At 40.3% G+C, this 144,179-nt stretch overlaps 5 protein-coding genes and 1 non-coding gene across 7 annotated transcripts; 3 read left to right on the top strand and 3 right to left on the bottom strand.

Annotated features, from left to right (window-relative positions):
* Positions 1-19,257: 19,257 nt before the first annotated feature.
* LOC125365802 (zinc finger protein 709-like) lies at positions 19,258-27,922 on the top strand. Its single transcript, XM_048366044.1, is given in 5 exon segments — positions 19,258-19,275; positions 23,489-23,615; positions 24,109-24,163; positions 26,129-27,393; positions 27,771-27,922. Coding segments are annotated over 5 exon segments (1,617 nt in total).
* Positions 27,923-34,501: 6,579 nt separating this feature from the next.
* On the bottom strand, positions 34,502-38,099 carry Gpr151 (G protein-coupled receptor 151). Its single transcript, XM_048366043.1, is given in 7 exon segments — positions 34,502-34,621; positions 36,639-36,784; positions 37,128-37,174; positions 37,176-37,511; positions 37,513-37,648; positions 37,651-37,850; positions 37,852-38,099. Coding segments are annotated over 7 exon segments (1,233 nt in total).
* Positions 38,100-81,463: 43,364 nt separating this feature from the next.
* LOC125365193 (coiled-coil-helix-coiled-coil-helix domain-containing protein 5-like) lies at positions 81,464-81,987 on the top strand. Its single transcript, XM_048365111.1, has one exon. The coding sequence runs from the start codon at positions 81,593-81,595 to the stop codon at positions 81,782-81,784; it is 192 nt and encodes a 63-aa protein (XP_048221068.1). The 5' UTR covers positions 81,464-81,592; the 3' UTR covers positions 81,785-81,987.
* Positions 81,988-90,919: 8,932 nt separating this feature from the next.
* Positions 90,920-110,591, bottom strand: Spata22 (spermatogenesis associated 22). The gene is made up of 8 exons (XM_048365108.1): positions 110,512-110,591; positions 108,778-108,906; positions 105,675-105,735; positions 105,457-105,552; positions 103,206-103,545; positions 96,886-97,015; positions 93,114-93,211; positions 90,920-91,143 (listed from the first exon to the last, which is right to left on the bottom strand). The coding sequence occupies exons 1-8, from the start codon at positions 110,552-110,554 to the stop codon at positions 90,952-90,954; spliced, it is 1,089 nt and encodes a 362-aa protein (XP_048221065.1). The 5' UTR covers positions 110,555-110,591; the 3' UTR covers positions 90,920-90,951.
* On the bottom strand, positions 92,466-92,594 carry LOC125366595. The gene has a single exon (XR_007213891.1). It is a non-coding gene; the product is annotated as a small nucleolar RNA SNORA30/SNORA37 family (small nucleolar RNA).
* A 7,279-nt stretch (positions 110,592-117,870) lies between the features above and the next one.
* Aspa (aspartoacylase) lies at positions 117,871-141,058 on the top strand. 2 transcript variants are annotated; one of them, XM_048365110.1, is made up of 6 exons: positions 117,871-118,273; positions 121,798-121,993; positions 124,283-124,376; positions 130,739-130,846; positions 134,519-134,628; positions 140,986-141,058. In XM_048365110.1, exons 1-6 carry the CDS (start codon positions 118,038-118,040, stop codon positions 141,013-141,015), a joined length of 774 nt encoding a protein of 257 aa, XP_048221067.1. In that variant the 5' UTR covers positions 117,871-118,037; the 3' UTR covers positions 141,016-141,058. The 2 variants fall into 2 exon arrangements, with proteins under 2 accessions (XP_048221067.1, XP_048221066.1); XM_048365109.1 differs by lacking the exon at positions 140,986-141,058 and adding an exon at positions 136,708-137,085 and having other exon boundaries at positions 117,873-118,273.
* The last annotated feature ends 3,121 nt before the right edge of the window (positions 141,059-144,179 follow it).

Genomic DNA, 144,179 nt, shown 5'->3' with positions numbered 1-144,179 from the left:
TGTTAGGCTCAGAGGAGCTGCTGTCCAAGCAAGGCCAGAGGCTTCTTACAACAGTAATACTGGTTACCATCTACCCAAGCAAGAGCGGAGCCCTACATCAACCCATCCCTTTCATTCTTCTCCCCATTTAAAGTGATTTTCAGTAAGTTTCTTAATATTGTGCAAATTTGCAGCAGCCAGTGCTGTGGAACAGGGGTTGTTTCTGTGAAGCATGTTGCTGCCTTCTAAAGTTCATACTGTAAAGGAACAGTAGAGGAGCAGGAATCCCTGGAAAGGGGCCTGAAACTTAGCAAAATTAAAGCTCTTTTCTAACATTGGCCTTTGGGACATTACAGCCTCCTTCAGACAGATATCTGACTTACTCACAGGAAAGGTCTTCTTATGTCCTCTGCAAATATTCTACCTGCTCCTTTGACACCATCATGCCTTCCTCCAGAATGTGCTAGCTCAGGTTGGCCTTCATAGTTTGAAGTTCTTTCAAATTCAGAGTCCAGTGAGCCAATAACTTCTCTGGGTCCTACATTAAAACAAGAAAGATGGGTCAAAAAAGCCTTCAACTCAAACTGCTGCTGTTTCTAAGCCTGTAAACTAATCTTTGATTAGACTCAAAGGTAGGGATACCAGCAAGGAGAGGGACCTTAGGAATGAGACACAGCCTGAACCTCTTGAAGACCTAGCTGGTTGGCCAGCTTCAAATCACCTTGCTCTCAAAGGAACATTCCTTTGTACTCCCCTATTCATTTTGTCACATATCTCTCATGTTTATATAACTCAGGCTGAGGTAAAGTATAGGCCCACAACCTGATCTACAAGACAGGGAAATTAATACTTAGTTGAAATTAATGAAATCATCTTACACACGTTTATAAGGTGACACCTCATTTTAACAAACTGAGAAATGTATTGTTGCTAAAGTGGTCATCACTTAACAATTTCTTTTCTACAAAGGGTCTAACTTTCTAAATAAAAGTGTAAGGAATGAAAAAATTTTCATAATTAGGAGAGATTAATCGGCTGTGGAAATGTCTTTTGTTGGTTTTTCTATTTATCTTGGTGGTGACTATGAAACCCAGTCTCTGGCAAACTAGATAAAATATTACTAGTCATACCTCGGGTTATTTTGTCTTCTAAGTAGGCTTGAAAAATGTTTTTGCTGATTCTGGGGCTTGAACTTAGAGCCTGGGCATTATGCCTAACTTTTTTGCTTAAGGATAGTACTCTACCACTTGAGCCAACTTTTTGGTTGTTAATTGGAGATAAACTTCACTCCTTCCTAGGGCCAGCTTGGAACTGAAATAATTATATCTCAGCTTCTTGAGTAGCTAGGATTATAGTCATGAGCCACCAACATCCACATTATGTCTTTTTAAAAGTATCTACTAACAATAATAGTAAGAGAAGTCTTATGATTACTACACATTCACACCTGTAATCCTAGCTACTTAAGAGGCTGAGATCTGTGGTTCATTGTTTGAAGGTATACTGGTTAGATGAATCAGAGTTTTGTTTCTGTCAGTTTTCTGGACCTGGGGCTTGAATTCAGGGCCTGAGCACTGTCCCTGGGCTTCTTGTCCTCATAGTTAGTGCTCTACCACTTAAGACACACAGTGCCACAGCTGGCTTTTTCTGCTTAGCTTATTGCAGCCTTCTAATTAGTTTATTGCAGACTTTCCAGCCCAGGCTGACTTCTAACTGCAGTTTTCAGATCTCAGTTTCCAGACTAGCACATCAAAGATTCTTATCATCGATTAGTCAGTAGAAAAGCCAGACTGAAGGTGTGGCTTAAGTGGCAGAGTGTTAGCGTTGGGTGGAAAGAGTTAAGGAAGAGTGATTCCCCCCAGGATGAAAAAAATCATAGAAATACTAAGTTAAATCAGAAGATGGACAAAAGTTAGTATTTTTAATAGTTTCAAAATTCACTTCCATACCTGTGTTGTGGATTAAGTGGTAGAATGCATTCTTTCTCCTATACACCATGATCTAAGTTCAGTTCCCAGGGTTGTTCAAACCAAATCAAACAGTAAAAGCACACCAAGAACTATATCTAACAAAACAATGCATCATACTACATGAAGAAAATTAAACATTACAAAAATAATTGAAATATAGCTAAAACAAAAACAATGCCTCCTCATGAGCAGGAATATTAAGTATCAAGAAGATATTATTTCCATCAAAGTAATCTATACATTGAATGCAATTTTAAAAGCCTTCCCACAACTTTTTATACTTCTAAGGCAGGATAGATTAGGGAAAATTAAACCTGGGGAATGGCAGCCAGGAACTCATATAAAAACAATACAGTTACAAACATACAAGCACTATCTTCTTTGCTTCTGAATACAGCCTTTGAGAGAAACTACAGGATGCATTCATTTCTCATCATAAGGATAAGCATCTGTTTTATGTCCAAATGCATTCCTTCCTGGGAGAAATGTACAAAAGAGTGAATCACAAAGTAAACAAGAACTCATAAAGGGTAAGACCAACTGTGATTAAGAGCAAAGATATACACCTGCTGACTTCTGATACTGGCTGGACATCCCCTTCTCATCCACCCTCCCCTTCAGTGCTATCCACCTGCCAACTTCTGGCTCAGAAACTATGTGGTTTGCAAAGGTGTCTAAACTTCATTATGTTTATGGTAATCACAATGATCTTAGGACCCAGCAGGGCAAGTACTAACTAATTTTTCTTTTTTCTTTTTTTTTTTTTGCCAGTCCTTGGGGCTTGGTCTTAGGGACTGTCCCTGGCCTTCTTTTTGCTCAAGGCAAGCACTCTACCACTTGAGCCACAGCACCCCTTCTGCCCGCCTCTATATATGTGGTGCTGAGGAATCGAACCCAGGGCTTCATGTATATGAGGCAAGCACTCTTGCCACTAGGCCATATTCCCAGCCCAGTACTGCCTAATTTTAAACCATGCTTCACCTCCCTGTTGCAAGTGAAGCACAGGCTGGGAACGGCAGCATCCCCAGCTCCAGGCTCATAACCGAGAACTACACAGGCCATAAGCCAGGAGGGGTGGTGTGGCAGACTCCATTGACAGCCTTCCTCCTTGTGCACCCAGTATAACACCCAGCTGAACACCCAGTCTGGCACCACATGTGAGCATTTGGGCAATCATGTACACAGGAGCACAACCCCTCACCCCATGATTCATTGAGCACTGGGCAAGGGGGAAGGAGTTCCACAAAACCAGGACATCCAGGAAGACACTGGCAACTAAGCCAACATAAAACAGGAAAATGGAGGTCCAAGAGGTGAGGACAAAGAGGCCCTAGGGCATGCCCTCCCCCTAGTTCATTAAGCAGTGTTGGGGAAGGCAGCAGCATCCTCAGCCTAGGCACAAAACCTCGAGCTACACAGGACATGGGTGGGAAGGGAGGCATGAATGACTCCATGGCTGGCCTTCTTTCTCCTGACCTGACAGTAGCACATAGCCAGGCCAATCTGGCCCCAAGTACATGTGTTCCTGTGAATGTGTGAAGGCAGGTGCAGAAACCCTCACCCATGATCGCTTCCCTCAGAGAGGAGAGGAAACCCACTTAGCCCAGAGTGCAATCAGTGTAAACTTCCATTCTCCTCTCCATGGGGCTTGCACTAGTTTGCAACCTACAATCTCACAAAGCTAAACATAGTTTTCATTATATTTCAACTTTTCCAGCATTTGTGCTTATTATAGCTATTCTGAGTAAGATGGAATCTTGGTTACATTTTGAGATGCATTTTCTATGTGCATAAGAAACTCACACATTTCTTTTCCAACCATTTGTACTTTATTCCTGAGCAGTGTCTTTCTGTTCACATACTCATATATTATTTGGATGTTTATACATTTAGTATTTAAGTACTGATACTTGGTCAGGGTCGGGACCAGAGGCTTGGCCAGAATCTGCCTCAAAGGCCAGGTTGGGGTTGGATGCCAGGCTGGGGTTCCAGGCAGGGCTAAGACAGGGATGGGGTCAAAGACCGGGCTGGAGTCCCATTTGGAGGCTGGGCCTGGGCGCTAGTGGCAGGCGCTCACCATCTGCTGGGCTACCGTGTTCTTTGGTGGTGGCACAGTGCCTGGGCCCTAGGGGCTTGGAGCCTGGCCACCGCCTATGGTGGGTCGCGCTGTCCCTGCAGCTGCAGTGGCAGCCAGAGCCATGGGAGCCAGAGACAGGGGTCAAGGCTTCTGCGCCACCACCAGGCCCACGCCCGAGGTTCCAGATCATGGGGCGCCTTGGCAGCTGGAGGTGAAGATGGCCTGGGCGGAGCTCACCGGGCGGGGGCTGGAGCAGGCGCTGAGGGCCGGGGAGAGCCTCCAGAGGCAGCTCCAGACCCAGCTGAAGTCACGGAAGAGTGAGGTGGACCAGGCCAAAGCACCAGGGGCCCGGGTGGAGACGGAAGCCCTGGGGCGCTGGGAGACGGTGGCTGTAGTCACTGCGTGGGTGCAGGGTGAGGCTGAGGCTGAAGGCAGGGCCTGCGCTGCGTGGGAGGCAGCGCTGAGCGAGTGAGTCCGGGTCCAGATGTGGCCTGGGGAGCAGAGCTAGGGCCCTGCGCCCAGACCCAAGGCCCAAGGCCCATGCCCCAGTCTAGGCCAGGTGGGCGCCAGGGATTTGTGAAGGGCTGCAGGAAGCCGCGGGGCCCAACAGGATCAGCAGTTGGGAGCTGCAGGCTCAAGGCCATGGGGCAACTGGGCCAAGCTATCCATGATCAGCCAGTGCAGGGACACACCCCGACCTCAGTCGCCCTGGGAGATGATGCAGTCCTCTCCTGTCCTCATTCACAAGGGGAAACTGAGGCCCACTAGCACACACAGTCAAACAAGGGTGAGTTAGGACTTGACATCTCCCCTAACTACAGTGCAAGAGCCCTTGAGGTCTAGCCCCAGCTCCAGGCTAGCACGGAAGGCTCTCTCCTCCTGGGCCTCATTTTACTCTGGCTGTGGAATGGACGACTGGAGTCCTGTTAGATAGCCGACTCATCCTGGACAACAGAAACAGACGATGATGGGGACTGCAGGCCTCCTGCGCCATGAGGGCAGCACAGAACTACCGGATACTATCTCAAGAATACCAAGAAAGGTGGAACACTACTGGGGGGGAAAAATGAGAAAATTAACTGGGTGCAGGTGGCTCTTTAGGAGCCTGAGATCTGAGGATCACAGTTTGAAGCCAGCCCAGCCAAGAAAGTCTGAGACTCATTTCCAATTAACCACTCAAAATCTGGAAGTGGAGCTGTGGCTCAGGTGGTTCAGGGCCAACCTTGAACAAAATATTAATGAACAATGCCAAGCCCCAAGTTCAAGTCTCTTTTGTAATTTTAGTTTAAAGTACACTTGTACACCTTTTTTGTTTGTTTCTTGTTTTTTGGTCCTGCTGAGCCATATAACTCCTGGTTACATTGATAACAGTTTTATTCATTAAAAATATTGGATAATTTTGTGAGGCTGGGAATGTGGCTTAGTGGTAGAGTGCTTGCATTGCATGCATAAAGCCCTGGGTTCGATTCCACAGTACCACAGAGGCAGAAAAAGCTGGAAGTGGCACTGGGGCTCAAGTGGTAGTATGCTAGCCTTGAGCAAAAAGAAGCTTAGTGACAGTGTCCAGGCCCTGAGTTTAAGCCCAGGACTGGCAAAAAAAATCAGATAATTTTTTCCTAGGGGGAAATGACATTTTTGATCAATGCAAGGCTCAAAAAGACCCTTGAGCAAAAATAAGAGTCATAACCAAGCACATTAATTTTACTGATCACCATTATACCTAGGGGCAGCATGCCAGGATGACACAGCCCTGCCCAAAGCTAGTGCTTCAAGAAGGATTTGACTACCTGTGGAGTGCTAGAAAACAAAAAGTAAGAACTATCTTTGCTTAACAACACATACAATCTCTACTTGTAGACAAAAACAGGGTACTAAGAATGGGATACTTTTTTATTATATTCTGTCTCTATATTAATTATCATATAAATTGACCTTAGAACATTCCTTAGGTGGGTATTGGGGTGTGTGTGTGTGTGTGTGTGTGTGTGTGTGTGTGTGTGTGTGTGTGTTTTACCTTTTTCCCCTTTATTGTCAAAGTGAAGTACAGAGGGGTTACAGTTTCATATGTAAGGCAATGAGTACATTTCTTGTCCAACTTGTTACCTCCTCCCTCATTTCCCCCTCGCTCCTCCCCCTTGCCTTCTCCCCTCCATGAGTTGTACAGTTGGTTTACACCAAATGGTTTTGTAAGTATTGCTTTTGTAATCGTTTGTTTTTTTATCCTTTGTCTCTCGATTTTGATGTTCCCTTTCACTTCCCTAGTTCTAATACTAGTATATACAATATCCAAGGTACTTGGATGAGATACAGTGATAGCACGGGGGCAACTACAGGCAGGGGATACAAGAGGATCATCAACAACAAAAAAGCTACGGTTTCACATGGCATGTTGAAAATAATTACAACAGTGATATAACACTTGTTTCCATAACATGGAGTTCATTTCATTTAACATCAACTTATGTGTTCATAAGGGCATAGCTATTGGGCTCGTGTGATCCTCTGCTGTGACTAGCCAAAACCTGGGCTAATTATTCCCTATGAAGGAAACCACAGAATTCATGTTTCTTTGGGTCTGGCTCACTTCACTTAGTGTAATTTTTTCCAAGTCCTTCCATTTTCTTACCAATGGGGTAATGTCATTCTTTGTGATAGAGACCTAAAATTCCATTGTGTGTATGTGCTACATTTTCCTGATCCATTCGTCTACTGAGGGGCATCTGGGTTGGTTCTATATTTTAGCAATGACAAATTGTGCTGCTATGAACATTGTTGTGCTGGTGGCTTTAGTGTGGTCTTGCTTGTAATCTTTTGGGTAAATGCCCAAAAGTGGGGCTGCTGGGTCATAGGGGAGCTCTATGTTTAGCTTTCTGAGGAACCTCCATACCGCTTTCCAGAGTGGTTGAACAAGTTTACACTCTCACTAACAAAGTAGTAGGGTTCCCTTTTGGCCACATCCCCTCCAGCATTTGTTATTGTTAGTTTTCCTGATAATGGACATTCTTACTGGGGTGAGGTGGAATCTCAGTGTTGTTTTGATTTGCATTTCTTTTATGGCCAGTGATGTAGACTACTTCTTCATGTGTCTCTTGGCCAGTCTCATTTCCTCTTCAGAGAAGTCCCTTTTTGGGTCTTTAGCCCACTTGTTGAAGGGGCCATTGGTAACTTGAGGATTTGTTTTGGAGGAATTTTTAGATATGAGGCCTTTGTCCCTTGTATGGTTGGTAAAGATCTCCCCATCTGTGGGATTTCTGTTTATCTTGAAAGCTATGTCCTTTGCCCTGCAGAAGCTCTGCAGTTTGATGCAGTCCCATTTGTCCAACCTTTCTTTGATTTATTGTGTTTCTGGGCCTTTATTAAGGATGTTTCATCCTGTGCCAAGGAGCCCAAGTGTTTTTCCCATTCCTTCTGATAGTGTTTTCAGGGTATCTGATTTTACTTCAAGGTCTTTGATCCATTTGGAATTGATTTGGGTACAAGGTGATATCTACAGATCTAGATTTAATTTGTTACAGGTGTTTAACCATTTTTGCCAGCACCATTTGTTGTTGAGGCTGTCTTTCTTCCACCCTATTTTTTACCTCCTTTATCAAAGATTAAGTATTCATAGTTCTGAGGGTTCATTTCTGGGTCTTCTGTTTCATTGGTCCTCAGGCCTGTTCATGTACCAATTACCAAGCTGTTTTTTTATTACTATAGTGTTGTAATACAGCTTGAAGTTTGGTACTGTTTTTTCTACTTAGGATTGTTTTTGCTATTTGGGGTCTTTTATTGTTCCATATGAATTTCTGGGTTGCTTTCTCTATTTCATTAAAGAAAGGTGTTGGTTATTGGGTATTGCATTGAATTTGTGGATAGCCTTTGGCAATATTGCCATTTTGACAATGTTAATCCTCCCAATCCAGGAGCATGGGAGGTTTTTCCATTGCCTTAATTTCCTTTTTCAGGTTTTTTAAGTTCTCATCATAGAGATCTTTCACTTCTTTGGTTAAGGTTATTCCTAAGTATTTTATTTTTTTTAGGCTAATGCAAAAGGAGTTGCTTTCCTGATTTCAGCCTCTCTCTTCTGGTTGTTGGCATATAGAAAAGCCATTGATTTTTGAGGATTTATTTTATATCCTGCTGCTTTGCCAAAGTTTTCGATCAGCCCAAGTAACTTGGGAGTGGAGTCTATGGGGTTCTTCAGATACAGGATCATGTCGTCTGCAAAGAGAGAGAGTTTAACTTCATCTTTTCCTATTTGGACCTCCTTTATGTCTTCCTCTTGCCTTATTGCTCTGGCTAGGAATTCTAGTACTATGTTGAAGAGGAGACGGGAGAATGGACAACCTTGTCTTGCTCTTGATTTTAGAGGAAATGGCTTTAAGTTTTCCCCATTAAGTGTAATGTTCACTGTGGGTTTGTCATAGACAGCCTTAATTATATTCAGGAATGTTCCCTGGAATCCTAGTTTCTCCAAAGCTTTTATTATAAATGGGTGCTGGATTTTATCAAACACTTTTTCTGCATCTAGCGAAATAATCATGTGATTCTTGACCTTGCTCTTGTTGATGTGGTGGATTACACTGATTGACTTGCATATATTGAACCAGCTTTGCATATCGGGAATTAATCCAGTTTGGTCATAGTGTATGATGTTTTTTGATGACCTGTTGAAGTCAATTGGCCAGAATTTTGTTGAGAATTTTTACCTCGATGTTCATCAAGGAAATTGGTTTATAGTTCTCTTTCCTTGATGAGTCCCTGTCTGGTTTGGGGATAAGGGTTACACTGGCATCATAGAATGTGCTTGGTAGTGAACTTTCACTTTCACTTTCATTGAAGAGTTTGAGAAATATTGGTGTGAGTTCTGTTTTGAAGGCCTTGTAGAATTCTGCTATGAATCCATCTGGATGTGGGCTTTTCTTGGATGAGAGACCTCTTATTGCAGTTTCTATTTCATTGCTGGATATGAGTCTGTTTAGTAGGTTTAAATCTTCATGGTTAAGTTTGGGCATATCAATTTTTTGTCTATTTCTTCCAGGTTCTCAAATTTATTAGCATAAAAGTTTGCAAAATATTCCCTTATTGTATTCTGAATCTTGGTTGTTTCTGTGATGATGTTTCTGGTTTCATGTCTGATCTTGTTTATTTGGGTGTGCTGTCTTTGTTTTTTGGTCAGATTTGCTAGGGGTCTGTCTATCTTGTTAATTTTTTCAAAGAACCAACTCTTAGTTTTGTTAATTCTATGTTGTGTTTTTTACTCAAAGTCATTTAATTCTGATATAGTTTTAATTATTTGCTTCCATCTATTGGCTTGAGTTTGGGTGTTGGTTTTGAGGACTTCTAAAGTGAGTTGGGGTAGAGGTTGCTCAACCCAAATTTTTAAATTGTTATTATAAAGGTGATATACAGATGTGCCACTGTTTTAAAAGTCAGGTCTGTGTACATTTCTTGTTGGACAATGTCACCACTTGCTTTGCTCTCTCCCAGTTTTTCCCTCCTGTCCCTGCCTACAAGGTATATGATTCATTTTCAACATAGTATCTACTAAGTACCACTATTGCATTTGTTTCCCCATTGTTCCTCCATTTCTGTGCTCCCTCCATCCCCTAAAATACAGATAAATGAATGTGACAAAACAATCCTCCTTTTTCCATTTCTTGGAATTCATTTCAACATGAAAATTAGCGGTTTTATGCAAATATCAGGCTCTCTCCACACATATCAGACTTCTTGGTCCCAGTCATAGCTCTCACCAGATTCTAAGGTCCAGAAAGTAATGTTTTTCACTCTCCACACAGAAATTAGCTGAGGATCAGAAAGATTAAGGAACTTCCTGGGTTACTGGTTGAACATAGTGGCTCACTCTTATAGCCTATCTACTGCACAGACAGAGATTTGAGGATCATAGTTTGTAATCAATTGAGGGAGACAAATCCATTATGTATTTATCTCCAATTAACTAGCAGTAAGTCAGAAGTCGAAGTGCATTTCCATTGGTAGAGCTAGAATACCACAAGACTTGAATGAGAAACATTTGTATTAGTACCAATGCCATAATTTCATGAACCAATACTGGCACATATACACAGAAACCCAGTCACATCACATACACAAACCTATGATTTTACTGAGACAGAAGTCTAGTCTTCTTTTTGTAGAAGTAATTTTAAAGTATTTGACCTCCCAGGAACACTTTTGAGCCAAGAGTGAGCTTCTTTGGGGATTTCAATGGCTAATAGGATCACAGGCACATGCTTCAAAGGCCAGATACCCTCCATAGATGTGGAGTCTAATTTATTGATTGGACTAGCCAGAAACAGGAATCAACCCATTTTAAGATTCCTACCTAGCTTGGGATGATCTGAACACATAATGTTCCTAGTATGGGCATGAAGGTGGGAGACAGTTACTTTCTCCCTAATAAATTTCCTTGCTGAATGTTTGCCTAGGCTGGGGCACCAATTGAAAAATGGTTCTGTTGTTCCATGTCTACAAAAAAAATAAAACTGAGCCAGGGAATGGTGGCTCACAGCATTAATCCTAGGTACTAAAAATGCTAGCTCTGGGCTGGGGATATGGCCTAGTGGCAAGAGTGCTTGCCTCGTATACATGAGGCCCTAGGTTCAATTCCCCAGCACCACATATACAGAAAATGGCCAGAAGTGGCGCTGTGGCTCAAGTGGCAGAGTGCTAGCCTTGAGCAAAAAAAAAGAAGCCAGGGACAGTGCTCAGGCCCTGAGTCCAAACCCCAGGACTGGCCAAAAAAAAAAAAAAAAACCACTAAAAATGCTAGCTCTAAGGACATTGATGCAAAGCCTGTAATGTCATGCAAATTCCAGACACTTTTATCCCCAAGTTGACAAGCCATAAGACAAGACGTGGCTAATGTGGTAGAGCACCAGCAGTGAACAACAATTTTAAGGGAAGACAAGAAAGCCCTTTGATAATGTGTCATATCGTGAAGGTATATGGCTGAATGGACAATTCATCTGGCATTGGACACTCATTCCAGGGCCTTGTGAATCCTTGACAGTGCTCTACTCACCTGTTAGAAGTCACAAACCTTGTGAAATTTTATATCTTCCTGCCCACTTGTTAGTTTCTCTTAACTGAGAATTCATTTTAAAATATTTAAAATTCTTCAATATTACATATCCTATTTTATGTTTTTAAGTGATTACTCCCCAAATAAATTTGGGTCAATGTATTCCTCTACAACTTTGCTCTTTTAAAATATAATTGTCTTTTGATACATCATCTTTAAGTAGTTGTACAAAATGGTTACCATTTATCTTATCAGTTTGTAAGTACAATTAATGTTTGGTGATCAGTTTATGGAATATGAGTAGCAAAATTATTTTTAGAATATATTGAATCTTTTACTAGCCTTACTCTTTCCTTTTTTTGCCAGTCCTGTGGCTTGGACTCAGTCTGAGCACTGTCCTTGGCTTCTTTTTGCTCAAGGCTAGCACTATACCACTTGAGCCACAGTGCCACGTCTTGCCTTTTCTATATATGTGGTGCTCGAACCCAGGGCTTTATGTATATGAGGCAAGCACTCTACCACTAGGCCATATTCCCAGCCCCTAGCCTTCCTCTTTCCATCAATAAATTGTTTTTCTATTATATTCTGTTGTTTTTGTTTGTTTTCATTTTGAATTTAAAACTTGTTCTGGGTCTTGAACTCAGTGCGTAAGTACTGAGTGCCTGAGCATTGCCCCTGAGCTTTTTCACTCAGGCTAGCACTCTACTGCAGGAGCCCTGCCACTACTTCCAGCTTTTTGGTAATTAGTTGGAGATTAGAGTTTTACAAAATTTCCTCCCCACTCTGTATTTAAACCATGATTCTCAGATCTCAGCCTCCTGTATAGATAGAATTAGAGGCATAAGCCACCAGCTCCTGGATCTGTTTTTTATTTTTTTAGATAGGTCTTGCTATGTATTCCATGTATTCTATGCTGTTCTCTACCTGGCCACATGGGAAACCTTGAAAGCTTGATTGTCCTGAGTGCATGCATTACAGGTTTTACCACCAGTGCTACTTAATCTTTGTCCAGTTCATTTAGAATTTCAGGCAACCTTCAATAAAATATACAAAATAATATATTACTATCCATAGTAACATAATTTTCCATTACTACATTGAAAGAGATTTAATTCCACTCCACAAAATAATACTCATAATATTTCAATTCAGACCATTATTCATTCATTTTTTTTAACTATTTCATCTATTTTTTTTTTTTTGGCCAGTCCTGGGCCTTGGACTCAGGGCCTGAGCACTGTCCCTGGCTTCTTTTTGCTCAAGGCTAGCATTCTGTCACTTGAGCCACAGCGCCACTTCTGGCCGTTTTCTGTATATGTGGTGCTGGGGAATCGAACCCAGGGCCTCATGTATACGAGGCAGGCACTCTTGCCACTAGGCCATATCCCCAACCCTATTTCATCTATTTTTAACCTATATGTTGTGAAAGTTGTATTTCATAAGATGTAAGCCTGAAAGCCAGGTGCTGTTGGCTGACAACTGTAATCCTACCTTAAAAAAATCTATGAGACTTTTATTTCCAATTAACTAGCAAAAAAGCTGGAAGTAGAAGTGTGGTTCAAGTGGTAGAGCACTAACATTGGGCACAAAAGTTCAAGGACAATGCCGAGACCCTGAGATCAAGCCCCAAAATGGACACAAAACAAAAAACAAAACAAAAAAACAAAAAACAAAACAAAGACATAGGCCTGAAGGAACTCAAATTGATGGGTAAATGTCCCATTATTCCTGTAGATAGAATTAAGCTATATGTAAAACATTATATACATACATACATACATACATGGATACCCACATATGCATAAAATAGCATAATGAAACCTGAATACTGTTAGGAAGAGAGGAAGTTAGTACAGGGATTGGAGGGACAGACATAGATGAAGTGAGTATGATTCTAGCTTCTGGATAGGATTTTTTGGTTGTTTGTTTTGTAGGTAATAGGCCTTGAACTCGGCCTGGACACCATCCCTGAGCTCTTCACCTCAAGGCTAGTGCTCTAGCGCTTGAGCCACAACGCTACTTCTGGTTCTCTGGTGGTTAATTGGCGATAAGGTTTTCTTGGACCTTCTTGCCGGGGCTGGCTTCAAACCGCCATCTTCAGATCTCAGCCTCCTGACTAGCTAGGGTTACTGGCGTGAGCCACAGGCTCACTGGAATTTGTTTTAGTTTATGGTTTAAGTAGGGAGAAATAAATGAAGCTAGGAACATTTCCTATCCCGCCCCCCATTCAGAAAAACGGAAGTTGAAGGATAAGCTACTATTGATCTTCACGCGCCAGGAGGGTGCCCAAGCCGGATGTGTGGGGCGGGCCTGTCAGTCAGGGATTGGATCATTTTCCTGTCAGTCAGACTGCTGGGGCGTGGCTGTCTCTCTGAAGGGCCGGGCCTTCCTGCGGATGTGGATGCCTTTTGGCTGAAGCCTCTGCTCCTCAAAGGTTGGACTGCAGCTTTGCGGGCCTGGTCCGCCGGGCTGGGCGGGAGCCGAGATGGTGAGTGTGGTGCACCTGGAGCGGTTCCTGGACGGGGTGGAGCGAGGCTGGGGGCCTGGAGTCGCTGCAGCAGCCCAGGCCACCACTCTGCCTCACTCATTGCGGCCTGGTCCCGGGACGCCGCCCGTCCTGGGTCCTTGCGGTCCAGAAGTAGAGGTAGGGCTGACAGCCGAGGGAGCAGGCGACGCGGCCTGCCCCGGCCCGGGAAGGTAACTCCAATCCAGCAGCAGCGGCCGCCTCCCTGCACCCTGGCTCCACGTGCTGGAGGGCGAGGCGCGGCGCGTCTCGGGCGACCTTCCAGTGGGGAGGAGCCTGCCTCTCCCTCCGAAGACCCGAGTTCAAGTCCCACGCCCTGTCTGCTCAGCCCGGGCTGCTGCGTGCTGCTGGTTAAGCACCGGCTGCGTGTGTCCCCGCGGCCCTCATAATCAGAGCTGCGGACTCCCGGGAGCCTTGGGCAGGGCGTGGGAACGCGGGAGCGCGCCCAGCCGACCGCCGGACAGTCGGACACGAAGCCCAGCAGAGCATCTTCCAAGGGCAACATCTGCTCAGAACCACCGAGAATAGTTACACCTAGCGAACTTTTTATTTCCCAATTTGAACGTTCCTCCCTTAAGTTGGTTGAGTGATTTTGTCATCATATATTTTGGAGTTGGTTGAATTTTAGAAGTTTTTTTTACCTCCACTCTCTCTGCCTTTCTGTCGTCTTGTGTAGAGGAAGGCTGTTTTGGTATGTTCTTTCAGGAATGTTGCATGTGATTGGGGTCCATTCTTTCCTCTGCCTTACTTCTAGTATTCTATTTCCCTGCTCCATTTAAAAACAGAACTTTCAAATGCCAAGCCTTTTGGACTGTTATTGTTAAAAAAAATAAAAAGTGTTAATTCATTTTAGAAGTAATTTTTCATTCAGAGATGGGTGTCTTGTTTTAAAAAATGAACCACCACTGACTATTTTCCTGAAGAGGGGAGACATTTTTTCCTCTTTGACACAGGTGTCCAGAGACTGATCCAGAAATGGATTTAAAAATTTTTTTTTTTTGCCTATCGGTGCTGCCTCTGAGCTCTTCACCTCAAGGCTACCACTCTACCAATTGAGCCACAATGCCACTTCTGGCTTTTTTCAGTAGTTTATTGGGAATAAGAGTCTTATGGACTTATCTGCCCAGGCTGGCTTCACACTGCAATCCTCATATCTCAGCCACTTGGTTTACAGGCATGAGCCACTGACACCCAGCCTCATTTTTTAATTAAATATTTTTATTGTTAATATAGAGGAGATGCACAGAGAGATTGCCATTTCATAAATCAGGTAATGAATATGTTACTTTTTGGACAATCAGGACCCCTTCCTTCACTCTCTGGGTTTTTTACTCCTGTCTATGCCCACAATTGTATGTAGTACATTTTCAACATAATGTCTGCTGAATACCACTGCTGCATTTGTTCACCCTTTGTCCCTCCAGTTTTTTACCCTTCTACACCCCTAAAGACAGATCCAAAATTGATTTTTAATTAAAACATTTGACATGATATAACCTTGTCTTATGAGTATATAGTGCTCTGTGAAAAGCACCAATAATAAGCAGGCATGACCACATTTTGTGTATAAATTGGGATGAAAATCCCTGTTGCCCTGAAATACTGTCCTGAGAATGTTGTAGACATTTTTAAATGGAATGACCAACACTTGACATGATATTGTATTACACTAGGGAAGAAGGGTCAAATGCAAGGCATTCAGACATCTCCATGTTAAGACAGTAAAGGGTGTTGTTTTCATGGGTGAGGAGACAAGGGGGAGCAGAATTGTGAGAAGAACATTGATGGAAGGTTTTTCCATGTGATTTTCTTGTTCTTAGGGTGACAGTAAACAAGACTTTGCTGACTGGCTGATGATGGATCAGAAGCCTCAGGCCATGGGCAGGGTTGTAATTAAGACAATTTTTGGCTTTGAAAGTGGTTATACTAGCTGATTGAACTAAACAGTTTTTTTCTTACAGAAAGAAAAAGTTGGAAAGTACTTTTGTGTTGTCAGAAATTCTAAAGGGGTGTTTGGGAATCATAATACTAATGAGAAAAGATTCTGTGCTGCTTCTTGAAAAGAGAAGTCAGAGTAGTGAAAGACCCTGAATGAATCACAGCTGTTTCATGTGTTATAGCACTCAGCAAAACAGATTGCTTTCTTTTTTCCTTCAAGTAGTTGTGCAGAGAGTAATTTGTACCAGTTGAAAATAGTTGGGAAAAGATAGTTTATAGCAAACACTTAAGTTTTGCTACTGGAAGAAAGATTTTGTCTATCTGAGGGATGATGCAGTATGTAGTATCACTTTTTTTTTTTTTTTTTTTTTGGCCAGTCCTGGGCCTTGGACTCAGGGCCTGAGCACTGTCCCTGGCTTCTTCCCGCTCAAGGCTAGCACTCTGCCACTTGAGCCACAGCGCCGCTTCTGGCCGTTTTCTGTATACGTGGTGCTGGGGAATCGAACCTAGGGCCTCGTGTATCCGAGGCAGGCACTCTTGCCGCTAGGCTATATCCCCAGCCTAGTATCACTTTTTAAACATTGCAACTGTTCCTGGCTCAGAGATTCTAAGGTCATTTGGCTATCCTATAGCAGGTGTGTCTGTTTTGGGGGTTGGTACCGAGCTGTGTATAAGTGCCATTTCTTTTCAGGAAGAGGACAACCTACATGTGTTCTGTACTGGCATACTATGTACTGTAGTGAGTTGGACTTAGCTTGAAACTTTTTGAGACTATGTATTGCTGACTGGTGTGAGAATTGTAGGACAGTTTGTTGGTTTTGAAGTATTGGTTGGTGTCTAACAGTATCACATGAGTGGTGCCAGAAGTGATTGCAGACAGTGCAGCACATGTGGTACCCATGAAGGACTTGGGGTTTAAAGACTGGTTCAAAGCATTCTTATGGAGAATAGATCACTTCCCAGTTTTTGTCTGTTAAATCTTCCCTTTCTCATTTCCTTGGGATGAAACACCTCCGGATGCATCTGCCTGAGGCTTCATATGAGTAGCCCCTAAGTCATTTAACTAACCATGGGAATGTAGGGCTGCTTATGAACCAGGGGTAAACCTGAATGCTTTACTCAGCTGTTCTCTTGGGTCTTCTTTGCAGAATCTTCAGTAACCTATCCATTTAAGCATTTTGGATTTTTTTTCCATGATGATGATAATTTGGTGATATTTTTGGAATCCTAGATTGATGAGATTTGAAGTAGCAGGGAGAATAAATATTTCCTTTCTAACTAAATTTCAAAAGGAGTAAACATCCATGGAACCACCATTCCAATGAATAAATAAGCCATATGTGCTCTTGTGTCTCCCCAATTGTAACAGCCTCTGGATCCACAATGGATGAAGGATGGATTATATCTACATTCCTTACAATTTCACATCTATTTATCAAGAAGTGTACTTTTTCTTGTTTTGTATTTGGTTCACTTAATACTTTTATCTGCTTCCATACTCAAAGTTGGGTTCTTCTTTTCTTGTTTCTCTTTTTAAATGTGTTTGGTCTATCTTAAACTCTTAGAAATACTTTGTAAGTTGTGGGCTGTGCATCAGGCTTGCTCTCACACATGTTTCTGTGTGTTCTCTTATGCCTGTTCTTATGGATCTTAATTTGTTTTGATGTTGCCGGTGTTATATTTACTTTTTTCTTCCCAATGGTGAATAATTCCTCATTTATTAAACAGCTGAGATACTGTTGTGACATTAGGGAATTATTAAAATGTGGCAAGAATTTTTGAGGGGGGGCTGGGAATGTGGCTTAGTGATAGAGTGCTTGCCTAGCACGCCCGAAGCCCTGGGTTTGATTCCTCAGTACTGCATAAACAGAGAAGGCTGGAATTGCCACTGTGGCTCAAGTGGTAGAGGGCTATCCTTAAGCAAAAACAGCTAAAGGACAGTGCCCAGGATCTGAATTCAAGCCCCAGACTGGCAAAAAAAATTTTATACTGGAAGAATTTATCATATGCCCTTTTATGACAGTGTATGTGTGTGTGTGTGTGTGTGTGTGTGTGTGTGTGTGTGTGTGTGTGTGTGTGTGTGTGATTTGCCAGGACTTGGACCATCCAAGTTAGCATTTTTCCATCTACTATTAAAGACCTTTTTGCAATTGTATTTTGCACTAGGCTGAATACCTCTGCCATGGGAGTTTTCCTAGGTTCTTTTATGTTGTATGAAATTGTTCTCTCTCCTCCCTATCTCATTCCATCTTACCCTTCATTCTGTCCTTGTCATCCCATACTATTTTGTTTTTTTGCCATTGAACAAAGCAGTTTCTATGTATCTATCTAGATATATGTGCATATACACACAAAGGTAGTTTCTTTTGGGGGGAGGCGCCAGTAGTAGAGCTTGAACACATGACTTTGCCCTCACTTGACTATTTTGCTTGTGTGACATGCTCCCTTTGACCCACTTCTGAACTTCTGCTGCTTAATTGAAGATAAGTTTCTCTCAGATTTGTCTGCCTGGCCTAGCTTTGAACTGTGATTTTCAGATCTCAGGATACTACATAATTAGGATTACAGAAAACAGATACCAGCACCTGGCTTAGTATTGAGTTTTCATGGTTTGATTATGGTGTGTCTCACTCTAAGTTGAGAATCTTGTGTTTGTAGATTTTGAATCAGTACAGGGACGCTTTGAGACATTTGTTCCTGAAATGTTCATCTTCCTTTTGTGTCTCTATGTCTTCTGCAAAGATGTATATGGGATAGCATGATGGCTACAAATCATTTTTGGAGATCTGTTTGCTTCTTTTCATTTTGTGAGTTCATCTTTGAATACCCACAGTTTTCAGATGATTTATATTTGAGTTCCTTTATTCTTTTGTCTCCCTCTGTAAGTTCTATGAGCCCATTAAGTGAAATTTTCATTTCAGTGACTGTTCTGTTCTGCCACAGAACTTCCTGTCTTCATGAATATTCCATTTTTATCCTTAACATTGTTCCACATGCTTCCCTATGACACTTCGGGTATGTCTAAGACTGTCTAACTGTCCAACTTACAGACTTGCCCAGTAAGCTCTGACATGTTTTTTTGCTGACTTGAAAGGGGGCATATTTTTCATCTCACAATCCCAATGTAATATATTCAGTAGAAGATAGAAATGTGAAACTTAGGAAGCAGATATCACCCTTGTACCAAAATGACATAGTGTTTATTTCTTTAATTGCTATGGGATGTCTCTGTTCTAGGAATAGCTTGAGCTGAAACAAGGACTTTTCAGTATTTTTTTTTACTCTCTCTGTGGCTACATATGTTAACTTTACAATATATCCCAAGTAGGTGGTTACTTTTTCATTAACCTGTCTTCAAGATTGGGTTCCCATAGGAGACAAAAGTACAAAAGAAGGGAAAAATTTTAAAGGACAATGCTCACCTATCACTTCCCTGAAAGTTACATTAGATTAAAGGGATTGGTGCTTATTATAACAATGGGGAGAGATGCAGCTACGATATTTTCTCCAGTAACTTTTAGGAAAGAACACATCCAATGACTCTAGCCACCTGCTATCAGTATGATTTCATGTCAGGTTCAGTTGTGTCCCATGTAGGTAAGAATGAGGAATGGCTAACTAGTAGTGTGCTAAGAAAGGAGTTTGGAGAGCCTGAGAAAATCAAGAATTGGTGACAACAAATTTCATGTCTCCTATGACTTAACTACATGGATTAAGGAAAAAGCCAGCTTAGGTGAGGATGCAGAAACTGAGGATGGTAAGAAGCAGATTCCTATACTAGATAGCCAGGATAAGTTTTACTAAGTAATATTTTTTAAGTTTACGAAGGATTCATTATGACTAATATAGGGAATAATAAAGAGACCAAAAGTTCATACTCCCTTTGCAGTATAAGGGAAGTGAAAAGTGAACAGTTAAATTACCCATAGGGGGAGAATATGGAAATGTTTGGGGCCAGCTGTAGTCATTTTTTTAAATCAAATTAGCCAGGTATAGGGTTTTACTGTTGTCATTTATTAAGCATAAAAGATGGGACTCTTTGTCATTAGTCACTTAGAGTGGCTTTTTCTACTGTACACAAACTGTTCAGTGAGGAGCCAGTACAAGGAGTTTGCACTGCCTAGCACCAGGGTGGAAGCACCAGGTTAGTTCTTCTGGTTGTTGCCTTGTCTGTTGTGTGTGTGGAGGTGCTTCTTCTGTGGACAGGGTTGGCAGGTTTATGAAAAAAGGAGGGACACAGTTGTCTGAAGTAGAAATTGTGGTTTTGGTGTGCATCCAGAGCTGTGGGGCAAAAGCTGTGGCCTGAATGTAACTGTGGCACCCCTTTGAAGTTTAGCGTGTCACTTTGTGGCCAGAATATTGAACTGGGAGTCTCCATGTGTTTCTCATTGATTTTGAGGTGGAGGGAAGGCCTTTTGTCTTCTGACACTTGTTACTGTTTTCATAATGTTTTTATACTTTATTTTTTTAATGAAATGATTACCATACAACTTGAGGTTTTATTGCACTTTGGGAGAAGAGTGTGTAAGTTATGGGAGCATTGGCATGATTAGACAGAAAAGGGCTGCTCTTATGGGGAGGAGAAAATAATATTAGAGAGGAATTTTAATAGTACAAAGGCAAATTATCAAGACATCCAATTGCTCTTGGCTTGATGATAGTATGATGCTATATTCCCATGAACTTGTGGTTGTGGAATTTTTCTAGTGGGAACTTTTGGACACATTTAATTTTCCAAATTTAGGCAAAATCTAAACTTTCAAACCAAATTATTTCCACAGTAGAGTCAGAAGCATATGATTTTTTGAAATGTCTTGGTGAGTTCCTATTTATCTGGTTCCACAGTGTGATTCCCTAACATCTGCCTCATCACTCACTAAAAATATGGGCGAACCACCAACACTCAGCTCCTTTCCCTAGTTTGTCAGCAGTGTTTCTCTGGTTTTAACACTTTTAGAACTTTCAAGACTTAATACTAATGTAATTCCAAATAAAAGCCACTCATGTGCTTTTTTTTCCCAGCATGTTTTACATATGCCTCTGACTTTAATATCAACCTCCTTTTTTGTTGTTGTTGTTGTTGGTTGTGAGGCTTGAACTCTGGGCCTGGGCGCAGTCTCTGAGCTCTTCAGCTTAAGGGCTAGTGCTCTACCACTTGAGCCACCGTTTTTCTGGTGGTTAGTTGGAGATAAGAGTCTCCTAGATAAGAGCCAGCTTTCTGGTGGTTAGTTCGAGATCACAGACTCCTGCACTTACCTGCCAGGCCTGGCTTTGAACTACCATCCTCAGATCTCAGCCTCCTGAGTAGCTAGGATTACAGAATGAACCACCAGCACCCAGTGAGTTAATGCAATTTTGGACAACGTTTACAAAAGTGGCTCTCCTGTATTAGACCTGTGTCATTAGCATAAAAACGATAGGTTTCTCTTAAGGCTTCACAGAGTCCAATACTGGGGGCTTTTTCATAATAACTTTTCAGCACTGTTATAAATATCTTAGGTCCAAATTCAGAATTCATTCTCTGCCTCTTAGTAAAGATAACTACAAATGACTTCATGCTAGATATTTGTAGACATATCAGTGGAGTAAATCTATTAATTCTTCATGTGTGTGATTCATAACACCTGTTTACTTGGCTGTGGCCTGAATCAGTATTATGTGTCTTATTTTGGGTTTGTTTGTTTTTTTGGCCAGTCCTGGGTCTTGAACTCAGGGCTTGAGCACTGTCCCTGGCTTCTTTTTGCTCAAGGCTAGCACTCTGCCACGTGAGCCACAGCACCACTTCTGGCCATTTTCTATATATGTGGTGCTGAGTAATCAAACCCAGGGCTTCATGTATACGAGGCGAGCACTTTTACCACTAGGCCATATTCCCAACCCTCTTGTTTTGTATTTTAAGTCAGTGTTTTGCTATATTTTTTTCCATCATGTGCTCCTCGTTACTAATACAAAATGTTTCATCTATTGCAGATATTTTTCTTTTTTATTATTTGTTTTGTTCTCAGGAGGAAACTGTATTCTTAGATAAAAGTTAGCCTACTGTGACTTTCCCAGCATCTTATTCTTCGTTACTTTAAGAACAGGGTCTTGTTATATGAGTTCTGTAAATGCCTGTGTTGTCTACCCTGGACACAAATTTTAGAGACTTCTATTTTAGCTGTGCCACTGTTTGAATAACAAATGTGACAACACACCTGGAAAAGCATTGTAATTTAATATTTTCTATTTCAAGATGCTAGTTGAGTAAACTAAAATTCACATTTCCTAGTAAACACTAGTTTGTCCCTTCCATCTCAGAGAGGTATTGGCTTGGGTACAATAAAATGAGTTGCGTACTAAACTCATTTTACAAGAATGTAAAGCCAAACTTGACTTTACCACTAGGCCATATTCCCAGCCACAGTTTAGAAATTTTCAAACAATGACAGGTACCATACAAGTAAAAAATATGGTTACATAGTGTATGATCAGCATTGCCTTTATGAAAACACTGTCTCCTGTTTTTATAGTTAGGCTGGTGATGTCCTTCCCCAAAGCATTTCCTAGCTCTTTTTTTCCTGAATAATTGTTTATTTATTGTTAAAGTGATGTACAGACGGGCTTACAGGTTCATAGTAAGGCAGTGGGTACATTTCTTGTACAAATTGTTACCTCCTCCCTCTCATTTTCCCCCTCCCCCTCCCTCTTCCCCTTTCCCTCCCCACCCCCCCATGAGTTGTTCAGTTGGTTTACACCAAGTGGTTTTGTAAGAATTGCTTTTGGACTCATTTGTCCATTTGGACTCTTATCCTTTGTCTCTCGATTTTGATATTCCCTTTCCCTTCCCTACTTCTAATACAAGTATATACAGTATCCAAGGTTCTCAGATGAGATACAATGATAGTGAGAGGACAACCACAGGAAGGGGATACGAGAGGATCATCAACAAAAAAAAGCTACGGTTTCACATGGCATGTTGAAAATAATTACAACAGTGATATAACTCTCGTTTCCATGACATGGAGTTCATTTCACTTAACATCATCAGAGCTATCAATCCATATAACCTCCTTCTTTTAATTAAACATTAGTATTCTTATTTTGAAGTTTAAAAACCCAAATTCTTGGTGCAAACGCAGCTTTTAAATTTATTAAGTCATGGGGCTGGGGATATGGCCTAGTGGCAAGAGAGCTTGCCTCCCATACATGAAGCCCTAGGTTCAATTCCCCAGCACCACATATACAGAAAACGGCCAGAAGTGGCGCTGTGGCTCAAGTGGCAGAGTGCTAGCCTTGAGCAAAAAGAAGCCAGGGACAGTGCTCAGGCCCTGCGTCCAAGGCCCAGGACTGGCAAAAAAAAAAAAAAAAAATTTATTAAGTCACAAAGTGACATTGATAACTTTCTCATTCTGGTATACTAGTCTTGAATCCTTTTCTATTTTTCCCAATTTCTTCCTTTATTCCCTCAATCCCTTCCAGTCACCTTTCTTTTCTTTTTCTTTTTAAATTTTTTTATTGTCAAACTGATGTACAGAGAGATTACAGTTTCATATGTTAGGCATTGGATACATTTCTTGTACTGTTTGTTACCTCCTCCCTCATTTCCTGCTTTCCCTCCCCATCCCAGCTCTTAAGACATGCGAAAGTTTGTTCTTGTGCATTTCTAAAAATATTTAATACAGTGCCTGATATTGAAGTGGATACTAAATAATACAAATTCATTATGAGATGTGCTTGAATTCCAGAGTGAGAAGTTTAATGCTTGGAGACATTTCTATAAGTGCTTATGTTCTGTTCTAAACTTATAAAAGTATTTCCAAAGGAGTATTAGGTTATTAGAGCCTAAGACTGGAAGGATAATTAGGTCATCACAATGACCATTATAAAGTCAGTATTTGTTGAACTCATCATCCTCCACGTTTCTCATGAAGTAAATGTCTGTCTACAGTGCTGGGACATTTCCTCTTGTAACTGTATGTGGGATGTTTTAGGATTCAGTGACCTTTGAAGATGTGGCCATAGACTTCACCTTGGAAGAATGGGCTTTGTTAAATCTTTCCCAAAGGAGGCTCTATACAGACGTGATTTTGGAAACATACAGCAACTTGGCCTTTCTAGGTGAGCATGATGTCCCTCTCTCTCTTTTTTTTTTTTGCCAGTCCTGGTGCTTGAACTCAGGGCCTGAGCACTGTCCCTGGCTTCTTTTTGCTCAAGGCTAGCACTCTGCCACTTGAGCCACAGTGCCACTTCTGGCTTTTTCTATATATGTGGTGCTGAGGAATCGAACCCAGGGCTTCATGTATACGAGATGAGAACTTTACCATTAGGCCATATTCCCAGCCAATGTCCCTCTCTTGTTGATTCTCAGAAGCACTGTTTCCTTGCCCATCAGTGGTTCTGTAGGACTATACTTGGGCAGATGTGTTTGGGTGTACATATAAGGTATGACCACATTGTATATCTGTAGGACTATACTTGGGCAGATGTGTTTGGGTGTACATATAAGGTATGACCACATTGTATAATAAATGTACCTAGAATCTAGATTGGTTCTGTATTTATTTTCTGAAATGTTTATTGAATCAATGATTTCTGTGTATCTGGATTTTAGGAATAAGAAGAGAAAATAAGAAAAAAGACTGCAAAACTCCTAAGAGACACGTAAGGTAATTTAGCAAGAGAAAACAATCTATACATGACATTGTGGAATAATAGGAAATGTCAAATCAAGTAAACAGTAAAATCAGAGCCTGCTGCACATTGAAAAAATCCTCATTTAAAAAGTGCATACAAGAGGAGCATCCAACTTACAAAAATGAAATTGTTCCCATTTTGGCAACATCTGTAGCATCATTGGGTTTAAGATGCCCATTTCAGTGGCTGATTCCATTTTAAGTGTTTCTATGATAAAATGTTATATATAAGATTTTTAGGCTTCTGTTACCAGGAATATGGGAAATGACCCCCCCACACACACAAAATAAAAAGGTTGCATGTAGATTGAGGCTTATTCCAACATCTTTTTCTACATACCCAAAATATACCATGCTGTTGATCCCTAGACAGGAGTCAGGGGTTCGTGCCTCTTAATTTGTAGTGGGCCTGCCTGAAGGCAACGTGAGCAAGAAAATGCCTCATATTTTTATCTCCTATGATACACTCCAAATTCAGAAGTAGAACTGTGGGTCAAGTGGTAAAATGCTAGCCTTGAGAAAAGATGCTAAGTGCCCAGGCTCTCAGTCCAAGCCCAAGAAGTGGAATAACAATAAAAAAGAGTACAGACATCAGAGTTGTTCAGATGCTTAATGTGGACATAGTATTATATAAGCACATATGAATAACATTGTTTGTGAATACACACAGTGGTGTTTTATCATTACTTAGAAGGATATTGCAACATTTGCAATGAAATGGGAGGGGAGGATCTGAAAAAAATCACATTAAGTGAAGTAAGTCAGGCCCAGAGAGAGAAAGGATGCATGCTTTCTCCTGTATGTAAAAACTACAGTTAATTTTAAATATATAAGTAAACACTTCAGGGTGGTATTCTAGTGTACACGAATACATTAAATGAAATGTAGTACATTAGAGGGAGAATTCAGACAATGTAATTCTTTAAACTGTTTAACACAGTATAATAAAATAAACTCCAGGAAATAGGTACTGAAAACACTGGATGAGGCCAAGGAGAGAGGGGTAGATGAGTGAAGAGAAGAGAAGAGAATGCAATCATAAAATTCAATGACTGTTCCACAAAATTTTAAAAAATGTGAGAGAGAGTACAGTTGGGAGAGATGGGAGAGAATAAGGGAAGAGTTGGCCTTGATCATTATATTCAGAAACTCCTTTATTAAATGGCAACTCCTTTGTACAACTTTTTTTGATTGGTTGTGAGACTTGAACTCTCTTTTGCTCAGTGTTAACACTCTGTCACTTTGAGGCTCAGCTCCACTTCTGGTTTTCATTGGAGATAAGAGTCTAAGAGATTTTCTTGCCCAGATTGGCTTTGAACCATGATCCTCAGATCTTAGCCTTCCAAGTAGTTAAGATTACAGGTATGAGCCACCAGTACCTGGTATTTTTCTTTCTTCCCTTTTTCTTTTTGGTACAACTTCTTAAAGATAATAAAGGAATGTATGGGGGGGGGGAACTAAAACTTTAAAAAGAGAAAAATCCACTAATCTGACTATAAACAAAATATCTGTTCTTTCTGGGTACAGTTGGCTTGTGACTATTTCCTAGCTACTCAGGAGGCTGAGATCTGAGGATCATTGTTTAAAACTAGCACAGGCAGAAAAGTTCCCATGAGAGAGACTCTTACCTCCAGTAAACCACTCTAAAACTAGAAGTGGAGCTGTGGCTCAAAGTGGTAGAGCACTAGCCTTCAGCAAAAAGAGCTCAGAGACAACACCTAGGCCTTGAGCTCAAGATCCAGGACCCACAAAAAAAACAAACAAAAAAACTGCCCTCAAGGTAGGAGTGTGTGTGTGTGTGTGTGTGTGTGTGTGTGTGTGTGTGTGTGATTAAGTTCTGCATAATGCAGAATATTCTATATTCTTTAGTAAATAAAAGTATCAATGAGTAAATTATTCATGGATAAAACTCTAGTAATCTGCTTTTTATTTTTACAGAAATGCAATGGTAGAGAGAGTCAGTGAAGAGACAGAAGTTACTTTTCATGTAGAATCTATACAACAGGTTTGGGACAATAGTGTAAAGAAGAAGACTCTTACTGGAATAACACTAAGTATGAACCATGCATTTGAGGAAATCATGCTGAGACATTCACCCATAAATGTACCCCTTGATGTTCACAGTAGAAACAAAAATTTTGAATATCAGGAATATTTAGGTAGGAATTCTAACTCTAAGGAATGTGGAAATCCTCTCGGGAGGTCGAGGAACCTAAAAATCCACAGAAATCACATCCAAAAGAAACCCACTGAATTTAAGCAATGTGGGGAAACCTTCATTTCTTCCAGTGTTTGTCGAATACGTGAAACAACTCATACAGAAGAGAAACGCTATGGATGTAAGCAATGTGGGAAATCATTCACTCGTTCTGGTCACCTTCGAAGCCATGAAAACACACATACTGGAGAGAAACTGTATGGATGTAAGCAATGTGGAAAAGCATTCATTGCTTTGAGTAACCTTCGAAGGCATGAAAGAACTCATACTGGAGAGAAGCCGTATAGATGTAAACAATGTGGTAAAGCATTTAGTCAGTCAAGTGCCCTTCGAAGCCATGAAAGAATTCACACTGGAGAAAAGCCTTATGGATGTAAGCAATGTGGGAAATTTTTCACCCGTTCCAGTCACCTTCGAAGCCATGAAAAGACTCACACTGGAGAGAAACCCTATGGGTGTAAGCAATGTGAAAAAGCATTCACTGCCTTTAGTAACCTTCAAGTCCATGAGAGAACTCACAGTGGAGAGAAACCCTATAGATGTAAGCAGTGTGGGAAAGCATCTACTACTTTGAGTAACCTTCGAAACCATGAAAGGACTCATACTGGAGAGAAACCCTATATATGTAAACAATGTGGGAAAGCATTTACTCAGCACATTGTCCTTAGAAACCATGAAAGAGTTCACACTGGAGAGAAACCCTATGGATGTAAGCAATGTGGGAAATTATTTACTCATTCCAGTTACCTTCAAAGTCATAAAAGGACTCATACTGGAGAGAAACCCTATGGATGTAAGCAATGTGGGAAAGCATTTACTCAAGCCAGTGCCCTTCGAAACCATGAAAGGACTCACACTGGAGAGAAACCCTATGGATGTAAGCAATGTGGGAAAGTATTTACTCAGTCTAGTTCCCTTCGAAACCATGAAAGAATTCACACTGGCGTGAAACCCTATGGATGTAAGCAATGTGGGAAATTATTCATTCGTTCCAGTCACCTTCAAAGCCATGAAAAGACTCATACTAGACAGAGAAACCATAGGAATGTAAGCAATGTGGGAAAATATTGACTGCTTTTAGTAACCTTTGAACCCACAAAAGAACTCACAGTGGAGAGAAACCCTGTGGTAGGTGTAAGCATTGTGAGAAATTCTCATCATCTTTTTCATTTTTGCCAGTCCTGGGGCTTGAACTCAGGGCTTGAGCACTGTCCCTGGCTTCATTTTGCTCAAGGCTAGCACTCTACCACTTGGGCCACAGCCCCACTTCTGGCTTTTTCTATATATGTGGTGCTGAGGAATCGAACTCAGGGCTTCATGTATGTGAGATAAGCACTCTACCACTAGGCCATATTCCCAGCCCCTGTTTTCATCATCTTTGAAGACATGAAAACACTCATACTGAAGAGAAACCCTATGGATGTAAGGACTGGGAGAAAGTTTTCAGTGCTGTTAGAAACTTTTGGAACCATAAAAGAATTCAAAGTGGAAAGAAACCCTATAGATGTCAGTGATATGGAAAAGCATTTTCTCTGTCCATTTCCCTCCAGAGATAGGAAAGAAATCAGTCTGGAAACTAATGTAATGAGGGAAAACCTTTAGACATTTGACTTTCCTTGTCAGTATGGACAAATTTGCATTGTACTTTAACTCCACATATATTAATACAAAATGTTTTGAGTATCAAAATCTTCCTGTCTTTCCTGACAATTCTGGTCAAATTTCTTTTCAAGAACACATCCATTTTCATGTTTGCAATTAGCTTAGTCCAATACACAGATATGACAAGGTGATGTATAGAGAATTTGTGACTAGAGGGATATGAAGAACTTTCAACTGTGTGACAATTGTTGATGTAGAAGACAAAACCTGTCATCATACTGTTTGTGAGCTAAAGATTCTATACATAAAGATACATGGGAGGCATATGTAGGATAATCTGTGACCCAGAGCATTCCTTACTTTTCTAAAAATGTGAATTTGGTTTGCATGAGTTTGTCCTTCATGGCTTGCTGTTGGAGGCTTCATTTGCATGGTGGTGCTGTTGGCAGGTGGAGCTTTTGCAAGGTGGGGCTTAATGAGAAGCCAAAAGGCCTGCTGGAGGCACTGCTCACAGGGACCCTGGTTTGTATTTGTGGGCTTTTCCTCTTTGTTGTCTAGTATGAGGTATTCACCATGCCAAGATGATCTAGGTTCTGTGCATTCAGATGTTCAAAACTATGCACTGAGCAGGATTGTTTCTTTATGAAGTTACCCTGTCTTGAGTATTTTGTTATAGTTACTGAAATAAAATACAAACGGATTGATATTCATGTATGTTTGTCTGTTTCTGGACAAATACTCTGAGGTTCCACTTCCAGTTGCTTTATTTCTTTGTACACTACACTACACATTGTCTTTTTTCACATTAAAATGGTTTATTTTTTTATAAGTATCGAGATTTTATTTTGTCCATCCTGTTATTGAACTCAGGGCCTGGGTACTGCCCCTGTGCTTCTTTTGCTCAAGGATAGTGCTCTGTGATTTGAGCCACAGTGCCACTTCTGAGTTTGGGTTTGGGGTTTTTTTTTTTGAGTAGTTTATTGGAGGGAGATAAGACCTTGATGTGCTTTTCCTGTGTGGGTTGGCTTTGAACAGCAGTCCTCAGGCTCCTGAGTAGCTAGGATTATAGATATAATCCACCAACACCCAGCTCCAAGTTATTATTTTATGCTTTTTTGTTTTTGTGCCAGTCTGGGTTTTAACTCAGGGCTTGAGCACTGTCCCTGGCTTCTTTTTGCTCAAGGCTAGCACTCTACCAGTTGAGTCACAGCACTACTTCCATCCTTTCTGTTTATGTGGTGCTGAGGAATCAAACCCTGGGCTTTATGTATGCTAGGCAAGCACTCTACCTCTAAGCCACATTCCAAGCCCCAAGGTATTATTTTAACATGTGAAAGTATCCAATAACTTTCCATTAGCTATCTGCACTATGGCTCTTTCTTCCCCCCCTTCATCTTTCCAAATTAGATTCAGCAAGCTTCCTTGTTACATACCTATGGATGTACATAATGTCTTTTGACCAGTTTGTCTTCTTTTACTCCTTACATATCTGTATCATCTTACCTAACTTTGCATAGGAGAAAAAAACATGTAACCTTTGTCCTTTTTCTCACATCTATAACTAACATAAGCAGAAACCTACCAAGAATTCTAACCCCTAATGTGCCCCACTACTCATGGTAGTACAAGTACTCTCATTGACCTTCATGCTAATTTTACTAGACTTTTTTTTAATACTTCGGAACACTTTTGCTGGTCTTGGGGCTTGAACTTATGGCTTATGCACTGTCACTAAACCTCTTTGTGCTCAAGGCTAGTGCTCTACACTTGAGCCACAGCCCCACTTCTGAATTTTTCTGAGCAGTTTATTGGAGATAAGAGTCTCATGGACTTTTCTGCCCAGGCTGGCTTTGAAATGTGATCCTCAGATCTCAGCCTCCTGAGTAACTAGGATTACAGTTATGAGCCACCAGTACCTAGCTAACACTTTATTTTGACCCTCAAAGTTACCATTTTTCCAAAACAACCCTGAACCTCAACAGATAGCGCTAATCTTAACCCTAATCATACCTAGAATCTAAAAGCAGACACTCCAGTTTACATTCAGGCCAACTTTAAGCTGCCTGGTAAGTTGTAAAAGCACTTTCATTTTGACCCTACATATTATCTTTCTCCCCACCCTAATCCTACCACTAAGCAGAATCCTACCTGAATCCCCTAATCCTAATTGTGCCCAACTACTAATGGTGATACAAATACTTCCATTGGTGTTCATCCTAACTTTGACTCAACTTTTAACTCTTCCAAACACCTGAGTTGCACCTTGATCATTACCTGTTCCAAATGCAAACCCTAGCCATAAGGATTCACCTAACCCTATCTCTAACCCCAGTTATACCCAAATCTAACAGTAAAGTAGATACTACAGTTTACATTCATGCAAATTTTCACTTGCAGTCAGCCATAAAATAAGTTTCAGCTTCTTCCTAGACAATATCTTCTCCCAACCATAACTAAACCTAAATAGACACCTACACCAAACCCTAACTGTAATTGTCCTGAGTCACTAATAGTAGTCCAAATACTATAATTGGTATTCATCCTTACTTGGAATTGAATTTTAATTCTTCTAAACCTGAACCCTATACCTATGGAAACATTTAACCACAATTATACTGGAAATAGAATAGTAAAGCTGATACTCCAACTTACAGTGATGATAATTACAACAGGACTGGTAGGCTGTAAAATGAGTTTCAGTTTGATCTTAGACCTTACCTTTCTCACAACCCTAACCTTACACCTAAGTCAATACTTAACCTTGAACCCTTACCAACATCTAGTGGTAAAGTCAAGACTACAAATGGTGTTCATCATAACCTTGACTCATATTTTAACTCTTTAAAACACTTTCAGTTGACCCTAAATATTAGTTTCCAAACCTAAATCCTTACCCTAAGGAAGACATCTAAGCATAACCATAACTCTAGCCCTAATTTCCCTAAATCTAATAGTAAAGCAGATACTCTAATTTATATTCATTCTAATTTTAACTCATCTGGTAAATTTTACGATGAGTTTCAGTTTGATCCTTGAACTTATATTTTAACCCTAACAATATATCTAACCTAAACTCTTAAGCCCAGTTGTACCCAACTTCTAATGGTGTATAAGTGCTCCAATTGGCATTCATTCTAACTTTGACTGTAGATTTAACTCTATGAAACACTTTCAGTTTAACTGTAAACATTACCTTTTTCCAAAAATCTTAATCCTAACCCTAATTATACTTTAAATCTAATACTAAAGTAGGTACTCAAATTTACATCCCTGCTAACTTTGGCTCACCTGGTAAATTGTCAAATCAGTTTCAGTTTAACTCTAGACATTATCTTTCTTACATCTATAACTGTAACCTAAGCAGAAACCTATCAAGAACCTAAACCCAGGGGCTGGGGATATAGCCTAGTGGCAAGAGTGCCTGCCTCGGATACACGAGGCCCTAGGTTCTATTCCCCAGCACCACATATACAGAAAATGGCCAGAAGCGGCGCTGTGGCTCAAGTGGCAGAGTGCTAGCCTTGAGCGGGAAGAAGCCAGGGACAGTGCTCAGGACCTGAGTCCAAGCCCCAGGACTGGCAAAAAAAAAAAAAAGAACCTAAACCCATAAGTGTGCCCCTCTCCTCACAGAGCAAATACTAGTTTTTTAAAGCTCAAACTCAGTAAAAACCCTGCTTTTCTCAAGTTGTTCAACTCCTCAAACTAAGGGTCTATGTATGAACTCATTTGTTTAACACAAACTGCTATTTAGAAGCTGCTATTCATTCACATGTGTTTTAAATTCAACTAATTAGTTCAATGTGGACTGAAATAATACTACTGAAAATTAAATGTTAGTGAAGATCTAAGGTTCTCAGATTGTTCAACTTTTCAAGCTAAATGAGTATGAAGTGCTTTTTCAGCTATCATTTACCATTTGATATTTAAAGCTGATAGTCACAGGATGTTTAAACAAGCTTAATTAGTTGAATGCCGGCCCAGATAGCTCTTGAAAACTCAAAGCCGTTTCACCATTTTAGGTTGGTCAAATCCTCAAACTAAATGTGTATGTAAGAATTCATTTATCTAACATTGACCCTTTGGGATTTAGAAGCTGATACATACAGATGTTTTAGATAATTATTCCATTAGAGCTGAAATCATTCTCTTGAAGCCTCAATTCTAGTGAAAACCTGGTGCTCTCACTTTGTTCAACTCCTCCAGTTGAGTTAGTATGTAAGAGTTCTTTTGGCTATCATTTGCTGTTTGAGATTTAGAAGCTTATATTCATAGGTAGGTTAATAAGATTAATTAGTTGAATGCCTGCTAACATAGCTCTTCAGAAAACCCAATCCTAGTGAATTGCTGACATTCTTATGTGGTTCCATCTCAGACTGAACGTAGCCTCATGTTAACCATTTGGTTGTAGAAGCTGATTCTTATACATGTGTTCAATAAGCCTTTATTGATCAAGGCAGATCAAAATGATAGAGGTCATTGTTTTGAAAACTGTATCCTAGAGAAATAAAATTTATAAGAGATGATTAGGCCATCATTTACTGGCTGGGATTTATAAGTTAATATTCATATGTGGCTTAAAAAGAGATTAGTTGAATTTCAAAAACTCAAACCTGGTGGAGATATCAAAGATGGCAGACTGTTGACAGGGTAATACCAGAATAATACCAGCTCTGTCTGCTCAATCAGAAATAACATAGCTCTAACCTGGAAACCCAGATTAAGTGATTAAGTGTGGATGCCAGGGAAAGTCAAGCAGTCAACCTAATTCCAACCAAGAAACATCAGAGCTTATAACATCACCTTGAGAATACAATTTAAAAAATAAAATATTAGCATGTAAAAAAAACACACCTTATAACTTAGAAGGAGGAGCAATTTTTATTTCAATCCCAGGTAACCAGGTCCCAACACAGCCCACCAGGCTGCAGCCCGTAGTTCTGAGTGAATTCCAAATTGGCAGAGCCATCTGCACTTGGATCACAACTACAATCTCTGCTTCAGGAAACCCATTACACAGAACAGTTCGGCACAGGTCCCAAAAGGAACAACCCACAGCGCAGCCCACAGCTCCAATCACCCACCAAAAAAATGAAAGCGGAGTATGGCTCAAAGTGGTAGAGCACTAGCACTGAACAAAAGAGCTTAGGGACAGTGCCCAGGCCTTGAGTTCAAGCCCCACAACCAACAATAATAAAAAGCTTTATATTGACATTCATTGTGTATACTAGCCAATGCAAATTTTGCATTCACAGACATGTTGATGTTACTTTTGAGGAATAAGAAGATGCCAACTTTTATCCAAGGCCAAACATAGTCCATATCCACAATACTTTAAAAACTTCTTTAAAGGGCTGGGAATATGGCCTAGTGGCAAGAGTGCGTGACTTGTACATATGAAGCCCTGGGTTCGATTCCCAAGCACCACATATATAGAAAACGGCCAGAAGTGGTGCTGTGTCTCAAGTTGCAGACTAGCCTTGAGCAAAGAGAAACCAGGGACAGTGCTCAGGCCCTGAGTCTAAGGCCCAGGACTGGCAAAAAAAAAACAACCTTCTTTAAAGAAAAGGCTCAGATGTCAATTCTTATTTTGTATTATTCACCACTCAGTTTTTAAAACATACTTTTGTTTTCAGTGCTTTTTAAAGGAACTGCTCCCAACTAAATAAAGATTGAATTTCACAAAGGGACTTTAATTCTTCACTATCACTTACTTTGCCTCTTCTATAATTCAGACCATTCCAGTGCCTGAAATCATCCACTTAAATTCAGCAAAAGCTTTTTTTTTCCTTACAGGAAAGCAGTGTTCTGGGTTCATTTGATCTGAAAGAAAAATTATAAAGTCAGAACCCTTCAAACAAGATTACTGCATAAGATACTCAGTAGTTCCCCATAACTCAATAATTTATCAGGAATTCAATTTTGCATTGCTTACCAATCATGAGAAAGACGCTGGGATTGGCAGCCCTGCAGACTGAAGTCCTCTGCCCATCTACAGAACGGGCAGCACTGGCGAGGTTACCGCCCACCCTCTGTCCGGCCTGGAGGGGCTACCAGGAAGGATGGGAGCATTATTCAGCTGAGGAGCTTCACTCCTTGGAGTCTTTGCTGAGATGACTTACAAACGTGACTGCTACAGTCAAATGGTTCTTTTAAAAATGCAAATACAGGTGCTGGGGATGTGGCTTAGCGGTAGAGTGCTTGCCTAGCATGCATGAAGACCTGGGTTGGATTCCTCAGCCTCACATAAGCACAAAAAGCTGGGAGTGGCGCTCAAGTGGCAGAGTGCTAGCCTTGAGCAAAAAGAAGCCAGGGACAGTGTTCAGGCCCTGAGTTCAAGCCCCAGGACTGGCAGAAAGAAAGGAAAAAAGAAAGAAAGAAAGAAAATACATCTGGGTTCAGGGTCACACCTGTCACCCCAGCTGGGGGGTCAGCTCCAACACAGCGCACAGCCACCCACGGGGGTCAGCTCCCACACCACCTCCTTGGGGTCCTCAGTGTCCGCGGAACAAATTCTTCCTGGCTGGGCCGGTGTCCGCCTGCTCCGGGTCTGACTGGTGCAGCGCGGTGCTGGGACTCACATCTTGGGAGACAGCTAGGGTGCTCTGTGGCGACTTCACAGAAATCCCCCATAACTGTTGTTTTTCTTTGCAATGAGGCAGTCATTTTCTCGTTTAAATTATATATGTAGGCACAAAAAACTGATTTTTTTGTTTATCACTATTACCGTTGTGGTTTTTGTTTTTATTTATTTTTGTCAGTTTGGGGGCTTGAGCTCGGGGCTTAGGCGCTGTCCCTGAGTTTTTTGGTTCAAGGCTTGTGCTGTACGTTGAAACAGCTCCGCTTCCAGGTTTGAGTCTTTTTTTTTTTTTTTTATCTAAATTGTCAAGGTGATGTAGAGAGGGGTTACAGTTACATACGTAAGGCATTGAGTACATTTCTTGTCATATTTGTTAGCCCCCTCCTTAGTTTTTCTCCCACCTTCTCTCCTTCCCCATTCACCTCACCCTCCCCTCCTACCTCTCCAGGTTTGAGTCTTAATTGGAGATCAGAATCTCTCAGGAACTTTTTCTGCCTCTGCTGGCTTCAAAGCATGATCCTCAGATCTCAGCCTCCTGAGTAACTATGATTACAGGTGTAAGCTACAGGTGCCTGCCTATGTGATTTTTTTTCTTTTTTCTTTTTTCTTTCTTCTTTTTTTTTTTCTTTTTTGGTTTATTTTTTTTTCAGGGCCTGGACACAGTGTCTGAGTTTTTGTGCTCAAGGCTAGCTAGCATTCTATAACTTTAGCCACAGGTACACTTCCAACTTTTTTGCTGGTTAACTGGAGAGTCTAAAACCTATTTTGGGTAATAATGTGGAAGATTGAGTGATTAAAGATTACCAAATGATGTAACAACTTATCTAGAAAAGGTTTAACTGAAATATTCCAGTTTCATAAGAGTCTCATGGACTGTCCTGCTTGGGGCTGCTTTAAAACTACAAATCTCAGAGCTCAGCCTCCTGAGTAGCTAGGATTACATGCGAAGGCTGCCACTGGTACCCACAGCAGGTACCTTTCTTTAAAAAGGGGGAGAGTAATTTAACTTTCATTGCTATAAATGGAAGATTATTTAGCAAGGAATATCTTACCTCATTTTGGTATAGCTCCTTTTTAGGATTCTCTCCAATAATGACAACTCCCAATGGAAGAGGCACCAGTGCAATAGCGTAGCAGTGTGTGTACTAACACATACCAGTATTGGGCCTTGAACTGAGGACCTCACACTCTTGGCCTTATTTTCTTGATTAAGGCCTGAGCTATATAGCACTTGCATATAGTGTGGCATTTTATTCATATATAACATTTCAGTTTTTTGGTGATTTCTTGGTCTTAATTCCCTACTCTTACTTTCAAATGTTCTTGTTTCCATCATTTTGTCCCACCCACTCTATCTCTGAGAGGGAGGAGAGTCAAAATACAAAAACTATTGCTAAGAAACTGATGGGGTGAGTTTGTTCTTGATGGGAAGGACCTGAACACGCATGCCTTTGTGTACAGTTGAGAAGGAAGCATCAGGATGGGAGAGAGAGGTTAGAAACAGGAGCAAAGGATGAGAGGAGGAACCTGAACCAGCATGCCCTCCAGGACAGGTGATTCTGCCTACCTGTAATGAGAGGGGAAAAAAAGGAAGTCCCTGCCTGTCATGGCTGCTGAAGAGAAAAGAAAGCAAAAACAGTTGGATTCATCTTCCATCCCACAACAGAAAGGGACCACCACCAGATCAAACCCTGACCTCCAGGCCCTCTGCTCTCTGCTCTCACCCTCGATTTTCATTTTCTACTAGCCAAATTCTGTCTTTATGATTATTCTTTCCATACTTTTACAAAAACACTTGGTACTCTTCATTACTTAGAAGCCTTGCCATATTTTCAAAGTTTGACAAAGTTTAAATTCACTGTTACAGATACAGTTGATAGCATTTAGCAACAAAGATTACACTTCCATCCTTTATATTTAAGTCTTGTCCATCAGATATAACTATAGTTTGAAATTAGTTCAGAATTTGAATAGGGTGGTGGTCCTATATAGAATGCTATAAAGTTTGATCAAGAAATTTTTATGAACTTCTATCAAGTAACAGAATTTACTTTAACTCTGCCACATTTTTCATGTTTCCAGGGGGAAAGGTCTTTTTCTTGCATAGAAAGGATGATGTCCTTCTCATGCCCAAACTGCTCTACATCAGGGAGGGTAGGAATGTCAGCCAGCCATCTCATGTTTCCCTTTGCCTGAGCTGGGCAAGCTGGGTTTCTTTTCTGGGGTGGTTACTGTGAACTCTGAAGAACTTTCATGTTATTGGCTGGTGTTGCATGAGACTCTGAGGCAGCTGGAGGCTTTTTTTTTTTTTTTGCCAGTCCTGGGGCTTGGACTCAGGGCCTGAGCACTGTCCCTGGCTTCTTTTTGCTCAAGGCTAGCACTCTACCACTTGAGCCACAGCGCCACTTCTGGCTTTTTCTATATATGTGGTGCTGAGGAATCGAACCCAGGGCTTCATGTATGCAAGGCAAGCACTTTACCACTAGGCCATATTTCCAGCCCCAGCTGGAGGCTTTTTTTGCTCATCCATTTTCACTCACCTCCCAAGTCTTCCTTGAACTCTCCGTATATCAGCAGAAAAATGATGATTTCCTGAAGAGATGGAAAACATCAGTACTTGAGCCAGGTTTATGCAAACTTGTGATATTGTTGGGGCTTTAGCCTCCTGATGCCACACCCACAGTGGGCTATCCATTTCAGGAGCTACAGAAGAGCAGAGATGATTTCAATGCTCAGCCAGCAGCACTGTGAGTTGCTTTGGATACATCTTGTTCCTAAGGTTTTGAGTTTTAGTTTTACATTTTTTACATTAGCCATAAACTCTCCAGAAATAAAAGTTGGCTAGAAGTAACAGGAGGTAAAATTCTAGGAGAGAACAGAGGTTGCCAAACATTGAAATAAACTCTTCAGATACAGATGGCACAGAGGCCCATTTCTACACCTGTGTGGTACCTGGTGGAGCTAAAGAACCCTGCTGGCAGAAGTAGCAGGCTGGCCATGGCCCGGACGGCCCCCAGCACTGATCAGATGGAGCAGTTGTGGATATTTACTTGTTTGGCTGTTCACTTACATTCATGAAGCACACTTTGGCAATGGCAACAGTTTTTAGTCTCTTCACTGCCATGCACATGTGCATGAACTCGTCAGAAGACTTGTAGACAAACCAGCCAAGATCCCAAATACCTCTGGAGTATGCCATCATGTGAACAAGTGCAGAAGACAGCAGGAGGGAGAGATCAGCCAGGCTGAGATTCAGAATCAGGGTGGATCAGAGATGGCTTTCCTTTCCAAGCACTGTGAAGGAGGATGCCAATCACACATAGGTTCCCTGTGAAGTCCACCAGGCAGACAGCCACCAAGACCACAGGGATGATGGTTTTCCAGGCCTTGGAGTCCAAGGGAAAGCCCTCTCCAGCAAAGCGGAGGTGCTTCAAAGATGAGTTTGCTATACGGAGGCTGGAGTCGTCAAAGGCAGCTGTCCACAGCACCTTTTCCATCCAGCTCTGCTGCATGGACATTAGCTTCTTACTTAAGTTAGTCTTTCTGCCTTGGCTTTTTTTTTTGGTACAAGATACAAAAGAAAGATAACCTCTGATGCCAGTGTCAAATGACATCTGCACACTCCCTTTGTTTCCTGAGAGCAGAATGTCAAAGAAGGTTGACTGCTAAACTATTTTCTGCTGCATGCCATATACCTGTGACTACTGAGTGACAGTCTGTGGGGTGCATGGTTACTGCTCATAAGAAAGTTTCATACCAAAGTACCAGCCCTCTAGAATGGTGAAAACATACCCATAGATGAGAAATGAGAATTCATGTGTAAGTGGGATGTTACCGAAGTTCAGGAAGCAGTCAATAGAGCCAATTGCAATTATTTTCCACCAGCTATTTCTATAGCCTTGCCTAGTTGTCTGTAATTCAGTAAGTCTGTCAAAATCTGAGAAAAACTATTCTTCTAACAGGATATGACTTAACTAAAATAGCTTCTTAAGATGGCAGCTACTCTGAAATTAGTGGTGCTTATGTAAAGCAACCACTTTGACAGAAAAGATGTTAACTCCTACAATACCTCTAAAGCTTCTTCCAAAAAGTTATTTTGGCTAGACACAAGCAAAGAGCAGATGCCTGCTCTCAGAATGCTGATTGGTAGCTTCAAGCAGAGGGCCCTGTTAGCACCAAAGGAACAAGGTGAGGTGGGAAGGTGGACCAGGGGAACGAGAAGTGAGATCTAGAGCATAAAAGGTTTGAGGCACCTATCTGGTTTCTCTGGGTTGGAAATGGGGTTTTCCTGTTTCCAATCCCTGCTTGGCTTTGTCACTTGGCACATGCCTTCGCCTGGTCTTTTGCTGGTTAATTGGTCTTGCAGACCTTTTCCTGAGTTAGCTTTACACTGTGATTCTCCAATTCTCAGCCTCTGAGCATTTAGAAATACAGGTGTGAAACACAGGAGGCCAGCTGGTGCACTGTTCTTCGGCAAATGTTTATTGATCATCCACTTTCTGTGAAGCATTGTGCTGGACCCCAGCCAGACAGAGGGTGAAGAGTCTCTTCTGGAGGAGCTGTGCTCCAGTAGGAGTCATTTCAGTGACCAGTGAATGGGCCCCGGCGGAGTCCTGACTGCTGTGGGTGACTGGAGGAGAGGGCAACTGACTCACACCCAGAGTCGGGTTGGAGGTCTGTCAAAGCCTTCCTAGAAGAAATGATATTGGAAAGGATATTTTCTTTCTATTGGAACTTTAAGTACACTGGATCCCACCAGGCAACGTGGTTTGTGCGAGGCTGTGTGAGGAATGGGCTTGGGCTAAGAGAAGGGAGGTGAGCTGGTTAAGCGCACTGCGGCCCACAGGTCACCACATCGCTTTCACACACACCTACTTGGCCTACATGTAGCAGGGCTTTTGCTCATAAGCTGACGTGGTGTGGGGAGAATACTGCCTGGAACCTGGGACTGGAGTGGGACTTGGTGTCACAGTGAAGGTGTCATTGAATACAGGCTTGCCTCAGCTTTGTGCCATCTGGGCTGAAGGCCCTTAGATAGTGGCCAGGAGCCAAGGCCCAAGCTCTTGGCACTTTGTGTACCTGCCTCTTTATTCCTGCCAGAACCTCAGCGATTATGTTTCACCTACATGGATGAACCAAGACAGATTACCCATCTCAAAAGTCCTTATCAGAACTTAAAACTTTCTTTTGCTATGTAAACTAATATATTCACAGCATTCAGTAATTAGGGTATGGGCATCTTTTAGGGTCTGTTTCTGTCTTTCACCTAAAATTAACTTTAGTCTCTAACTATTTATCTCCTTATTACATATTTTATGGTGCTCAGGTTTGAAGGCATGGTGTGCTCTAGCACTTAATGGTTACTTCCTGCCCCTATGGCTTCCTTTTTTTTTTTCAGATAGCATAGGATCTCACCCCCTTTGCTTCAGCCCTGCCCTAGCACTTCGATCTTCCCAATCTCTGCCTCTTGCGTCAGGATGGTAGTCATGAGCCACTGGGCCTGGACCAGACTAAACATATTTAAATAGGACAGCTCTGAACTTTGAAAAGAAAAATTATGCTTTTCAGACTTTATTTTTGAAGCATTTTCTTAAACTTTATATACAATATCTATGCCATTCTTCTAACAATACTAAGTTCTGTCATTCCTACTTATTAAGTGAAGGAGGTGAAGTTAAAAGTTAAGAAACTCACTCAAGGTTCAACTATTAACAAGTAACAGACTTGGAGTTCAAAAGTCAGAACTATCTCATAGTGCATGGTGACTTATTCCTGTAATCTCAGCTGTTTAGAGGCAAACATAGAAAACTGTGAGCTTGTTGCCAGTCTGGGCTACACAGTAAGATTGTTTCCAAATGCCAAAACCAAACCAAAAAAAAAGTAGATTTATCCAATGAGAACTCAATTGGAGATTTGCGATTTTAATCTGTTTGGAAGGAGAATCAGGTTGCAGAAATTTCTAGAAGAATTTGGCTGAGATCATGATATCAGTATCATAGTATAGGGCTGGTGTTCTTCAGCAGGTATTTATGAAACACTCTGTGTCAAGGTCATCCAAGAGGACTTCTGTGATGACGGAGGCTTTTATTTGTATTTCTATTGTTGATAGCTACTGCCTTCATGTGTACCGAACACTTGAAATGTGGTTAGGATACCTGGAATCTAATTGTAAGTTGTACATACTTTTAATAAAATTGAAGTAAGAATGAAACATCTTTGTCTTTCGTTCAAGCTAATTCAAGCCCAAACCCATGTAGTGATTTTATTTTTGAGTGTAGTAGTTTGTAGGTAAAGTAATAATTAAGAGCAGAACTTCAGGTATTAATGCCATCTTGAGTGATGGCTAGTGTTATGATCTTCCTTAAAGACCACTTTGATGAAAGTCCACTTTGATGAACTTATTCTGCAAGAATCTGTGAAATCACTCTAGAAGTCTGAGGGAATAGCAATTATCAATAGGCCGGCCAGTGGCTTTTAATATTACCATTGCTTTTTAGTCTTTGTGTTAAGACTAAAAGAATAACAATTTGGTTTGCTGGATATATTGATTAGGCTTACAGTGGTAATCATTTCACAATAGGGAACCATTCATGCACTTTAAAATATATTTTAATTTATCTACAAATTTGTATTTGCTACATGTGCATTGTGAAGTGGCTGTATTTTTAATAGATATAATTCTATTTGTCAATTACAACTTCAGAAAGTTGAAAACTAAGATTTAAAATATTGTTCAATTACTATTAGAGTTACTATTGAATGACTTCTATTGTACAATTTGTAATTATAAAAGTCTGCATTTATAGAAGACCATTAAGTAGCAGACACCTTAAGATGCAGATATTTTTGTGTTCATTTCCATGTGAAAAGTAGTAAATAAAATAACTGGCTTCAAGTTCTATGGGTGCTAAAGTGACCCTAGAATTTTGTCTCAGGTAATCTGGCTTTGGCACATAAACTACTAGGCATTAATTCAGCTCCATCATAGGCTTTATCTCTGATAACTAATGCTGGCAGATGAATTGGCCAAGAGAGGTGTGAGATCTGCCTCTGGAGAGAGGCAGTGTGGACATTCTCTGCTGCCACATTTCTCATGGGGAGAGCTTATCCTAACTGAAGCACTGACTAGACTCTCAGCTGATTCCCTCTCAAAGAAGCCCTGCTTACTGTCAGCATGACCCAATTGACTATTATCCACAGTTCTTTATGCACATTTATAAGTTGCATGTGTCTACATAATGTTGATCCAGAACCTTGAATTCCCCTGTAAGTTTGCTAGTATGAATGTTTCCAGTTGAATGTCACCCTCCATTGCTAATGAATGGGCTAAGGAAAGTATTTGAATCAACTGTCTTTAAGATTTGGCTTTCAATCTTGGTTTTCAATTATTGTGTTGTTCTTTTCAATTTTAAAAATAGAACTGCTTTAAATAGTAATTAAATTCTTCTTTAAAGAGAAGGCAATGTGGATAACTTTCTGAGAAGCACATTTTGATGTTTATCTTGTTATACAAAATAATCTTTAGAATGACCTAGTTCGTTTTTTGTTTTTTTTGGGTTGTTTTTTTTTTTTGGTTTTTTTTTTAGCATTTTTCTTAGTTCACTGAAGATCCAAAGAAAGTACTGATTTTGCTATGCATCATGAAGGGGATCTAATTTGCTTCGATGCTGAGTGTATCTGTTTTCTGTAAAATACCACAGGCTGATGGCTTGAGCAATAGAAATGTCTTGAAGTCTGACAAGATGATGTTGGCAGAGAGGCCCCCATGTGGTGAAGGAACAGCTGTTCCAAGCCTCTCTGTTGGTTTCTGGATCTCACTGGCCATCATTGGTGCTCCTTGCTTGTAGATGCATTGCCTAGTTTCTGTCTTCATCTTAGCACAGTGTTCTTCCTCTATGAATATCTGTCTGCTAATTCTTCTTTTAGTAAGGACACCATCTATAATGAATTAGTGTCAGGAGTCAAACTTGCAGCTAAATTCTTCCTGACCTCTGGCTGTGTTTTCAAGGACGTGCAAGGTCATGGCTTAATGGAAAATCGGAAATGCTTTACTATGTCTGCCATGAGTCCATTCTTATGTTAACCAAACTCATCCTGTCTTAGCTATGTCAGGTATTGCTAACTCCAAGCCTTTTTGTGTTCTGGAATTTTAAGCCTATGCTGTTTCCAGGTTTTCAAACTGCATATATCCTGGAAGTTAAGAATAAACCAGGCTGCAGTCTTGAGTTACAATCTAAGGCTGCAGACCTTTCGTACCCTATCTTCGCCTCCTGTCTTTTTTCTCTTGTCTTGTATTTTTCCTTTTCTTTAATCCTCGCCCCCCTCAGTCAGGATTCCTTTTTCACTGCCGGCTGGCTCCGGCAGAAGTGGCACCTGAACAGGGACCTGAACACCTGGGATGACGGCAGAGGACCCCCGCTCAGGTAAGGACGTCCGGTCACTTGGGAAGGAGAGCGGGAGAGAGAGAGAGATAGTCGGAAGTAAGAAATGATGGGACCAAGTATAGGCTGCATGCTATACATGCAGGCCCCCAAAGGCATGCTTCATGCCCAGTCAGTGAAAGTTGGCCAAAGTCACTTAGAACGTTTCTTTCACTTTATTGAGGAAGCATGCCCCCAGTTCCCGGAGGAAGGAACCAATAACTTAGAAACTTGGCAGAAAATTGGAAAAAAGATTCAGGAACATTATGACAAAAATGGCCCTGAGAAAACCCCAGTGGATGCTATTATTCTTTGGTATCTGGTCCGAGATTGCTTAGATCCTAGACATGAACAGATTAAATTCAATCAGTTGATTGGAGAAACTGAACAGGGACCTGATGAGTGTTGCCCAGCCCCAGGAGCATATGCTGCTGCCCGGAAAGAGCTGAAAAAATTAATAAGATCTGAACCCAATGGGCTAGATATTAAGGAAGACTCGGATGGCTCATACCCTGAGGAGAAATTATGCAATGAGCCTACTAAAGATAGATTGACCCATATTGAGAATATGTTGAAATCAGTTATAGTCCTATTGTCACAGCTTCATCCAGAACAACAAACTCCTTTAAAGGTAGATACTGGTGAGCCCCCACTGACAGTCCTGGCAGACTTACAGCTCTCCTAGATGCAGGCTGCTCACAGAGGGGAGGGACCTGAGGCTAGGGAAATGCTAACACCACTGAGGTAACTTCTCCTGACCGAGCACTTTACTTCCATCCACCACGACAAAGACAGATTTGAAACCCCAACCAGGGTGAGTGACCATTAGCCTGGAGCTTGGATTTTCCATAAAGCCACTGGGCTAGGTCAAGGGGATCAGCAATTGTGGGTATTTGGAGTCAACTGATCTCTAGTTCAGCTCCACTGGTCGCTCATCAAGTGGGGGACAGTCTGAAATGCTTTAGGAAAGCTGCTCAAGTTTGAGCCCAAGCCTACATATTTGGAATATTTTTGCAGGACTTACCTAACTTCTATGAGCACTCAGGCTCTCTCTCTCTCTGTCTCTGTCTCTTTTTCTGCCTCCCTCTAAACTCTGCCTGCCTGCCTGTGACATAGGATGAGCTGGTGCTAGCTTCCAAAGGTACCAATATTTGTTTAACAACTGCTTTGAAAGACTCAAAAAAAGGTTTTCTATTCTTGTTATTATGTTAAGTTTGGAGACTCAGTTAAATCCTGCTTGTTTGGCTTTCTCTAGCATTGAGCATATGGTCAACAATAGGATTGGTTGGAGTGGAAGCCTGCCCATCCCCCAGGTGACAGGCATGCCAAATTCCTGGAGGCTGGGCAGGGACTTGGGGTCTCCAGCTCCCAGTAACCCTGCCCCCACTCTGAACTCTGTAACTATGGCCTTGCATTTCAAAGATGCCTTGCAATTCAAATGCTGAAAGACGAAAGTGTCTTTCTGTGAGCTTGCTGTCTGTGCTCATGTCCTGTCTCCCGTAAGCTCCCCATGGGAGCTAAACTGGTTTCTCAAAATGTGGTTTCTCGGATAATCTGAAAATTTTGGTTTGCTGAAAAGGTGTTTTTTTTGTTTGTTTGTTTACTATCTAACCACGTGGTTCTAGAATATAGGCAAAATAATATCATTTGCCACTGGAATTCCAGAAAACTTACATAGCCAATTAAAGAACAATTCTAAGCGTGCCCTAAAGCTTGTGCACACTGTCTGTATGTGTATGTATGTCTGTCTATGTCTATCTGTTGGTAAAACTTAAAAACAAAACAAAAAACAGGTTTTAAACCCAAACTGATCATGTTTGGGTGCAAGCAAATGTGTCTAAGAAAAACTCCAAAAGGTTCTAGTCAAGTGTACATCTAATCCTGACAATTCTTTGATATAGACTAAGATTTTGCTTCTCCATTTTTTTTCTTTTCTTTTTTTTCCCCTATGCTCTCACAAACTCTTTAAGATCAAGAGACCAGAGTCATTTTGGAACAACTGTACAAATGTGACTATTAGCCTAAATTTTCCTGACCCAAAATTAACATTTTGCTTTATAGGATGCAGGTTGACATGTGTGCTAGCTGAGTGGACTGTGGCAGTCTGTGGCCACAGGAAGCTGCCTCCACAGTCGGCTCCCAAACTGCCTGGTTTGTTCAGGCAATCTAGGAGTCCTGTGAGGATTTTGACAGGCCCAGGCTGTCAGAGGCTACTACCCTGGCACTGCCTGCCCCAAGATTAGAGTTGGGTTTATAGCAGGCCTGTCATGACAGAGTTGCAACCGAGACTTATTCCAATGTTAAAAGCATCAGAGTTGTGTTTGGCCACCACAGGGTTGCATTGGGGTAGCATTGGTGTCTTCTCCCTCCATGACTCAGAAACTGTCCTGGCTGCTACAGAGAGCAGACTTGGTTGGCCTTTAATCTGTGTGGATTTTGTGACTAGGAAGATGGTTAAAGGCCCAAGCCTTCTAAAATCTGTTTAAAAATGCCTTTAACCAGTCTGTGTAGAAATTTACAGGCAACAAGCAGGAGGTATGACAGCCTATCCAGGGAACTCTGAGATGCTACTACAGCCTTATCCAGATGCAAGCCATCTCTCCTGCTGGCCTGCTAATTTGGGATGGAAGACACAGCCACTTCAGATCCACTGAAGCTGAGACTTTTGTTATTCATTTGTTTTCTCTTTCACGTGCCAGTAAGGTAAGGTTAAATAATATGATTTAATTTAATGCCACATGGACCTCATCCAGTCTGTTGTTCTCTAAGTGTTACAGAAGAACTCTGGCAAGTATTTGTTGGTCATATTTGAGGTGCTTATTATTTTACTAGTCAGAAATTGCAGATTAAGACTTCTCATTTGCGTACTTTGCATGACTTTCAAAAATTTCTGGGAGATATTAAATGGCTTCGCCCTTATCTTAAATTATCGACAGCTAAATTAAAACCCTTATTTGATCTATTAAAGGGGGACCCTAACCATACATCTCCCAGACAAATGACAACTGAAGCAGCTAAAGCCTTAAGCATAGTAAATTCTGCCATTTCTTCCCAACATGTAAATTATATTGATTACTCAGCCCCTTGGGAAGCATATATTTTAACTACACCTCATTCTCCAACAGCGGTCCTCTGGCAGAAGGGACCCCTTTTATGGCTTTCCTTGCCTGCTACTCCTTCAAGTGTTAACTCCCTATTACACATTGGTAGCCACCTTAGTTCCATATGTGCCGTGTGGAATCTTGTAAGTATCTTGGACGACATCCACAGGTTATTCATATCCCCTATACTTTACAGCAGCAAGAATGGCTTTATATTCATTGTGATTCCTGGGCCATTGCTTGGGCCAATTTTATGGGCACAACTTCACATCATTATCCCTCCAACAAATTACTTCACTTTGCCTCATCTTATACCTTTATATTTCCTCAAGTTGTATCTCTATCACCTCTTTCTATGGCTACCTTGGTATTTTCAGATGGATCCTCTAACGGAATGGCAGCTCTTACTATTGATGGTGAAACTAAATCTTGGGACACTGGTCTTTCTTCTGCCCAGGAAGTTGAACTTCAAGCAGTTTTACAGGCCCTTACACTTTTACCTACTAAAGCTTTTAATTTATATTTGGATAGTCATTATGTTATTCGAGCCCTTCAGGTTATTGAAACTGTCCCTTTTCTTGGAACAGCTAATTCCACTATCCAAACTCTTTTTTGCCAGATACAACTTCTTCTTCGCTCTCGCACCTGTCCGTGCTTTTTTGGATTTATACGTGCCCATACTAAGCTTCCTGGACCATTAAGTGAGGGCAATGCTATTACAGATAAGGCTACTCAAATTTTTCTCACTCAAATTGACTTAGCAAAGCAATCACATGCTGCCCACCATCAAAACAGTCGTGCCTTATGTCAGCATTTTCATATCATGCGTGAGGCGGCTCATCAAATTGTAAAAACTTGTCCCAATTGTACTACATTCCTACCTGTGCCCTCCAATGGCATTAACCCTCGAGGTTTAGTGGCCAACCATGTTTGGCAAATGGATGTTACCCACATACCCTCTTTTGGACAGCTCTGCTTTGTCCATGTTACCATAGACACTTACTCTAATTTTATTATGGCTACTCCTCTTATCAGGGAAGCTAGCAAACATTGTATCTCCCATGCCTTATGCTGCTTTGCTACTATGGGACTTCCTAAACAAATTAAAACTGATAATGGTCCAGGATATGTCGAACGAGCTTTTCAAACTTTTTGCAAATCTTACCAAATTGTTCACTCTACAAGAATTCCCTATAATCCTCAAGGTCAAGGAATTGTTGAACGGGCCAACGGTTTGTTAAAACACCAAATTTCTAAATTAAAAGGGGGGGAATTATACCCCCTCTCTCCTGTTAATATTCTTTCTCATGCTTTATTTGTACTAAATTTTTAAAATTTGGACTGTAATGGCCTCTCCAAAGCACAGGGGTTCTGGAAAAGAGAGAGCAAAGAGCTTTTGCCCAAGTTAAGTGGAAAGATCCTTTAACAAGTGCTTGGCATGGGCCCAATCCAGTATTGACATGGGGTTGAGGACATGTCTGTGTTTTTTCACAGGATGAAAATGATGCCCGCTGGCTACCTGAGCGTTGCGTTCCAATTGTGGAAACTCATCAGAATGGTACAAGTGCTGGGCTTATGTGCCAGATCCACCAATTGTACACCCTGAGACTTGGGAAGGAGCTGAGGTGTTCGTCCATGTCAACAGATCAGCATATGGTACAGCTCCAGATCCTTTTGTCCAACACGTTAAAATGGGAGAATTTGCAGCTTCTGGCATTGGAACCCCTTTATGTTTTACAACGGAATCCAGGCTGTACTGTAATGCAATCCATAAATCATAGAATTTGTATTCCTGATAACAGTCAAGTATATAATATATGAATGACTTAATTCTACATCATCCTTCATGACACCTCGCTGCATCAACTCTTCTCAAATTGTAGAATCCACAGAACTGTACCCCATAAAGTGTAGACATGAACATCCTTTTATAACCAATATTTCAGGAACTAATTCTCAATTGATGGACTGGTCTGGAGCCAATCCCACCAACAAGTACAACACAGGTCTGTGGTGGATGAATGGACACCCTCAACGTCATGTCTGGATGTTAGTGGCTGCCCTAAATAATATCTCCTGGCCGAGTTCTTCTTCTTTAAAAAAATATTATGAGTTGTGTAACACCTCCTTATGCCAATATGTACGGACCTTTTAATATTTCTATAGGAGCCATGTATTTCAATGTTACTTGTACTAACTGTTCTTTTACAAATTGCTTGTATAGTGGTCTTACTGATTCTGTAATTGTTATTAAGCAGCCTCCATTTGTCATGCTTCCTGTGAACATATCTGAAGCTTGGTTATGAAGAAACAGGTATTCAAGTGTTAAAACATTTAAAAGAGCTCATGCGCCCTTGACGATTTATAGGGCTATTGGTAGCAGGCATTGTAGCCTTTATTTTCTTAGCTGCCTCTGCTGCAGCAGCTAATGTGGCTTTAACACAAAGTGTGCAGACAGCTCACTATGTTAACCAGCTTGCTCATAATACTATGTAAGCCCTGCACTTTCAAGGCAGGATTGATGATAAGGTAGAACAAAAATTAGAAGCATTGTATGAATCTGTGTTATCTCTGGGAGAACAAATTCGTGCTTTACAAACTTTGCAGCAGGTGCGCTGTCATGCTGGGTTTGACTTTATTTGTGTGACCCTCCATAAATATAATGGGTCAAGCTATCCTTGGGACCAGGTTGTAGCACATCTAAATGGTATTTGGCACCATAATAATTTGTCCTTAGATCTCTTTCAACTCCATAGGCAAATAGCTGGACTAGAACAAGCTTCGCCTCTGGACTCTAAAGTGGCAGAAACAGCAAAAGAACTGTTTGAACAACTTCAACAGTATATCCCTTCCTTGACTAATGTTAAGGGGCTGCTAATGACATTGCTTGGCCCAGGGATAATTTTGCTGATGGTTTTCCTATGCCTTCCTTGCATTGGTACGCATATTGCAAAACTCTTTCATGAGTTTAGCCAGTCAGCTGCATAAGGTCAAGCTCCAAGTGAATTAATTTTCCCCCAAGAGGAACTGCAGCCAGAGACAGGTTTGAGGGCGGGGCCAGCTTGATCGACCTAAGACAGGGCCTTCAGCTTTGCTCTGAAGAAGATCCCAAGGACGGGTAAGGCAGATGGGGGAGATGTCAGGAGCCAAACTTGCAGCTAAATTCTTCCTGACCTCTGGCTGTGTTTTCAAGGACGTGCAAGGACATGGCTTAATGGAAAATCGGAAATGCTTTACTATGTCTGCCATGAATCCATTCTTATGTTAACCAAACTCATCCTGTCTTAGCTACCATCAGGTATTGCTCTGGGGTCCATTCTTATGTTAACCAACCTCACCCTGTCTTCACTATGTCGGGTATTGCTAACTCCAAGCCTTTTTGTGTTCTGGAATTTTAAGCCTATGCTATTTCCTGGTTTTCAAACTGCATATATCCTGGAAGTTAAGAATAAACCGGGCTGCAGTCTTGAGTTACAATCTGAGGCTGCAGACCTCCTGTACCCCATCTTCGTCTCTTGTCTTTTTTCTCTTGTCTTGTATTTTTCCTTTTCTTTAATCCTCGCCCCCCTCAGTCAGGATTCCTTTTTCACTGCCGGCTGGCTCCGGCAGAAATTAGGACCCACCATTACTCTTATTTTAACTGGATCACTTCTCTATAGACCTTATTTCCAGTAGGATGTGATGGTACATATTTTCAATCCTGGCACTCAGGAGACAGAGACAGTAGGTTGAAGAATTGGAGGCTAGCCCAGGCTACACAATGATATCATACCTCAAAGTTTAAAACAAAATGAAAAGAAATTGAAAGCAAAATGAAAGGAATTCTATTTCCAAATGAAATCACACTGGGGTCTTCAACATACTAGGCTGTTTGTATCTTTCATGTTTTTATTTATTTTGTGCCAAGACTAGGGCTTGAATTCAGGGCCTGAACTCTGTCCTGTCACTTTCTTGATAAAGGCTGGCGCTACTTGAGCCACAGCTCCACTTCTGGCTTTCCTGGTGGTTAACTGGAGATAAGAGTCTCAAGGACTTTTCTTCCCCAGGCTGGCTTCCAATTTGGTTCCTTAGATCTCAGCCTCCTGGGTAGCTAGGCTTGACAATGTGTTTCAGAATGAAGCACAGTTCTAGTTAGTTCCCTTACTGGTGTTAATTGTGATATCCCTTTTTCTCTTAAAAGGCAAGTTCAAGGTGGAATAGGAAAGATGATTAATCAGATTAACTAAAATTTCAGATTCCCTACTAGCATAATGAAAGCAGTGAAAATCTGACATGAGGCCTTTCACTAAGGAATCTTCTTAGGGAACAAGATGTTAGCAGTTATACCATGAGATGATCTCCTGCCTAACATGCAGAAAGGTTTGGGCTAAATCCTTAGCATTGTAGACATAAACCAACAAAAAAATTAATCTAACTTTGTGTGTGTAGGGGGCAGAGGGAGTTCCAGTCCTGAGACTTGAATCAAGGCCTGCGTACTGTCCCTGAGCTTCTTTTGCTCAAGGCTAGCACTGTACCATTTGAGCCACAGGGCCATTTCTGGCTTTTTTTTTAGTAGTTCTCTGGGATAAGACCTTTATGGACTGTCCTGCTCGGGCTGGCTTTGAACAGCAATCCTCAGATCTGAGCCTCCTGAGTAGCTAGGATTATAGGTGTGAGCTATCAGCGCCCAGGCTCAAAAACAAACAGACAAACCATTTTTAATGAGGGCATGGAGTCCTGGCTTAGTGGTAGAATGCATACTTAGCCTGCCCAATGTCATAGGTTCAATCCCCAAATCGAGAGTGGTGGGATGAAGGGAAGAAAAGGGCTATTAATTGTACTGTGCAGTGTCATGTTTTAGCTCCCATTGTAAAAAACTGTAAGTAAAGGCAGTGATCCCCTCAGCCTCTCCTGTCAGTACTCACACAGTTCCTATAACTTCTCATTCTATTTACTTTTGCAATTCTCCTGCAGTTTTCATGTTCACTTAATGGCCCAATTTCACAATGGCCCAGAACCAGCTCTGCTGTGCAGTGGGAACTGTTGGTTAGGGGACAGTGCCGCCTTGTGGAGACTCTAAATACTGCTGCCCAGCATGGAGATGAGACTGAAGGTGTCTTGGTAAAGATGAAGACGAATGTAAAAACACAGGTGTGAATGAAGGCACAGGAATGTTGAGGGAACATGGATGGAGCGATTGAGGGCTGTTTTTATTTTTATTTTTTATTTTTATTTTTTGGCCAGTCCTGGCTGGGCCTTGGACTCAGGGCCTGAGCACTGTCCCTGGCTTCTTTTTGCTCAAGGCTAGCACTCTGCCACTTGAGCCACAGTGCCACTTCTGGCCATTTTCTGTATATGTGGTGCTAGGGAATTGAACCCAGGGCTTCATGTATATGAGGCAAGCACTCTTGCCACTAGGCCATATCCCCAGCCCTTTATTTTGTTTTGTTTTTTGCTTCTGCCAGTCCTGGGGCTTGGACTCAAGGCCTAAGCACTGTCCCTGGCTTCTTTTTGCTCAAGGCTAGCACTCTACCACTTGAGCCACAGTGCCACTTCTGGCTGTTTTCTGTATATGTGGTGCTGGGGAATTGAACCAAGGGTTTCATGTATACGAGGCATGCACTCTTGCCACTAGGCCATATTCCCATCCCTGAGGGATGTTTTTAATTAGGATGAAGCATCTTGAATATTTGAAGACAGGAAAAGAAATGCATACTTTAATAATGGTTCAAGAGTTGGAATTAGTTTATGAACATGAGTAAATACTTTTGGAGATGTGTAAGTGGACACAGATGTATTTGTGTAAACACAGTAGGTTCAAGGGAGTGCTCAGTGTAAATCCTTAGAAAGGCAAAAATCATAGTTCAACAAGGTAAACATCAGGAAAAGGGTACCTGAAAGGAGCAGGGTAGAGCCAAGGGGAGGAGGGCAGATGAACGAAGAGAGAATGCAGAATAAACCGATGTATAGCCTACAAAATTAAGAAGTGAGGAAATAGGTGGATTAGGAGGGATGTGTGAGAAAGCTGAAAGAAGTGCCATTGATCAGGACACATTGTATTCATGAACTGCTTTGTTAAGTGTAACTTCTTTGGACAACTACTTATAGGTAATTTTTTTAATGGTCCAAAGGTGCCTATGAGAAGGGAAGAGCACCTCTAGTGCATATTTTGGGAGCCAGCAGTGTCAGCTCTGCTTGAGAGCTTGTCAGAAATGTAGTCCTGGCCCCATCCATGAGTCAGAGTCTGCTTTAGTAACAACCTGGATGATACCTTCATAGACAGTGTGAGGTGCTCTGTTGGGCAGTGGCAGAAAAGAGCTTGGCACCTGAACTTTAGACTTAAAATTGGGTTCAAATCCAAGATCCCTGTTTGTCATCATGCACCAATAACAACTCAAAGTGGATCAAAGACCTCTGCATCAGACCTGAAACATTGAAACTACCACAAGATGGAGTAGGAGAAACATCAAGACTTTATTAAAGGCATAGGCGGGAACTTTTTTAAAAGAGTCCCAGAGACACAGCAAACAGGAGAAAAATTGACAAATGGAATTATGTCAAAATAGAATGTTTCTGCACAGCAAGGGATTAATTACTAAACTAAAAAGATAGACAACAGACTGGGAGAACAGTTTTACCAACAATACATCCAACAAAGGTAAATATATCCAAATTATACAAGAAACTAAAAAAAACGAACCCCCTCCAAAACTAACAAACCAATGAGCAAATAGACAATGGCACTAAAAAAAAGACTACTCAGAAGAAGAATGACAAACATATGAGGAAATGCTTGACATCTCTGGCCATTAAGGAAATGCAAATTAAAACAACTCTGAGATCCCATCTCACTCTAGATTGGCTACCATCAAGAATTCAAACAACCAAATATGGTGGTGATGTGGAGTAAAAGCCCTATTACACTGGTGGTGGGAATGTAAACTAGTACAACCACTCTGGCAGGCAGTCTGGAGGTTCCTCAAAAAACTGAAACTAAACATAGAACTTCCCTATGACCCAGCTCTACCACTCTTGGGCATCTACCCCAGAATGTTACAAGTCAGAATATTGTTCATTTTTTTCATATTCCCAATAGCCAAATTATGTAAATAGTCCAGATGCTCTAGAGTAGACAAGTAGATTCAAAAAATGTGGTACATATACACAATGGGATTTTACTCCTCCATTAGAAAGAGTAAGATTACATGAATTGCAGGGAAATGCACAGACCTAGAGTAAATCATGTTAAATGAGTTACGGCATGCTCAAAGATACTAATGGTGCACATATTCTCTCATATGCAGAAGCTAGATCTAAAATACAACTGGACATGATAACCTATATACAACTCCAGGCATTCACACACAATCAGACCAAAGGTGGATACCAGTAGGGGAGGAATCAAAGGCTGAACACATAGACTGCTTTCCTGAACATGTAGAATACACTTTAAAAAACAAATTCCAGGTAACAAAAGCATGGGTAATTTACGCTGGTGGTGGTGGTTAGTCAACAAGTACAAGGTGGGGCTGGAAATGTGGCCCAGTGGTAGAATGCTTGTCTAGCATGCATGAAGCACTGGATTTGATTCCTCAGCACCACATATACAGAAAAAGCCAGAAGTGGCACTGTAGCGCAAGTGGTAGAGTGCTAGCCTTGAGTAAAAAGAAGCAAGAGACAGTGCTCAGGCCCTGAGTTCAAGCCCCAGAACTGGCAAAAAGCAAACAAACATAAAAACCAGGTACAAGGCTGCTCCATGTTGTTAAAGGGAACAATTCATCAGGAGAGTTTAACTATTATAAGCACATAAGTACCAAATATTGGCACACCTAATTTCATTTTTGAAAAAGCAGTGAAATATAAAATCTAAGATAGGGCTGGGAATATATCCTAGTGGTAGAGTGCTTTCCTCATATACATGAAGCCCTGGGTTCGATTCCTCAGCATCACATATATAGAAAAAAGCCATAAGTGGCGCTGTGGGTCAAGTGGTCGAGTGCTAGCCTTGAGCAAAAAGCCAGGGACAGTGCTCAGGCCCTGAGGTCAAGCCCCAGGACTGGCAAAAAAAAAAAAAAACTAAGATAGACTCCAACACAATAATAGTGGGTAACTTTAATATTTTGCTCACCTCAACTAGATAGGAACTGAGACTAAACATTGGCAAGAACACATCAAATTAATTGACAGTGGAGATCTGTCAGTTCTATCCAGTACATACCATAATAACATAGGAAGAATTACTCATGAAGCAATATTATTGAATGTGAGAGTGATGAATGAGTTTAATCAGCAGCCATGATTAACTTGAAGGAGTCTTTCCATACTCTGTTTTTAAGGGGCCATGTTATACAGGTTTGCTGGAGTGGTTTTGATTATAGATCAAAGGACACATTGCCAAGGCAGTTAACTGGATATCAAGAAGCAGTAAGATAAATATACACAGGCACTCCTCCTGTCTTTTGACAGGACTACCATGGGAAGTCAAGTACAAAATCTGTGTTCTCACTCAGACAAGCAATCACATAACCAGCAGTTTTCTGCTAGCATCAAGCGTTCTTTATGCACGTCATCCACTTATACTTCCTGCACACAGTCCAGAATGACTCTAGGGTTCTGACATAGATTAACTGGATTTGAGTCATCTACACCATGTCCCATGCAACTTCCACAGAATACACACTTTTCTTAGCAGCATGTGAAACTTTCTCCAAAACAGATCATATATTAGGATATAAAAATATTTTCAACAAATACCAGAAAATGGAAATAATTTCCTGTATTTTATCAGACTATAATGGCATACAACAAGAAAGACTATAGGAGATATATGGACACAGAACAGTTCCTTTGTGAGTGATCAGTGAATCACTGAGGAAATAGGGGAGAATTTTTTTAATTCTTAGAAGAAAGTGAGAATGAAAATAAATTTATCAGAACCTCTTGGACACAGAAAGGTCTAAGTTTTAAGAATTGGAGAAATCACAAATAACCTAACAGTGTATCTCAAACTCCTAGAAAAGTAAGAATAAATTGAACTTAAAAGTAGAAATGATAACAATCAGGCAGAAATTAATTAAAGATTAAAGGAACGCTGCAAATAATGGAAATGGTTAATTCTTTGAAAAGATAAAGAATATTTACGAACTTTTAGCCAAACTAAGCCAAGTAATAGAATTAAAGGATATCATATAAAGATGATATCAAACAAATGCCAAAGAAATCCAGAGGATCATTAATATTTCAAAGACCTATATTCTAGTAGGCTATAAGCTTTAGAAGATATGGATAAATTTCTAGACACATGTCCTATCACAATTATCATATTGTCAAGTGAGTATTAACAACCTAAATAGAGCTGTAACAATAACAGAAAGAAAAATATCCAGAGAACGAATAAAAAGCCCAGGGTCACTTGGATTCACTGCTGACTTCTACCAGATCATTAAAGAATTAAGAAAAGGATGGAACAGTAAAAATTCTATTCTATGAAGTTAATATCACTGTGATACCAAAACCAAAAACAGGGCTGGATACTAGTGATCACATCTGTAATAGTAGCTACTTAGGAGCCTAAGATCTAGAGTTTAGTAGTTCAAAGCCAGACTTGTCAGGAAAGTCTACTCCACCTCCAATCAGCCAGCAAAAATTTGGGGTGGAGTTGTAGTTCAACTGATAAAGGGCCAGACAATCAAGCAAGCTGAGAAAGTACAAGTCTTTGGGTTCAAGTCCCAAGATCACCAAAAATTTTTAAAAGGACAAGGTTGGAACTTCCGGGAAGACGGCGGAGGAGCAGCAGAGCCCTAGCTGAGCTCCCTCCGACATCGCAGTTTTCTCACCCATAGAAACTTTTACTCCTATAAAGACAGCCAGAGTAAGTTCTAACAGTACAGGGATTCTGGCCAGGAAGGAAAAATCGACTTCGCTCGTCTGAAAACACAGATTTGAGCTCCAAGGGGCATCCGGCCACTGTGCCAGTGCTGGCACAGCGCCTGGCACAGCGACCCACACTCCACACGGCTAAAGCACACAGCGTAGACCAGAAAGAAATCCTCCAGACGGTGGCTGAGCACGGACGGGCTGAAATCACAGAGAAAGCCTGAGTACCCCACGAAAGATATTCTCACTCGTGCCCACAGAGCAGCTTCTGGAAGGTAGCCCTTCCCCCACAGCCAGAGCAAAGCGCCATCTTTGCCACTGGCATAGGGTCAGACCAGATTGGAACTAAAGCAGGCCTGGGGAAAGCAAGGACAAAGGAACCATCTTTGAAAAGGGTAAGAGGGACCGACCAGTGAGAGCCAGCTCCACTCAGGAGAACGCCCCCTGCCCAGGCAGGAGGCTCGTCCTGGGCCGTGGTTTAGCCAGAGGTGCCCCGCCCTGCCCGCCAGAATTTCTAAATTTAAAGCGAAAGCGGCAAGCAGCTACCAGCGGCACGGAAACACCAGACGGGGGAACAAACAGTTCCTGAGACAGATAAACGGTCCCGTCACAGAGGAAGCCCAATTCCCAGCCCGAAACGGAGCTGAATTCCATAGCCACCTCTGCCAAGGAGGCTGCCCCGCCCAGGAGGGAGGAACCTCCCCAAGGCAAGCAACTCTCAGCCAGGTAAACCAGGCCAGAGGCGCCCCGCCCTGCTGAGTCCATAGCCTATGCAAAGCCAGGCGTTAAAGGCCACGGCCCCACAGCAGACAGAGGAGCCACAGTTCCCGAGACTGCTCACGTCCCCATCTACAGAGGACGCCCAAGGCCTACGTGCAAGCTGTGCGAACCACAGAGACCAGGATTACACCAACAGGGGAGAAAGGTCAGAACAGTTCCACCCCCTGCAAACTGAAAGCAAGTCAAACCAGCCAATCAGGAAAATAGATTGCAAACCATCGCAAGGACACCAGAGACTGGGGAAAGACCACCCAAACAAGGAGAACTCCATTTTTTTTCCTTTTCAAACATTTTTTAAACTTTTTTTTAATTTTTAAAAAATTTTTTCACTTCTGAAACATGGTTGGTTTTTTTGTTTTCCATTTTTACCTGTTTGTTTTATCAAGTTTTTTTTATTTTTGGTTGTTCATTTTTCTGTTTTTTTTCTTTTTTTCTTTTTTAAATAATTTTTCTCTGTTTTGTGCATCTATCTTCCAGTATTTTTTCTTTATTTCTCTTTGCGTTCTCTTTAAAAATTACTTTCCTATGAATAACACCTCCACTCTTTTCTGCAAACTCTCCATTATCTATCATTTTAACCTTGTTCTTTCTATTGATTCTACGCTTCTCCACATTTCCACGTCACTGAAACTAAACCAAAATCATCACCCCCACCCCAATACATTTTACTCTATTCTCTTTACTACCTCTAACTTACCCTCCTGACTTACTGCCAGGACTTCCAGGTTTCATGAACGCCTGGTTATTTTTTTTTATTATTATTAATTGAACAAAAAAATTTTTTTTACAAGGTGTTGTGCAAAGAGGGTACAGTTACATGGTAGGGCAGTGTGTACATTTCTTGTGATATCTTACATCCTGTTTTTCCATCCCTTGTCTAGGTCAGGTAGACCCATATGCAATATACAATGTATCAAGCACATATACAGTGTTCACAGATTTGGTCTCTACTGTCTCTCCATCTCCCTTTGTTAACAGTCATATATCAGGGAGATCATGCCCCTTTGTTTTCTGTGTTCTACGCTTGTCTCGCTCAACATTATTTGTTCGAGTTCTGACCATTTCCCTGCGAATAACAATATTTCACCATTCCTAATCGCTATGTAGTATTCCATTGTGTATAAGTACCATATTTTTTTGATCCATTCATCTGTGGAGGGGCATCTGGGTTGTTTCCAAATTTTGGCTATTGTGAATTGTGCCGCAAGAAACATGGAAGTGCAAATGTCCTTTTGATATCTTGGGTTTTGCTGTTTAGGATAGATGCCTAGGAGTGGTATGGCTGGGTCATAGGGTAGGACTATATTGAGCTTTTTGAGAAACCTCCATACTGTTCTCCAAAGTGGTTGTACTAATTTGCACTCCCACCAACAATGGAGAAGGGTTCCTCTTTCCCCACAGCCCCTCCAGCATTTGTTGTTTCCTGAGTTCAGAGTATAGGCCATTCTCACTGGGGTGAGGTGGTATCTCAGGGTTGTTTTTATTTGCATTTCCTTTACTAGCAGGGATGTTGAGCATTTCCTCATGTGTTTCTTTGCCATTTTTATATCTTCTCTTGTGAAGTCTCTCTTTAGCTCTTTTGCCCATTTCCTAATAGGTTTATTGGGCTTGGAGGGGCTTAGTTTTTTGAGTTCTCTGTAGATGACAGATATCAGGCCTTTGTCTGTTGCTGTGCTGGTAAATATCCTTTCCTATATCGTTGGCTGTCTTTCTATTTTGGTGGCTATGACCTTAGCTGTGCAGAAACTTTTTAATTTGTAGTAGTCCCATTTGTTGAGTCTTTCCCCTATTTGTTGTGCCCCTGGGACTATATTCAGGAAGTTCCTTCCTGTGCCTATAAGTTCTAGTGTCTTTCCTACTCTGTCCTTCAGTAGTTTCAAGGATTCAGGTCTGATGTTGAGGTCCTTGATGCATTTTGAGGTGATCTTGGTGCATGGTGATAGGCTTGGGTCTACTTTGAGTTTTCTGCATATGGCTGCCCAGTTCTCCCAGCACCAGTAGTTGAAGAGGCTATGTTTATTCCATTGTATGTCTTTAGCTCCTTTGTCGAATATCAGTTGGCTGTAAGAGTGCGGTTTTATTTCTGGGTCTTCAATTCTAATCCACTGGTCTTCCGATCTGTTTTTATACCAATACCATGCTGTTTTTGTTATGATGGCCTTGTAGTAGAGCTTGAAGTCTGGTATGGTGATACCTCCTGCACTATGTTTTTTGCCTAGAATTGCTTTGGCTATTCTAGGTTTTTTGCTGTTCCATATGAATTTATGGACTGGTTTCTCTATTTCAGTGAAGAATGTGGCTGGGATTTTGATAGGTATTGCATTGAAATTGTATAACAATTTGGGCAATATGGCCATTTTCACTATATTGATTCTGCCTACCCATGAGCATGGGAGGTCTTTCCATCTCCTTGTGTCTTCTTTGATTTCCCTTATTAGATTTTTGTAGTTTTCATTGAATAGGTCCGTCACGTCCTTGGTTAAGTTGATCCCTAGGTACTTTATTCTTTTTTTGGCTACTGTAAATGGAATTGTTTCCATAATTTCCTTTTCTGTTTGTCTATTGCTGGTGTACAGAAAAGCTGCTGACTTTTGTGGATTGATTTTGTATCCTGCTACTTTGCCAAATTGGTTTATTAGATGTAGGAGTTTGGGTACTGAGTTTTTTGGGTCCTTGAGATATAAGATCATGTCGTCTGCGAATAGGGATAACTTGATTTCTTCCTTGCCGACGTGGATCCCTTTGATGTCCTCCTCTTGCCTTATTGCTATGGCTAGGGATTCCAGCACTATGTTGAACAGAAGTGGGGAGAGTGGGCATCCTTGTCTTGTTCCTGTGTTTAGGGGGAATGATTTAAGTTTCTCTCCATTTAATATGATATTAGCAGTTGGTCTGTTGTATATGGCTTTTATTGTTTTGAGGAATGTTCCATCTATTCCTGTTCTCTCCAAAGCTTTTAATAGGTATGGATGTTGTATTTTGTCGAAGGCTTTTTGGGCATCAACTGAGATAACAATGTGATTCTTGATTTTAGTTCTGTTTATGTGGTGAATTACATTGATTGATTTACGGATGTTGAACCATCCTTGTGACTGAGGGATGAAGCCTACTTGGTCATGATGTATGATATTCTTGATCACTTTCTGGATCCTGTTAGCTAATATTTTATTGAGAAGCTTTGCATCTGTGTTCATTAGTGATATTGGTCTGTAGTTCTCTTTTTTTGTTGGATCTTTGCCTGGTTTGGGGATGAGTATGATATTAGCTTCATAGAATGAGTTTGGGATTTCTCCCTCCGTTTCTATTTCGCGGAAGAGTTTGAGGAGTATTGGAATTAGCTCCTCACTAAAGGTTTTGTAGAATTCGTTGGTGAATCCATCTGGGCCTGGGCTTTTCTTAGTAGGGAGGTTCTTGATTACCTCTTGTATCTCACTGTAGGTTATTGGTTTATTTAGTTGATTTATTTCTTCTTGGTTCAGTTTGGGCAGTTTGTACTTCTCTAAGAATTGATCCATTTCTGTAAAATTATTGTTTTTTGCTGAGTAGAGGTTTTGGAAATAGCTCCTTATGATTGTTTGAATATCGTGTGTACTTGTCGTAATTTTTCCTATGGAGTCCCTGATTTTACGAATATGAGTCTCTTCTCTTCTTTTTTTTGTGAGTCTTGCAAGGGGTCTGTCAATTTTGTTTATTTTCTCAAAGAACCAGCTTTTAGTCTTATTTATTTGTTGAATGGTCTTTCTATTTTCAATCAGATTTATCTCTTCTTTAATCTTTGTAATCTCTCCCCTCCTAGTCGTGTTAGATTCTGTCATTTCTTGTTTCTCCAGTTGTTTTAGTTTCATCGTGAGGGTATTCACCTGCTCTGCTTCCATTCTTTTAATGTGGGTACTGAGTGCAATGATCTTGCCCCTCAGTACTGCCTTAGCTGTGCCCCATAGGTTTCTTTGTGATGTGTTTTCTTTGTCATTGTGGCTTATGAATTCCTTGATTTCATCTTTAATTTGATCTGTGGCCCAAGTGTTGGATAGCAGCGTGGGGTTTAGCCTCCAAGAGTGTGTATAGGCTCTGTGGTATCCTTTGTTGTTGAGGGTTACCTTTAATCCACTGTGATCAGATATAATACATGGGATGATGTCAATACTTTTGTATTTGCTGAGGTTCTTTGTGTGGGCTATGATGTGGTCTATTTTGGAATATGATCCATGGGCTGCTGAAAAGAAGGTGTATTGGGTCTCTGTAGGGTGGAAGGTTCTATATAGGTCTGTTAGATCCATTTGGGAAATGGTGTTATTTAGGTCCTCAGCTCCCTTACTAATCCTCTGGGTGTTGGATCTGTCTCTTGGAGAGAGAGGAGTATTAAAGTCACCCACTATGATTGTGTTTGCATCTATCTTGCTCTGTAATTCTGTGAGAATTTGCTTGACATATGTCGGGCCTCTTTTGTTCGGTGAGTATACATTTATCACCGTGATGTCTTTATTCTGGATTTTTCCTTGTATTAATATGTAGTGTCCTTCTTTGTCTTTTTGAGTGGACTTTAAAGAGAAGTCCAGCTTGTCTGAGATCAGAATGGCTACACCTGCCGTTTTGGTGGGTGCATTTGCTTGGTAGATCTTGCTCCATCCTTTCATTCGAAGCCTGTTTTTGTCCCTTGCTGTAAGATGGGTCTCTTGTAGACAGCAGATGTCAACTTTTTGTTTGTGGATCCATTCTGCCAGTCTGCTCCTCTTAATCGGGGAGTTTAAGCCATTTATATTTAAAGAGATCAAGGATAAGGGTGTTTTTTCTCCTTCCATTTTCTTGTTGGGCTGTTTTTTCTGTTTTTTTCTTTTTTTTTTTTTCTTCTTGTCTTTAGTGAGCTGGTCTTTCTGCTGGACTTTGGCTATTGAAGTTTCTTTCTGATTCTGTCTGTGTGTCTTTTACGATCTCTGTTGGGTGGGCTTCCCCTCTTAATATTCGCTGTAGGGCTGGCTTTTTATTCACATACTCCTTTAGCTCCTCTTTGGTGTGGAAAGATCTGGTTCTCCCTTCGAATGTGAACTCCAGTTTCGCTGGATATTTGATCCGAGGTTGTAAATTGTTATTCTGAAGTACTTGGATAGTGTTCTTCCACTCACTTCGACCTTGGTAAGTTTGTGTGGATAAGTCGGATGTTATTCGAATCCTCTTCCCATTGAAAAAAGTTTCCTTCTTCGCTTTGGCTGAATTCAGAATTTGCTCTTTAATCTTGAGGTCTGTAGTCTTGAATATTATGTGCCTTGGGGTGGTTTTCCTGGGGTCTGGCCTGCCAGGTGTCCTATAGGCTTCGGTTACCTGGATGGGGTCCCCTGTGAGATTGGGGAAGTTTTCTGCAATAACTTTATTGAGAACATGATTAAGCCCTCTGCTCTGATATTCGGCTCCTTCTTCTATTCCAATTATGCGCAGATTATATCTCTTGTCTTTGTCCATTAGTTCCTGGATTAATCTTCCCTGAAGCTTCACCTTTTCTTGGAGTGTGGTCATTTTCTGGTTGTTGTCAGCTGCTTCATCGTCCAGGCGAGAGATTCTGGATTCCATATGGTCAACTCTTTGTGTTATGGTTTCAATTGCGGAGTTTATGGATGTCAGAGAGCTATTCATGGTTGTCATATCAGCTCTGATCGTGGAAATTTCTTCCTTTAAAGAGTTGTATTTTAAATCTATTTTTTCATGCATTTCAATTCTCAGGGTGTGGAGATTTTCTTTAAAGGCGGCTTGCATTGTATCCATTTTTGCTTCCATTTCTTTAAACGAGGCTTGCATTGTATCCAGTTTTGCTTCCATTTCTTTCTTGGCTTCCTGGGTGTACTTCCAGATTTCCGCTCTAAACTCCTGGAATTGTTTTCTGATTTCATTTCTGACGCTTTCGATCATTCCTGTTAACATGGCCTCATTTGCTTTTTTATTCTCCATCTCCTCTTCAGTCGTGCTGCTTTTTGGAGCTGGCGAGTTGGCTTGTCCTTTGATGAACTGAGTTATGTTTCTTTGTGATTTGCGTATCTGGAGGTGTGTGTAGGTCTTCCCTCCCTTCTGTGTAGGCGTGTCTACGGCAGCAGGTGCTGTCGCTGTGGCCCCGCCCACCAGTGCAGGGCACGCCTACCAGAGCGGGCGCTTTCGCCGGGGCCCCGCCCTCCTGTGCACTGTGAGTCCCCTACAACAGGCACTTTAGCGGGGTCTGCCTCCCAGAGCGAGCCCTGGGTTGTTGGGTTGTGCTTGCGCCCTCCCGCGAGTCCGTTGGGGGGGGGAGGCAGTATGTGTGGGGCCCAGTGGGATCGACTGTCCGGGTGTGGCTTGGCACCCTCAGACCTCTCCTCCGCTGCGAGGGGGGGGACGTGATCAGGCTCAGGTGACCCTGCTGGGCTGGTATTGCCCACCAGCGCCTGTGATTTTAGATGTAAGAGTCCGCAAGGTCCAGGCGCCTCGGGTGGGGCTTGCCCTGCCGGCCGTCCCCTGGCACCTGTTGGGAAGGGGACGGGGCCAGTTCTGCCAGTTCAGGAACCTTTGGGGGCTTGGGGCTGTTCCGCCCTTCCCCTGCTAGACTGGCTTCCCAGCGCCTGATGGGAGCTTCCCGCCTGATTTGGGGGTTCTTTGTTCCCACGGGAGTGGGGAGGGGGAGGGAGGGAGATATAGCTTCTTTGTCGGGCTTGGGTCTCCCGTTGGGGGAAGGGATTATGGGGGACTCACTTTTGCTGCTTTGTGTGTGTGTCCCGCGCAGCCGTTGGCCCTTCAGGGGTTGGCGAAGTGTTGTGGTGGCTTCCCCCGTTCCCTCTTTCTGCCGCACTGGGTTCCCTTGTCCGAATCCGGTGTGGACCCGAACTTCTCGTCGCTGCCGGTGTGTGTCTTGGTCCGCACCCTGCCTTGTGTCCGTGGGGTCTCCCGCTATATGGATTCTGCGCTCCTGGCAACCTGTCTGCCGATCGCCGGGTTCCCCTTTCCCAGCCTGGCCCTGTTTGGGCCAGGGTCGGCTGGTGGGGGGAGGTGCCCCGGTGAATCTCCGGCTCCGTGTAGGTTTTCAGTTCTTCTTTTTTGCTCCTTTTTGTTTTCCTGCGTTTCTCCACTGCTTCTGGATGCTGGTTTTGCTGGGTTCTTGGTGGGGTGTTGGGTGTTGGAGTTCCCAGCTCGCTATTCAGTTGGTGCGAGTCGGGGTGCCTCCCTATTCTTTCGGCGCCATCTTTCTCTCCCGACGCCTGGTTATTGAATAGAGGGTATCCCTGCTTAATCCGAGTGAATCAAAGGGGTTCATAGAGAAAGCCAGCCCTAAAAGAACTTAATATAAGAACAAGAATTGCTCATAGGGTTGTAACAGGAAATAAGTAACTACTGAATACAGGGCCCAGGATCGATTGTTATACTGAAATTGTATGGATGCAGAAAAGAGCCTTTGACAAAATTTAATGTTCTTTAAGATAACCTTGAAAAAACTAGGAATAAAAGGCAGAGTAAAGGCTATATGTTACAAATTTGTAATTGCCATATTCTTAAATGGTAGAAACTGAAGCTATTTCATTTAAAGTCAGGAATGAGATAAAAGTGTCCACTCTTCCTACACTTTTTACTATACAAATTATACATGTGTGTACATATTTCTTATTAAACAAATGAATATTATATACACACACATATCCATTCTGGGGCTGGGAACGCTCCCTGAGCTCCTTTTGCTCAAAACAAGCACTCTACTACGTGAGCCAAAGCATCATTTTGGGCTTTCTATTTATGTATTACTAAGGATTCAAACCCAGGGCTTCATGCATGCTAGGCAAGCACTGATCAACTAAACCATGTATATAGGCACATGTCTATATGGGTTTACATATGAAAAATTACATATGTGTGTAATGATAGTAAAAAGTGGTAAGTAGAAAAGATATGGACTACAATATGGAGGTTCATGTCATATAAGGAAAGAATGAAATAGTGAGTTTGAATATAATCAGAAAAAAAGAAAAGTTGCTGAAATTTGTCTTGATTGGAAGATTCACAATGATGTTACCAGTGTCAGGTAACAACACTGGAAAATCCAGAGAGTTCTTAGTCTTTCTGGTAGGATTTTATTTTTGCCAGTCCTGGGGCTTGGACTCAGGGCCTGAGCACTGTCCCTGGCTTCTTCTTTGTTCAATGCTAGCACTCAACCACTTCAGCCACAGTGCCACTTCCAGCCTTTTCTGTTTATGTGGTGCTGAGGAATCAAATCCAGGGCTTTATGCATGCTAGGCAAGCACTCTACTGCTAAGCCTCATTCCCAGCCCTGGTTCTTTCTAAACAAAGAATTAGCTGGACACCTGTCGGGGTCTCAGCCCCCAGCACTCTCCCGACATGCAGTAGAGATGGGGAAGCTTGCCCCGACCGGGGAGGGCCAAGAAAGAAGGGTCGACGCACGGCTCGCAGCCAGCCCCCCTCACCGGAAGACAATCAGACAGCCCAGGAGAAATGTCTGCGCACATCTCACTTTATTGAAATACGCTCTGCTCTTAAATAGGTCAGAGAGCAGCAGGAAGGGGAGGGGTGTACATGCACCTATCTAGGGACTGTGAAGGGAGGCCTGAGCTGTCCGTCAAGGGGTGGAGGGCCAAGGGACCAATCCTAAGTTGTTTTTTTGTTTTCCATTTTCACCTGTTTGTTTTATCAAGTCTTTTATTTTTGGTTGCTTGTTTTGCTGTTTGTTTGTTTTCTCTTTTTTAAAATAATTTTTCTGTTTTGTGCATTTGTCTTCCAGTATTTTTTCTTTATTTCTCTCTTCACATTCTCTTTCTTTAAAAACTACTTTCCTAGGAATAACACCTCCACTCTTTTCTTCTAACTGTCCATTGTCTATCATTTTAACCTTCTTCTTTCTACCGATTCTACTCTTCTCCACATTTCCATGTCACTGAAACTAAACCAAAATCATCACCACCCCCCATATATTTTACTCTATTCTCTTTTCTACCTCTAACTTACCCTTCTGACTTACTTCCAGGAACTCCAGATTCCAGTGACTCCAGGTTATTGGATAGAGGGTATCCCTGCTCAATCCAAGTGAATCAAAAGGGTTCAAAGACAAAGCCAGCCAATCCAAAAAGAACTTCATATAAGAACAAAAGTTGCTCATATGGTTGTAACAGTAAATAAGTAACTACTGAATACAGTGCACAGGATTGGTTCTTATATCAAAATTGTATTCATTGAGAACACCAAATCTAATTTTATAGACAGGTATACAAGCCATCTGTATATAATTGTGAACTTCTAAGATTTACACAACAGTGCTTGGTAAGGGCTGCTTTGGGTCTTAAACGGTGCTCACAACTGCTTGTATATTGGCATTCCCAATCCAAATGGGCAGAAGAAACACAAGAAAGATGGCAAACAATGGAGTCTCATCTCCCACTCAAAACAAGCAGGAAGCAGAGTAGTCAATCAAAGACATAGAAGAGAACCCTCAACATGCTCTACAAAGCTACTGATAAATATGATAAATGAAAAGTTTGAATCTCTTCAGTCAACTATTCTAGAGCGTGAGGAGGCAAAGCAAAAATTAATGGAGAATTTCATGGCCTCCACAAATTGAAAGATAAATGAACTTCAAATGTCAAACGAAAAGATAGTAACCCAGCTAAAAGATTTGAGAGATAGCACTCAAAACAAATTAATGAAATTAATGAAGTAAAGAAGTCCATGCAGGACCTAAGAGATGACATAGAAATCATCAAGAAAGACCAGTCAGAAGGAAAAGAGATTCGAAATCAAGTGGCTAGCCTACAGTCCCGACTAGCTGAAGCAGAGGTTCGAATCTCAGGAGCTGAAGATTCCCTAGAATCTATGGAGAAAGATCAAAAATCAATACAAACCCAATCCAATCGACAAAACAGATCACTCCAAGAGCTTCAAGACACAATCAGGAAGCCCAATTTAAGGCTAATAGGTATTGAGGAAAACCTGGAAAAAGAAGTTAATGGAATAGGCAACCTATTTAACAGAATATTAGCTGAGAACTTCCCAAATATCCAGAAGGAAAGGCCTATACAGATACAAGAAGCATTTAGAACCTCAAACCAACCAGACCAGAACAGGACATCCCATCGACACACTGTGATCAAAACAGAATCAGTAGAGTACAAGGAAAGAATCCTTAAAGCTGTTAGGGAGAAGAAAACAATCACATATAAAGGAAAAGTAATCAGAATTACCCTAGACTTCTCAGCAGAGACCATGAAAGCAAGGAGAGCCTGGAATGAGGTATACCAAACACTAAATTAAAATAACTACCAGCTAGAATACTGTACCCAACTAAATTTCATAGATGAAGGTCAAATAAAATCCTTCCACAGTAAGGAAAAACTGAAACAATATATCTCCACCAAACCAGTTTTACAGAAAATCCTCAAAGATGTACTATACAGGGAAAATAATCAAGATCCCAAAACAGACAAATGAACCCTAAATAGTACACATCAGATCAAGAAATGGGAAGACACAGCTTTTAACAAGATAGCTATAATGAAAGGAAAAAACGATCATATCTCAATCCTAACTCTCAATATTAATGGACTTAATTCTCCAATCAAACGACATAGGCTCATAAGTTGGATCAAAAATCAAGATCCATCTTTCTGCTGCCTCCAAGAGACACATCTATCCAGCAAAAGTAAACATCTTCTAAAAGTGAAAGGCTGGAATCAAATCTACCAAGAAATGGCTGCCATAAGCAGGCTGGTGTTGCAATCCTAGTATCAGATAAAATTGACTTCAAATTAAAAATGGTAAGAAGAGACAAAGAAGGTTATTACTACATTCTAATAAAGGGATCTCTCCTACAGGAGAGGAGGATATAACCATCCTAAATATCTACACACCAAATACAGGAGCACCCAACTTCAAACAAACACTACTAACTCTAAAAACACTCATAGACCCAAACACATTGATAGTTGGGGACTTTAACACTCCACTATCACCTCTGGACAGATCAACACGCCAAAAACTGAACAAAGAAACCACAGAACTAAACAACTACATAGACCAACTAGACTTAACCGACATCTACAGAATATTCCATCCAGCAACAACAGAGTACACATTATTTTCAGCAGCACATGGAACATTCTCCAAAATAGATCACATCTTAGGGCACAAAGAAAATCTGTACACATTCAGAAGTATCAAAACCATTGCCTGCATTCTCTCAGACAACAATGGAATGAAATTAGAGCTCATCTCAAATAGCCACCGCAGAAAATCCTACAATCCATGGAGACTAAACAACATACTGCTGAACCATCAGTGGGTCAATGAAGAAATTAGAACAGAAATCCAAATGTTTATGGAATTCAACCAAGATGAGTACACAAAGTACCAGCCCCTTTGGGACACAGCAAAGGCAGTACTCAGAGGGAAATTTATATCTCTCAGTGCTTACATCAACAAACTGGAGAAACAGCAACTCAACAACTTAAGGAAGCACCTTGTTCTCGAGAGAGAACAACAAGCCAAACCCCAAGTCAATCGACGGGAGCAAATAATTAAAGTCAAATTAGAATTAAATGAATTAGAGACCAAAAAAAAAAAACCATCGAAAGAATCAACAAAACAAAGAGTTGGTTCTTTGAAAAAATTAACAAGATAGACAGACCCCCTAGCAAACCTGACCAAAAAACGAAAGCAGCAAACCCAAATAAACAAGATCAGAGATGAAACAGGTAACATCACCACAGAAACAACCAAAATTCAAAACACAATAAGGCACTATTTTGCAAAACTTTATGACAACAAATTCGAGAACCTAGAAGAAATGGATGATTTCCTAGAAAAAATTCATATCCCCAAACTCAACCATGAAGATTTAAACCTTCTGAACAGACCCATATCCAGCACTGAAATAGAAATGGCAATAAGTGATCTCCCATCCAAGAAAAGCCCATGTCCACACAGATTCACAGCAGAATTCTACAAGGCCTTCAAAACAGAACTCACACCAATATTTCTCAAACTCTTCAATGAAATTGAAAGACAAAGTTCACTACCAGACACATTCTATGAAGCCAGTATAACCCTCATCCCAAAACCAGGCAAGGATTCATCATGGAAAGAGAACTACAGACCGATTTCCCTAATGAACATAGATGCAAAAATTCTCAACAAACTTATGGCCAATCGACTTCAACAGGTCATCAAAAAAATCATACACCACGATCAAACTGGATTCTTCCCAGGGATGCAAAGTTGGTTCAATATACGCAAGTCAATTAATGTAATCCACCACATGAACCAGAGCAAGGTAAAGAACCACATGGTTATATCTCTGGATGTGCAAAAGGCATTTGATAAAATCCAGCACCCATTTATGCTAAAAGACATGGAAAAACTGGGATTCCAGGGAACACTACTGAATATAATAAAGGCAGTCTATGACAAACCAACAGCAAGCATAATTCTAAATGGTAAAAAACTAAAGCCATTCCCTTTAAAATCAGGAGCAAGACAGGGATGTCTGCTCTCTCCCCTTCTCTTCAACATAGTACTAGAATTCCTAGCCAGAGCAATTAGGCAAGAAGAAAGTATAAAGGAGATCCAAATAGTAAAGATGAGGTTAAACTTTTTCTCTTCGCAGATGACATGATCCTATATCTAAAGAACCCCATTGACTCTACTCCCAAGCTACTAGAGCTGATCCAAAACTTTGGCAAAGTTGCAGGATATAAAATAAACCCTCAAAAATCAATGGCATTTCTATGTGCTAATGACCCGAACACCAAGGCTGAAATCAGGAAAGCAACTCCTTTTGCAATAGCCCCAAAAAACATAAAATACCTAGGAATAACCTTAACCAAAGAAGTGAAAGACCTCTATGATGAGAACTTTAAAAACATGAAAAATGAAATTAAGGAAGAACTAAGGAAATGGAAAAACCTCCCATACTCCTGGATTGGGAGGATTAATATAATCAAAATGGCAATATTGCCAAAGGCTATCTACAAATTCAACGCAATACCCATTAATATCCCAACACTATTTTTTAATGAAATAGAGGAAGCAATCCAGAAATGCATATGGAACAATAAAAGACAGCGAATAGCAAAAACAATCCTAAGCAGAAAGAACAGTGCTGGAGGAATTACAATACCAAACTTCAAGCTGCATTATATAGCTATAGTAATAAAAAATAATAATAAAAAAACAGCTTGGTATTGGCACCAGAACAGGCCTGAAGGCCAATGGAACAGAATTGAAGACCCAGAAATAAACCCACAGAACTATGCCTACTTAATCTTTGATAAAGGAGCTAAAAAAGTCTGGAAGAAAGATAGCCTCTTTAACAAATGGTGCCGGCAAAACTGGGTCAACGTATGCAACAAACTAAAACTAGATCCTTATATATCACCCTGCACCAAAATCAATTCCAATTGGATCAAAGACCTCGAAATTAAAACAGATACCCTGAAAACACTAAAGGAAGGAGTAGGAGAAACACTTGGGCTCCTTGGCACAGGACGGAACTTCCTTAACAAAGACCCAGAAATGCTACAAATCAAAGAAAGGATGGACAAATGGAACTGCATCAAACTGCAGAGCTTCTGCAGGGCAAAGGACTTAACTCACAAGATAAACAGAAAGCCCACAGACTGGGAGAAGATTTTCACCAGCCATTCAATGGACAAAGGCCTCATATCTAAAATATATGCAGAACTAAAAAAATTGTACTCCTCCAAAACAAAACCGCAAAGAACCAGTAGCCCTCTCAATAAGTGGGCTAAAGACTTAAAAAGAGACTTCTCTGATGAAGAAATGATAATGGCCAAGAGACATATGAAAAAGTGCTCTACATCACTGGCCATAAAAGAAATACAAAGCAAAACAACACTGAGATTCCATCTCACCCCAGTAAGAATGTCCTTTATCAAGAAGACTCACAATAATCAATGTTGGAGGGGATGTTGCCAAAAGGGAACCCTACTTCATTGTTGGTGGGAATGTAAACTGGTTCAGCCACTCTGGAAAGCGGTATGGAGATTCCTCAGAAGGCTAAACATAGAGCTTCCCTATGACCCAGCAGCCCCACTTTGGGGCATCTACCCAAAAGACCACAAACAAGAACACACTAAATCCACCAGCACAACAATGTTCATCGCAGCACAATTTGTCATAGCTAGAATTTGGAACCAACCCAGATGCCCCTCAGTAGACGAATGGATCAAGAAAATGTGGTACATATACACAATGGAATTTTATGCCTCTATCAGAAAGAATGACATTGACCCATTCATATGGAAATGGAAGGACTTGGAAAAAATTATACTAAGTGAAGTGAGCCAGACCCAAAGAAAACATGGACTCTGGTTTCCCTTATAGGGAATAATTACCACAGGTTTAGGCAAGTCACAGCAGAGGAACAAAACAGCCCAATAGCCCTTATGAACACATAAGATGATGCTAAGTGAAATGAACTCCATGTTATGGAAACAAGTGTTATATCACTGTTGTAATTACTTTCAACATGTGATGTGAAACCGTAGCCTCTATTATTGATGATCCTCTCGTATCCCCTTCCTATGGTTGTACCTGCACTATCTCTGTATCTTATCTGAGTACATTGGAAACCGTGTATACTGGTATTAGAACTAGGAAATAGAAAGGGAATACCAAAATCGAGAGAGATAGAGTAAAAAAGACAAACGACTACAAAAGCAATACTTGCAAAACTGTTTGGTGTAAATGAACTGAACGACTCATGGGGGGGAATAAAAAGGAGGAGGGGGAGGGGAAAATGAAGTAGGAGGTAACAAACAGTACAAGAAATGTATCCAATGCCTAATGCATGAAACTGTAACCTCTCTGTACCTCAGTTTGACAATAAAAATTTCATTTTAAAAAAACAGAACATAAAGAAATTAACTATTCATAGATTTATTATAGTTAAAACTAACTTTATGGAATAAAGATAGAATATTAAAAGAGCTATATAGGCTGGTAATGTGGCCTAGTGGTGGAGTGCTTGCCTAGCATGCATGAAGTCCTAGGTTCTATTCCTTAGTATCATGTAAACAGAAAAGGCTGGAAGTGATGTTGTGGCTCAAGTAGTAGAGCACTAGTCTTGATCAGAAAAGAAGCTCAAAGACAGTGTCTAGGCCCTGAGTTCAAGTCCTGGGACTGGCAAAGAAATAAAATAAGTAAAAGAACCTATAGAGAAGAGACAAGTCACATGCAATGGAAAGCCCATTAGAATGAAAGCAGAAGCCAGGCAATGGTGGCTCATGCCTATAATCCTAGTGACTCAGGAGGTTCAAAGCCAGCCTGGGAAGGAAAGTCCACCAGAAAAACCAGAAAACCAGAAGTTAGAGCTGTAGGTCAAAGTGGTAGAGTGCTAGCTAGCCTGAAGCCAAAATGCTCAGAGAAGTGCCTTGACAAGTTCAAGCCCCAGTCTCAACAACAACAAAAAAGTATAAAAGTAGATTTGTCAGGACAAACTAAATGCAAAAACCTTATGGAAGGACATAATCCAATCCTCCGAAAAATAATCATTCTCCCAGAGTACTCTCTTTCATAATTGTGAGAGAAACAAACACCTTCCACAATAAACAAAAGCTAAAGGAACTGATGGATACTAAATCAGTATTGCAAAAGGTACTTAATGGAATCCTATCCACAGGAGACACTTGAAAACAAGAAAACACAGGAAAGAATAAATTAGTATAGTGGTTTAGCAAAGAAGGAACAGGAAAGAAGCATCAAAGATCGACAAAGTCAAGCATCAGTAGCTCATTCCTGTAATCCTAGCTACTCAGAGGCTGAGATCCAGATCGAAACTAGCCGGTGCAATCCATGAGACTCTATCCCTCTCCCCACCCTACCCCCCCAAAAGAAAGAATAGAGGCAGAGCTCACATGGTGCAGTGTCTGACATACAAGCAAACTGAGCAAACAAGAGAGTTTTGAGTTCAAATACAAGTACAGCCAAAAATAAAAATAAGAGCTGGGTACCAATCGCTCATACATGTAATCCTAGCTGCTCAGGAAGCTGAGATCTGAGGACTGCGGTTCAAAGCCAGCAAGGGCAAGAAAGTCTATGAGACTCTTATCATCAATTAACCAGCAAAAAAGACAGAAGTGGAGTTGCAGCTCAGGTGGTAGAGTGCTAGCCTTGAGGACAAAAACGCAGGGACAGCACTTAGCCCTTGAGTTCAAGCCTCAAGTCCAGCACACAAATAAATAAACAAAAAACAAATAAGAAATATGATATAACTTTCACTGCTGACACTGAATGTTAATGGTTTCAAATCTTCAATTTTAAAAATGTTGACCTGGCCTTGTGCTGGTGGCTCCTACCTGTAACTTAATTGGTTTGAAGCCAGCCGGGGGAAACAAGTCTGCAAGACTCCATCTCCAATTAACAAGCAAAAATATCTAAGCCATAAGTGTCAGGTTCAAGTAGTATGGCACCAACCATGAGCAAAAGAAAAGCTGGGCAAAAGCACAAGAACTTGAGATCAAGTGCCAGTACCGGCACTAAAACAAAAAGACAAAATTAAATCATTGGTTGTCAACTTAAAAAAAAAATCTTACTGGCAAAGATTTAGGCTTAGGATTAAAAGATGAAAAGAGATCTTCCAAGTAAATAGATCCTAAAAGCAGGTAGGAATAGCCATACTACATCTAATAAAACAGACTTCAAAGGCAATTCTAAGAGGGAAATTCATACTTCTGAATGCACACCTCATCAAAACAGAGAGATCCCAAAATAATATTCAAAACTTCAAACTCCTTAAAAAAACAACCCTGGGCTGGGAATGTGGTTTAGTGGTACAGTGCTTGCCTTGCATGCATGAAGCCCTGGGTTTGACTCCTCTGTGTATATACCACATACACAGAAAAAGCCAGAAGTGGTGCTGTGGCTGAAGTGGTAGACAGAGCACTAGCCTTGAGCAAAAGAAGTTCAGGGACAGTGCCCAAGACCCAAGACTGCCAAACACACACACACAAAAAAAAACACAAGCCAAACTCAAAACCTGTCAAAGGAGCCAAATAACAAAAATCAGGGCAGCAATTAATGAAATAGCTACTGGCAACAACTACATAAAAATAAAACTGAGGTTGGCTCTTGGATAAGATTAATAAAATTGATAAACAGCCAGTCTGACTAAAAAAAAAAAACGATTCAAATAAAATTAAGATGAAATGGGTATACAATGACAAACCCAAGTGAAATCCACAAGATTATAAGAAATAACTTAAAAACCTCTCCTCAAATAAACTAGAAAACATAGTAGAAATGGATACATTTCAAGATAAACTTACCAAAATGGGTCAAAAACACATGAGCAACAAGCAAAGCAATAAAACTGAAACAGTAATAACTATTAGATTCCATCAAATTCCAGTCAGATATGGCACCATTAAGAATAAAAAACAACAACAAATGCTGGTGATGATGTGAGAAAAGGGACTTTAAATGTAAATTAATGCAAATCAATATGGAGATTCCTCAAAAAACTAAAATTAGTACTCTACAACCCAGTGAAATCACTTCTGGGCCTTTATCCAAAAGACTGCAAGACAGGATACAGTAAAGACACCTGCACATATATGTTTATTACAGCATTCTTCACAGTAGCCAAGTTATGGAAAGTCCTGATATCCTACAACAAATGAATGGATCAAGAAAATGTAGACAAACACAATGGAATTTTATGCCTCTATCAAAAAGAATGACATTGCCCCATTCATAAGGAAATGGAAGAACTTGGAAAAAATTATACTAAGTGAAGTGAGCCAGACCCAAAGAAAACATGGACTCTATGGTTTCCCTCATAGGGAATAATTAGTACAGGTTTAGGCTAGTCACAGCAGAGGATCACAAGAGCCCAATAGCTATGCCCTTATGAACACATAAGATGATGCTAAGTGAAATGAACTCCATGTTATAGAAACGAGTGTTATATCACTGTTGTAATTACTTTCAACATGCCATGTGAAACCGTAGCTCTTTTGTTGATGATCCTCTTGTATCCCTTTCCTGTGGTTGTCCCTGTGCTATCACTGTATCTCATCTGAGTACCCTGAATACTGTATATACTGGTATTAGAACTAGGGAAGTGAAAGGGACTATCAAAATCAAGAGACAACAGATAAAAAGACAAAGGACTCTAAAAGCAATACTTGCAAAACCGTTTGGTGTAAACCAACTGAACAACTCATGGGAGAGAAAAGGGGGAACGGGGAGGGGGGAATGAGGGAGGAGGTAACAAATAGTACAAGAAATGCACCCATGGCCTTACGTATGAAACTGTAACCCCTTCCCATCATCACTTTGACAATAAATAATTTTAAAAAAGAAAATGTAGAATAGAATTTTATTCAGCCATCAGTAAGAACAAAATTATGTCATTTGCAGGGAAACAGATCAATGTATCTTGAAAAAATAATATATTGAGCAAAGTAAGCAGAAAGAAAAAGACAAGTTATCTCTTATATGTGTAGATCTTCAACTCAAATGTTCATGTAAAAACACATGGGGCATGGCCTATTTTATATATAATTGATCAAGTTGACCAAAGTATAGTATAGTACATAAAGGAATGAAACTCCATGGTGCAAACCCTTTGAACAATTAACATTTAATAAAGTATCAGTAAGCACAACTATGTTTTGAATGAGGGAGGGACTTAGGAAGAGTGGATGAACAGAAAATGAAACAAGGTATGAACACAGTCATAATACTCAATGTATTTGTGTGGAAAAAGAAGTGGGAAACTATATGATCAGTGAGGGAAGAGTTTGTTGGGAGGGGGAAAATGATGTAAGGGGCAACTTCAACCAAGATGTACTAGAGACATAGATGGACATGCTAAATTTTAATTCCCATGAACAACTATCTTTAAAAATGAATGTGTTTTCTATATATCATGTATACATACATATACATCTCTGAATACCATGATGAAACCCCTTGGTTTAATAAATACACACTAAAAAAATAAGTAACAGGAAAGCAAAACATGCTTTGTTGGGGGCTGCCAAAGGGAGGGGTTGGGGAATGGAAAAGGTAAATGAGACAGATTTTGGTAAAGCTTATTTGTATATATGAAAATACAACAGTGAAACTAGTTAAAACTGTCTTAGAAGTGGGGGTAAGGGAGAGGGCTATTTGATTGGAATACACATAATTCATGTATTTAGTAATGTCATAATGAAATACCCTTTGTATAACTAATACAAGCTAATAAAAAGTTATAAAACAAAAGCCAGACTAAATGAGCTACATAGACTAGTAGTTCAAAACAGTATTAAGAGGCTACAGGTATCCACTATTTTGACTTTAGTAAGAAGAGTCAGGTAACACAGGAGAGACTATATTCTGAAGAAAGAGACTAAAAACATAGGGAATCATAACAAAGTGAGTCAACAGTAGAAAAGCACAGTGAAACAAAGAAACTCAGCAAATAGTTCCAAACCTGGGAACTGAAGACATGATCACAAAGTAAATTTGACATCTCTGGTGGTAGACTGACAATTCTGGGCACAAGCTAAGTCCACGCCTGCTACAAACTCTTAAACCCAATGCAGGGGTTTGATTAGACAGTGAAGTGACTGCTAAGTAACAAAGACTACACTCAGTAAAGAAATTCTATTGCTCCTCTTATCTCAGAATGCATTAGCTAGGTATTGGCTTGAGAGAGGACCTAAGTTTGAGACTGAGATATTCAAAGGGGGCCTGAACACAAGGAACTATCATGGGTCAAGGAACCTTGGGAAACACCAACACAGCGTCTGGGTGACAGACAGCTAAGAAGAGGTTGAGAGAAAGACAATCTGATGTGGTCCTAGAGAAGTTTTTGTTGTTAGGTTTTTGGGGTTTGTGTGTATGTGTGTGTGTGTGTGAGTGTGAGAGAGAGAGAGAGAAAAAGAGAGAGAGAGAGAGAGAGAGAGAGAGAGAGAGAGAGAGAGAGAGAGAGAGAGAGAGAGAGGGATCTGGGGCTGGAACTCATGGCCTGGGCACTTTCCCTGAGTTTTTGTACTCAAGGCTAGAGCTTACCATCTGCGCCACAGGTCCACTTGCAGCTTTTTGGAAGGTAATTAGAGATTTTTTAAAAAGTAGCACAGACTAGCTGGGCACCAGTGGCTCATGCCTGTAATCCTAGCTACTTAGGAGGCTGAGATCTGAGGATCATGGTTCAAAGCCAGCTCTGGCAGGAAAGTCTGTGAGACTCTTATCTCTAATTTTTTTGTCTTTTTCTCTTTTTGGTTCTGGGGATCGAACCCAGGATGTTGCACTTGCTAGGCAAGCACTTTGCCCCTGACCTACATCCCAGCCCTCTTATCTCTAATTTTTTTTTTTTTTGGCCAGTCCTGGGCCTTGGTCTCAGGGCCTGAGCACTGTCCCTGGCTTCTTCCCGCTCAAGGCTAGCACTCTGCCACTTGAGCCACAGCGCCGCTTCTGGCCGTTTTCTGTATATGTGGTGCTGGGGAATCGAACCTAGGGCCTCGTGTATATGAGGCAGGCACTCTTGCCACTAGGCTATATCCCCAGCCCTCTTATCTCTAATTTTAACCAACAGAAAACTAGAAGTGGTGCTGTGGCTCAAAGTGGTAGAGTGCTAGCGTTCAGCTTTTTGAAAAAGCTCACAGATAGTGCCTAGGCCCTGAGTTCAAACCTAAGGCCTCACCAAAAAAAAAAAAAATCTCACAGACTTTCCTGCTCCAGCTGGCTTCAAACTGAGATCCTCAGATCTCAACCTCTTTCCAGAGAAGTTCAAGCAGCAGGGAGTTCTAGGAGCAGTGAAGAAGGCAGTAGCTGAAGACCTCATTCTCCCTGGTGAACAGTCCCTTCACCATACGCTCGAGTCAGTAACATCACCTGAGGCAGAAATGAACACTGAGCTTGTTGTGGCTGGCTTAGGGTTCAGTCTCCTAAGGCCTGCCTCCTAGTTATGTGTTGACTGACTTTGAATCATGTGACCTCCACAGCCTCTTCTTCCATATAGGTAAGCAGACTGATGGATGGGCCTAAAATAACTGATACCTGTCCCTGGAAATTAAATTTTGGAATGTATTTACTGACAGGATTGGTGACCTGTAAGTCTATAGACAATCTGAATCATGAAATGTCCACATCCTCCACCTCCTCACAAGGAAATTAACTTCTAAATGAGGTCTATAAGCATTGAGGCCAGAAAGCAGAGCAATTCTTCACTCAGGGTTGTTTGCTCCCACTCACTGGCAAATTCAGGTGTCTAAACACATTCAGGTGTTCAAGCATACTTTCAGGCTTGGAGACTTGCTGTTCTGGGAGAAACACAATGGGGATCCTATAGTGCAAGTGGGAACCTACGTAGTCCACAAACAGCAGTGCTCTCTGCATCAAACAGCAGAACCCAATAAACAAAAGCTTCTGAAGGGTGACACTGTACTAATAAACTGTATGTTGAATTGAAACTCCTTTGTACAGTTACCTAAAGACAGTATTTGTGAGTGTGCCAGTCCTGGGGCCTAAACTCAAGGCTTGGCCTGCACACTGTCCCTGAGCTTTTGTGCTCAAGGAGAGTGCTCTATCACTTGAGCCACAGCTTCAATCCAGGCCTTCTGGCATTTAATTAGAGATAAGTCCTGCCCAAGCTGACTTCAAACTGTCACCCTCACATCTCTGCCTCCTGAGTAGCTAGGATTACAGGCATGAGCCACACCAGTGCCCAGTTTTAAAGATAACTTTTTAAAAATATTAATTTTTAAAAAGCTTCTATCTCATTACCCTTTCCCCTTGATACTAACCCATCCATTTTGAGTACCTGCTTCCTGGTGTTTTGTTTTTCTGAATTTTCATTTTGCCAGTCAAGAATCCAATGTATATCCTACAGAGGAGGGCTTGGAAGGGAGGGTAACATTGGTCGAGATATATTTTATTGATAAACTGCTTTGTTAAATTGCAACTACTTTGTGCAACAACTTAAAGATAATAAAAAGGAAAACAAACAAAATTGGGAGGGTGGGGCTCAGATGGATGGAGAGAATAATGAAAAGGGATGACATGATCAAGATGAATTGTGTTCCTAAACTGATGTGTCGAATGGTAATTCCTTTGGGCCACTACTTAAAGGTAATAAAAGTATAATTTTTTTGGAGGGGTCAGTTAGTCATGGGCTTGAACTCAAGGTATGAGTGCTGTCCCCCAGCTCTTTTTGCTCAAGGCTAGCACATTACCGCTTTGGGCCACGGCACCACTTCCAGTGTTCTGGTGCTTAACTGGAGATCTCATGAACTTTCCTACCTGTTCTGGCTTTGAACCACGATCCTCTGATCTCAGCCTCCTGAGTAGCTAGGATTACAGATGTGAGCCACCAACACCTGGCCTAAAAGTATAATTTTTTTAAGTTAAAAAAAAAAAAGCTTCTCCTGCATTCAATGGTCCCTCCTTTTGTGTCCAGCAGGTGGCATATTTGTTCCAAGAACCAAACACTGGCAGAAGCTTCTATAGTGAAAAGTGGCCCCAAAGGAGAAAACTTACCCACTCTTCTACAAAAGACTTTAGCTACTTACTTCAATGTGACTAGTGCTGGAGATCAGGCCTGCTGCTCTGAGCATATGGGTGAATAGCTAGTTACTGAGAGCCCTAACACTGAATCTAGTATGAGAAATAACATCTTAATCTTAGCCACTACACTGAGGATACTTCAAGAGCACAAGTCTTACAGGACTTAACAGACATCTATAGAATACTTTACTTAGTAAGCTTCAAAATACACATTCTTTTCAGCAGTTTAATGGGACTTTCTCCCAAGGAGATCATATTGTAGGACACTAAATAAAATATTGAAATAACTAAATAAAATATTGAAATGACATCTTGAATTCAATCAGACAGTAATGAAATAAAACTAGAAACCAGCAAGGGAAGGGGTGACATTGCCCAAAAAGAAATGTACTCATTTTCTGACTTATGTAACTATAACCCCTCTGTATACCACACATATAATAACAATAACATTTTAAAATAATTTATAAACTTAGAAAACAAACAATGAATGAATCTATAAGCCAGGCACCCATAGCTTATACTTGTCATCCTAGCTATTCAGGAGGCTGAGCTCTGAGAATTGAACTTCAAAGCCCACTAGCCAACTAACCAAAAGAGGAAAACTGTAAGGTCCATCCCTGGAGGGCTCCATGCAGATGCCCCCCACTTCATTAAGTCTCCACCTAGTTACCTGGGTAGCCAGCATACCTGGAGGCAGTTACCTCCCCTTTCCCTGAGGTCACATCCTAATCCACCTGGCCACACCCTCTGGCCCCCGCCCTAGATCAGGCAGGGCAGATGGAGGTTGCCCCTTCTCTCACTTCTCAGTTCAGTAATAAACTTTTCTCTCCTGCCTGAATACCAAGTGGTGTTCTCCTTTACTGGCTACCTACTTTAAAAACCTAAAAACCAAATAAACTAGAGGTGAAATAGGAAATGTTACAATTTTAGTAATAAATAGATCAATTAATTTTTTTTAAAATATACATTCTAAAAAAACTGAAAAGTCTAGAAGAATTGGATAAATTCCTATATGCGAGGCTGGGAATATGGCCTAGTGGCAAGAGTGCTTGCCTCATATACGTGAGACCCTGGGTTTGATTCCTCAGCACCACATATACAGAAAATGGCCAGAAGTGGCGCTGTGGCTCAAGTGGCAGAGTGCTAGCCTTGAGCAAAAAAGAAGCCAGGCTCAGTTCAAAGCTCAGGACTGGCCCCCCCAAAAAAATTGCTATATGCATTTGATCTTCTGAAATGAAACCAATAAGCCAAAAACCACTTAAACAGGTTTATAGTAAGCAGGTGCCAGTGGCTCAAACCTGTAATTCTAGCTACATGAGAGGCTGAGAGCTAAGGATCATTGTTCAGAGAAAGCCAAGACAAGAAAATCCATGAGACATTCATTTATTTATTTATTTATTTGTTTGTTTGTTTATTTATTTATTTTGGCCTGTCCTGGGGCTTGGACTCAGGGCCTGAGCACTGTCCCTGGCTTCTTCTTGCTCAAGGCTAGCACTCTGCCACTTGAGCCACAGCACCCCTTCTGGCCATTTTCTGTATATGTGGTGCTGGGGAATCGAACCCAGGGCCTCATGTATACAAGGCAAGCACTCTTGCCACTAGGCCACATCCCCAGCCCTCCATGAGACTTTTAAAGCCAGAGTGGAGCTGTGGCTCAAGTGGTAGAATGAGAAAGAGAGAGAGAGGGAGAGAGAGAGAAAGAGAGAGGGAGAGAGGGAGGAAGGGGAAGAGGGGGAGGGGAGGAGAGGGGGAGTGGAAAGGAGGAAAGAGAGGGAGAGAGAGAAAGAGAGAAAGAGAGAGAGAGAAGAGGTAGAGCACCAGCCTTGAGCACAAAAAGCTAAGGAACAGCACCCAGGCCATGAGTTCAAGCCCCAGTACTGGCACACACAAAAAGAAATAAAGCAAGCTCAAAATAGCCAAATATCACTGGAAGCTAGACCTAAAAGAGTAATAAGAATGGGGCATAAGTATGAAACGAGCACTTGTTAGTAGCGAACCAGTAGGAGGGAAAAAGGGAAAGTAGTCTACTGGAGGGCTAAGGAGAACTGAAGTATTTTAATCATATATGAAAACAGCACACTCAAACCCAAAACGTACTGATTTAAAAGGGGGAGAATAAAGGAGGATTAAAGAGGTAGTAAAATTATTGGAAGAACCCTGAATGTATCTATAAAAATTACCACAATGGTGCTCACCAGCGCCGAGCCTGGAGATGCAGCCCTGGAGGTCACTGCTTGTTACTGTGGCCGCGAGCTGGATCAGTATGGCCAATGTGTGGCAGCCAAGCCAGAGTCATGGCAGAGGGACTGTCATCACCTTAAGATGAGCATTGCTCAGTGCACGTCTTCCCACCCAATCATCCGGCAGATCCGCCAGGCCTGCGCTAAGCCTTTCGAGGCCTTTGAAGAGTGTCTTTGGCAGAATGAAGCAGCGGTTGGTAATTGTGCTGAATATATACAGCACTTCCTGCAGTGTGCGGAACAGGTGCAGCCACCACCTTCCCCACAACTGTAGAGGCTCAGCCACTCCCTGCCTCATGAAGGGCACTTACTTCAGAGAAACTGCACAGTGGACTGCTCGATGATGCCCCCACCCTCTGCAGGGTGGCCATGTGGAATCCCTGGGGGTGTGCCTAGCTTCCCTGGACAGCAGGAGTCCCAATAAATAAGGACCACTGGGCTTTGACTCCTGCCTTTAGCACCTGAGGGACACGAGGAAAGCTGGTTGGGCAGAAACCTTGCTCATTCATCCACTAACAGTTTCACCTGGCCTGCCAAGGAACAGTCCAGGAGGAGCCTGATGTTATATCTGTTTCCCTGCTCATAAATTAAAATTACCCTCCTCCCTGAAAAAAATATTATCACAATGGAACCCCTTTGTACTATTTGTGTGTATGTGTGTGGGTGCATACACACACACGTGCAGGTACTTTTTGCTACCACTTGAGACACACCTCCACTTTTTTCTAAATTGTCCAAGTAATGCACAGAGGGGTTAGTTTCATATGTAAGGCAGTATTACCTCCTTCCTCATTTTGCTCCCACCCTCCCCCCTTCCCAACTCCTCCCCCCACCCGTTTTACAGTTGGTTTACAGCATATAGTTTTGTAAGTATTGCTGTTGCATTGGTTTGTCTTTTACCCTTTATCTCTCCACTTTGATATTCCCTTTCCCTTCCCTACTTCTGACAAACATATACACAATACCCAGGGTAGGAAAATCAGTTACAGTGACAGGGGAAAAACCATGGGAAGACAAAAGAAAATGGCATAATTTCACATGGCATGTTGAAAATAACAACTATGATAAACCACTTATTTCTGTAACTTGGAGATCATTTCACTTAGCATCATCTTACGTATTAGCTATTGAGCTATTATGATCATCTGTTAGGACTGTCCTAGACAAGTACCAATTATTACCAATGAGGGGAACCATAGAGTTTATGTTTCTTTGAGTCTGGCTCCCTTCATTTAATATGATTTTTTCCAAGTCTTTCCATTTCCTTACAAATGGGGCAATGTCATTTTTTCTGATAGAGGCATAAAATTCCATTGTGTATATGTACTACATTTTTCTTTATCCATTCATCTACTGAGGGGCATCTAGATTGGTTCCATATTTTAGTGATAGTAAATCGGGCTGCAATAAACATAGCTGTGCTGGTGAGTTTAGTGCGGTCCTGCTTGTAATCTTTTGGGTAGATGCCCAAAAGTGGGGCTGCTGGGTCAGAGGAGAGCTCTATGTTTAGCCTTTTGAGGAACCTCCATACTGCTCTCAAGAGTGGTTGAATAAGCTTGTACTCCTACCAAGAGAGTAGTAGGTTTCCCTTTTGGCCACATCCTCTCCAGAATGTTATTAGTTTTCTTGATAATGGACACTCTTATTGGGGTGAGGTGGAATCTCAATGTTGTTTTTATTTGCTTTTTTTTTTTTTTTTGCCAGTCCTGGGCCTTGGACTCAGGAGCTGAGCACTGTCCCTGGCTTCCTTTTGCTCAAGGCTAGCACTCTGCCACTTGAGCCACAGCCACTTCTGGCCATTTTCTGTATATGTGGTGCTGGGGAATCGAACCCAGGCCTTCATGTATATGAGGCGAGCACTCTTGCCACTAGGCCATATCCCCAGCCCTGATTTGCATTTCTTTTATGGGCAGTGATGTTGAGCACTTCTTCATGTGTCTCTTGGCCATTCTCATTTCCTCTTTAGAGAAGTCTCTTTTTAAGACATTTGTCCATTTAGTAAGGGGGCAGTTGGTTCTCTGAGGATTTGTTTTGGGGGAATTTAATTTCAAACTCTATTACAAAGCTATAGTAATAAAAACAACTTAGTATTGGCACAAGAACAGGTCTGAGGGCCAATGGAATAGAACTGAAGACCCAGAAATGAACCTGCAGACTTATGGCTACTTAATCTTTGATAAAGGAGCCAAAAAATAGGATGGAAGAAAAACAGCCTCTTCAACAAATGGTGCTGGCAAAATTGGTTAAACACCTATAACAAACTAAAGCTAGATTCTTATATATCACCCTGCACCAGAATCAATTCCAAATGGATCAAAGACCTTGAGGTAAAATCACATACCCTGAAAACATTGCAGGAAGGAATAGGAGAAACACTTGGGCGCCTTGGCACAGGTCAAAAATTTCTTAATAAAGGTCCAGAAGCAGCAAATCAAAGAAGTTGGACAAATGGGATTGCACCAAACTGCAGAGCTTTTAAACAGCAAAGGGCATAGCTTGAAAGATAAATAGAAAGTCCACAGACTGGGAGATCTTCACTGGCCATACAATAGACAAAGGCCTCATATCTAAAATATACGTAGAACTCAACAAATTAAATTCCCCAAAGCAAATCCTCAAAGAATCCACTTTGTTTTTGCCGGTTAATTAGAAATAAGAGGAAGGAGGGAAGATGGCGCCGCCACAGTAGGGAGGTACCCCAACTCGCTCCAACTGAATAGTGAGCTGGGAACTCCAGCACCCAACACCCCATCAAGAACCCAGCAAACGGGCTGGGGATATAGCCTAGTGGCAAGAGTGCCTGCCTCGGATACACGAGGCCCTAGGTTCGATTCCCCAGCACCACATATACAGAAAACGGCCAGAAGCGGCGCTGTGGCTCAAGTGGCAGAGTGCTAGCCTTGAGCGGGAAGAAGCCAGGGACAGTGCTCAGGCCCTGAGTCCAAGGCCCAGGACTGGCAAAAAAAAAAAAAAAAAAAAAAAAAAAAAAAAAAAAAAGAACCCAGCAAACCCAACAACCAGAAGCAACAGAGAAATACAGGAAACAAAACAAAAAAAAAAGAAGAGCCTATAACTTGCACGGAGCCGGAAAATCTCCAGGGTTCCCCCACCCCACCGGCCGACCCTGGCCCTAACAGGGCCAGGATGGGAAAGGAGACAGCACCGGCAAGCGGGGCCACAGACCTTCAGCCACCAGAGAAGTAACAGCCGAAAAGTCATGCTAGGAGTGCAGAGCCTAGACAACAGGAGTTCCACAGACAGCAGACAGAGCGCAGACCGACCGAGACAGACGGTGGCGTGGGACTGAACGGCCGGGCAGCAGTGTGGAACCTAGCGGCTGGGAACTGGGCTGTGCAGACGGGGAGAGCCGGGACCGCCACCACCAAACGACCGATCGCCACACCCCAGCACCCAGCCCCGAAAAGCCCACAGCAACGTGGGACACACACACAACCCAGGACCAGTAAGTTCCCCCATTACCCCCCCCAACAGGAGACCAGCTCTAGCAGAGACTCAAAACCTACAAAGAAGCTAGAGTTCCCTCCCTCCCCCTCCCTACCCCGAGGGAACAAAGGAGCAGCACCAAGACATCCCCCCCCCCCAAACCCCAGCAGAGGAGCCAGAACCTGGCCTCACCAGCCCCACCCCCCTCCCCAGCAAGGGCCTGGGAACCGGTAGGTGTTAGGGACAGCTGCGCCTTTAAGAGGGGACAGCTGGTTTGAGCCCGTCCCCCCTCCTTCCGCCTTCAACCTGAAGAGAAGCTCCCGCCCCTGGGGGCAAGCACTGTGTAATGGCGGGGACCCCAGAAACCCAGTCCTTGGGGGGCTGTGGTCTCCGCCCATAGAGGAAGTTCCGTGATATCACCTGAGGGACAGTCCTTTTAGCCAATCATTAAGATCCAGTACCCCCTCTCCTGTGCGCGCCTCTGGGGGTATATCTGTTAGCCCCTCCCTTGAATAAACCAGAATGCCCCTGAGGCTTTCTCCAGGACACCCACGCGCCCGTGTCTTTCTTGGGCTGGCAGGCATGGGGTCTCGAAACCACACGCGAACTGAGGCTACCTGGGGTCCCCGCTCCTGCGATTAATCCCTACTGGCCAGGGAACGTGAGAGAGCGAGAAAAGACCACACACAGAAGAGGCAGACAAGCCCAGGACCTCCCCCACGTGGATGGGGGGGGGTAGAGCGAAGCCCGGCAGGTAGGCACTGGAAGCCCCACCTGAGGCGCCTAGCCCTCCCGGACTTTTTAAACAACAGCCACAGGTTTGCGGGTGTACAATACCAGCCCAGCAGAGACACTTGGGCCCGATCACACGCCCCCCTCACAGCGGAGGCGCAGAGTCTGTGGGCACCAACCCGCGCCCAGACACTTGATCCTACCGGGGCCCGACCATACCGTCCCCCACAGCAAACTCGCGAGAGGGCACAAGCACTCTCCAACAACTCGGGACAACACGTCCCCAAAGGAAGCACTAGAGTCCACACGCACGTGCCCCCCGGAGGGCCAGGGTGCTAGTACTCCAGCAGGAGGATCGTCTGCCCAACCCCCTGCGGGAGGGCACAAGCAGGCAAGCTGCAACACCCGCTCTGATAGGTGTACCCCACACAGGTGGGCAGAGCCCCTCAACGGCAGTGCCTGCTCTGATAGGCACGCGCCGCACAGGTGGGCAGGGCCCCCCCATGCGGCAGCGCCCGCAGTAGGCGCACTCCACACAGGGGGCCAAGCCGCCTCTCAGTGGCAAATCTCAATCTGAAAGGTAAGCTCCTCTGACCAAGGTACCAAGTGGAAAAAAGAACCAAAGAATAGAAAAGCCTCCACGCCATGCTGAATCAGCAACCCGCAAACCCCCACCAGGGGCACGCTAGGGTCAGCACAACACAGTGGCAAGTCACTATCTTGCAGAGAAAGACAAAGAACCAACCCACCCCCAAGCGCAGGGAGGGGGACCACCCCAGCAACAACCGAGACGATCATGCTCACCTAACGGGCAGTACGGTTCAACAGCCAAACTCAAACACAGAGCCAGGTCAAAAACAAGTCTCCCACTGATGGACGAGTGGGAACCAGCACAAAGCCAACCCAAGGAAGCCACCCACAGATCTCCAGATGCACAAATCACAAAGAAATATTACAAATTACATCAAAGGGCAAGCCAACTCGCCAGCTCCAAAAAGCAGTACGACCGAAGAGGAGATGGAGAATAAAAAAACAACTGAGGCTATGATAGCAGAAATGATGGAAAGCCTCAGGAACGAATTCAGAGAACAATTCCAGGAGTTTAGAATGGAACTCTCTCGAAGGACCTCCAGGAAATCAAGAAAGAAATGGAAGCAAAAATGGATACACTGCAAACCTCTGTTAACGAAGACCTTAACAACCTGAGAAGCAAAATGCATGAAAAAATAGATTTAAAATACAACTCTTTAAAGGAAGAAATTTCCACAATCAGAGCTGATCTGGCAACCATAAATAGCTCCCTGGCATCCATAAACTCCACACTTGAATCCACAGCACAAAGAATTGACCATATTGAATCCCGAATCTCTCTCTTGGATGATGATGCAGCTGATAAGGACCAGAAAATTACCACACTCCAAGAAATGGTAAACCTCCAGGGCAGACTAATCCAGGAGCTAGTGGACAAAGACAAGAGATGTAATCTGCGCATAATTGGAATAGAAGAAGGAGCCGAATACCAGAGCAGAGGGCTTAAACATATTTTCAATAAAATTATTGCAGAAAACTTCCCCAATCTCACAAGGGACCTCACCCACGTAACCGAAGCCTATAGGACGCCTGGCAAACCAGACCCTAGAAAATCCTCGCCCAGGCAAATAATAATCAAGACTTCAGATCTCAAGAATAAAGAGCAAATTTTGAATTCAGCCAAAGCAAAGAAAGAGATTTATTACAACGGGAAAAGGATCCAAATAACAGCAGACCTCTCCACACAAACCTACCACGCATGAAGCGAGTGGAAGAACACAATCCAAGTCCTACAGGCCAACAATTGCCAACCTAGAATCAGATACCCAGCAAAGATAGAGTTCATATTCAAGATCTTTCCACAGCAAAGAGGATCTAAAGGAGTACGTGAATAAAAAAACCAGCCTTACAGCGAATTCTAAGAGGGGAATCCCACCCAACAGAAGTCGTACAGGACACACAGACAGAAACAGAAAGAAACTGTAATAGCCAGAGCCCAACAGAAAGAGCAGCTCATTAAAGACAAGAAAAAAAAAAGGAAAAACAGCCTAACAGGAAAATGAAAAGGGAAAACACATTCTTATCTTTGATCTCTTTGAATATAAACGGTATAATCTCTCTGATAAAGAGGAGCAGACTGGCAGAGTGGATCTGCAAACAAAAAGTTGCCATCTGTTGTCTACAAGAGACCCACCTTACAGCAAGGGATAAAAACAGGTTCCGAATGAAAGGATGGAGCAAGATTCCCAAGCAAACGCACTTACCAAAACGGCAGGAGTAGCCATCCTGATCTCAGACAAGCTGGACTTCTCATTAAAATCAACTCAAAAAGACAAAGAAGGACATTACATTTTAATACAAGGAAAAATCCAGAATCAAGACATCATGGTGATAAATGTATACTCACTGAACAAAGTAGGCCCTACATATGTCAAGCAAATTCTCACAGAACTACAGAACAAGATAGACCCAAACACAATCATAGTGGGTGACTTGAATACCCCACTCTCTCCAAGAGACAGATCCAACACCCAGAGGATTAGCAAGGGAGCTGAGGACCAAAGTAACACCATATCCCAAATGGATCTGACAGATCTATACAGAATCTTTCACCCTACAGAGACCCAATACACCTTCTTCTCAGCACCCCATGGATCATACTCCAAAATAGACCATGTCATAGCCCACACAAAGAACCTCAGCAAATACAAAAGTATTGACGTCATTCCATGTATTATATCTGACCACAGTGGAATAAAGGTAACCCTCAATAACAACGGTTACCACAGAGGCTATACACACTCTTGGAGGCCAAACGTCTCACTGTTATCTAAACGTGGGCCACAGACCAAATTAAGGTTGAAATTAACGAATTCATAAGCCACAATGACAATGAAAATACATCACAAAGAAACCTATAGGACACAGCTAAGGCAGTACTGAGGGGCAAGATCATTGCCCTCAGCACTCACATTAAAAGAATGGAAGCAGAGCAGGTGAATAACCTCACAATGAAACTAAAACAACTGGAGAAACAAGAAATGATCGAATCTAAAATGACTAGGAGGAGAGTGATCACAAAGATCAAAGAAGAGATAAATCTGATTGAAAATAGAAAGACCATTCAACAAATAAATAAGACTTAAAACTGGTTCTTGGAGAAAATAAATAAAATTGACAGACCCCTCGCAAGACTTACAAAAAAAAAGAAGAGACTCATATACGTAAAATCAGGGACTCCACCAGAAAAATTACAACAAATATACACGATATTCAAACAATCATAAGAAACTATTTCCAGAACCTCTACTCACTAAAAAACAATTTTACAGAAATGGATCAATTCTTAGAGAAGTATAAACTGCCCAAACTGAACCAAGAAGAAATAAATCAACTAAATAAACCAATCACTTACAGCGATATACAGCGGGTAATCAAGAGCCTCCCAACAAAGAAAAGCCCAGGCCCAGATGGATTCGCCAACGAATTCTATAAAACCTTTAGTGAGGAGCTAATTCCAATACTCCTCAAACTCTTCCCCGAAATAGAAACAGAGGGAGAAATCCCAAACTCATTCTATGAAGCTAATATTATACTCATCCCCAAACCAGGCAAAGACCCAACAAAAAAAGAGAATTTCAGACCAATATCACTAATGAACACGGATGCAAAGCTCCTCAATAAAATATTAGCTAACAGGATCCAGAAACTGATCAAGAAATTTAGACATCATGACCAAGTAGGCTTCATCCCACAGTCACAAGGATGGTTCAACATCTGTAAATCAATGTAATTCACCACATAAACAGAGCTAAGACCAAAAATCACATTGTTATCTCAGTCAATGCCCAAAAAGCCTTTCACAAAATACAACATCCATACTTATTAAAAGCTCAGGAGAGAACAGGAATAGATGAAACATTCCTCAAAACAATAAAAGCCATATGCAACAGACCATCTGCTAATATTGTATTAAATGGAGAGAAACTTAAATCATTCCCCCTAAACTCAGGAACAAGACAAGGATGCCCACTCTCCCCACTTCTTTTCAACATAGTGCTGGAATCCCTAGCCATAGCAATAAGGCAAGAGGAGGACATCAAAGGGATCCAAATCAGCAAGGAAGAAATCAAGCTATCCCTATTCGCAGACGACATGATCTTAGATCTGAAGGACCCAAAAGACTCAGTCCACAAACTCCTACACCTAATAAACCATTTTGGCAAAGTAGCAGGATACAAAATCAATCCACAAAAGTCAGCAGCTTTTCTGTATTCCAGCAATGTACAAGCAAAAAGGAAATTATGGAAATAATACCATTTACAGTAGCCAAAAAAAGAATAAAGTACCTAGGGATCAACCTAACCAAGGACGTGACAGACCTATTTAATGAGAACTATAAAAATCTAATAAGGGAAATCAAAGAAGACACAAGGAGATGGAAAGACCTCCTATGGTCATGGGTAGGCAGAATCAATATAGTGAAAATGGCCATATTGCCCAAATTCTTATACAAATTCAATGCAATCCCCATCAAGATCCCAGATACATTCTTCACCAAAATAGAGAAAGCAACCCATAAATTCATATGGAACAGCAAAAGACCTAGAATAGCCAAAGCAATTCTAGGCAAAAAAAGCAGCGCAGGAGGTATCACAATACCAGACTTCAAGCTTTACTATAGAGCCATCATAACAAAAACAGCCTGGTATTGGTATAAAAACAGACCTGAAGACCAATGGATTAGAACTGAAGATCCAGAAATAAAACCACACTCTTACAGTCAGCTGATATTCGATAAAGGAGCTAAAGACATACAATGGAATAAGCAGAGCCTCTTCAACTACTGGTGTTGGGAAAACTGGGCAGCCATATGCAGAAAACTCAAAATGGACCCAAGCCTATCACCATGCACCAAGATCAACTCAAAATGGATCAAGGACCTCAACATCAGACCTTTGCACAACACCTTGTCAATAAAATTTAATTTAAAAAAGAAGTATCTATGTGTATTGCAATGAGAATTTTTATCTGAAATCATAAATTTTACTAAATGCTCCATTTTAGCAAACACATTAAAATTACTCTTCAAAAATTTCATTTTAAAGGATTTAAATATTTTAATTCAAGAAATAAAATAGAGAAAACTTACAGCACTAAGACCATAGGCATGTAAAATAAACAGCAATACAATGTTTCCATATGTACTAGCTTATCACTATTCCTTATCACAATTTAAATTTCATTCATTGCTTTAGTATAATACTTCATCTCAGCATCTACAATTTTAACAAATGCTTGGAATGTTTTTTGCTCACAAACAGATGCTGGTCTGACAGAAATGCATTTGAAAATGTTCTTTTTTGGGTCATAGTTTCCAACACATCTGTGGACTCGGCCTCTTATCAGTCTTGGAAGTTCACGATCCTGTGTTTCAAAATATAAGCATCAAAAAGTTATTTATCTAAATTTCAACTTTTAATAATATGATTAACTAAATTTTGTATAGTTCTGTGTAAAAATAAGTATGTATTTGGTATACAACTAGAAATTAAAGTGTTATATTAAATCTAGGTGTAACACACCTAGAATCCCAGCACTCAGGAAGCTGATGCAGAAAGGTTTGGAATTCCAGGACACCATAAGGAAACAGTCTCAAAGAACCAAATCAAACAACAAAAATCAAACCAATATAAAATAAGTGCTGGATCATAGAGCGCACACATTCACGTACATTTTACATACATGTATATTCTAATACAAATATATGTGTATGCAAATAATGTGTGTATATATACATTTATGTAGATACAAATATATGTATATATATTCTAATTTTCCACATTATTGTTGATGGGAAACAACCAGAGAGCTTTTGAAATTATGGACAATGCTATATGAACTAAATAGGAACTACCTCCGAACACTTTAATTCCATCATTCAGGTTCCTACTGCTGACAAAACTATAATGAGGAATTTACTTTCCGTTTACCTATTTTTAATGAAGTTCAGGTATTTTAAGCAACTTGCTTAGGTCATGAAGCTAATAAATGATAAAAATAAACATCAGGATCCAATGTTGTTGTTGTTTTTCAGAATTTAAGCCAATTTCAGAACTAGGCCAAATTCTCTTATAATATGTAGATCTTACAAGGTGTTCATCCTTTTTTTGTCACCAAGCCCTTAATTTATATCCCAGATTACACTAACACATGTATTAAATTCTACATTTTGGTACTGGTAATATACAACTTGCAGGATGCTGAAGAAATGAGGCCTTGTTTCACATCTTTGTAAAATGCTGCTTCTTCATCTTAAAATGCATTCTTCCACATCTCTTACACATCGTCCTTCCCTCAATACACTCTAATTTAGCTCTTTCTAGTTGTTAATACAGGTCCTGATATAAGTTACTATCTACTTGAAGTTCTTTCTCTGATTTCATCTTCCTATCCACTTCTATAGTACCCTACTTGTGCCTCTGTCTTAGCCTTTATTTTTGTGTGTGTCAGTCCTGGAGCATGAACTCAGGGCCTGAGCACACTGTTTCTGAGCTTTTTTGCTCAAAGATAATGCTCTACACTTGAGCCACAGATCAACTTCTGGCCTTCTTGTGGCTAAATGGAGATAAAAGTCTCATGAACTTTCTTACTCAGGCTAGCTTCCAATAGTGGTCCTCATAGCACAGCCTCCAAAGTAGCTATGATTAAAGGTATAAGCCACCGGCACCCTGCAAGAATATTTTTTTTCCTGTTCTGTTGAATGACAGTTGTCACAGATACAATACCAGGGCAAGGATGCAATCAAAGATTTTCTTTCAGCACCAGCTACCAAATGCTAACCCCACTTCCTACAGGAGCACCTGTAAAAATGCTAGAAGTGCTTTTTTTTTAATGTATGTTTTTACTTGAGATTGTAAACTCTTTGAGGGAAGCAGCCATTTACTCCTTACACTCCACTCGATATTCCTTATTGAACATAACATCTAATCCACAATAACTAGTCTCTCCATATTACACATATAAGTAAACAACCCTAATATCAGAACTAAAACCAAATAAAATATTTAAAGTTACATATAGTAAAATGTTAACAGGGGGCTGAGAATATGGCCTAGTGGCAAAAGTGCTTGCCTTATATACATGAAGCCCTGAGTTCGATTCCCTAGCATCACATATATAGAAAATGGCCAGAAGTGGCACTGTGGCTCAAGTGGTAGAGTGTTAGCCTTGAGCAAAAAGAAGCCAGGGACAGTGCTCAGGCCCTGAGTCTAAGGCCCAGGACTGGCAAAAAAAAAAAAAAAAGTTAACAGAATTTATATTACAATGGAATTTTGGCCTGCATTTTTATGTTTTGTTGGCACAGACTTTTCAAAGAATACTTTTAAAATACTCACAATTTCATAAAACACACAAGGAAGTGTATTTTTCCCATCTCTCATAAGAAAGGTCTTTGAATAGTATGGACCAGATGTAACAGCTGAATCAAGGACAGCTAAGCAACATAAAAATGGGGAAGAATTAATTGTTGGAAAAATGCAAATAAAATTTATCACAGAATAGACTTTGTTCCTCTTTTTTAATTGTTATTATAAAGGTGATATACAGAGGGGTTGCAGTTACAGGTAATGCATACATTTCTTTTTGGACAATGTCACCACTTCCCTTGCTCTCTCCCAGCTGTTCCCTCCCATCCCACAAGTTGTACAGTTCATTTTCAACAGTGTTTAGTGAGTACCACTATTGCATTTGTTCACTCTTCATCTCACCATTTCTGTACCCCCCTTAACCTCCAAAAGACAGATAAATGAACAAGACAAAAAGAAAACAAGACTGGGAATATAGCCTAGTGGCAAGAGTGCTTGCCTCATATACATGAAGCCCTGGGTTTGATTTCTCAGCACCACATACATAGAAAATGGCCAGAAGTGGCGCTGTGGCTCAAGTGGCAGAGTGCTAACCTTGAGCAAAAAGAAGCCATGGACAGGGCTCAGGCCCTGATTCCAAGGTCCAGGACTGGAGGGAGGGAGGGAGGGAGGGAGGGAGGGAGGGAGGGAGGGAGGGAGGGAGGGAGGGAAGGAAGGAAGGAAGGAAGGAAGGAAGGAAGGAAGGAAGGAAGGAAGGAAGGAAGGAGAAACAACAACAACAAAAAACCCTTGTTTCCATTTCCTGGAATTCATTTTGATAAATATTATATGATCAGATGCACATAGGCATTGCACTTTTGTGTTCCTAGAAGTAGACATTAATTGTTCCCACATGAACGTCTCACAATTCTATTTATACAGTAATAAAGATATTTTAAGAAAAATGTATTTTAGGACTATTTTTACATAAAAGAAATGTTTATGGCCCTTTTAAGCATTATACTCAAGTCCATATAATTAAAAATAGGCGCATTTGAAGTTTTTCCTTAGTAAAAGGCAAAAAGATTTATACGATCTGAAGAGAAACCAGAGTATTGAAGTTTTTCCTTAGAATGTGTTTTATAGTGTCTAAATCTCCAGAGCAATCTACTTCATTATCACAATAAAATACTTTAAAACAAATAGGCATCATAATTTAATGAAAAAAGTTATTGAATTTCTATTATAGTCCCAGTCTTCAACTTACTAACATTTTAGGACTTCACGTGAATTGATTCCTTAATTATATTTTATTGTATAAAGGCAGGGTATGTAACAAAACAAATTTCAAATGTGAAATTAGTTTGTATAGGGAAATTAATGTATCTCTTGACTTCCACAATTACCTTCTTGTATGTGGTAAAAGTAGGTGAGATCTACTTCCTTAGTAAATAAATACACAACACTTACTAATAGTTGCCCTGAAATACACTAAAACTCTAAGCATATTCATTCTCCATAACTGTTTGTTACTACTTCTCCCATCTCTCTTATTTTATTCTCCTTAAGTAAACTGTTTAATCTCTTTCTAAACTATTTCTTCATCTGCAAAATCCAAATTTTAATCCATGTTTATCTCTAGAAAATTTTTTGGCCAGTCCTGAGGCTTGAACTCAGGGCTTGAGCACTGTCCCTGGCTTCTTTTTGCTCAAGGCTAGCACTCTACCACTTGAGCCACGGCGCCACTTCTGGCTTTTTCTATATATGCAATGCTGAGGGGTCAAACCCAGGGCTTCATGTATACGAGGCAAGCACTCTACCACTAGGCCATATTCCCAGACCCTCTCTAGAAATTTTTATCTAATGGAGTTATTCATTCTTCCATAATCATCTCCTGAGAACTAGTAGTGAAAATTTGTTACTTTAACGTTAGTCTATATTGCCCCTAATGAGACCTAGATTTTCTTTTCTGTTCTTGGCCCCAGTATCTGGATGGCATTTGTCCCCAACCCCACAACCAGATGTCACTTGTGAATGACTTAAGCCAATTAACATATTCCATTCCCTACCCACCTAGTTTGGGGCTCTAGTGATAGGCTTGTTATCAATCAGAAATGGTGATATGCAAAGAGCCATTTGTTTATTTCTGGGAAAGAGCACTAGAAGAAGCTTATCAAAGAAATGTCACAATATGGTTATATCTAAAATGTGTCAGTAAGGCCATGTTCCTTTAGGAGGTTAATAAACACACCTCAACTCCTTGACTTAAGATCCCTTCCTCTTTCTCAGTCAGCAGGATAACATTTTCTAGTCTCTCCCTGACTCTAACCTCCTTGCTTCCTTTTAAAAGGACCCATGTGATGACCTTGGGTCCACTGAGAAAATCCAGGATAATTTCCCAAAGCAGAAGTCACTTTTTTTTTTGTGGCTAGTCCTGGGCCTTGAACTCAGGGCCTGAGCACTGTCCCTGGCTTTCTTTTGCTCAAGGCTAGCACTTTGCCACTTGAGCCACAGTGCCACTTCTGGCCATTTTCTATATATGTGGTGCTGGGGAATCGAACCCAGGACTTCATGATACGAGGCAAGCGCTCTTGCCTCTAGGACATATTCGCAGCCCCAGAAGTCACTTTTGATGTACAAGGTAAGTTGGTAGATTTTTAGAACAAGAACATACACAGCTTGAGGTCACTATTTTGTCACAGGCACTATTATTAAAATTACAGTACTTCAAAGAGGGAGGACTAGTCACAGGTAGAAGTTTAGGCAATGAAGAAATACCATGGCTCAACATAATATTGGGTTGAAATGCAAACTATTTCTACATTCATGATATAAACAAACATATGGATCCAGATACATAATAAATTATAAAAGCATGGACAGGAAAGATACTTCAGGACTTATTTCTAAAGTAACAACCATAAAGGAGCTTTAAATATACCTATGACATAGTCATATGGATGTTTATGACAGTCTCTTTTTGTGAAATTATTTCACAATTTATTATTAATTTTAAACTATAAAAATTATTTTGCTCTTTTAAGATGTTTAAACTTATTATCCTCAAGTACTTGTACAAAGGAGTTTCAATTCAACAAGTCAGTTTGTGAGTACAATGAATGTTGATTAATGTCACCCCTTTAATCACTCTCCATCTCTCCCAATCCTACTCATCCCTTAAGTAGTAAGTTTTGAATCTCTATACATTATTTCTCTTATCTTTTCCGTCTAAGAAAAATTCTAGAAATATACAAAACTCTTAAAATATTAATTTAGAAAAGGTATTTATTATCAGTATTATTCATAAAATATTCTTTAGGAGTATTTAAAATATTATTTAACTTACATACAAAAATAAGTAATGTAGTATAGAAAGTGAACAAGATTGAGATTAAGGAGACTTGGATTCTTTCTTGTGTGACATGCATACATATCAGTACTGAGTCTTGAACTTAGGGCCCTACATTCCATGGCTGCTGCTCTAACACTTGAGTCATGTGTCCAGTTACAAGGAGACATGGATTTTACCACTGCTGCTAACTTTATGATTTAGTCAAATCTATTTTAATCATGTGCCCTATTTCCTCACATAACTCAAAGGGTTAGATTACTTACAAAGGTCTATTTAACATTAACATTATGAATCAGAAGAATACTACTATCAGTTACCAATTATTTAATTCACACAAATCTGAAGAAAATTCTAATGAATCATAATCTCCTTTTGTAATTTTTTCTTCACAATCCCCTCAGTATTCCTGTTGATATTTAAAACTTCTGTCCAAATAGTGTTACTGAAGTATTTTTGAAGTATTATACTTACCTAATAATTCAAAAAGAAGTACAGATTTCTGTGTATGTTCATGCCAGTATTTCATGCTTTCAATAACTGCAGAAATAACTCTTAAAGAATTGGTTTTTTCCTTAAGTTGTAATTGATGCGAAGGACTTTTCTTTTGGGAAAAAAATGAAGCATTACCAAACTTATGCATTTATTAAATCCATTACTATAACATTATAGAAGGAAAAAATCAAGATGTATTTGAAGACGATCAAGAAAGCAGCTATGGGGCTGGGGATATAGCCTAGTGGCAAGAGTGCCTGCCTCGGATACACGAGGCCCTAGGTTCGATTCCCCAGCACCACATATACAGAAAACGGCCAGAAGCGGCGCTGTGGCTCAAGTGGCAGAGTGCTAGCCTTGAGCGGGAAGAAGCCAGGGACAGTGCTCAGGCCCTGAGTCCAAGGCCCAGGACTGGCCAAAAAAAAAAAAAAAAAAAAAGAAAGCAGCTATTATGTATGGTCATTCATCCACTCATTCATGTCCATTCACTGAATAAACATGTTGTGCAAAATCCTGTGATAAATAGATACATAAACCAATTCCTTTCCCTAAAGTTCTCACATTCTTGGAGGAGAGCCAGATATATTATTCATTTGTTGATTTGTTCAAAAGTGGGGTTTTTTTTGAGTCTTAAAAAAAAATTCTTGAAAGTATAAAAGGAACTATTAGGGAATGAGAAGATGACCAATGGGAAGCAAGGAAGAGCTAAGTGTAAGCTGCAGAGGTAAGTACAATCAAATTAATTTACATACATGTATGGAAAAAGTTGTAATAAAATACACTATTTTATAAAATTAATAAACACTAATGGAAAAATAAAAAAATGTTTTGGACCACCTGTTCCATTTGAACATAGCTACTAATGAAACTATAGTAGAGCACAAAACAGATATAGTGTCTGTTCTCACATGATTTACAGTCTAAAATGGAATTCATAAAATAAATAAATAAATATATAAAACAACATAAGGAACTGACATGTTCTATGCATAAAAAAAAACAAGAAAAAAGAGAGATTGGGATTAATATTTTAAATGGTTATATGGTAACAGAGAGACGTGTAGGGGGCCTGAGATAGAAATTTGCTTTGTATTTCTGAAGATCTACTAAGAATAGAGTAAGAAGAGTGGTCATACATGCCTATAATCCCAACCGCATGGGAAATAGAAAAGCCTGTCCAGGCCAAAAAATAACCCTCAGTAAGACTATATCCAAAAACAAGCTACATATACCTGTAGTCGCTCAAGCCTATAATCCTAGCTACTTCGGAGGTAGAGATTTGAGAATTGAACTTTGAGGCCAACCCAGGCATAAAAGTTTTTGAGATTCTATCTCAACCAATGTCTGGGCACAGTAGCCTGAGTCTATTACCTCGGCCACAAGGGGACGCAAAAGAGTTGAGTGCGTTGGTGCACATCTGTCATCCCCAGCAACCCAGGGAAGCACAAGTAGAAAGATCTCAGCTCAGACACTACCTTGACAATAACCAAAGTGAAAAGGGGCTGGAGGCATGGCTCAGTGGTTAGAATGGCTGCTTAGCAAGCATGATCTCTGAGTTCAATTCCTAGTTCTACTATAAACAAAACCAAAACATACCTGTAATCCCAGCTATGAGGGGACACAGGTAGGAAGATTGTGGTCAAAGGTGAAATCCTATCTGAAAATTAACTAAAATAAAAAGTCTTAGGGTCATGGCCCAAGTGGCACAGTGATTGCTTAGCAAGCATAACAAACCCCAATAACAACCAAAAGAAAGAAAGTGTAAGATACTGATGATTTTCTTTGTGAGGATAAAAGTTGTGAAAAACATCTGATGGAACTTTTTTTCTCCAAATACAAATACTTTTCTCCCTTCTTCCCATACTAACCCGAATTCTAAAATGTCTCCTTTTGAAGGTTATTATCATAATGAGCCACAGTGAAATAAGGTGACAGTGTCACCTTATTCTTATTATTATGCATAAGAGGACATAAAGCTAAGAACTACTGAAAAATATGCTATTTTGATCATATTACCAGAAAGAAAAGAAAAACATACTTTACCCTAAAGGTGTGTTTAAAAGACTGCTTTCAGACAAGTAGTCAGAACAAAGGATATTTAAGAACCCAAAGACGGAAGCAGGTAAGAAGCTGTTACCACTCTTAGGCTGGAATGACAATGGAAGTAGTTAAATTACTAAGCCAGGAAAATTTAGACGCATAGAGAAACTGTGCCATGCAGTGGCATAGCCATTTGATACCCTCCTGGTGATTTCCACTGGCTGAGACTAGCAAATAAGAGGTCCCAGAATGATGAGCTATGAATCAGCATTCCAGAGCACAGAGAAGAGCAGGTGAAGAATGTACTATGCCAGAAGGTGAGGAAGGGAAGAAAGCAAACAACCAGTACACATAAAGTGTACAAATATTTACAAGGAACAATTAGCACTGTGCACAGAGTGAGGTATGAAAATTATAAACCAAAGCAGGAATATTAGAATATATGCCATGTTTAGAGAATTGTGAAGTCCAGAATGACTAGCAAATTGGAAGAATAGTGAAGTATGGAATATAAGGCTAAAAGGAAGAATAGGAACATATTACAAAGCAGAAATCAGTAAAGTATTGCCTACACTCAAAATTTACCTGACATCTGTTTTTGCAAACTTTTATTACAACATGGCCATACTCATTAACCTATGTATTGTCTACAGCTGATGCCAAGCTATGATGGCAGAGTTAAGTGGTATAGCTGAATAACTGTAACAGACAGCATTCCTATTAAGCAAAAATTCCATCTGGCCCTGATCTCTGTTTAAGAAAAAAACACAGAATAATGTATGAAGAGATTGGTAAAATTTGCAGTGAAAAGTCTGGGTCCACTAAAAAAAAAAAAATCTGAAGCAAGCTTGGTGCTGGTGGCACATGCCTGTAATCCTAGCTACTCAGAAGGCTGAGATCTAAGGATCATGGTTTGAAGCCTGCCTGGGGAGGAAGGCCCATGAGATTATCTCCAACTAACGACCCAAAAAGCTGGAAGTGGAGCTGTGGCTCAACTGGGAAAGCACTAACTTTGAGCACCACAAAAGCTTAGGGACAGTGCCCAGACCCAGTTCAAGCCCCATGACTGACACCAAAAAGAGAAAAAAACAACAAAAACACCAAAATGCTTCTACAGCAACTATGAAAAAGGAGCATCCAGCTGATTCTCAGTGGCTTATACCTGTAATCCTAGCTACTCAGGGAGCTGAGTGAGATCTGAAGGATAGACAAATCTGGGTTAGAAACCAGCGCAGGCATAAAAGTGCAAAAGACTCCATCTCTTATTAACCATCAAAAAAAAAAAAAAAAAAAAAAAACCCTGGCTGGAGGTGTAGCTCAAGTGGAAGAAAATTATCAGTGAATAAAAAAGCTGAGCAAGTAAAAGGATCCAGAAACTGACCAAGAAAATTATACTTCATGATCAAGTAGGCTTCATCCCACAGACACAAAGATGGTTCAACATCCGTAAATCAATCAGTGTAATTCACCACATAAACAGAGCTAAGACCAAAAATCACATTGTCATTTCAGTCGATGCCCAAAAAGCCTTTGACACGATACAATATCCATACATGTTAAAAGCCCTGGAGAGAACAGGAATAGATGGAACATTCTTTAAAACAATAAAAGCCATATACAACAGACCAACTGCTAATATCATATTAAATGGGGAGAAACTAAAACCATTCCCCCTAAACTCAGGAACAAGACAAGGATGCCCACTCTCCCCACTTCTTTTCAACATAGTGCTGGAATCCCTAGCCATAGCAATAAGGCAAGAGGAGGACATCAAAGGGATCCAAATCGGCAAGGAAGAAATCAAGCTATCCCTATTCGCAGATGACATGATCTTAGATCTGAAGGACCCAAAAGACTCAGTCCACAAACTCCTACACCTAATAAACCATTTTGACAAAGTAACAGGATACAAAATCAACCCACAAAAGTCAGCAGCTTTTCTGAACACCAGCAATGTACAAGCAGAAAAGGAAATTATGGAAATAATACCATTTACAATAGCTAAAAAAAGAATAAATTACCTACGGATCAACCTAACTAAAGACGTGAATGACTTATTTAATGAGAACTATAAAAATCTAATAAGGGAAATCAAAGAGGACACAAGGAGATGGAAAGGCCTCCCATGCTCATGGGTAGGCAGAATCAATATAGTGAAAATGGCCATATTGCCCAAATTCTTATACAAATTCAATGCAATCCCCATCAAGATCCCAGATACATTCTTCACTGAAACAGAGAAAGCATCCCATAAATTTATATGAAACAGCACAAGACCTAGAATAGCCAAAGCAATTCAAGGCAAAAAAAGCAGTGCAGGAGGTATCACAATACCAGATTTCAAGCTCTATTATAGAGCCATCATAACAAAAACAGCCTGGTATTGGTATAAAAACAGACCTGAAGACCAATGGAATAGACTAGAAGATCCAGAAATAAAGCCACATTCTTACAGTCAGCTGATATTCAACAAAGGAGCTAAAGACATACAACGGAAAAAAACATAGCCTCTTCAACTACTGGTGCTGGGAAAACTGGGCAGCCATATGCAGAAAACTCAAAATAGACCCTAGCCTATCACCATGCACCAAGATCAACTCAAAATGGATCAAGGACCTCAACATCAGACCTGAATCTTTGAAACTACTGAAGGACAGAGTAGGAAAGACGCTAGAACTTACAGGCACAGGAAGGAACTTCCCGAATAGAGTCCCAGGGGCACAACAGATAGGGGAGAGACTTGACAAATGGGACTACTACATATTAAAAAGTTTCTGCACAGCTAAGGACATAGCCACCAAAATAGAAAGACAGCCAACCATATGGGAAAGGATCTTTACCAGCACAGCAACAGACAAAGGCCTAATATCTGTCATCTACAGAGAACTCAAAAAACTAAGCCCCTCCAAGCCCAGTAAACCAATTATTAAATGGGCAAAGGAGCTAAAGAGAGACTTCACAAGAGAAGAAATAAAAAATGGCAAAGAAACATATGAGGAAATGTTCAACATCCCTGGCAATAAAGGAAATGCAAATAAAAACAACGCTGTGATACCAGCTCACTCCAGTTAGAATGGCCTATACTCTGAACTCAGGCAACCACAAATGCTGGAGGGGATGCAGGGAAAGAGGAACTCTTCTCCACTGTTGGTGGGAGTGCAAATTAGTACAACCACTTTGGAGAACAGTATGGAGGTCTCTCAAAAAGCTCAATATAGACCTACCCTATGACCCAGCCATACCACTCCTAGGCATCTATTCTGAACAGCAGGTCCCAAGATATCAAAAAGACATTTGCACTTCCATGTTTATCGCTGCACAATTCACAATAGCCAAAATACGGAAACAACCCAGATGCCCCTCTACAGATGAATGGATCCAAAAAATGTGGTACCTGTACACAATGGAATACTACATAGTGATTAGAAATGATAAAATATTGGTATTTGCAGGGAAATGGTCAGAACTTGAACAAATAATGTTGAGCGAGACAAGCCTAGAACACAGAAAAAAAGGGGCATGATCTATTTGATATATGACTGTTAAGGTGGGGGGGGGGAACACTAGAGATCAAGTCTGCAAAACAAAAAACTTCTGGTCACATGGTATTTCTCACAGGTTTGGGTCAGGGACCTTACATTATGTAACTAAAACCAAACAACCACTAAACATAAAAAGGTCTAAAACAGACCTCTCAGTGGATCACAATAGCTCAAAAGCTATATATGTATAATAATATAAGACAAGGATAAGCAAACTCTATTGTTGATATTATATTTAAAGTTCTACATGAATTTCCTTTGGCGTATGCCACGTGGTTACTGTATGTTTTTGGTACACTGGGTATTGTATATATGCCTACCTGATCTAGGGAAGGGAAAGAAAAACGAGGATGTAAGATATCATAAGAAATGTGCACACTGTCCTATTATGTAACTGTACCCCTTTTGCACAACACCTTGTCAAAAAAATTTAATAAAAAAATTTTTTTAAAAAAGCTAAGCAAGCATGGCCTGAAGTCCAAGCTCCGATACCAGACAGAGAGAGAGAGAGAGACAGACAGACAGACAGAAAAGAAGGAGCCTCCAATAATATCCCCTAAGAAATTATCTTGGAAACTAACACTGATCTACTCCAACGGAACTGCATATTTATATTAATCAACATATGCCATATAATTTCAAATTATTTTACTTTTTATAGCTTTCTAAATATTTACCTAATATTTTAAAGCCATTCATTAATATTTTAATGTTTACCTTCAGAGTATTTTCTTCTGAAACATCATCCAACATTTTTTTCTTAAATTGACTTTGTTGAAAATTAGGCTTAAATGCCTGCAATCCACTGTTCTTATCCAAGCCTTTTTTTGTGGAACCAGACATTTTGGAGAAGCCTGTTTGTCCGAGGATCTCAGTTTCTTTGTGACCAGATAAATTAGAAGGTGCAGGTATTCTTAACTGCTTTTGTGGTTGAGTTCCCAAACTCACTGGACAAAAACTGCTTCTATCCTTTGCCATCATGTTTTTTTTTAACTGAGGTCTAAAATAATTTGTATCCCAAGTACGCACGCTGGTATTTTTGTCATCATCTCTGTAGCTATAAAAATAAATATGTATTTGTATAAGCTTTTCTAAAATTAAATTAGACAAAAAGTTTTTTACTTAAATAAAATGTAATTTACTACTAGTTATTATTTATGATTTATTACTACTAGTTAAAAATTCCAAACATAATACTGCAACAAAATCACAACATATGACCTCTTTCCATATGAAAAGATAGCAAGTTACTGAAAAGTCTAGAACTCAAAAAGCTAGTGTCTCAATTAGTAGTATAGTGCTACAGAGTATATTTTTAAACTATTCTACCCTCCATGACAGTGGTTGTCTCCAAGTGAAGATGACTTTTGCTTAATTCTTTATACATTACATTTAAATTTTCTACAAATATATAAATCAAAAGGAAAATAAAGGCTGACCAGATAGCTATTTGATTAGATATTTTGTGCTTTTACAATATAGCTGAGGAGCACTACTATTCAGTCTGACGCAGTATTTTTTTGCTACATTAATCTGAGTGATATCAGCTGATCAGAACATGGAACTCAATGAAGCCAAAATCTAACTATATTTTCTAGGCAGGCTGGTAAAGAATTGCCCAAGGAAAAACTTGTTCAAGTCACAAATTCTTAATTGAGTAATTTTCCAGGAAATATTGCAAGAAAGCTTAATAAACTCATCCCTTATTTAAGAAAATAATCACCAGGCATCAGTGGCTCACACCTGTAATCCTAGCTACTCAGGAGGCTGAAATCTGAGGACTGCAGTTCAAAGCCAGCCCAGGCAAAAAAGTCTGTGAGACTCTTATTTCCAATTAAACACCAGAAAACCAGAAGTAGTGCTGTAGCTCAAGTGGTAGAGTGCTAGCCTTGAGCTGAAGAGTCCAAGGGACAGCACCCAAGCCCAGTTCAAGCTCCACAACAATAAAAAAGAAAGGGAGGGAGGGAGGAAAATAATCTCCCCAAAGAGGAGTTCTTATTTAAGAAAATAATCCTCCAAAATGTTTTATGGTGTCTGAAGCTTGTATAAATTGGAAAATGTTGTTAAATAAAGTAAAAAAATTAAGTAACAAATGGTGAGAAAGCAAATTACAATTATAAAAACTTTTTAAGTTACAAAAATAGAAAAATATTATTGGAACTATTAATCACCTGATATATCTCTATGAAGACATGTTTTTCTACTATCTCTTTATATGATACTTTTGCAACTTTTTTCCCAATAAAGAGAACAGAAATGCAACTGTCCTTCCTCTCCTGTGGCTACTAAAACCAGCATTTATAGTCAGAAATGCTTCCTACGCTTTACAATTACTTAGTGGTAACAGTGAAACTAAAACTTCCTCCAAAAATTTGCTGAGAAGGTGTTTCTAGCCTGGAGATTAGCTGAAGAACTACAGTCTCTTTACCTCTCTAGTGCATCCAAAACACATAATCCAATTCAGTTATGTCTTCAACATCCCTTGTATATCATAAAGCCTAATTCCTAGTAGCTTCTGAGGAGAAAAGGAAGCAGTATCTTCCTTAAGGTATCTGCATTATATTATCCATTATATGTAATCCAGGCATGGTTTATTTATTTTTAATGGTTTTGAGTGTTTAATGTAGTATATATACACCATGATCCACAGTCACAAAATTACAGCCCATGTCATACCCAAACTGGCATGTACATATACATTAGCAGTGTGCTTGAAATGTTAAACTTCTTAGAAAAGTACTTATTTTTCTGGGCATAGGGTCAGAAGATCACAAGTTGAGGAAACCCTTGGCTACACAGTCTCCAAAAAACAAAATTAAGACCATGACCAGGCATGTTTTAAAGTATACAGGAGGTTGTACATAGCTGCAAACTCCATACTTATTGATGTAGTATTGATGTAGAAATTTCCCCAAGGGAAAAGAAAGAGAGATAGAAAGAACTGAAAAAAATATTTAGGTATACTCACCTCCAATCACTTTTGTCTCTTTCAGTGTCTGATTGTACATATTTAAACAGAGAATCTTCATTTCTCAGAGGACAAGAAACTGAAGGTGGTGTTGGCCTTTCAATGAAATATGACTTGTTAAATATATTTTTTCAAACTGAGAAATGTAAAATATACACAGGAGACTAACATCTATCAGTAACAGACAAACATTTATTGGTTTTTATTTTTTCACATACCCTGGGTTCATTGTGTCCTTTAAATGGGCTAATTCTGGAGTCACAGCTTCCCAGGCCCAATCTCAGAAGTAGAAGAACACAGATAAAAGTAACATAGGCAGCATTTTTCCAAAACAATGACTTGATATTCATTTAATTTAAAAACTTGAAGAAAAAACTTGGAAGATACACAAATGGTCATCAATAGCACTCTATTGTAGACTTAATCACAGACTGTCCAGTTTTTATAAATGTCTTTCTTCCCCCACTGTATTTTAATAGTTTAATCTGTACACTTTCCACAATCAGTTTATATATATAATCTTATACTTTTTAATATAAATTCAGCTGCCCCAATGTTTGTTAAAAATTTTGGTTCCACCCAATAGTAAGAAGCACATAATAACTGATAGCAGATACATGCAGAGGGTATGAAAGAGAAAGATGGAGAGAATAAAACAAAATTTCACCACTAAACCTACTACTATGTATGATGTACATTGATATTTTCATAGTCTATTCTACTCAAGGCTCTTCTACTATTTTTTTTATAGATTATATTCCAACCCAATTAATACATCAGGCAAATCTTTAAAAACACTTACATAATCCTTACTTATGCAGATTTCTGATAAACAGTAATGTTGGTCAGAACTTCAAGAGCCCAGTAATTCAGAAAGATGCATGCTTCCTTACAGAATAGCTCAAACTTATTATGTTTTAAGACGAAGCTATAAGCCACTTATAAAAACATTTTAAATAGTGAGGATGTTTTAATGGAGAAATGACCACACAGATGCTGTACAATTGTAATTTTGTCCATAAAAATAAGTGATATTAACTTTATATTTCAAATTTGTCTAGTGTAGACCATTTAGAATGACATTAATGTCTATGGGAACACCTTGAGTAATTTTTTTGAAAAAAAAAAACAAGGGCTGGGGATATAGCCTAGTGGCAAGAGTGCCTGCCTTGGATACACGAGGCCCTAGGTTCGATTCCCCAGCACCACATATACAGAAAACGGCCAGAAGCGGCGCTGTGGCTCAAGTGGCAGAGTGCTAGCCTTGAGCGGGAAGAAGCCAGGGACAGTGCTCAGGCCCTGAGTCCAAGGCCCAGGACTGGCCAAAAAAAAACAAAAAAAAAAAAAAGAAAAAAAAAACAAATATTACTGATAAATCTATTTTAGCTAGTTCCAGTGGCTCATGCTTATAGTCCTAGCTAAAATGACATTAATGTCTATGGGAACACCTTGAGTACTTTTTTTGGAAAAAAAAAAACAAATATTATTACTGATAAATCTATTTTAGCTAGTTCCAGTGGCTCATGCTTATAGTCCTAGCTACTCAGTAGTAGTCTGAGATCTGAGAATCATGATTCAAAGACAGCCTCAGCAGGAAAGTCTGTGAGACTCTTATTTCCAATTAACCACGAAAAAGCCAAAGTGGAGCTGTGACTCAAGTGGTAGAGCACTAGCCTTGAGCAAAAAAGCTTAGGAATAGTGTCCAAGCCCTGAGTTCAAGCCCCAGGAACAGCACAAAAATAAAATTTAAAAGAAATCATAAATATATTTTAAATGTTTAGTTACATGTCTATTAATATTTCCAAGTATATATCTGAAATTAAAGTGTATATAACCTGCACATACCAGATACATTTCAGATGTTGACCTTCTTCCACAAAGAACTAAATCAGCAACCATTAAAGTACTGACCACTGGAGCTAACTAAGAGTTCTGAACATAAAGCTAAACCAGGATATTAGTAGTCTCACTTAAAAGATGATATAAGCAGAGGGTCCCTGTCCCCAGAATCTAATCAAGAGATTTTAAAGGGCAGTAAACCCATGACCTCGGAGAAGTAGAACTAGATTATGTAAACTCCCAACAATAGCAACTCTGTGTACAAACTGAAGCTATAAGCAGCAAACTGAATGAGAGAATCTCAGTCCCTTTGGGTTGCTCTAACAATATACCTTAGACTGGATAATTTATAAAAAATATAAATTTATTTCTTACAGTCATGGGAACTGAGAACTTCCAGGTTAGGGGTGGCAAAAAGGTCTGGTGTCTGGTGAAAGTGTGTTTTCACCTTTTTTGTTTTGTTTTGTTTTGTTTTCTTTTTGGCCAGTCTTGGGCCTTGAACTCAGGGCCTGATCACTGTCCCTGGCTTCTTTTTGATCAAGGCTAGCACTCTGCCACTTGAGCCACAGCACCACTTCAGGCCGTTTTCTATGTATGTGGTGCTGAGGAATCGAACCCCAGGCTTAATGTATACAAGGCAAGCACTCTTGCCACTAGGCCATATTCCCAGCCCCTCTCACCTTTTTTTTGTTTTAAGTGGTACTTGTATTTTGAACTCAGGGACTCAAGCTTGCTAGACAAGTGTTCCATCTTTTGGGCTGTACTATCAACCCTTCCCTCATACTTCTTTAATAAAGTCACTAGTCCTATGGCTAAGAGCAGAGGCCATCTAACTTAATCCTCATCTCAACACGAAAATCAACATGAATTTTCAAATGATGACAGAAAATAAAGGGCTGACAAATGAAGAAAGGCAAAAATGCTTTAAGAAATAAGAAAGACTAAGCATCAAAATTTCCTGGTTCTTTTCCATCTTTCCTACATTCCATACACACTTTTCCCTGTTCCTAAAGCAACTTGAATTTTTTCATTGTTTGCCAATGTCTATGTGTGTTTTGAGGAAGAAAATTCTTGTGCTGGAATGTTCATACTTGGAGAATGAAAAGAAGAAATAAAATCCTGAGGTGGGTTCTAGTGGCTCATGCCTATAATACTGCCTACTCAGCAAGCTGACCAGGACAATCAAAGCCAGTCCAGACAGAAAAAGATCAACAAGAGACTCTTCTCTAATTAACCAGCAAAAATGTGGGCTGAAGCAGTATGACTCAAATGGCAGAATGCCAGCCATGACCAAGCAAGTCAAAGAAGTGCGACCTCCACCACTCCCAATTCAAGCCCTGGTACAAGTAAAAAAGAAAGAAGGAAAAAAGGAAGGAAGGGAGGGAGGGAAGGAGAATGGGAGGGAAAGAGACAGAGAGAGAGAGAGAGGATTGTTTCTGAGTTCTTGCTTTCTGGAAATTTTTACTCTGCTCATTTTCTTACCTGTTGGTACAGGAGGGAAATCATAACTTTCAGAAGCAGTACTAATACCTGGATCATTTTTCAGTGGATTAGAAGTTAATGGCTGCCTGTTTCTCTTTTTCTGATTGAACAATGGTACGGGCAAACAGCCTACATTGAATGCATCAATAAAATAGTATATAGCAAATAATCATAACTTACAAAATAACATAATGTACAACTTATAATAATGTAACATGCAGTTTGAATCTCTATTTCTATAGGTTAAGTACATTACAGATAGGATATATTTTATGTCCCTAATTTTATATTCTTTTTAAAATCTTACATAGTCTCACTTACCTCTCTTAAAAATATTTTCTTGTTCTATAAACATTGCTTTAATTTCTCATCTCTATTCTCATCTCCTAACATTTCTCAAATACAACTCCTGTTTTCTTTCCTTCCTGTGCTTACCTATTAGTATATCAACTTCAGATGATAACCTGTACACTATAACAAAGTAAAGAAACATAAAACATGAGCTACGATTTCTAAAAACTTAACAGTTATTTGGACCATAACAACCAATCTTTAGGGCCAAGATTTAACTTGGAATGCTAATTATCATTTCAATTCCAAAGCTATAAACTCATTCTTATAAGCTATATTTCATTTTTTTCTGAAACCCAGAACTCTTCAATTTTAATAAGCACTCCAGATATTTATAATGCTATTTTTCTATAGACCATTTTGAGAATACCATGGATAATGACAATATAAAAATACAACCTCTATTTCCTTCACATGGAAATTAGGATCACAAGTTAGGTCAAAGCTAGAATTAATAAACTATAAAACCTATAAGGGAACTGAAAAGAAAAAAAGATTCAAAAAGCTTTCCCATTGCTTAAATGAAAATCAATGGACTTGGTGGTGAACTGTCACCACTACACTGCAGGAGAATATTGATACTGCAAACTCTCTGCTGAAAGGCTAGGAGAATTATCTTGAGTCAGACTGACTGGGTTTTAATTATGACTTTAAATCTATCTTGAACTACAACTTCAAAGCATATATGTGGGATATATACAGAAAAACAGAATAAGATAATCATTAATATCATGGACTCTAGAGACATATTCCTAAATTCAAATTCTGTTTCTCCCACTTAATATATTCATCACTTAAACTTTTTATTCCTTGATTCCTCATCTAAAAAGCAGGGATAATAATTAAAAACTATCTTAAAAGGTTAGTATAAGAATTGAATGCACTGATTCTTAAGCTTAAATGTCTAGAATACATTATATCCACCATTAAAAAAATAGTTACAATCTTCAATCTGCATTATAATTATTGCCTGGTTCTCATCATTCTTGCCCTGTGTCCTTATACTTCTAAATGAGGAAACAAAAACTCCATAAACTATTAGGAGACAGAAGCAATTATGTAAATGTTTAGAATAAGCCAATCACAAATATAAATAAAAACGTATCTATTTCTTTGTTTGCAGCTTAGACATATAAGAAAACTCAATCACATAAGTTCTGTAGGCAGATTGATATAATAAATCTAAATATTTTGTATTTCATTCCTGTTACTAAATATTTGCCTTGAATAAACTATTTTTTTCTCCCTGAATCTAGAAAGAACAGAATATAGATTAAATGTTTAATCTTTTAAAAAGTTTATTCCAAAATGTTTCATCTCAACCATACAAGGTTTATGTGGCACATGAAAAATATAGGAACTTCAATAAAAGCTGTTCAATACCTGCTGTACTTCGAGATGAATTTTCATTCAGGTTTCTCTTCATTTTCTTCAGTATCAAAACCTATAAACAGTTGCTTAGCATTCCAAATCTACGAAATGAAGTAGTTTGATTAAACCTTCAAAGAAACTTGGAAACTCATCAGTAAGGTCAACAACAAAATTAATTTTTCATCCTACTAATAACAGAAAGTATCTCTTGGAACTATTTTGATAATGTAAACACTTCAGGGAGTTCTTTATTTTCTGAATAAACATTTACAGTATTTTTTCCAACTCTTAAAAGTATTGTGACTGAAGTGACTTTAATCATGCTTCCTAAATATACATGGATTTTTTCATACAATCTATAGAATTTCAGAATCAAGAACCATGAGAATTATGAACCAGATCTATAAAGAAAAAACAGACTACATATAGCACTTAAAACTTACAAGATGGATGGGCTGGGAATATGGCCTAGTGGCAAGAGCATTTGCCTTGTATACATGAAGCCCTGGGTTCAATTCCTCAGCACCACATACATAGAAAAGGCCAGAAGAGGCACTGTGGCTCAAGTGGCAGAGTGCTAGCCTTGAGCAAGAAACCAGGGACAGTGCTCAGGACCTGAGTCCAAGCACCAGAACTGGCAAAAAAACTTACAGGATGGAAATAATACAGTACTGAAAGTGTCTCACTTAAAGACACTGTATATCATCTGCTTTATCCATTAGCTTCAAACAATCAATAGCTAAATTTTCATTTAATATCCAGGATAGCAAATTTCCATTCAGTTTCTACAGTTTCAACTAAGTGAAACGTATTATTTTCAACATACTTTTTTTTTATTTTTTTTATTAATTGGACATAAATTTTTTTACAAGGTGTTGTGCAAAGAGGGTGCAGTTACATAGTAGGGCAGTGTGTACATTTCTTATGATATCTTACAACCTGTTTTTCTATCCTTTGTCTAGGTCAGGTTGACATATTCAACATACTTTTTTAACACATACTTTTCAACATATTTTGTTATAAACGTTTTCCATATTCAGCCTCCTAACATTTTAATCACAATCTAATTCATCAAGCACTTGCCCATTGTATGAAATGGCAAGATAAAAGCTATTTGAAATAGGGTGATTTCTTTTTTGTGCCCCTATGGGAACTTGAACTCAGGGTCTGGGCACTGTCCCTTGGCTTTTTTGTTCAAGGCTGGTGCTTCTACCATTTCAGCCCCATCTCTACTTCTAGCTTTTTTGTGGTTAACTAGACACGGGTCATGGACTTTCCTGTTCTGGCTGGCTTCTAATCCTCAGCCTCCTGAGCAGCTAGGATTACAGGTGTGAGCCACCAGTTCTGAGCTTAAATTAATTTATCTTCCAAGTCCATGACCTAATAAGACAGGTAAACAGAGCTAATAATACAACTCGAACCGAGCTACTTTTAATATTTCCAAATATTACATAAAAATAAAACAAATATCTGTAAATAGCTCCACTTTGTTTCTGTGTCTTAAGCTTGGAGCAGGATAGAAAAGGCACTTGGTCAATAACACAAATTAAATCAGATTAAAATAGTGCCCTTCTAAGAAGCCAAACACTGTTTTGTTGTCTGCATTAACGCAGTTGGCACCCTAAGCCAATGAGGTGTTACTGACCGTCGCAGAAGCACGACACAGGTAGATGTAAAGTGCACACCTGCCCCTGAGCCACGAACCCTGAGCGTGGAGACCCTCCCCGCCTGGCTCCCAGCTGCGGCTTCCGAGCAGCCCCCCACGGGCAGGACTCGGTACCAGAGCCGGAGCTGGTGTCACTGAGGTGCAGAAGGGTCCTGTCTGGCCAACATGGCCGGCCGCCAAGATGGAGGGCGCGCGGCCTGCTGGAGCCTTGCTCCGGGAGACAGAGACAGCTCCTTGGCCCACCCAGGAGCAGGGGACCGTTTAATAACAAGGCCAAGGAAAAGTCTTTCCCTTCTTCCCTTCTTCGAGCCTCTGCGAATGCCAGCAGCTAACTTCCACTTCGAGTTCCCTCACCTCAGCCAACCGTCAGTCAGTCGTCGACCACAGAGGCAAGGCGGCAGTGGTGCACGTCGCTCCAGGTCCTAAAATGGGCGGGAGGTCAGACTTTGCGCAGGCGTGGGCTGAGCTCACGCAGGCGCACTGTTCTTTCCCCCTCACCCCCCCCAACCCACGCCACGGCCTGCGCAAGCGCATGAGCTGCCTGCGCGACGGCGCCCCAGCCTGGGAGAGGTTCCTGCAGAGCTCTGGAGTCTCTGCCCAGGAAGAACACCCTTAGAGCGCCCCTTTGCTTGCTCACACAGTGAGGTACAAGGCACGGGATGGCTCTGCCTCTTCAGCACTTCGCCTGGAGAGGGAGGGAGCCGTTCTGGTTTCCCCCCCTCCCCACCTTGAGGCAGGGGCAGCACTGCAGCCGTGTGCTTCCGCCCACTGAGGAAGGCCCTGAGGCCTCCGGGCTCCCACTCAGCACGTTTCCTAGGTTCTAGACGGGCTTGTTAGGGTGCCAGAGGCCTCCGGGCCTGTGACTAGAAGAGAATGGCCCCCAGAAGAGACCGTGGGCCCCTGAACCAATGCACACGTGCTTGGGTTGGTTTGGCTGCACTTCTAAACCATCAAGAGGCTGGAGAGCGGAGACCTGCATGTAAAGGCACAGAGCAATGGGCCAGGCGGCTGCCTGAGTGGCAGCGATGATCCACAAAAGAAGCATGCTCTCCGGTTCCAGGCTTCCTACCCCACAACCCTGGCTTCTTGGGCTCTTACAATAACCCTCTCTCTATTTTCCCCAGTAAAGTAACAATGGCAGTATTTATTTAATTACCTTAAAAATACTAAAAGAAAACGAACAGTCCTGGCACATAATATAGTGTTCAATTAGTGTTAGCCCTTATCTCATAGCAGCAGCTGCCATTTATTATGTACTTACTATCAGCCACGTGTAGTAATTCTAGATCTAGCTCAAAGACCGCGTTCTGTTATTAATTACCCTGGCTATTCAAGGGCCTGGATAGCTGAAGGGAAGTGATGGCTCAGAGATAAAGGAAAGGTTATTAGTAAAGGTGTATTACTATGAGACAGCAAAACATAGACATTTCTTTAAATAGTAGATCAAATAAGAGTATTAGAAGATTAAAACCAAATTATAGCAGACCTTAGATGGCAGGGTAAGAAATAAGCTTTGAAGGAACCGAGCCTTTTAATTTAGAAAGAAACTTCAGACAACAAAATGTCAGTGATTCATCACTGTTCCAGATAGAAGGCTTCATCAAAACATGTTTCAAGGAAGGAATTTTTAACCTGATATATACTTACATATATGCAAATATACAAAACACCTTCCCTCTCACAAATAAGTTGTTCATTTTAAAAGGAGGAAGGCCTAAGAGTGTGGCTCTTGAGAGCTTACCCAGAATGCGTGAAACCAAAGTATTGATCCTTAGCACCATAACACACACCAAAAACAGTCCATAAGCCAGCCTTGTGCTACATATATAAGAAATGCAGACATTATCAATATAAGATCTTTGCTATCCATTAAGAAGCTTATCTATTGTATCCCTGTCTGTTGGCTTTCCTTCATTTCCATCTAAAAAGTGACAACAATAGGGCCACAGAGGAAGGAGGCATTTTAATAGAATAGTTTGAAAATAGTTTGATTGTCTTACTTCTGGACCACCATATTACATATGAGCCACTGAAAATTGTTGAACAGAAGTCTTTCCTTTGATACAATTGTATCCTCCAAATGTGCTTTTAGAAAAAGCTCCTCTTAAATTGGTCTCCAACAAATTTTCTAGTTTTGATCTACTGAATATCCATAACCATGACATGAAAATGTGCTTTTTTTTTTAAGCTACACTATTTTATTAAGAAATGAAGCCTTTCTCCACACAGAAATAACTAAAGGTAACTGCAATTAATCTCCTAAGTATTATTTTCTCTTAATTATTTTAAAACATTAAATAGTAGTGAGACAAGTTTTCTGAACTCCCCCCAAAAGTAGTAAGATTGTATCATTTTGCATGGTTCAAGCCTCCAGTGTGTTTTGGAAGACAAGGAGTTAAAGTTTCTTGGAAGTTAACTTGGTATAAAAGTATGAAAAGCCTCTGTTGCTCCAGTTCTAAGGAAATGCTCTCTTTCTTTTTCTAGCAAAGATTTCCACAGAAGACAAACTGTCCACAATAAACTGGGTAAGGACAAGCGGAGGGCAGGATCACTGCAATTCATTAACTCTCTAATAAGTTACTCATTTGGACAGGTCACAAAACTTTTAAGAAATATACTTCAAAATGCAGACCTGATAAAATTCTATGAAAACAAGCCTCAGAATGCAAGTCATTTGTGCCAGCTACAAGTAAATAACTGAAGCAGAACATACAGAGTGACTAGGGCAAAAGACAGAGAAAAAAAAAAAAACACCTGAAAATCAACAAGAAAGAAACAAAACAAAAGCAAGTGTTTAATACTTTACCATAGTGAATTAAAACCAAAGTGATCATAAAACTATCACGTTTATATTTATGTGTGTTTTCATAATCTCTATACTGACTGTGTAGTGTTTAGTGTAATGTGTAGAAAGTCATTTGTCTTAGGTCGATAATTTTAATGTGTAAGTTTACATTTTATTTTGTTTTCTTGCTGTCAAGCATTTCTTACAGAACATAGAAATTGATTTAGTAAATATTATGAAAAAACTATTTTATACTTCTATTATATATTTTATTCGCATATCCTGAGCACACTGTTGTGGCTGTTTACATAGATTCTGAAAAAGCAAAACTAGAACCTCAGGAAAGGCCAAAAATAACAGGGAGGCACCCCTGCTATCCTGTGAAAAACACTGGACTTAATCCGAAAAATAGGTCCCAGGCCTAGTTTTCTCTTATGTAGCTGTGGAGACTTCACCATGTGTTTTCTTTATCCCTGCAATGGGGATCTTAATACCTAACCCATTCTATCAATAAAGTGAATTTGTGAATAAATTGGGCTGCTGTATGTAGAAGAACATTATAAATTGACTGATCGTCATTGTATTGTTACTCATCTTAGATTTTGTCTAACAAACGGGCATTACAAATACATAATATTTTCAGCACTTGAATATATTAGACTTTCTGGGTGACTGAGCATGAAATCAAGTCAGATTTGGCTCAGAATCATTTCTTCAAAAGCATGTAATCCTCTTCGTATTCTTGATAACTTCCCTAATAAGACCCCCTTTCAAACAGCACATTCCAGTGGAGAGTCCCTGCTGGCTGTAAATGAAGCCAACTAAAGAAACTCATATGATGTGGTTAATACATATAGTATGTCCCAAGACATTTTTAGGATGTGAAAATTACTTCCAGTTGGTTTTCTTTTAAAGGATAAGCCAGATTTCTAAAGAAATTAACACAGAATTAGAAAAAAAAATCACAAAAAAAAAAGAAATTAAAGGATGTTTCAAAGTTGTTCTTTTTTTTTGTTTTTCATTATAGAGGTCCTTCACATTTTTGCCTCCGTTAATTCTTGGGTATTTTACTTTTTTTGAGGCAATTGAAAATGAGGTTGCTTTCCTGATTTCAATCTCAGTCTTGTTGTTGGCATACAGAAAAGCTACTGATCTTTGTGGTGTGATTAAATACAGCTACTTTGTAAAAATTTTGGATCTGCTCAAGGGAAAGATACTTTAGGGTCCTTTAAGTACAGGATCATGTCATCTGCATAAAGAGATTGTTTTACTTCTTCCTTCCCTATTTGGATCTCTTTTAATGTTTTTTCTCTTGTCTTATTGCTCTTGCTAGGAATTCCAACACTATATTGAAGAGGAATTGAAGGGGAGTGGAGAGAGTGGACATCCTTTGTTTCATTCCTGATTTTAGGGGAAATGGCTTTAGTTTTTCTTCATTAAGTACAATGGTGGCTGTAGTTTTGTCATACACAGCCTTTATTACGTTGAGGAATGCTCCATGTATTCTTAGCTTCTCCAGAGCTTTTATCACAAAAGGTATCATCAAAAGCTTTTCCTGCATCTACTGAGGTGATCCTGTGGTTCTTGTCCTTGCTTCTGTTGATGTGTTGTATAACATTTATTGATTTACGTATGTTGGACTCTTCGCATCTGTGGGATAAATCCTGCTTAATCATGGCATATGATTAAGCATATGATATCATTGTTTAGTTGTTGGATTCTGTTGGCCCACATTTTGTTGAGAGGTTTAGCACTGGTGTTCATCAGGGAGATAGGTCTAAAGTTCTCCTTGCTTGATGTGTCTGCTTTGGGGATGAGTGTACTGCTGGCTTCATAGAATGCATTTGGTAGTGATCCCTCCCTTTCTATTTCACTGAAGAGTTTGAGGAATATTGGTGTTAGCTCCCCATTGAAGGTCTCATAGAATTTGGCTGTGAGGCCATCAGATCCTAGGCTTTTCTTGGAAAGAGGGTATTTTATTACCAATTTGATTTTATTACTTGTGGTGGGTCTGTTTTGTTGATTTATGTCTTCCTGGCTTAGTTTGAGTATATTTATTTTCTCTAAGAATGTATCTGCTTCTGCCAGATTCTCCAGTTTATTGCCATAGATGCTTGTAAAGTATTCCCCAATAATATCCTAAATTTTGCTTGAATCTGTTGTGGTTTCCTTCTTCATCTCTGATATTATTTATTTGAGTGATGTATTTCCCTAGTCAAGTTTGCTAGGGGCAAAGTTCAATAAACCCAGGAAATGGATACATCCAAGATTGGGGTAGAACTAAGGGAAGAGGGGAAGACAAATGAAGGGGGAAAGAGGGAGAGAATGCAGTCAATAATTCATGGTATATACCACAGAACTAAGAGAAGTAAGGGAGGAGGTGAGTTGAAGGAGGGTGGAAATGATGAAGGAGTGACACTGATCAGGATGCATTGTGTTCATAAACTGCTTTAAGTGCCAGCAATCACTAATTAGGTCTTAGGCCCTTGTGTCTCTGGGCACTGGCTCACAAGTCTATCTCTGGGCTTCTCCCATTGGCTTTTGATAGACATGAAAGTCAAATGCCCCTAGATCATGAAAAGAAATGCCCTTAAATGTTAATTAAAATATAAATACTAAGGTGCTACTTTTTAAAATTTGGGGAGGGGGAATTACAAATGTATAAACTGTCTTCATTATTGCAAAATAAAATTGTGCAAGTCCTATTGGGTTACAGCCTAGCTGAAGAAGAAAACAGCAGTTTTGTATTAGTAGGAGATCCTGATTTGCTGTTGTACTTAGATCTACTGACCATCTGAGGGAGTTAGAAGTTAACAGCTGTAGCTCTAGTTGATCTTTGCATATTTTAACCCAAATATGGTAAAGGGCAGGACTACAGAAGGAAGTGTCCATATAATAAGCAGGGCTCAGCACTTGTAACAGAATTTTTTTTTAAGTTATTCCACTTAAGGAAGTCTGTCTGTACTTTGCACTTTGGCTAATTTAGTCTCATTTAGACTTAAGTTTCTAAACTTTTCTTGGGAAATTAAGCTTTGTTTTATCTCGTCTCTTCTGAACTGCAGAACTCAGAGAAAACTGCATAGTAAAATGACCTCTTGTGACTTCACTGAAGAACCTATAAAAAAGATCGCCATCTTCGGAGGAACTCATGGTAATGAGCTGACAGGAGTATTTCTAGTTAAGCACTGGCTAGAGAATGGTGCTGAAATTCAGAGAACAGGGTTACAAGTGAAGCCCTTTATTACGAACCCAAGAGCAGTGGAGAAGTGTACCCGATATATTGACTGTGACCTGAATCGTGCTTTTGACTTTGAAAATCTTGGGTAAGATTATGTTTTGTACTGTGTGTGACTATACATGTGTGAAAAGTAGTAGATCTTTGAAAGTGAGCTTGTATATGCATATGACAAATATTTATTTTCATATATGATCGTGGCTATAGTGAATAAGATCACTTTCACCTTATTGATGCTGCATTGTGAATTACACAATTAACAAAACTGGGCCTTTGTTTGCCCTTTCACAAACTTTTAAAAAGCACCTGGTGATTCTTCACTATTCTGTTTTTAAATAAAGTCCATAAAAATTAAGAAAATAAATGACAAAGGCTGTTGTTTTTAGTCACATCTTGAAAGACACAGATTTAATATTTTGCACTAAATTAGTGTTTGAACTCTGCTCATATACATGCTTCTTAGCTTTTAAAAAAAATCACTATTATGTTTTCTTATGTTTATGGCATCCACAAAGTTCTAGTTAATAAAAGGATAACAAATTAACATTTGTTGAATGAAAGGGTGAATAAGTATCCATTGCCAGAAAACATTCGACTACTCTGTGGCATGAGGAGCAGAGATATTTTTCTTCAATGTGGGCTTGCTGCAGAGAGAATAATGAATGCTAAAGACGCTCCCCATGAACTTTCTGCTTTCGAATTATAGCTGATTTACAATGCACTGTGGATGGTGTATACAGTAATAGTCTGGTTTGGTACTTGCTACTTATTTTGCCTTTGTTTATATCACAATAGCTACCACTGCACAAGCCTTTTACCACCTCTTCATTTACCTAAAAGAATTAAACATCTATTCTTCTGTGTCAAACACTGTGGAAACACAAAATAGTTTTTATCCTCAAGGGTTGACAGGTTACTAGCTATGATATGATACAGGAACAACTAACTGTACTGCTCCACTTACTTGTTTTCCAATGGGCATTAGTTGGAGTTTCAGACTTCCTTAGGTTTAGTCTCACTTCGGAACAAACAATGAATACTTCTTTTAGCACAAATATATTCATTCAGGGGATATATGCTTTCCAGGGAAATAATACAGTAGCCATACTTTGTGTGTCAAATCACAATTTTACTAGTAGAAATTTTAATTTCAAAAATTCAATACCTTTGTGATCACATCCACACTACTAATGTTCATTAGCATAAAAGAGCTATTAACTAACTCATATTACAAGTAAAGTTGTTTGAAGAATGACCTTATTTTTAATTACCTATAATATTTTGACTGTTTATTCCTATTCCTTTTTGGTATTTCCATATATACATATGGAATATAAAATAAGAATCGTGTGTGTGTGTGTGTGCTCCTGCAGGTCGTGGGGCTTGTTTTCATGGCCTGCGCACTGTCCCTGAGCTTTGTTGCTCAAAGATAGCATTCTACCACTTGAGTCACAGTTCCATTTCTGGATTTCTGGTAGTTAATTGGAGATAAACGTCTCACAGACTCTCCTGCCTTGGCTGGCTTTGAACTGCCATCCTCAGATCTCAGCCGACTGGGTATCTTGGGTTACAGGGATGAACCACAGTGCCAGCTAAGAATAACTTTTTTTTTTTTGGCCAGTCCTGGGCCTTGGACTCAGGGCCTGAGCACTGTCCCTGGCTTCTTCCCGCTCAAGGCTAGCACTCTGCCACTTGAGCCACAGCGCCGCTTCTGGCCGTTTTCTGCATATGTGGTGCTGGGGAATCGAACCTAGGGCCTCGTGTATCCGAGGCAGGCACTCTTGCCACTAGGCTATATCCCCAGCCCAAGAATAACTTTTAATCAGCATCTTAACTTCCCAAACAACTCTGGAGCATACTGAGTTAAGTTTTGTTTTATTGTAACCAACCAATGTCATGCCTTTCAGTAACAGCAGTATTTTAAATTGAAATAATCTTCGTGTTTATTCTTGACTCTACTCACAGGCTAGACAGTTGTTTCAAAGGGTATGAAATCTATGAAAATGAGATTAATTAAACTAGTTCATCTCTCTTAGTGGCCCTGATACAAATTTACTAATTGTTCTATAATTCTCCCTTCAGTGACGGCACCATTACCCACCATATCTCCTATAGAAATCTTCTTAGAGCCTTTTCATTCAGCCCTCATGCTTAGTGGATCAGTAAGTCCTCCAAAGTACTGTTTTTTTGTTCTGGTGCTAGTACTGGGGCTTGAACTCATGGCCTTGGATTCTCACTCAGCCACACCTCCCCACCATGGCCTTTTTGCTAGTTAACTGGAAATAGTCTCATAGATATATCTTCCCAGGCTAGGTTTGAATCTTGATCCTCAGAATTCAGCTTCCTGAGTTGCTAGGATTATAAGTCTGAGCCACCAATCCTCTGCACTTTCAAGTATTTTTTATAAGAATTTCACAAAAGTAACCATCTTTTCTCTTTTTACTACCTTAGTTTATTTTTACTGTGTACAGTTAGTTAAAATAGCCTCTGATAGGACTTCTCTGTTTTCAGTCTTACTCCCATACTTCCTGCCATCCATCATCCATATGATAGCCACAAGCATCTTCCTAATATGCAACTCATACTAAGACATGAGGATCATGAGGACATGAGGCTAAGACTTGAGAATCATGGTTTGAAGCCAGTCTGAGCAGGAAAGTCCAGGAGATGCTTCTCCAATTAATCACCAGAAAGCAGAAATGGAGCTGTGGCTCAAGTGGTATAGCACTAGCCATGAGCAAGGAAGCTCAAGGACAGCACCCAGGCCCCCTGAGTTCAAGCCCCAGGACCAGCAGATATACATACAAGTGGTTGTACACGTGTTGCACACGTGCACGCACACACACACGCAGATTCCTATCCAGAGTGTGTGTGTGTGTGTGTGTGTGTATATATATATATATATATATATATATATATATATGCAATTTAGTGATACCCTTCAGAATCTAATCCCTGTCTATCCTTTCACCCTCATTCCTTAGGATTCTTCCAGTAATACCTGAACTCTGGAGATGGGAAATGAAAAGTGTCCATAGTCTTTCAGAATTTTAAACCTTGACTTTGAGCACCAAGTAAACAGAAAAAGCTCAAAGTGGTGCTGTGGCTCAAGTGGTAGTGTTAGCCTTGAGCAAAAAGAAACCAGGGACAATACTCAGGCCCTGAGTCTAAGCCCAAGAACTGGCAACAAAAAACCCCAAAACAAAGTTTCAGATATGCTAGATACTGGTGACTCACACCTATAATCCTTGCTATTTAAGAGGGTAAGATCTGAGAACTGAAGTTCAAAGTCAGCCTGAGCAACAAATCCAAGAGTCTCTTGTCTCAAAATAATCTGCAAAAAGCTACAAGTGGATGTGTGGCTCAAGTGATAGAGTTCCACCCTTGAGCACAAAAGCTATACAGAGCTCAAAACCCTGAGTTCAAGCCCCAGTATCAACATGATTAATTAATTAATTAATCAATTAATGTTTCAGATACATCTTCCCTTCTCTCACAGATTTTTCATGTTAAAATTTTAGCAACCTGCTCTTTGTACACAGTCTCCTTATTGTATAGTTATGTTATCTGAGCAATAGGCATTGTTAATTTTTTTGTTTTGACTCAAAACAGCAAAAAAGTTTCTGAAGATTTGCCATATGAAGTGAGAAGGGCTCAAGAAATAAATCACTTATTTGGTCCAAAAAATAGTGAAGATTCCTATGACATTATTTTTGACCTTCACAACACTACTTCTAACATGGGATGTACTCTTATTCTTGAAGATTCCAGGAATGACTTTTTAATTCAGATGTTTCATTATATTAAGGTAATTGTCAATTATTTTAATTTGTAAGTTAGCCTGAGACCTTTACTTTCAAGTCAATTAAAGATGTGGGACAACCACAAGTGGGTCAGGAAGCAAGACCCAAGAAAAACAAGATCTATTCTACAGCCTGGCTGATAGATGGGATGTGATCCTGTACCCCACAGAGGCAGTGATGACAGGCAGAAAAATTTTGTCAAGTACAGTCGTTCACACTTGTAATCCTAGCTACTGGGAAGGCTGAGTTCAGGATTACAGTTCCAAACTACCCTGGGCAAAAAACTTCACAAGACTTCATCTCAGCGAATAAAAGGCTTGGAAGAGTCTTGTACACCTGCCATCCCAGCTATACAAGAAGCTGAAGCCCGTTTAGTGTTCATAAAATAATGAAAACAAAAAGAGGTAGAGGTAGAGGTAGAGGTAGAGGATGGGTCTCAGACCCTAAATTCAAAACACACATACATACACACACACACACACACACACACACACACACACACACACACACACACACAATCTATCCAAATAGCCACCAAATCATGGCTTATTTAGTAAATTTAAAATGATGGATTGAACTATCTCAATAAAAGAACTGTAAAAAAAAAAATTCAAGAAAAGCCAGGCACTGGTGGCTCATGCCAGTAATCCTAGCTACTCGGGAAGCTGAGTTGTGAGGATCATGGTTTGAAGCCAGACTGGGCAGAAAAGTCCCTGTGAGACTCTTATCTCCAATTAACCACTGAAAAAATGGAAGTAGTACTGTGGCTCAAAGTAGTAGAGCACTGGGGCTGGGGATATGGCCTAGTGGCAAGAGAGCTTGCCTCCTACACATGAAGCTCTAGGTTCGATTCCCCAGCACCACATATATGGAAAACGGCCAGAAGGGGCGCTGTGGCTCGGGTGGCAGAGTGCTAGCCTTGAGCAGGAAGAAGCCAGGGATGGTGCTCAGGCCCTGAGTCCAAGGCCCAGGACTGGCCAAAAACAAACAAACAAAAAAAAAAGTAGTAGAGCACTAGCCTTGAGCAAAAGAGCTCAGGGAAAAGTGCCCAGGTAAAGTTCAAGAAAGTATCATTTAATGTTGGTTAAAATCCACTGGCTCCCTTTAGCCTCCCCCTTGTCTACATTTAATCCAGATACTCCCAACATATAGCTGAGGTTTCAACACACACTTCATACAGTTCACTATTTTAGGCCTCAGAAATCTGTGAGATGAACATTTCAGCAACCCAGTGCCTATAGAAAACTTGCTAGGAAAAAAATGGAGCAAAACCACAAATAATGCATTATATGTTTTTTTTTCTGTATCACAGACACCCTTCCTTCCTGAAAACTAGTACAATTTAATAGAAATTGTTGATCCATGTAACCAGGAGAACCCAAGTTCAGGCTTTCTTATTCATTAGCAATTTGGACAGAACACTAATCTTGCCAGGCTCTGGTAACTCACATCCATAATCTTCACCACTCAAGAGGCTGAGATCTAAGGATTGTGATTTGGAGCTAGCCAAAGCAGCAAAGTCCGTGGATACCCTTATCTCCAATTAACCACCAAAAAAAGCCAGAAGTAGATCTGTGGTTCAAGTGGCAGAGATAGAGCCTTGAGCAAATAAACTCAAGGGCAGCACCCAGGCCCCTGAGTTCAAGCCCCAGGGCAGGGAGGGGGGAAAAGATAGTAATCTTCCCAAATCTTACTGCTCATTTTATATAATTAATGTAATAATAAAGCATTTGATATAACAGCCTATAATAGAGATTATTATATTGATTGCCTTGAGTTTTGACAAGAACTGGATAGTGGTTCTGAGAAAATGGGAGATCATGCAGCTGTTGTTTGAGGAGACAGCTGGATGCATTGGTTGCTGACATGGAAGTAGTGTGGCTTACATTCAGTTATCAAAACCAAGAAGCCTGACTCAAATTCTTGGAAGCAGAAGAGAGGAACCACTCAACTCCTGTAGAAACCTAGACTTCTGGAATAAAAATCTAATTCTCTATGAGACCAATACTAAGCTAAGTAACAAGGTTAATAAATGATAAAATCGAAAATAACCAAAACTATTCAGAAGGAAAATTTATTTCATTTTCTTTAACCATTGTACTGGAGAATCATTTAGTGTGCATTTTATTCAAAAACCTATATATAATATGCTTTTTACATATGTTTTCAAAGCTATGGGTTTTACAGTGTGTTTTATAACCTATCTGGCTCATATTAGTTGAAGTAAAACATATTGAAGACATTATTAACAGTAGTGGTGTTTACATAATAAATACATTTTAAATTTTTTTCAGACTTCCTTGGCTCCATTACCTTGCTATGTTTATCTTATTGAACATCCTTCCCTCAAATATGCAACCACTCGTTCTATAGCCAAGCACCCTGTTGGTAAGTCATGTTTCTTAGTGGAATAACTGAATGAAGTTTGTCCTAGGTGAAATTCTGAGAAATAATTTATTTTTTGTTGGTTGTGCAGCTTGAACTCAGGGCCTAGGTTCAAGTTTTATTCTCTCAAGGCTAGCACTGTCCCACTTTGAGCCACAGTGCCACTTCTATTTTCTAGCAGTTAATTGGAGATAAGAATCTACTGGACTTTCCTGCCCAGGCTGGCTTTGAACCGAAATCTTCAGCTCTCAGCCTTCTCAGTAGCTGGATTACGGATGCCTGGTGAAAAAATGATTTTATAAAACATTCATGCCAGATGCCAGTGACTCATCTATAATATTAGCTACTTAGGAGGCTGAGATGTGAAAAGTCTGAAAGACTCCCAGTTAACCAGCAAAAAAGTCAGGCTAGAAATGTGACTGAAGTAATAATTTAACAGCCATGAGGGAAAATGACAAGAGAGAGAGCGAGAGACCCTGAGTTCAATCCCTGGTACTAACACACATGAAAAATTATAGTTGTCTTGCTTATCATAATGTTTTACTGACAGATAAGAAGCACATTAATTGTGGTAGGCTCTAACTTCCTCGACTTCTTTAAGAGACTTTCTGCTTTGTTCATATAATCTCCTTTGCTATTACTGTTCATCTGTTTGAATTAGTTTGACAAATTCATTCCCAAGACAAGTGAAATACTGTCTTGTACGGAACCTACTCTGACCCCACTCCCAGAATTATTACTTCAGACTTTGCATAGATATAATTCTGGTACAGAGGATTTGTGATGAAGAAGCCATTTTTCCCTTCAAGAAATTAGTATCTAATGAGACAACTAACAAATAACCAAGTCACTGCTACTACAAAGGGAAATGTGACCATAGCAGAGTCATTCCACTCTCTTCCTGAGACACCTTTATGAGTTAATTATGTGCAGGCTACACCATATTTAAGGCTGCAATTACAACTTAAAGTCTTTTTTGTTAGATCTCAGATAGTTTCATAAAGAGTACTTTGAGAGAAAGTTAGTAAATCATATAAACAATTGAAAAACTTTTAAATAATCCAGGTTGTTTAAGAGGTGATATTTTGTTGCATAATTAAGGGAATCAGTCCATTCTCAACTAAATTGGTGAATATATCCAAATATAGGTACATAATGTAGCCTAAATATCCAAGTATAAATACATAGTTGTTTTTTTTTAAGCCTTAAAAAATGTAAGCTAAGGCTAGATATGTGAAAGAGTACCTGCCTATCATACATGAGGATTTCAATTAGATTTTTAGCAGCAGCAGCAGCAAATGCAAGATAAAATCATGGTTCTCTTTGATGCCAAATAACAGCAAAAGACTTGCAAACCTTCTCTTTTTCCTTTTCTTTTTTTCAGTTCTGAAATTAGAGCTTCTTGCTCTGTAGTCAAGTCATCTACCACTTGAGCCATCCTTTTAGCCCTAAGACTTCCAAACTCTGAAAGATCAGTCTTGCTCTATGGTACTTAGGCAAGGCCAATGTTGTTGTTTTTCTTTTTTGTATTTCTTTTTCTCTCCTTCATTCCTTTTTTTTTTTTTTTCCATTCGTGGGCCTTGAACTCAGTACCTGAGCACTGACCCTGAGCCTCTTTTTTGCTCAAGGTTATGCTCTGCCACTTGAGCCACAGCTCCACCTACCACTGTTGTTCAGAGCTGGAACAAATATCTGCTGCTACTTCAGGCCCTTACCACTAGAGTCAAATGTTGAAAACATTTCAATATGAGGGATTATAATCGCTACTGATTACAAATCATTAGAATATTACATGTTCTCTGTATAACTCTGAAGCTTGACTTGGAGTCTTTTTATGACATATTCATTGAATTAAAAACACTTCAGATCCGAAGGACACTTCAACATTTCATAATACACTAAGACCTTTGCCCCATATAAACTATCATTCATTTCTACTAGCCACTTACAAGGGCCGTTCTAATTCCAAAGTGGTTGAAATTTAACAGGAACATTGTCAGTCAGTAAACTTTGTCCCAGAAAGCAGCAATTTGCTGCAGCCAGCCTTATGATCGGTCCAAAACTGTCACAAACATGCACATGTATACATATCAAAGAGTGTCTAAACTATACAACTACTGACTTTCTCAGATTGGCAATGATCTCACTTGATATTCGGTAGTTTTGTTTTGTTTTATTTTTGTGCTGGTCCTGGAGCTTGAACTCAAAGCCTTGGTGCTCACATTGAGCTTTTTTGCTCAAGGCTAGCTACTCTACCACCACTTGAGCTATAATTCCACTTCTGGCTAATTGGTGGTTAATTGGAGATAAGAATCTCATGGACTTTCCTCCCTAGGCTGCCTTCAACCATGATCCTAAGATCTCAGCCCCCTGGCTAGGTAGGATTAAAGGCATGAGACACTGGTACCCAGCATTAATTTTTTATGATCATTTTTTCCTTCCCTCCACTCTAAACTGTACCATTATACATAAACATTCTACAAGATTTCATATTTAAATAATTTTTAGCTTAGAAAATATGAATACCCATCCAAATCTTCTCAGTTCCAGTCAGCATATGAAACCTCAATAACCCTTTCTTCTGATTAAAGCATCCATGCATACCAGTTGATAGCTTCTCACTCTCTAAATAGACTGGCCACACCACAGCTCTCACTCCCTTGAAGACAAGAATGTATAGAACACTGTGGCTGCTGGTGACACAAGATGGTGTAACAATAAGGCAATGGATTCCTTTATCCCTCATCTCAACAGAACAGGGACTAGGTTTCTTTTATCCTACCGCCTTTGGTATGTCTTTAGTGGCTATGTAGCCTGCAATATCCACTGTGGTTCTAAGTATCACACAACAATATGACAAGATATAAGAAAATAAAGGACACTAAAGAACTATCCATTTTCTTACCTTGGACATCACTGGGCCATACATTCATTCTTCAATCAAACACCAAAGTGTTCAAATTACTATGATTAACTTAAATTATTCAATATTTAGTCTTTACCTGAAGAGAAGTTCATGTACCTTGAAGATTTGTTACCTACAAGAAATTATGATTCTATTAAAAAGGAGGAAGGAGGAAGGAATTTGAAATAGGCAAACCAGATCTTGTGCAATATACATATAAACATAGCCATCAATACAGTTTTGTATTTACACAGATATAAAATAAACAAAATATGTTTATACAAATAAATTTACACAAAATACATTTACATGACTGTTTAAGCCATTTTGAATTATCTGAAGCCAAAAGTATTCTATGGATTCTTGTCTTTGGAGGAGACTGAGGTTTGATATGGTCAGTCCTATGTTGAAAGCAAGGAGCTATGCACTGGTAGGGAGGGGTTGGGTGCTTCATCCAAAAAAACACAGATACATATAACATCTATTATACCATATACATAAGTATATGTCCATATGCACAATGAAGCTAAGCACAATTTTAAAGATCAAGATGAGAAAATATTGTAAGTTTTTATTTTTTTACTAATTTATTGTCAAAGTGATGTACAGAGGAGTTACAGTTTCATACGTAAGGCAGTGCATACATTTCTTATCAAACTTGTTACTTCCTCCCTCATTTTCCCCTGGCCTTCCCCCTTCTCCATTCTCCCCCCACAAAAAAAAAAACAAAAAAACTGTATAGTTGGTTTGCAGCATATTGTCTTGTAAGTATTGCTGTTGCACTGGCTTGCCTTTTACCCTCTGTCTTTCCATTTTGATATTCCCCTTCCTTTCCCTAGTTCTGATAAACATATATAGAATACCTAGGATACCAAAATCAGTTACTGTGACAGGGGTAAAACCATGGGAAGAAAGACAAAAGAAAATGGCATAACTTCACATGGTCACCTGCCGAGCCAGCCGGCAGTGAACAGGAATCCTGACTGAGGGTGGTGATGATTAAGGAAAAGGAAAAATACAAGACAAGAGGCAAAGATGGGGTACGGGAGGTCTGCATCTCGAGATCAAAACTCAAGACTGCAGCCAAGTTTATTCTAACTCCCAGCTTATATGCAGTTTTGGAACCAGGGAATAGCATAGGGTTGTTAAAATTCCAGAACACAAAGAGGCTTAGAAGTTTGCAACATTTGATTACAGTAAACACAAGGTAACAAAGCAATTCCGGATAGTGGCTGTGGACAAATATCTTTGCATTTAGCACGTCCTGGTGATAATAGCACAGCCAGAGGTGATAATGAACCTAGCTGTAAATTTGGCTCTCGACATCTTGGCGACATCGGCACAGCCAGAGGTCAGGATGAGCTTAGCTGCTAGCTCGGTTCCTGACAAGAGGTGAGAATGAATTTAGCTGCAAGTTTGGCTCCCGACATTCTGGCGACATAGGCACAGCCAGAGGTCAGGATGAGCTTAGCTGCTAGCTCGGCTCCCGACAGGTATGTTGAAAATAACAACAACTATGATAAACCACTTATTTCCATAACTTGGAGTTCATTTCGCTTAACATCATCTTATGTGTGCATATGTATCAGCTATTGAGCTATTTTGATCTTCTGCCAGGACTATCCTAGACATTTACTAATTATTACCAATGAGGGAAACCATAGAGTTTATGTTTCTTTGAGTCTGGCTCACTTCACTTAATATGATTTTTTCCAAGTCTTTCCATTTCCTTATGAATGGGGCAATGCCGTTCTGTCTGATGGAAGCATAGAATTCCATTGTGTTTATGTACCACATTTTCTTTATCCATTCATCTACTGAGGAGCATCTGGGTTGGTTCCATATTTTAGCTATAGCAAATTGTGCTGTGATGAACAGAGTTGTGCTGATAGCTTAATGAGGTCTTCTTATAATCCTTTGGGAAAAGGCCCCAAAACAGGGCTGCTGGGTCATAAGGGAGCTCTATGATTAGTCTTTTGCGGAACCTCCACACTGCTTTCCAGAGTGGTTAAACAAGTTTACATTCCCACCAACAGTGTAGCAGGGTTACCTTTTGTCCACATCCCAGCCAGAATCTGATGTTACTGGTTTTCTTGATAATGGCCATTCTTACTGGGGTGAGTTGGAATCTCAGTCTTGTTTTGATTTGCGTTTCTTTTATGGCCAGTGATGTTGAGCACTTCCTCATGTGCCTCTTGGCTATTCTCATTTCCTCTTCAGAGAAGTCCATGATCAAAAATAGTAAAGACATAAAAGAACAGAGAATGAGAGTGGGTGATACTATACTTGATAAATAGTTTGAAAAAATGGAGAAAGTGCTGGCTCCCAGTAACTCATGCCCATACTTGTAGCTACTCACAAAGCTGACACTTGAGGACTATGGTTCAAAGTCAGCTCAGGCAGGAAAAGTCCACAAGACTCTTATTTCCAATTAACTACTAAAAAGCTGGAAATGGAGCTGCGGCTTAAGGGGTAGACTGCTAGCCTTGAACAACAAAGCTAAGGGACAGTACCCAGCCCTGAGTTCAAGCCCCAGTATAGGTATACAAAACTGAAGAGGGCTGGGAATATGGCCTACTGGTAAAGTGCTCGCCTCATATACATGAAGCCCTGGGTTTGATTCCTCAGCACCACATATATAGAAAAAGCCAGAAGTGGCACTGTGGCTCAAGTGGTAGAGTGCTAGCCTTGAGCAAAAAAAAAGCCAGGGACAGTGCTCAGGCCCTGAGTTCAAGCCCCAGGACTGGAAAAAAAAATGAAGGTGATGATTGGAGGACTGATTTTTATGGGAGACTTTAATAGGAGGAAAGGGACAAGACAAATGGTTTAGAAAAAGAATGTTTTGCACATGTAAGGATGTATAACAACCATTGGAAATAGACCTGATAATACATACTAGTATTAATCTATTGGAGATAAATTAAACAACTATATTTTTTCAGAATATTAAATTAGTTGTACTATCTTATCGAGATGAGTTGTTATGTTAAGGGCAAAAACGTATTGCTTCAGGGTCACTTAAGTTGTCATGTTAACAATCATGACTGGACCCATGGTTCATCTTGCTAGATTTCTAAGACTGAATAGATGTCCTTTCTCCTGTTAAACTAAATGTTAGGTTTTAGTCAATTATCTCTGTGGTCACCTATCGACTTTTTCAGCCTAACTTTACCTCTTTTCTATGTAATGAACTTTTAATATTTTGACAGTATTGAAGGAAATTTAAAGTGACTGAATTCTTGCCAGTTGAACACAAGTCTGTTTTTTCTACATTCTTTTGCTAGTCTTTATATTTCCGTAACTTGAACATGTTAATGTTCTTTTATTGCCTGACATTATATGTCAAGTATTGCTTTACCTTCGTAAAAGTGTTTAACAATGGTATTCTAGATCTTTATATATTAAAATGCTTCACTTTACAGAACGTTCTGATACTTGATAATATCACCTCTGTGCCTAGGTATAGAAGTTGGTCCCCAGCCTCAAGGTGTTCTGAGAGCTGATATTTTGGATCAAATGAGAAAAATAATTAAACATGCTCTTGATTTTATACACAATTTTAATGAAGGTAGGTGGTGAGACTCATTTCCTGATGTGTATTTGTACTTCACTTGGCCATAAGAATGTGTGTATGTAACTTAATCACTAAACACTGAGTAGGAATTTGAATCTGGGTCAGATTTGTCATGTTCATAATCTTATATATTTTTTTGAAACAGAGTGTCACTATGTAGCACATCCTAGCCTCAAACTTAAATCCTCCTGCCTCAGACTCCCAAGAACTCTTAGATGCTTTTTTTATGTGCCACATAAGGCATTTCCTTTTGTACTTTTTCTCTTGTCTTTAAGAAGCTATACAAAGTAGTTGCCATTTAACAAAGCAGTTTATAAATACAATATATCTTGATCAATGTCAATATTTTCACCCATCCCTCCCCTACCCACCTCTTCCCTTACTCTTCTTAATTTTATAGAAAATACATTGTACTTATGACTACATTCTCCCCCTCATCTCTTCTTAAATCTTATCCACTTCAAAAATTCTTCAATGACCATAGGCACATTCAAGAAGAACAACTACCCCAAGTCAAGTCAGTTTTCTTATAACATGTCATCTTAAAAAGCACAGAAAGTCTAGGAAATACAAATGTCCAATAGACATAAGAAAAGATGTTCAACATTGTAAATAACCAGAGGAATGTAAATTAAAATGAGATAACATTTTTCTTTATTAGGCTGGGAAAAATATTAAAATCCAATGATTAGTTATCTCATTACCTGCTGGAGAAAAAAATAAGTTCGTAAAGACTCTTTACAGGTCAGTTTTATAGTATCTCAAAATGAACAAATGTGACCCAGAAGTTTCACATCTCAGAAACACAAACATGTGTATACCCTAATATACACTAAGTGGCCATTACAACTTTGTTCATAACAGTAAACTGATAGAAATGACCCAAACATCTATTACATATTAAGATTTATATGAAGTTGAGTAACACTCAAAACACATTATAATTAAAAGAAAACAAATTGCAGGCCACAAAATATATTATCAGTTTGCTTTAAAATAATACTACTATTGGGCTTAGTGATAGAGTGCTTGCCTAGCATGCATGAAGCCCTGGGTTTGATTCCTCAGTACCACATAAACAGAAAAAGCCAGAAGTGGTACTGTGGCTCAAGAGGTAGAGTGCTCTCCTTGAGCACAGAGGCTCAGGGACAGTGCCCAGGCCCTGAGTTCAAGCCCCAGGACTGGCAATAAGTAAATGAATGAATGAATGAATGAATAAAAAAATAAATACTAAACTGGGCATGGTGACATGTGTAAATAATTCCAGTACTGGGGAGGCTGAGGTAAGAGGACATAGAATTAAGGCCAGCTTGGGCTACATAGAAGTTGGATGCTATCTGGACTATATAGCAAGAACTTATCTTGAAAACCACATATACACACACACATACATACATACATAATCACTTACTTGAATATACATACATATGCATGTTAAAATATACAAGAAATTTTTTGAAGTAAAACACACCAACTGAAAACAGTAATGATTGAGGAAGAGAAGAATAAACTAGGTTCATTCTGTTTTAATTATATTCAACACAAATAACATATTCATGTATTACTATTATTATGAATATATTATCCATGTTGAATATTTCTGTTTGTTTGTTTGTTTATTGCCAGTCCTGGGCTTTGGACTCAAGGCCTGAGCACTGTCCCTGGCTTCTTTTGGTTCAAAGCTAGCACTCTACCACTTGAGCCACAGCGCCACTTCTGGCTGCTTTCTGTATATGTGGTGCTGGGGAATCAAACCCAGGGCTTCATGTATATGAGGCAAGCACTCTTGCCACTAAGCCATATTCCCAGCTCCAAATATTTCTATAATTAATAATTAAATGGAGACTGGTGGAGAAGTAGGTGTTAGGAGCTCTTATTTATTCAGTAAATCTAAAAACCACACTATACAGCCTATTAATTCAAAGCCTATTAATTGAAAACCATTGCATAAGAGCCCAGAGACATCATACATAAATAATAATTCGGTAGGATGAGTTTTGCTGTTCCAGGAACAAGTCAGTACGGCGACAGTGCTGGTGTGGAATCTAGTGTCTGGAGAGAACATAACTGCTGAGCTTTCAATGGACAGCCTTCTGTGAGCAGAGGGGCTTGTGTGGTTGGCAGCCTTTGGCATGCAGTCATGAAAACAACATCAGCTGTTGCCTTCCATGTCTAGGGACAGGTTCTATCTTGTACCTTGGAACCAGGATTAGGACAGTCGCCATACACACAGACACACACACACAGACACACACACACACACACACACACACACATACACAGACACACACACACACCATCCTCAAATAGTGTGGAACCATGATGATATGCTAAGAAATGACATACCCATCCAAAAGGCCACAAACCCAAGTGGTAAACATAGTTTACCAATCACAGTCCACAGTGCTCCACCATAGGTATTTGTAGTAGTAACTCCAAAACACCCCACTTTCAGTCTTTGCAAAAACCCAGAAGTTCTTCCCTATCCCCTGAATCTGACTTTTGTGCCACAGAAGAGGCTTGCAAAAGACTTGCACCTTGTAACTTACTTTTGTGCTGTTCTCCCAAACCTATACCATCATTATTTGAACCTGCTGAATAAGGAAAGGTCCTACAATGGAAAACTCATACATCTAGCTACCACCATGAAGCTTAAACTGATAGCCTACCAAAGGCCAGACATACAAATGAGGCCATCTAGCCACCACCATGCAGCTCAAACTGAAAACCTACCAAAGGCCAGACATAAAAGTGAGGCCATCTCACAGTCCTGCTTTTAGCGACTTGGAAACTAAATCCATGAGTGAGGCAATCAGAAGTTAGGAAAGCCAATTCAGAACATGAGCTGGACATTTGCCATGTTTTTTTTATAAGTTGAACTCCACCACCAGTCATTGCTGTGTCCTGAAAACAGGCTGTTCACAAACTAGCTATTGAACTGGGTTAACACACAGAACCACTAGGCAGAAGTCACCCAGCTGACTGGCAGTCATGGAAGAGCTTCTGAAAGAAGCGAACCTAAACCTTTTCCAGACAAGGCATGAAAGCAAGCCATTAGGACTTCTAGGGGTTACACAGCCAATGAGAGGAAAAGATGACACAGATGAGAATGAAGTCCAGAAGTCCTGACTCACAATCCAATGGTGCTTTGCTGCCACACTGGCTTTTCCAAAATCTGTTTTCTGTTTTGTTCATCATTTCATTTCTGGAAAGTGTTCTGAGAGAAATAATTCTAGAACATCTTTTGGTTTCATGTTTATGAATGTATTTAATTAAGCCTAATGTATTCTCCTTTTAACTATCTTTATGATTTTGTTGCTGTTCTTCCTTAAAGTATCAATTTTCCTTTCTAGAAGTGTGTGTGTGTGTGTGTGTGTGTGTGTGTGTGTGTGTGTGTGTGTTGGTCTGGGATTTGAACTCAGGGCCTGAGTGCTGTCCCTGAGCTTTTTTTTACACTAGAATTCTATCACTTGAGCCACAGCTCCATTTCTGGCTTTTTTTAGTGATTAATTCGAGATATAAGTCGCACGTACTTCCTTGCCCAGCCTGGCTTCAAACTGCAATCCTCAAATCTCAGCCTCCTGAGCAGCTAGGATCACAAATATGAGCCTTTACCACCCATCTCTAGAGTATTTTTAAGTTGCTATTAATACATATTTTTTACAGGAAAAGAATTTCCTCCATGTTCTGTTGAGGTGTATAAAATAATGGACAAAGTCGATTATCCCAGGAATGAAAGTGGAGAGATTGCTGCCCTCATCCACCCAAATCTACAGGTAATATTTGCTGCTTCTTTAAGACTGAAAATAGCCAGGCACCAATGGTTCATGCCTGTAATCCTAACTACTCAGGAGGCTAAGATCTGAGGATCAAAGTTCAAATCCAGCCCAGGCAGGAAAGTCTATGAGACTTATCTCCAATTAACTAGCAAAAATCTGAAAATGCCTGTGTGGTTCAGGTGGTAGAGAGCCAGCCTTGAGCAAAAGAGCCAGATGAGAACATGAAACCTTGAATTCAAGTCTCAGTAAAGGCAAAAAATCCTGACTCGCAGGTCCCATCCATGGCAATTTTGATTTAATTAATCAAAGCAGAGACAGGGAGTCAAATGAAGTCACTAGGTAAAGTTGGTATAGTCAGGTCTAGGCAGCACTGCACTGAGTCTCTGCAGATGGCTAGTCAGCGATATGCATGTGGAGACTTCCTCTATAGGCCCTAGGCACAGGCCTGCCTGAAAATCGCTGGTACAGAAGAGCAGCTAGACAAGCATTTACAGGCCCTAAGACTTACAAAAAATGAAAAATCAAAGGTGAAATGTAAATGAGTAACATGAAGTAAAATTGTGAATCTTTTATCAGATCTTTATGAAATTGTGTTTTAGGTGTTTTCTTTTGTTTTTTCCTATGGTACTGGAGATCGAACACAGGGCCTTGCACATATTCGGCAAGTTCTCTATCACTTGAGCCTGGCTCCTAGCTCCATTGCTTTGCTTTGTTTTAACGATAGGCTCTCACTATGCCAAGTCGGGATCCCTCTGCTTCCACCTCCCAAGCAGCTGGGATTGCAGACATGTGCTACCACATCCCTCTTAACTATTTATACTGATTGCTTGACTACAAGTTATGACTTTACACTATGATTGTAGGACTATACACAAAAATAAGTGGGTTTTGCTGAATGAAAATTTTTGATACATTTTTCAAAGAAATGAAAGAAAGCACAGATAAACCAATAAAGAAGTCTAAACAATATAGTAAAATAAATTTTTATTTAATAATATACTGAATTTTACTTAAATCAATACATTAAAAGTAATACAATTTCATTATTAAAAAATTGAGGGGCTGGGGATATGGCCTAGTGGCAAGAGTGCTTGCCTCGTATACATGAGGCCCTGGGTTCGATTCCCCAGCACCACATATACAGAAAATGGCCAGAAGTGGCGCTGTGGCTCAAGTGGAAGAGTGCTAGCCTTGAGCAAGAAGAAGCCAGGGACAGTGCTCAGGCCCTGAGTCCAAAGCCCCAGGACTGGCCAAAAAAAAAAAATTGAATCACTTTTTTTCTGTATGTACTGATACTGAGCCTGAGCACTGTCCCTTAGCTTTCCCCATTCAAGTCTGGCACTCTAGCACTGAGCCACAATCCCACTTCCAGTGTTACTGGGTGGTTTATTCCATAAGAGTCTCAAGGATTTTTTGGTCCATCCTGGCTATGGACTGTGATCCTCAGATCTCAGCCTCCTGAGTAGCTAGGATTACAGACGTCAGCCACCAGGTCCAAGCTTCAAATCACTCTTTTAATTCTAATTTGATGAGATTGGGCCAGACCCTGTAGCCCATGTTCAGGCATATTAATATCCCAAGTGATTGTCATGTGCAGCTGTGGTTGAGAAAATTCCTGTGATGCCGTTCTTCTTCTATGTTCCTGTTCTGTATATGAATTGCTGACATATTATTCACATGAAGAATTTTACGTAGTATGTCAGCAGTGGGAACTATAATTCTGCTTTGTTGAAAAACTCTCAGGTGAGGCTGATGCCAGTGCTCTGGGGAAATGCTAGACATGCACAATCTCAGGCACTACCCCTGACCTATACAGTCAGAATCTGCATTTTAATCCGCCAGATGATTTTCATGCCCACCCAAGTAGGAGAACAATTGATCTAGAGTTCCAGTGGGCTTCAGACATTTGTTTTCAAAAGCTAAAAGGACCAAATCACTGGTGTAAAACCTTCCAGATAACACAACACTATTGTAATATGGGGACACAGTGCTATATGTTACTTTTGTAGGGTCTGACAGATATTTTTCTAGTAGGAAGAAAACCAAATGTAATTTATCTTAATTGTCTCCTGAGAGGATCAAGACTGGAAACCATTGCACCCTGGAGATCCTGTGTTTGTGACTATTGATGGAAAGACAATCCCACTGGGTGGAGACCATACTGTATACCCTGTGTTTGTGAATGAGGCCGCTTATTATGAAAAGAAAGAAGCTTTTGCAAAGACAACTAAACTAACACTCAATGCAAAAAGTATTTGCTATGCTTTCCACTAGAAATCACTCACTTATTATAGGGTACCTTGAAAAGCCTTATAAGTCTATAATTTCCTCAAGAGCAGGCTTGTGCCCTTTTTATGTCTATACACATAGCACCTAGCCAGGAGTCATACACACTAAGCATCCAGACCCATTTCTTAAAGCAAAGAATAAATTAATGAATATCTTCTAAAGGCATCATACTTTATGCACATAGCTTATCCAAAGAAGTTTGCTTCATATTTAAATCCATTTTGTATATTGCATTTTGGTAGCTTAACATTCTTCATAAATAGCCTTCATAAACATTCAAATATAAGATTGAAATAAATAGTATATGCAAGTTATCAACTTGGACATAGAATGAAACATAGAATGAAATGTTTTGGTTTGGGGTCAGTTGTGGGGCTTGGACTCAGGGCCTGGGCACTGTCCCTGAGCCTCTTTGTGCTCAAGGCTAGCACTCTTTTTTTTTTTTGCCAGTCCTGGGCCTTGGACTCAGGGCCTGAGCACTGTCCCTGGCTTCTTCCGGCTCAAGGCTAGCACTCTGCCACTTGAGCCACAGCGCCACTTCTGGCCGTTTTCTGTATATGTGGTGCTGGGGAATCGAACCTAGGGCCTCGTGTATCCGAGGCAGGCACTCTTGCCACTAGGCTATATCCCCAGCCCCAACTAGCACTCTTTTGTTTGTTTGTTTCTTTATTGTTAAGGTGATGTACAGAGGTGTTACAGTTGCATATGTAGGGAATGAGTACATTTCTTTTTTTTTTTTTTTTTTTTGGCCAGTCCTGGGGCTTGGACTCAGGGCCTGAGCACTGTCCCTGGCTTCCTTTTTGCTCAAGGCTAGCACTCTGCCACTTGAGCCACAGCGCCCCTTCTGGCCGTTTTCTGTATATGTGGTGCTGGGGAATCGAACCCAGGGCCTCATGTATATGAGGCAGGCACTCTTGCCACTAGGCCATATCCCTAGCCCCTGAGTACATTTCTTATTCAACTTGGGTTTTTGAGTGGTTAATTGGAGATAGTCCTTCTGGGACTTTTCTGCCCCTGCCAACTTTGAACTGCAGTCTGCAGATCTCAGCCTCCTGAGTAACTAGGATTACAGGCATGAGCCACTGGCACCTGGCTTGGAATGTTTGTTTTTAAGTAATATATAAGTACTATTGGAAACTAAGGCTTTGGCTTACTGTTTTTTCAAATTTTCATATCGGAATTAATGGCAATACATTAAGTATACAGTCTATAAACTTTTAACAATACCTGGGATACCTATAGGAGATTTTAAAATAATCATCTATAGGAGAAATAGCAAAGAGAAATGAGGACTGAATGTAAAGGTAACACGTGACTTCATCAAGAAACTGGACATCTCACATTCCCTCTGAGAAACTGCAATCCCTAACCATCCTTCTCAATGTGGAAACTGCAATCCCTAGCCATCCTTCTCAATGTGGAAAATTTGGAAAAGGTCACTTGTCATTTGGGGAGGACTCACTCATGCTCCTTATCAGCTGAAGTGTGAGGAGGCATTGATCTCTAGTAACTATTATTAATTAGAGAGAGTTGTGGATACCAATGGAAATATGGCCCAGAATGATGGCTCTAGTTTACAAATATGAGCTTTCAGGAAGCTTTCTTAAATCTTAAGTACTGAAACTTCTGGCCTCCCATGGTTCTTCTCAAATACTGCAGGTGAATCCTGCCCATGCCCTCTCTCACCCTCGAAGGCCACCTCCTCCTCCCTCTGAGGTCAGGGAGGTCAAGGAAGGAGTGTTTTTAGGTCAAAGATATGGAACCATGTATTGTTCATGAATTCAAATGTCTTTATCAAAAATACTAACATTGTCTGGAAATATACACATATATTTTCACTCTTCCATGGTAAATGCCCATATCCCATTTCGATCTGTATTCAATGTTATCTAGAATAAAATTAAATGGTTTCTAAATTTTAAGCATCTATTTTGTGTATTATGAAAATTATTTATGTTAGAATAAACACTTCCTTCTAAATGTTGTAGTAAAAATTTGATTTGCTGGTTAGCTTTCATGTATGTGTTTTATAAACTTCCTTCTCCCATTCTGAACATTTTATTTTATTTGAGTTCACTTTCTGCCCATCAGTTTTTGCCTGATGTAAATGTTGGCAAGAAAAGTTTATTCTTCCATCAATTTTTACAAATGTACTTACAAAATTTATGAGCTGCAAGTTTGGGGATTTTCTTTTATTAAGCCTATTTTCCCTGACTCCGTCTTCATAGTCTCTAATGTTTCTAATTACATATCATTCTTTAATCTATAACATGTTACTTTGTCAGTTTAGGCACTTTGACTTGTGTTTTACTAATCTACAGATTTGGTTTTCTCATTTATGAAATAGGTATGAGAATAATAATAATGCATCTCTCATGAGGTAATTGTGAGGATTAAGTTAGCTAATGCATGTGAGCACTTACCTCAGTGCCTAGTAAATCATATGTAATTCATACATTATTCAAGTCCACACCTAGCACAAAAGGCCCTTTTAGAGTCTGCTCCTCCATAGCTGCTGGACTCATCTCCTTCCCTATTCTTCCTATTTCAGTGCCCTTCCTATTATTCTATTCTTATATGCTTTCACTGGAACTGATTCTTTCCTCTGGAACTTTCTCCAACTTTCTGGCATCTTCCCTACTTGGCCATGCAAAATTCCTATAGTTCCACCAAAATGCAGCGCAACTCCCATTTAATGTACAAGACTTTCTTTCCCTCTTCTTTGACTTTTTCCTTCTCTTTTCCTAGTCAATCTTGAGAACACTTAAATAAGTCTTTCTCAGTGTCCGCAATCTAAATGCCAGTTGAATAAATGTGTATATTCAAATATCGTTCCTATATTAAAACATCTTCACATTCCATCAGTGTGTCTTCTCATTCCCCAGGCATTTCCCAAGTATCCCTCAATCACTCCCAAGTGAAACACAGTGCATTCTACAGTTTATATTGTTACTCTATCTCATAGGATGGAAGGAGAAAATTAAAAAAATAAATCCTTTGGCCAGGCACTATAATCCTAGTTACTCAGGAGGCTGAGATACAAGGACTGCAGTTCAAAGCTAGCCTGGGCAGAAAAGTCCATGAGACTTTTATCTCCATTTAACCACCAAAAAGCTGGAAGTGGAGCTGTGGCTAAAGTGGTAGTGGACTAGTCTTCATCAAAAAAGCTCAGGGACAGTACCAAGGCCCCCAGTTCAAGGTCCAGGACCAACTCTCTCTCTCTCTCTCTCTCTCTCTCTCTCTCTCTCTCTCTCTCTCTCTCTCTCTCTCTCTCTCTCTCTCTCTCTCTCTCTCTCTCCTTTGAGGCTTACAGTTCTACAGGGAAAAAAATCAACATGCTCAATAATTCCCCTATGCAAAACCTTTTGGTGGCTTTTCCTTACCTTTGCTATGGAATCTCAAAGCCTCAGCAAAGCTAGAAAAGCCTTTCCTACTCCGGCCTCTTCCACTTTGCCTGTATCATCTATTGTCACTTGTCCTTTTACTCCCAGCAGTTTTAACAGAAAAGCTGAGTTCTCCAGTCCTGAGATATACCAAGCTTTCTATTACCTTAGCTCTTTGCCACATTATTCCCTTTCCTTTTGTTTGTGCCAGTCCTGGGGCTTGAACTCAGGACTCAGGCACTGTCCCTGGGTGTTTTTGCTCAAGAATAGTGCTTTACCACTTGAGCCATAGCTCCACTTTTAGGTGGTTACCTGGAGATAAAAGTCTCCTGAATGTTCCTGCTTGGCTGACTTCAAACTGTGATCCTCAGATTTCAGTCTCCTAAGTAGTTAAGGTTATAGGCATGAGCCACTAGAGCCTGGCTATTCCATACTCTTCTTTGGAAGCCTAACTCATCCTACCACCACACAATTCCTTGACCTGGATGCTGGATGACACTTGCTTGGTCTGTCTGTCTGTGTGTGTGCGCGCATGCATGTCAGTATTCGAGCTTGAACTCTAGTCCTCTCCCTCTTGCTTGGCATTTTTGCTCAAGGCTAGCACTCTTTCACTTGAGTAATAGCATCACTTCCAGCTTTGAGGTGGTTGTTTGAAGACACGAGTCTCATTCTGCCCAAGCAGAAATCAGACTTCAGCCTCAAGAGCAGCTAGGAATACAGATATGAACAACCATCATCCACCTGTGACTCTTTTTTTTTTTTTTTGGCCAGTCCTGGGCCTTGGACTCAGGGCCTAAGCACTGTCCCTGGCTTCTTCCCGCTCAAGGCTAGCACTCTGCCACTTGAGCCAAAGCGCCGCTTCTGGCCGTTTTCTGTATATGTGGTGCTGGGGAATCGAACCTAGGGCCTCGTGTATCCGAGGCAGGCACTCTTGCCACTAGGCTATATCCCCAGCCCCCACCTGTGACTCTTAATGCGACTCTGGCAAAATTAGGCATACGAGCTCATGAACACCAACAGACAAGCACTTACCAAAACTGCAGAAACAATCACTGATGAAATTGGAGCATGAAGAGTTGATGTTTGTCTTTTTTATTAAACTGCAAAATCATCGAGAAATATAGTGTTGGTGTCATGGTATCCAAAACACTTCACATATTGCTTAACACATAACAGGAGCAAGTTTTGTTGAATAAATAAGAGTTGCTGCTGTGACTTGAAACTATCTAGAGCGGCTTCTCTGGAAGATGGGGTGTGTCCCTTCCAGAGGTGACCCTGAGACCACAGACCATACAACTGGAGACCACAGTCAATGCCGGGGGAACAAATATGGTGAGCCACATGTAGCTGCTCCTCCAGGAGGAGGTTTAAATGAGGCTTTAAATGGAGGACAGTGGTGGGAACTTTGGAGACGGAGATGATGCAGACCATGGTGCTGGAAGAGGGACTTATAAATTACACATGCACCAGGGCAGATGGACAGGGTGTATTTAAAAGGCTTGTATTGACATATTCACGGAAGGCAAATTCTGAAAAGGAATAACTGCTTAGGGACTCTCAAGGCCTTTTCACATCTCTGTGCTTTCACATATATGGCTTTCAAGTTGTCTCCAACCTATCTGGAGAGACTTTCTTCATAGCCTACACCCCATACACAGGCCCATAAAGAGCCTGATCTACAGCTTGCCGGACAGGAATTCCTCAGCACTTACCAAATCAGTAACGGAAAGTGACGGGGCCACCCCGGGATGCCGCATGGGCCTAGTGGCTTGTACAATGCACAACTATGGAAGGGATGGGGGCCATCCACGTAATTCCCAAAATAAATAACACAGCCAAGGATTTTAATCCCAGCCAACTGACATACAAGATTGAAGTGTCCTCAATTTGTCCAAGAAAAAAGGAAGGGCATGCTTAGTAAATAGTTTTTAAAAAAACAAAAAACTAGGGTTAAGCTGGGTGCTAATTAATGGACTTATACCTATTACCTTAGCTACTCAAGAAACTGAGATCTGAGAATCATAGTTTGATGTCAACCTGGGCAGAAAAGCCCTGAGACTCTTATCTCTAACCAGCAAAAATCCAGAAGTGGAAGTGTGGTTCAAAGGGAAAAGTACCAGCCTTGAGGAGGGAAATAAAAACCCACCTGGGGGTCAATAAGGAATTTGGTTAGTGACTTTTTTTTTTTTTTTGCCAGTCCTGGGCCTTGGACTCAGGTCAGGGCCTAAGCACTGTCCCTGGCTTCTTTTTGCTCAAGGCTAGCACTCTGCCACTTGAGCCACAGTGCCACTCCTGGCAATTTTCTATATATGTGGTACTGGGGAATCAAACCTAGGGCTTCATGTATACAAGGCAAGCACTCTTGCCACTAGGCCATATTCCCAGCCTAGTTAGTGTATCTTAAGGGTGGTGGGGGGGAGGAAGAAAACCACTGGTACCATTCGTTACAGGTAAGATAAAGATGTACTGTAAAGCTTTGTTCTTAAAAAAACAAATCTATTACATTGAGAAATAGTTTCACCACTATAAACAGCATAAGGAACTTCTTGCAAGTTGGGAGTGTCCTTGTGAAGAATTTATACTGTGATAGATTCAGATACAGTTTCTAAGTTTGATGGCTTCCATTTTCACTGCTAAGTGATACTCAAAGGGCACTGGTCGTAGTTTTAATATAACTGAGCAGAGCAGACAACTTTTGAAACAGATAGAGGAAACTGGGGGTGGGGGGGGGCGGGTTGCAAGAGTTATTGACATGCATGCCATTTTAATTTCCTTTTGTCCCTCTTTCCACCCACTTTATCTTATTTGTTTAACCCCTGTATCACTGCACATAGTGAATGTTCCATTTTTGTTGCATTGGACCTAACTCCTCACACATAGGTGAGACGTATTCCACACACAACATAAAACAGAATTGGATCCCTTCCAATCAGATGACATTGATTGATGCAGTGTACTAATAATCTGAGTGTTGGAATTGAAACCCCTTTGTATAACTATTTAAAACTTAAAAAATTAAATATAATAGTAAGCCTTTTGAAATTGCTTTAGGATACAAGAGTGGAATAGGAAAAGAGTGAGCTAGATTAGGATACATTTTTTTTTTTTTGGCCAGTCGTGGGGCTTGAACTCAGGGCTTGAGCACTGTGCCTGGCTGCTTTTTGCTCAAGGCTAGTACTCTGCCACTTGAGCCACAGTGCCACTTCTGGCCGTTTTCTATATATGTGGTGCTGAGGAATTGAACCCAGGGCTTCATGTATACGAGGCAAGCACTCTTGCCACTAGGCCATATCCCCAGCCCCAATTAGGGATACATTGTACACATGTATACAAAGGTCATGATAAAGCCTCCCTTGTACAACTGCTAAAAATAAAACAAATGTTACAATGAAACCTCCTTTATACAACTAATGACTGCTAAAATAAATAAATACCCTAAGGTTATGAAAGTAAAATTTGCACTAAGAGGGAGGTAGAAGAAGAAGAGAAAAGGGCGGGGGCATAAGAAACAGCAAAAGAGAAAGTGATTATGCTCCAAGTACATTATATGCATGTGTGGAAATGTCAGAATAAAAGCTTTTGCTATGTGCAGTTCAACAAATCAGATTATGAGAGCAATGCATTTTTACCACTTACAGAACAAGTAAAACTTACAGAAAAGTAAAACTTTTTTTTTTTTTTTTTTTTTTTTTTGCTGTGAACTCTGGGCCTGGGGGCTGTCCCTGAGCTCTTCAGCTCAAGGCTAGTGCTTTACCATTTGAGCCACAGCACCACTTCCAGTTTTCTGTTGGTTACTTGGAGATAAGAGCCTCACAGACTTTCCTGCCCCAGCTGGCTTTGAACCATGATCCTCAGATCTCAGCCTCCTGAGTAGCT

The sequence above is a fragment of the Perognathus longimembris genome, chromosome 17, assembly GCF_023159225.1.
Source record: "Perognathus longimembris pacificus isolate PPM17 chromosome 17, ASM2315922v1, whole genome shotgun sequence".
In the NCBI taxonomy this organism is placed as follows: domain Eukaryota; kingdom Metazoa; phylum Chordata; class Mammalia; order Rodentia; family Heteromyidae; genus Perognathus; species Perognathus longimembris.
Note: the sequence above shows the minus strand (reverse complement) of the source record. Positions and strands in the feature narration are given on the sequence as shown.

Bases quoted from the DNA above. Each gene is read 5' to 3' on its own strand.
- LOC125365193 (XM_048365111.1), top strand. From the start codon at position 81,593: ATGAGCATTGCTCAGTGCACGTCTTCCCACCCAATCATCCGGCAGATC.
- Spata22 (XM_048365108.1), bottom strand. From the start codon at position 110,554: ATGAAGAGAAACCTGAATGAAAATTCATCTCGAAGTACAGCAG. The intron at 105,553-105,674 runs GTATGTGAAAAA...TTTCATTGAAAG, and splicing joins AAGGACACAATGAACCCAGG to GCCAACACCACCTTCAGTTT. The intron at 97,016-103,205 runs GTAAACATTAAA...TTTTCCCAAAAG, and splicing joins CAGAAGAAAATACTCTGAAG to AAAAGTCCTTCGCATCAATT.
- Aspa (XM_048365109.1), top strand. From the start codon at position 118,038: ATGACCTCTTGTGACTTCACTGAAGAACCTATAAAAAAGATCGCCATC. The intron at 124,377-130,738 runs GTAAGTCATGTT...CTCTGTGCCTAG, and splicing joins TATAGCCAAGCACCCTGTTG to GTATAGAAGTTGGTCCCCAG. The intron at 130,847-134,518 runs GTAGGTGGTGAG...TATTTTTTACAG, and splicing joins TATACACAATTTTAATGAAG to GAAAAGAATTTCCTCCATGT.